Below are 109,415 nucleotides of genomic sequence, written 5' to 3'. Positions count from 1 at the left end.
GAGGAATGGGAAAAGCTGTTTTCAAATCACAGGGAGAGCCAGGGACGTGGCGTGTATCTCCCAGCCTGGGCAGCCAGCTCTGGCTTTCTAGGCGAGCACCAACCCTTAACAGCGCACTTCTACGATGTCTGATGTCTCGGCTTCCCGCGCACTGCCCCTGTGCCTTTTTAAGATGCGCTCCCGTGTCAGCTCACGCTGAGCGGGTGCCTGTCCCTGCGGGAGCCCCTCGCTCTGCGCGTGCCCCCCAGCCCCAGCCGCTCACTCCTACTGAATGCGATGCCGAGACAGCGTGTTTCCCCCGTGGCTTAGGGCAGGTTTTCCCAGTAGAGGGGAACTAAAGAAAAGGGTATCTCATTTTTTTTCATATCGGGCTGTCGGTGGTTTCTGAGAGTCCTTGTGGTCCGAGATGTGAATTCAGCGGGTTTAATGTTCCTTCTAACAGTTCTGCTGAATGAAGACAGGATTTTTTTTTTAAAGATATTTAATAAGATATTTTTTTCAAATCAGTACAAAAATTTTAAATACAAAATTATTTGCTTTTGACATATCTCGTATATTCTGGGAACATACCCAAGTCACCAATGCCTGGTAAACTGTCCGTCCGTTCCTGCCACCGTTCCGTAAAATTTCTGAGATAAAGCACCACATTATATCACTGGAGTCCTTAGTCAATGTTAGACTGCATTAAACGCTGCATTTAAATAATGATAATGCCAGTTAAATCCAATCTTAGTTCTGCATGAAAAATCTAGTTCATTTTTGAATCAAAAGCGGTAGCATTAGCTAAAGACATTGAAGAAGTGATGAGTATTTAACTCTTTCAACTAGCGTAACTGTGTGTGATGTGCAGCACTGTACAGGGAACCACAGCAGAGCACGCTGCCCTTTGGAAACAAATTCTTTTGAGGTGAGATTAGCACCATTGATGAACAGCTCTTGCAGAGAAGTTGCTTTCCTCATGTACAGAAAAGATCGAGGCCTGCAGGTTCTCCTTGACAATTGGTAACATATAAATAAGAATTGGAAATCAGCTTTTATATAAAATGGAGTTCTCGGATAAATTTGCATGATCGGTATTGCTGGTAAAGTTATCAGTTGATCTCGAACAAATAATTAGCTAATTAGCAAACAGACCTACTTCTGCTTTGCCTAGTCATTGAAGAGCAAACTGATTGAATTTTTGCTGAGTGGCAGAAGAGGTGTCTCTTCTGACAAGCCAAACAGATGCAGGTTCTTAGCATGAGCACAGAAATCCCAGCGAATTTATACCGCCCTGCCGTATTGCCACGTGTTGGCCAAAGCGTCTCAATCACGTGGCACAAAGCAGATGGGAACCCTTCATTTTTGTCTCTGATCTACCTCATCTACTTCAGCCGTGCAAATGCAGGTGGCGGCTTTTCGAGTGCTGTGGCATTTGGAGGTGAACCCAGTGGCTGCTGGAGTCAGGGGCAGCGTTCTGAGTTCAATGACTGCTGGAGAAGGCTCGTGGGGAATAGTTACACCATCAATAACTCCTTTTCCATCATAAATAAATTGTTCAGGAAAAAAACACACCTGCAGGAATATTTTATATGAGGGGAAGGGAAATAAAGGTCTCCAGCTAAGAGAACCTTTGCTTGTCAGGCAGACCTGCTGTCAAAAAAACCAAAAAACCCCCCACCCAAACAAATAAAAAGCCACTCAAATTTTTCCATGTAATTTGAGACTGACCTACTCTGGTTTAAGTCACTGGTTTTCACCTCATAACTATGATGAATGCAACAGTCAAATATGCAACAGGAGTGAGTGACGTACACTGATTTGAACCTTAGTACTGAATTACTGTGAATGAAATGAAGTAAGCATGGCATCACAGAAATATATAACGTACAGCTAATATGTCCCCCTCGGGTGCAAAACAACTGTTTATGAGCCTGATACACATCTTTAGATATGTTCACCACACCTTTTTTTTGTTATAACTAGCTGTGCATAATGTAAAACTTTGTATTTATTTATTTTTTGTACAAGATGGTCCGAAACAGTCATAAAATGCATTTTTCATGGTATAAAAGTTTGAAGCAGAGAAGAAAGGTTTTGATTGTGTGTGTGTGTGTCTGGTTTTTGTTTTACATGGGATACAATAAATATCCTGAAAAAGACGAATGAACGTACTGCCCAGCATAGAGTCCTGCCGCCTGCTCGGATGGCATTTGAACGTAAACCTTGTCTCCGTGCATCAGCTGGACAACGGCGCTGCCCGAAGCCTGGTCTAGGAAGCCCTTCTTATACTCGTCGTAGGTGTACATCAGCGGCTCGTTGTTCTTGTACAACGCCACCCAGACGCTGGCCCCTTTGCAGTGGACGTGGTAGGCGAAGTAGTAGACGCCGGGGATCTCGCAGGTGAAGATCCCCGTCTGGGGGTTGTAGTTCTGCCGGCCGTTGTAGAGGAGCTTATCGAACTTCACGGGCACCCCGACCCGGGGGAAGGGGGTGAGGAGCTCCGCCGTGAACGCAGGCATCTCAAAGACGGCACCGCCAGCCTTGCCTTTCTTGCCCTTGTAGCCGTAGGGGGGCTTGACGCCTTCTATCCCCGGCCCCACCTCAGGCAGGTACTGTCCCACGGCTGGCGGAGTGGGTGGGATGATGACCGGGGGACCTGGGGGCCCGGGGGGGCCGGGTGGCCCCTGGAGTCCTGGTTGGCCAGGGGGACCGAGCGCCCCGGGCTTCCCTGGGGGTCCCTGCAGCCCCGCGGCACCAGGTTTGCCCACGCCAGGGAAGCCAGGGGGTCCGGGCAGGCCAGGCTCCCCCTTTGCCCCCGGCAGCCCTGGGGGGCCGATGGGACCGCTGGGTCCCGCAATGCCCGGGATGCCGGAGGGGCCCTGAAGGCCCTGGGCGCCAGGAAGCCCCGGCTCGCCCTTTGGCCCCACGAGCCCTGGGACGCCTGGCAGCCCCGGCAAGCCTTTCTGCCCGGCTTCCCCCTTGGGCCCAGTGGGGCCCGGCAGCCCCCGCAGCCCCGGGGCCCCCACTTCCCCCGGAAAGCCTGGCTTTCCCGGAAAGCCCTGCAGGCCAGGTTCCCCCTTGGGGCCAACCGGTCCCGGTGGCCCTACGGCGCCGCCTTCTCCTTTGGGTCCTGGGAAACCAGCGGCCCCCGGGGGGCCCATGATGCCCGGCAGTCCTGGCTGGCCTGGCTCCCCCGGCGGCCCCCCCATGCCAGGCGGCCCTGCGTGCCCCTTCTCCCCCTTCGGCCCCAGGGGACCGGGCAGACCACCCACCCCACGCTCACCTTTGGGCCCGGGGAAGCCCGGCTTCCCAACCCCGGGGAGGCCGGGGGGCCCTGGCAGGCCTGGCAGGCCTTGCTCCCCTTTGCCGCCTGGGAAGCCCGGCTGCCCCGGGACGCCATCCTGGCCGGGTTTGCCAACGCCGGGCAGGCCGGGAGGGCCTTGGATCCCGGGGACCCCCGGGGGCCCCTGCAGCCCCAGCTCTCCAGGGGGTCCGGGTTTACCCAGGGGTCCCTGTGGGCCAGGGAAGCCGACCATGCCCGGCTTGCCGACCCCCGGCAGCCCCACGGGGCCAGGGGGGCCGGGCAGCCCGGGCGGACCCTTCAGCCCTGGCAAACCTGGGATCCCGACACCCTTCTCCCCCTTTGGCCCTGGGATCCCAGGCGCTCCCGGGGGCCCTTTCATCCCGGGCTCACCCTTTGGCCCCGGCTGTCCCTGCAGCCCCGGAGCACCCGCCTTCCCTATGCCAGGAAGCCCGTGAGGCCCCGGCGGTCCTTGCGGCCCGGGTATCCCCATGGGCCCGATCTCCCCCTTGGGCCCCATCTCCCCTCTCGGCCCCGGGGGCCCCATGACCCCCGGTTTCCCCGGCATCCCTGGCAAACCCGGCTTCCCAATTCCTGGGTATCCTTGCGGGCCTGGTTTTCCTTTGGCTCCTGGCACACCGTGACCCGGTAATCCTGGTGGCCCCGGTGGCCCTCTGGGACCAGGCTCACCGGGGGGACCTTGCTCGCCCCTCAGACTGCGCACGGGCATTTCTGGGTCGGGGAGAAAAGGAAAAGAAGAGAAGAGGGGAGGGGAGAGACAAAAGGTGACTGCAGTCGCATCCTTGGAGAAACACAAAGGCAGTTTTGAATTGAATGCGCTTGTTGTGATGCCTCTTGGTTTTGTGCCAGGTGGGAAGGCAGGGCTGGCCAGCGAGTTACAGGTCGGTGTTTGGGACGAAGAGGATGTTCCTACTGTTTTGCATACCCCAAACTGGCACACATGTTTCTGTTTCCATAAAATAATTATTTTGCATCAATTTCCTTATTTTTTGCCATGCAAAAACCATTTGCACTTTACTAGTGTTTTCCACCTATACAATCTTAAGCAGTGAAATCTGCTTTTTGTCCCATATTGCCATAGACTAATGTACTTTTAAGAGTTTTTGCAGGACACAGAAGTGGCTCGGTGCTCCCATGCTGTTGGAGTAGTTCTGGCATAAAAGTGCTTTTGCTGGAGAGGCTTAACACTAGCAAGATCAATTAAAAAAGATTGTATCAGTAAGAAGTTTGTACGTAAGTAATGACTGCATTTTCACCAAGGCTTTGGTTCCCATTAAGGTATTACTGGAAACCTACAGCCTTACCCAGCATTGCTAAGCTCCCACAGGTTTTTGGCATAGCCGTGACTAGTTAGAGCTCTTCTAAACACTTCACAAAATGTTTTTATTGTCCAAACCCACATTTTTGTGTATGTGACCACTTAGTGTTGCAGGTCAGGGTGAGGGAGTTGCCGCATGGGAGTGGTTGTGCTGGGGTTGGTTGCTTTTCAAGCTGCAAGCTTTTTGTGTTAAGCAGAAAGTCTGCTTCTCTCTGGCTCTAAAATGGATAAAGAAGTGAGAGATTTGGGGGAAGAGGAGAGATGAGGTTTCAGGGCAAGAGAATTAACTGTTCTTTGGGAGGCAGAAACCCTCCTCCTCTGCACATGTTGTGTTTTATGCACGTAGAAACCTCCTTTGCTCACAAGATGGGTTAGTTTTACTACAGCCAGTCGTGCTTGTTCAGACACTCCAAAAATAGGCCCTGAAATCTTCCATTTCCCTCTGAAGCCAGCGGAGGCTGTGGTTATGCTGAACCCTCAATAAGACAAAGAGTTAAGCAGCTTGTCTGAAGTTGCACAGACGCTTGCTGTCCCCACAAGGATTTTATGACACTGGGTGTTCCTGGTTGCCCTTTGTATTTTGGACATTTTTTGTTGTTTTCTTAAATATCCTCATATTGTCCAAACTTCCTTTACTGAATACTGCAAGTGCTTGTACGTGCAGCCTCATGCAGCAATGCCCTATATCTCCAATGCCTCAGTTACTCCCATAAATAACCTACAGAAAGAGGACTGCAGAGACAGAAGAGCAATTGTATGTTTTTATCTGCAAACCTCTAAATCACAGGGTCTGGACAAATCCAGGCAGAATGGTGATACTCCCGTCAATTCAAACCTTGGGGCTCTTAGCTCTTATTTCATGTCCTGTCGCTGCAGTGGGAGCACCTCCAGGCAGGACCCCGGCCGGCCTATCTGGGCCATCATTTGAAACCCCATCAGAGGGTTTTCTGCAGGTGGGTGGGATTACGAGGTTTCTCCTAGCCTCGAACAAGCACCCAAACAAATGTGGGGCCAGCCCCGGGTGCTAGAGGCTCGTCACAGGGAGGGCTGCTCAGAGGCTGTGCTGCAGCCCCGGGGGATGACTATGGCCTTGCTCTGGTGACCCCGAGCTGCCCCACAGCTCATGTGAGCCCATCCAGTTAGCCCCGGGCAGACGGTGCTGTGGGGCACCAGGCAGGACCGTGCAGGGGTGGCGAGGGATGTGCCGAGCCTACCTTTCTCTTTCTTGGGAGCCATGTCCTTGCCGAGCAGAGGTATCTGCGGGACCTCCTTCATGTACTGGGGCAGATGAGGGTACTCTTTCCCATACTGCATGTGGGGCACCTCCTTGCCCATGTGCTGCATCGGGATGCCTTCTTTGCCCAGCGGCATGTGAGGTACTTGTTGTCCGAGGGGTTGGTACTGGGGCACCTGGGGTGGCAGCTGCTTGATCCCATAGTAGACGCCGCCTTGAGCAGACCTCACCAGCTCTAGGTAAATGGCGACAGCCACTGCCAGCAGCTGCACAGGCAAGAGCAGCACGGCCATCACCTGTGGAAAAACAACAAGACCCACAGTTGGCAGAAAATGGTTTTTTGTGTTGTGCATTTCCCATTAGGGCCAGCCTGCTCTCATTTTCTGCAGCAAACCGGACCTAAACCTCTGCAGACTGGCTCTGGTTTGTGTGTTGCTGTGGAGGACGTCCTGCAGCAGGCCTGTATCTGGTTTATTGGAGGCTTTTACTCAAATAGTACTATTATAGCAAATGTCCTCATATGCATTTAGTTTTATACTACCCTGCTCACCCCGGGTGGTGCCCTCTCAGTTTCTCCGTACAGGGACCCGCTCCCTCCCATCCCCAAGCTGCAATTTGCTGCTTTCTCGCTTGTGTCAGTGCCGTGGCACAAGGTTTGGGGAGCTCTGCTGCAAGCTCCGGCACAGGGGGAGAGCAGGCAGGGGCATGTGGGGGTCTCTTAAATGCTTTCTGCCCAAGGCAGCTAAATTATCAACCCTCCCTTCTGCTATGCTTTCCATAGCAATGAAAGCTCAGTTTCTGCAGCTTAAATCTGTGCCTAGGATTGTGCCCTGTGGCTGCAGAGTCCAGGGGCTCTCCATTTCTGTCGCAGCTCCTTGCCAGTTCTCCTTTTAAGCTGGACTCTGATCCTCTCAAGCTTCACCCGGAAGAAATGAACCATCTAGGGGCTGTCTGGGCCATCACTGCCTCCGAGCAGGATCAGCCAACCCATGCCTTTCTCCAGGGATCTTCAACTATTTTCTAAAGGTCTCCCCACTGCAGACCCCGTCCCCTCCCCAGGCAGCCCATCCCAGCACCTCACCAGCCCTGCTAGCACTACAGAACAGGGTTGTTTATTCTTTCTTTTTCTTCCTTATCAAAATACAAGCTTGGGACTACTTGTCCCATCTGCTGTTGGCTTTCCTTTCTGCAGGAAGGGTGGTACTAGCAGGTGAGCAGCAAATCAGCAACTGGGAACTCCCTAAACAAGTACAAATTTGGGGGCAGCCTGAGTTAACAAGGAGACTCTCCATGTGCTCGAGTATTTTGCAGTTTGTCCTACAACCAAGCCCGGTAGGCAAATCCTGCTTTTTTCAAATGCACGTGGCAATTGCCAGGCCTGATGGCTGTCCCCCCCAGCTGCCCCGTCCCTGCTTTTCCACCATAGAAAGACACCTCCCACCCAACCTGGGCACCCGGAAAAGCCCCCGCCACCCATGCGTGCCGGTAGAGCTTTGCCAACCCACTCGTCAGGACTGACTCCCAGCAGCTGCTGAGCCCAGGTGTGACCAGGGTGGCCCGAGGAGGCTGCGAGGGCTTTGTGCCGCCTGCTTATTTTCCTGTCCTTCCCCCGCAGCCTGGCTCAACAGAGAGGACAAAAAGCCCCTTGGTCTGTCACAAAAGGGGCTCAGCACTGTGTCCTCTGTGCCTTGGGGGAGGTATCTTTTGCAGGGAGAAGCTTTTCCCCTTTTCCAGCTGTGGCTGTTCCCCACCTGAGTCCAGCTGCTCGCGGGGCTGCAGCCCTGGCTCCCCTGCGCAGGGTGATTCTGCAGCGTGCGGGAGGACACCCTCACTTGGGGGGCAGCGTGACCCAATGCGGGCTGGGACGTGTCCTCGCAGGGACCCTACAGAAACCTGGCTTCGGGCAGGCGAGGCCACCGCTGAGAGCCCGGGGAAAGCGTGAGAGGTAGGTGGGGTTGGAGGGAGGAAATGTATTTATGGAGGAGGGGGCAGCAAGCAGCTCTGCTTGCCTCCTGTAACGCTGTGTAGAGCAGGCCTCCAAAATGGGCCTCAAAATAATGGGGTGGGACTTGGCAATACATCCGCGAGGGACTCGTGCCCGGTGGGCAGGGGGTGTGAGCAGGCTGCAGGGTGGCTGTAAAACTTGCCAAGCTCAGGGAGTGGGTCAGTGGCACCACAGGCGTCGAGCCCCAGAGTCACGACTCGCGTTTTCCCCACTCGCTGCTGTACTGCTCGGCTCAAGCACCGGGCGGGCTGGCATGGACCGTCCCAGAGAAACTGCTTCTCTCGCTGCTCCGTGCTGTGGTGAAGGTTCTTGACCGGGTGGTAACGTTGGGTATCATTTAGTTTTTATGTTTTACTCCTACTTGAAGTTCTCCATTCAGTTTGTCTTAGCAAAGCACCTGGAGAAATGCTCGTTGCTCTTTTAAAAGATTCCTCCTTCATTTTGTTCCATGAGATCTAATATCTCAATGGCAATTAGTGTATCATCATTACTGAAGGTGTAAGTGGAGGTAAATCAAAATTGTGTAGTTAAAACAACAAGCAGAAGGTTAATATTTTCAATAATGATCCTAAATAGACAAATGAACTACAGAGAAGATGGAACGATGTGTTAACAGCAAAACAAACCATTTAAGAAAATGAAATATTAGTGAGTAAACACTAGATGGAGCATATGTTGCACAGCTGAGTTTCTACAGTCACTTTCTCTCCCAGGAATTTAAGGTCTTGGATGTAACCAGCTGCCATGTGGCAAAGAAAACCAGAGCCAAGATGTACAGGAGTTTATAAGTGTAGCTAAAGCTCAAGCACAGTCGCTGATCCTTGTTCAGCAAAGCGTTTCAGCAAACGCTTCATCTCCAGCGAGTTTGATGTGGCTTTTAGCCCACGGCTGGCTGCTTTGCTGTGAGCTAAAGGATGAGGGCCTTAGGACGCGGTATTTCTGCTTAAAGCTCAGTGGCACTGGACTGCGAGGACAGCCTGTGCCTGATCAGTTCCCGGGGCTCAGCTGGGACGTGGTAATTTATTAACCTGCTGCAGCTTCATCTGGGCACATGGACCCCAAGCAACCTTTTTTTTTGGGGGGTGGGGGGAGCAGTTGTCCCCAGTCCTGTCTGTGTTGGCCTCTCTGTTCCTTTCTGTACGATAACGAGTAACTGGCTGCGCCTTTGGCTCCCTGTAGCTGGGTAGGGTAATGCCTGCCTCAATTTGCAGGTAAAATCCCAGCTCTTGGAAAATTTGCGGCTTTCTGTGCATCTCTCCCAAATGAAAAGCATTGCCTGCGTGGAGAAAGAAATGCAGTGAAACCTTTTTAAAAAAATATTAGAAGACATTGGATGATTTAGGACTGTTGTTGAAACCTAGAAGTATGAAGGGCAGGGTGGATTTTGAAGAATGATGTTATTAAATTAGCTTCTTGGCTACTTTGTTGTGCTGGTGGCCAGTTTTTTGGGGTTTGTTTTTTTAAAAAGATAACTTCAGTGGAATGAGTGGAGAGGGAAATAGGTAAAATGTCTTTGGATGTGATTTTTCTCTTTGTTTTTGTTACAAAATGTGGGCTTTGTGTGTGAGTGGGAGCTATTTGAAATAATTGAAAAAAGTTTCCTGTGGGGAGACACCAGCCTGCCCGCAGCTCAGGGCGAACTCAACCTCCCGCGGCTTGTGCCGAGCTCCCTCGGCCCTGCCGAGCGTCACGCAACGCACCTGCGGTTTAACAGGCGTGACCACGCAGCACACGAGAGGTTTTTGTGTGCGCGCGTGGAAACTTTGAGGGAGATCAGGCAAGACTTCTGGAGATAGGAAGGCTCCAGAAAATGAGGTGATCTCACTACATCTGTGTTTCCTTTAGTTTTTTGACTCATCATAACCAAAACAGTGGGGCCTGGAAATGACAAATTGCTTCTCATCTATTGATTTTGGCTGGGGCTGGTGCTTGTGACTAGCTGAGGTGGAAGGCGGGGGTTTATTTACTGAACAACCTCGGGCTGGATAGAACTTGGCCGACGTCTTTGTGGAGGAGGTCAGAGCCTCCCCGGTGGCCTCATGTGAGCTGTCTGGGTCTTGGGATCTGCCGCAGGTACCTGAGAAGCGGCCCGTGTTTGGCGCCGGCTGTACAGCTCGTCTCTCCCCCTGCTCCCAACGGAAGGAGGGATCAGACAAAATTAGTCTTGATGAGAAATGTGGTAGAGCTGTGTGCGCGACTGCTACTGCTCGCTGCCTCCCCGCGGTGGGTCCAGCTGGATTATCGCTCTCAGATAGCGTCACGATAAGGCAAGCCGACCCTGAAGCATGAGGGATGCCTGGGGTTGTCCTTCAGTGTTGCAGCTCATTGCCTGTCTCATCCTACTCAGCTTTTCTAAAAAGTTATTAATGTGCTGAGAAGTTGAAGGTCTATTTTTCTGCCCTGCAGTTTGTTTCTGAATGCCTGGGGGCACAGCTCTAGTTGTTTGAAGACCTTACTAGAAAACCACCAGCATTTTAAAATGCCTAAAAGCTACTGAAAATCTTACTCTTGGTTTTTAAAAGAAGTGTATAGATCCTAAATGTTGGACAGGTCCTCCAGAGCTTATGAATAGCAAAAGGAGATTTTCACAGCAGTGACAGGACTTAAGGAAAATACCAGAATGAGGAGGAGAAAAATCTGTGCTCAAGATGCAGCCAAAGTGTAAGACTTCCCACACCCTTCACCCAAATCCCAGAAATTTAGGGAGCATCTCCAAACGCATTCATGTAACGCAATCTGATGTGCTTTCAAAGGTATCCATCAGCAAAGCAATAAGCTGGCTTTGGAATGGGATTGTCCTGGGTTTCTGTCAGAAGGCAATGGGAATGTGTCTACGTATTTATGGCAGGTAAATCAGTGCACGTGTGCACCTTTAGAGAAGCCAAAGGCTTGGAGAAAGCAAAGTTTCGCCTTAACTGTTTGAATGTCTGAGGGAAGATGGAGGAGAAGCTACTGTGCCTTCATAGTGTGTGACGTGTCATTTTGCACCAGGCGTTCAGATTGAGGCACAGTAAATGTTTTGCTTTACCTAGGGTGGGGCAAGCCACTCGAGGGCGAAGGGACATTATCCTAAACCACAGTGTTCAGCTGCTTGTGTGTGAACGCGTGTGGTTGGCTCTGCGGGTGAGAGAGAGTCCCTGAAAAAAACACATTTTTACGGGCAAAGCTCAAGTGAGAACATTTCTCAATAATCTCTTGGGTAGAGCTGTTCTCCTGAGAAAACTAGAGAAGACCTTCCTCTGGCTATTTGTGTTTGTCAGTAGAACTTGAAGACAAAACAAAATGTACCAGCAGTCGTAATTCTTAAATTGGTGTGAAGAAATAATGGCTGGTTTAGCCTAATTGTGTAAAGAATGTATGGAAAGAGTGATGCCCATCCACGTGGGACTGGAAATCATAGGTGCCTTTGCCAAGGGTGAAAGCCAGACCTTGATTTATGGGTTCTTACAGGGAAGTGATTGCTCTGCAACCAATTTTGGGGTTAACTGAACTTTACCCATGTCTCAGAACCTCTAAGATACTTGCCCAGAGACTAGCCCTATGGACTTAATTTACCACATGTTGCTTTTGAACTGCTGTATTTCCCAAAAAGGCGTAAGGCATGAGTAGACCTCAGTGACCTGAACTATTCTGCCTTGAGGTCCCTTCCACAGGGACTGCCTAAAGCTGCAGGGACCCATTCCCCACTGCGTTGAGGGGATGGACTTGCTAGTGCCTGGGTTTCCACATGGAAAATTACTGCTGCAAAACTTGCAAAATAAAAATCCTAGTGACTCTGGAGATTTTGTACCCAGAAGAGGGCTACTAAAAAATATTTGATGCTAAAAAGCTAAATTCTCTAGGATGTTTTAGACTTGAGATCAAAAGTGGTTAGGAACATGGCTACTTTTGGAGTAACCTTGATAACTGATCTTATTACCAAGTATCTACAATGGTGTATCCAGGGATGGCTCTGCTCTTGGGGACAGGGAGGGGTCCAATCCCACAGGAACGTGATAAACCTCACCAAGGTCTCTCTTTGTCATTTAGAGACATGTAGGAACAGCATAATGCAATGGAAATGGCAAATAACATGTTAACCATGCGTGAGGAGTACCACCGATGCCTTGCAGAGAGCTGGTGGGTTAGATGCACAGTAGCCCTCCCTGGGGAGTTCCCTGGCTGTCCCCCAGCTTGTAGGCAGAGGTGCGTGGCAGCTCATGCGACGTCAAAGAAGGGCTTGTAAGAGAAAGCTACAAAGTCTTCACAAGGTAATAACCATTTTCTTTCTGTTTTCATTTTTAGTGTTGTTTTGGTAACAAATTACCTATACTGTTCCTGTTTTATGCACTATCATTCCCTTAAACCACTGGGTTATACGTGCAAGTGTGTAGACACCCCCACCCCATACATATTTTTGTTAAGGTCCCCACCACCTGAAAAGCATTAGATTAATCACTGGGCATATAATCTTTTTTGGCATTTGTGAACTAATTCTGTTAGCCAGCTACCTTTCTTCTAAGAAATTTTAGCACAAAATGAGAAGAGTGGCTATTAAGGCTTTAGTTCCTGTAGTCACTCAGCACCAGTGAATAGTTGGGGTGACTTCAAGTGGGGAATGTCTTTAGGTGTGAAAAGTCAAGCAAATGTTGGTTGTCGTTGCCAGCAACAGTGCCGCAACACGTAGGTGACTTGAGCAGTGATCTTCCCAGCATGTTGTTGTCCACAGTTTTCAAAGACACAATTTCAAAACTTAATCTCAGCTAAAATTAATCTCTTGATCATTAAACTCCTTTGAGGACGAACTTGTCAGTCAGTGGGAACTTTCTGAAGGGATCTGAGGATACCCTGTACTGCACTGAGACTGAATTTTAGTGGGAACTTGTACTTTCAGGGGCAGAAAAAACCAACAACCTTCTGCTCGCCGAATAATTTTGTATTTGCTCAGAGCTTAGGGTGCCATTTAATACACACATTACCACTTGAATATAAAGCACTCTTCTGCCTTTCTGTGCCAAACAAGGTTTTACGTCATTTGGACAGATGTTTTTGAATTTGCAGTCAAACTAATTAAACTCAGTTTGGGGGGTTTCTTTTTGAAAGCTCAGTCATATTCCACATAAAAACAGGGAGTGAAGGCAACCAAATGCAACTTGGCACAAATTTCCTCTGAAAGCTAACCATTTTCATAACACAAATTAAGACTAGCTATGCTGATTTAATCTTATTTTCAGCAGTAAGGAGCAGGAGGACGGTAAGGGAGAGCCCAACCCCTGTGCGAGGGCTCAGCCGTGCTGTTGGGAGGAGACGGTTGCTCTGTGCCTGACTTCAGCCCAAGCAGGTTTGGGGTCCTGCATCATTTTACTTTTAACGGTGCCTATGGCTTCATTGAAGGTGATACCCATTTCTTGAGTAAGAGAAGAGTTTACCTTGCTAAGGGGCCTATAAGGGCCTGTGTATTCAGTAGGGAGGAAAGTAGGATTCATGGTAAATATAATCCTGCCTTCTTGCCTCTTGTGAAACTCTCCCACAGAGATCAGGTTTATTCTTTTTTTTCCCCTCCCTCCTTTTCACTGTCCCCTCCAAGGAAACAAAGTAGTGTTGAGTGTCTGTGTTCAGTTTAGATTACCAAAAAACAGCTATTGTTCAGTATGTTAAAAATAAATTAAATCATATTTTGCTCAAGGTCTAACAACTGTGTCTGATTATCATGTGGTATTTACTAAATCTAGGACAGTCATAATAAGGATTGTCATAATAAACATTTTAAAATGCGCACATGCATAAACCTGCTGCTAATAGGGAATATTCAACATGTGGCAGATGCCTATTCCTATTTTTTTTTTTTTAATTCAAAATGGTGCCCACAGTTGCTTTCTTAGAGAAGTGTGAAAACATCTAAATAAATGGCCTCGTCTTAAAAAGTGATAATCATCTATAAGTTATCTTTGGCTTCAGTGGTAATTATATGATCTTTTCTTGCAATGCCTGGGGAGATCTCTGTTTATCCGTTTGTAAATCCATTTCCAAAGACGTAGCAACTGCCTCTGCTCCAGTCTTTTGCATATATATTCATGCGTGTGCTCGGTCTGGATGGTCACCCAGCTCTCTGTATGAAAATGGCACCCTTGAGCTTCCCCCGTTTCTTACATCCAAACAGCGTATATTTGTGTGTGTATCTGTATCTACATATATATGAAAATATTTTGCTGTGTCCGCGTATTTCTGCGCGCATATATATGTGAAAACACACATCCTGGGACTCGAAGCAGCCATGATGACAGGGAGAAATGAGGCCATGCAGACATAATTATGTCGCCTTCAGTCTTCTCCCCATGCCCAGCCTGCTGCGAGCCTACTTACGTGGGCCTGGGTAGGCATCTCCATCTCTCCCTGCAAATCTGGGCATGATTAGGTTGGCATCTCTACAACCCCTAACTCCCAGGCACAGGGCTCTGCTGACTCAACACAAACATGAAGCTCACTATTTACGATGATATTCAGATGCCTGGCGCTAGTAACTGATTTCCAGGGGAGCTAGTGTCTTGCATGTCTTTGAGGATCTGGCCCAGAAGCTGTTTGCTGGAAAATGCCTGAAAGCTACTTGCAGTTGGATGGCAGGGAGCCGTGACAAGGATCAGCAAGCTGGGCATTGCTGGCAGGGTGACCACGGTCCCCAGGGATGCAGCTCTCTTGCGTGGTGGTGTGTACTTGTTTGCATGAATCAGTGTCTGACCTCGGGGTTGGAAGGAAGGACCAGTGTGGGGGAATGTTTGCAGGAAAGCATGAGACTTTAATTATGGGATTAGAATTAATTATAGGTAGGATTTAGCAAATACCTGCCTTTGAATACATTTTCCTGTTCTCTGCCGTACGGCATGCGTTTGAATCCTCTGCCTAATGCTCCCTTCTGGGCAGTTTGCCTACAGTCTTGGTGGCAGGTGGCTTTGATGGAGACACTTAAGCGACTGCCACTAGCTCCCCGTTCAGCGATCGGCTGCACGAGGCACAGAAACCCGGACCTGATAATGCAGAACGGACAAAGTGATCAAAGCATAGAGCTGCGTCCCCGCTTACTGGCACGTAATCGCCCTCCTGGCATGGAGCCCAGGACTGGCAGCCGATGCATCTGAGTACAGACTGTTCAACATGGGAACTGAACTGAGGGCTCCTTCTCCGAAGCGGTGGTGCTGCTGGGCGCTGGAGAAGGAGGTCCCCATGGGGCACAGGCACTGACACCGTCCAAGGAATTTGACTTATCAGACGTAACAAGTTTGCTGTGGCAGCCCACTGGCAACAAGGCTGGTTTTCATGGAAGTGCTTTTATAGTCAACCGACCGTCTTCTAGGGGCGTTGTTAGTTTGGGGATTGTTTTGGCAAAAATGCTTCACATCTCCTGCCAGTCCCCTACCCCAAAATAAATGCAAAGACAAGCAGCTGGAGATGCGCTTCAGGCTGAAGTGCTTGATCCAGTAGGCTGAACCGCGAGGTGTTGATAATGAACTATGGTGATTACTGGTTGCAAAACAGTGTGGACGGGGAACTACTTTTCTTTGGAAACCTCCCTTCTCAGCTGTCACTCATCGCTCTTGGCCTTACTCTGCCCTGAGATAGGTTGTGCAGGCTGCATGCAGTAGAAGCCTCCCAAATTGTCATGGTACAATTGTTTGCATGTTATTATGGTACAATGGTTTACAAAGTGTATCACAGCATTTTACTATTTTAATCCAAAGCAGTGCCTCTAGCAGTGCTGCTATGAATTATACTCACTGGTAAAAGTGTAAAAAGCTTCCATTGCGCTACCTCTCGGTTCAGCCAGCTACAGCTTTGTGAACAAGCCACACGCTAGCAATTGGCTCTAAATGACAAGTGAATAATCCGCACAGTTTAGTGGTAAGCTTGTTAATCAGTGAAATGCTCCGTCTTATCAGATGTATGGGAGTAGGCAAAAGCGAGGGAAGGCGACTGTCTCTTTTTGTGGCAATTAATAAAATCAAATGTATCCTGAATCTTCACCCAAATACTCACAAGCAGCAGAGAGTCTTACTCCGAAGGGTACCTACCAATTTAACTGCTCACTTGATTAATCAAAGTATTGTACTAAAACCGGAAAAAATATGTTCTTTGTGAAGGCACGTTGAGTCCTAAAGAGACACAAAAGCATAACTCAGGCTACATAGATTTTATTCTAATACAGCCTGGTTTAGGGTTTTCTTTCATGTGTCTAGGAAGACTGCTTAGAGGGGCAGCATTGTGTGAACTAGTAGATCTCGATACCTTTAAGAAAGCTTAGATGTGTATGCAAAAATCCCATTCATTAACATCCGCAAGACACAGAGAGGTGCTAGAGTATTGTATTTTTCTTAAACACTTCGTACAAGTGGCAATAGAAAGGAAAATCCTGATGATAGAAGTGCTCTTGGTAATGACAGTGACTGTTGTTGCAGATGTTGCAGGGAAGATAATCCTTTTATGAGATTAAACATTATGTAAAGCAGTACAGATGTCTGCAGATGTAATATTCGTGTAGGCTTGACTTTTCAGACTAGCTGAGCTACGCTTGGTGCCAAACCTGAGGAGACTAGGGAAAAGTGGCCAGAAACTGCTCTTGTGCTTCTCTTGATCCTGAGGCTGTAGCAAGTGCCGTTTCAGTTGCTGGTGCCGCCTGAAGTCTGACTTGCCTTGCATGGCCTGTGGGCCACCCGCAGGCACCCTGCGGTGGTCACACCACGGCCACTGTCACTGTATCTTCATTTTGGGGGTAAACAGGCTGCACTGTGTCCTGGGTGGATCGAGCCCAGCCGCAGCTTTGGGAAAGGCAGGTGGCTGTCTCCGCTACCACCGCGGTCCGGCCGGTGCTCTGCAGTGGGGCGTTTTGGGAGGCGAGGGCTCCTGGCACCTCTCAGGTGCCTGAGGCAGGCAGGGGCTGGCTCTTTGGGAGGGGTAAGTTTTAGCCTCTTTATTATCAGTGATGAAGCGGGGACTTCTCTGAGGTTTAGAACTGTATTTCCCCTCCTCTTCCCTCTTCTTTTTAGCACTGCACGTGTCCTGATTAAATTGAAGTGCTTTACAGTGATGTAGATAGCAGCCATTAGCCCCTAACAAGGTATCAAGATCGTGAAATCTCATTAAGAAAGAGACTAATTCTGGGTGCACTGGTTCTTTGGTTGAAGTTTCTTGGTTATAGAGGAACTTTATTTCATGTGCCCCTTTATAGTGATCATACTCTAGCCTTTGCAACCTGGACAGTGTTTACTTTAACAGTCCTGGGAGTTCTTGAACTACAAAGCAAGAAATTTGTGTGGGACTCTGAAGTACTTGCCCTGATTTTAATTGGAAACAATTTATTGTTCTCTGACTCCTGTTGCAATCCTGTGGCCTTACGCGTTGCCTTCTTGCCATAAAATTTGCTTGATTGCCTCTTTCTGAAACTGGCACGGCATAGCATTTCTGTTCTTTTCTCACTTCGATGGCATACAAAATGTGTTTTCTTAGCTCTTGCCTTCGTGGTGCTTCAATACTTTTTTTTTTTTTAAATAAAAGCAAAAGGCTTTGGAGGCTCTATTTTGGAGATGAATTGTTACCACTTACAATGTTTCCGTTCACTGTGCTTTGATGAGCCTGTCGAGAGAAAGAGCAGCTTCTCTCTCCCTTATTTTTCTTTGCTGTGTTCTAACTTTGCAGCTCCTCGGAACCCCAGAGTCCCAGTCCAAGGGAGATATGAAAACAATAACAAATGTCTGTAAAATATTTTTCTGGAAAAAACCTCCTGTCTCTGAGACAATTTTTATTGGAAGGTTATTTGCCATTAAAAAGATTCCTGCCCTTTGCATACTTTTCCTACCTTTGCTCAAATAGTACAAGAAAAGATCTTGCTTTAGAAGGTTAAACATACTAGAGTACTCCACACAGGCAGAAATCAAGAGGATGTTTTAAAATTATTTATGAACAGTTATTTTCCTATTTTATTACAAAATATTGCAGATATCATCCTGTTTGTTAGGATGTGCTGATCTTAGTCATGACCTGACGCTGTCCCATTCACAAAAATCAAGCAGATATTATCTCGTGATCATATTTCCTAAATGGGTAAATTTTATTTTTTATGCTACTTTTCTTGATAAAGACTAAGATGACAATAACCACAACTAAACACTCGTTCGGTTAAATGGTTTCAAAAGTGGGCTTTTAATTTTTAGAAAACACCCTTTGTTCTCTGGGTCCTATCTATGGGCAGACGTGAAGTTGGAAGTTGCTGGATGGTTGACAGTGGATCTACCAATGTACGTCTCTTCATAATCTGGCACTTGGGTACAATCACCACCAAAAACTCTAGCGTACTCCTCTACACTGCCCCCATGGCTGAACTGCACACGTAGATCCCTGTGTCACGCTAGATAGGTCTGCCCATAAAGACCTTCTGTATTTTCCTCTTGTGCAGCAGGTCAGAAATGCTTCTTATTCAAGTCTACTTCAACACATAACTACTTGACTACTTGATGTGCAGAGAGACAAAGATTGAAATCATTGTTACTTGTTAACAAGTGTAACATGCACAGGCCTCCACAGATGCCACTCTCTTCCCACTCTACAAGTGCAGAAATAAGGGTAGCATGACACCACAAAAAAAACTTTCAACCTAAGTGGTGAAATACTCCACGTAGGTTTGATTAAGTGAATACTTATAGTAAATGTTTGCCACATCTCTCAAAGGCACAGTAAAGAAAAAGAACACTTGGGAAACACACACACACAAGAGACCCCACCACCACCACTCACACACACTTGTCCTGGATCTGTGAAAATATATAGTCATTTAAACTCCAAAGATGCCATGAGGCAAAATTAATTTCCTATATGCAATCCAATGTGCTATGGTTTCAAGGACTTGAAATTACCGTATCTGTCACCTTGGAATAACCCAACCAAGGCCAAAGGAAAGCAAAGCCAAGTACTGAAGAGCAAATACTATCGCTCACTCACTTAAGTCTCTCAACTGTACTCCAAGAGAAACAATGAGATGTTCAGCGCAGCCATTTGGACCCATGATCACTGGTAACTGTGAGGCTAGCAAACACACAGGCTGTAAAGCTGGTCAGTGCTCAGCTCTCCTGTCTAACCGTTATAAAATGCCTGCAGCGGGGAGCTGGCACTTGCATTTCATCAGTACTGCAGCCAGGATGAAGGACTTATGGTTGGACTTGATGATCTTACAGGTCTTTTCCAACCTTAGTGGTTCTGTGATTCTGTGACTATGCCAGCAGTAGTAGGCTGACAAACCTATTGCTACCCAGCTGCTAACCTGGATCAAAACGGGGACACCAGCCTCCCTTCAGCTGCCTGCAGCACTACGAGGCAGAGGTGGGGCTGGAACCACACAGGGAAATAGGATTGGAGGGGGTAATTAAAGCACCTCAGTCCATAATCGAAATCCAAGTCCCTGATCAGGGACGGGTTAGCTGTTGCCTGCGCTGGCAGGCCACTGAAGTCCTCCTCAAGGGCTGCTTGGTCCCAGTGCACAAACCTGTCTTGGTGCAGGGTGTGGACCTGAGGCTCCTTTTGCCTGCTGATGCCTCCCAAGCTTTCAGACAAAGTCTCTCGTGGCTTTCTTCCTCCCCAGGCCTCCTTGGGTCCGCTGTCACCCGTGCCAGCTCCCACCCACCTCCTGGGAGCTGATGCCTGTAGCCTGCTGGCTGGGGCATGCCCAGGGGGTAGCAAATGTGCACTTCCACGCCCTTTGCTAAAGGAAGGAATTAGACCCCTCTTCTACAGCCTGAGTAAGCCTGTGCTTGAGCTGCTGATGGTGCTCAGAGTTTGAAAGAAAAATTTGGCACCTGCCTTCAAAAGAGGATTGTGAGCTGGGAGCGGAGGGACTTGCACCTGTGTACTTCATCCACCAGAAGTTACTTAAACCCAGGAGAGAGTTAGGATTTAGGATGAACCGCAATCTTCAGCTTTTCCTATCTGGCTGGCTTTAGGCAGCTCCCCAAACAGTGGCTTTTGTGAATCCCCTCCGAGGCACTTAACTCCCCTTATGCACACGCATGGAGTCCAGGCATCTAATTCAGGCATGTGGAGCCCATTATGGGGCCAGATGCAAACATCCCATCATGGATTAGGATCTGAAAGGTTCTATGTCCTGTATTGTCAATCAACTAAGGCCTTCATTTTCCCTGCCCAGCCCTCCTTTTTTGTTTCAAAATCTGGATTTTTTTGAAGCAGATAGGTATTTTTAAAAATTCTTCTTGTATCTATGCAAAAGAGTAGTTAAGGCATGTGCTAGCTATTCCCAGGATGATGCAGTTAAGACAACAATGACTAACTTCACAAAATCTGGCGTTAGAAAAATCAAAGCACTTAAATGAAATCGCGTTCTTCCCCACAAACTTTGTCCACGAGATTCTTACTGCTGAACATCAGAACCAAAGGTCCACGGCTACCTACAGTCCATGGCTTAACCAAAGAAAAAATGAGTCCACTAGGCAGATATTTCTCTAGCAAGGTAGAAGGAGTCTTGTTTCTCCAAACAGCAGAATGGCTATCAGCAATGCTTACAATGATTTTCTTTTGTTTGTTTGTTTGTTTTGTTTGACTGTGAGATGGGTCACCTATAGTAATTCTAAGTTAATTTTGTGTTAGGTCAAGAAACCTGCTCAGATTTTCAGATGTTTGAGGATATGTATTCTTAATAGAAATACTTCTAATGTGCTTTGTGGAAGGCTTGTTTAACCGTGCTAAGGAAAGGAATAATCTGGAGTACACAATTACAGCCCACAGGCTTAGAGTTTGAGAGGGTTTTTCTTTTTAGGTCTGAGCTGTATTCCCTGAAAATTGTTGCAAAATTCTCAATAAATTAAATAAAAAGGATTATTAGGTTCTGCAGGAATGAGCTCCTTAAAGGACTGTACTCGCCAGTTGTGCTAGTAAAGTCATCCAGGGACTAATGTTTCCAAAAGATGTGTTTGCAGCTTTGTGAGCTCCAAAAAACCTTTGAGGGATACTTTGGCAAGTGCTGGTAGTGGACGCCAGGTGCAGTTTAGGCTATGTTTAGACTAGGAGCACTTTACTGCTAAAGGAATCCTAAATGGCAAAGTGCTTCTCGCTGAGAAGCAGCCACACCAGCGACTCCGAGCAATGAGCCGGGATAGTGAGCCCTGCCCATACGCGCACCCGTAAGCATACGTGCACAAATGAAACAATCAGTAAGAATTAAAATAAAGAAATCCAAAACTCCCAAGTCAGCTTTGCTGGTATTACTGCATATATATGAGTGGCTTGTTGTGGCATAACTGGCACAGAGCACAGCAGCTTCATGGCAGGCGAAGGAAGAAGCACCTGGAGGAAAGCTGGGTTATGAATGGAAGGGAACGTGTGAAGGAATTAACTGAGATACCAGAGATTTAGCAGCTCTCTGCTTGGAATTGAGGAGTAATCCAATTTCTTCCATCTTCATTGATTTAAGCTTTAATAATAAATCAGCAGTGACTTTACTGGACAAAAATCTAAGGGCTTTTATAATCCGTGGGATTGTATGGCATCCATGTTTGCTCTTTTGTTAGATACTATTTTCACTACAGGTTTTTGAAAGTAACATTTCAGAGAGGGGAGGTAAGGCAAACTTACGGAGAGTTTTCATCTCTTCTTTTAAGTCCTAGTGGGCAAAATGTACAAACTACTGCTACATGACAATGACATTGCTTTTAAATACAGATTGGGATGGATTAGTTTCAAATAGTATCTATAGAAAAAAATGATCACCCTCTTCTTTTTTTTCCTTCCAAACTAAAAGGCAGCACTGGTAATCAAAATCACTAAGAAATTAAAAAAAAAACCCAACTCAGTATCTTTCTTTTTTTTGGCAGTTTTGTTTCTTTTGCTTATTTAGGCTCTACACTGGATTATCTCCTAATGTGTGTACAAATCTCATAAATCACCTTTGAGAACTGCTGTTAAATTCTACCCATGACCCTCCTCTTCCTTCTTATTTTACCTCTCTTCTCTTAATGACTAATAGCTATACCTTGTTTTATCCTTTCTTGTACTTATATTTATTCCCTAAATGATGCAGAGTCTCTTGACAATGGTCAGTTGAAAGTGATTTACTGTTTTTGATACTGTAATAATGATGACATGCTGTTATGTCTTTGGTTTGGAACGCAGTCCTCATCTTGATTAAACGTGACGCCTGAAATAAACTTCTCTTCAACGGACTAAGCCATGACAAATCATCCAGAGGAAGGGGAGAGGTTTGTGTTTTCCTCCACTTGCAGTCATCAGTATATTGTGACCATACAACACTGGTGTGGCATTCATAATGTAATGATAGCTGTTATGGAAGAGAAGACAAACCTACTTATTTTTCATTTGCAAATGCAAAATTATTAACACAATATTGTTGAAGAATTTTCCTGGCTACTTTTCCCTTGACTGCCTGAGGCTAAAAATGACTGCTGGAGTTTAATATTTTATGAATCCTCCTGACTATGAAGGCCTGGTAATTCTCCTTGGGAGGATCCGTGACACAGATAAAATGCAGAAATCTGAACAGACATGACGGAAAACTGTATGCATTAGTGACTGTAACTTTGAGAAACTTGTGTCCCATCAGTTCCTGTGTATCAATTGCACTGGTAAATATCTATTTTTTAACATTAAAAAAGTGAGTATTTCCTAGAGTTCAGTAATTCAGGCCTCCACAATTGTAAAGAAAAACCCTACATGATCTGGAACAGATTTTTCTCAAGTGACTCAATTAATTACTTCCATGTGACAATTAGCAACACTAGAAGCTTGTGAAATTCAACAGTAGGGGAACTGGTCACTTGTGCAGACAGGCAATTTGACATATATAGATAACCCCATTAATTTTTAATGAGAACTATAACCTGTATAAAGCTTGCTACTTGTTAAATATTTTTAAATGGATCTCAACCTATATATACCCAGACAGTTATCCATGCAGTAGACTATGGCCTGATTTTCTTAATCAAGCAAAACTACAATGAGAATTTTGCTCAATTAAGAACTGAAGAATTTGGCCGAGTTTTAGTCAGTTCTTGGCAGTAGGAAAAACTGGTCTTTCCAACAGTAAGTGCCAGTGCAAAATATTTTGGCAAGGAACAAATGTCAATTTAGATCTATGAAATTCCCATTTTCAGGCAGTAAAATTAGAATTGTTCTGGTTTGTATTAGCTTAAAAATAACCAAAACCTGGCCTACTATTGTGTAGCTAAGTAAACAGGTATCCACTACTGGCCCAGATTTTGTCCTCAGTTAAAGTAGCATTTTGACTGCAGTGGAGGTAATTCCTATTTATAAACAGAATAACCAATATAACTGAGTCCTAACTTTTCCATGTGCTTAGTTTATTGATATTGGTATTCTGCTGTAGAAATGATCACAGTGGTTAAATGTATTGGGTTTGAAGTGGACAGCAGTGATTGTTATTACTGCATCTTATCTTGCTAATGATGACATTTAGTGGGATGTCACAGATGAACAGCTTTACTTGCCTAGTCTCTCTGAGCTAAACGGAAAATTTCCAAAGATGGAAGAGTTAGAAGATAAATGGGAGTGTTGCCTTCATTTAATTTTTTTGAAGGAAATGTTTTTCTTATCATTCTTTTAATCTATTCAAAACTATCCCAAATTCTTCCTGGAAATTGAGCTGGAGATGTCATGAGAACAGACACTATGTCATATATCTGATAGCTTTTTTTTTTTTTTGACTGGCGACAAAGATCCCATTTAATTAAATGAAAGCAGACTTTGGATGTCTCTGTTGATGTACAGTCCTACAGGCAGTTGGAGAATGAAGGAAGAACCTGTAAAGTAAACCTCTCTATTAAATTGAAAATACATACTTATGTTCAGGCTTGACTATTGTTTTACAAGGAACTCCCAAGAAAACATGCATGTGGATCCCATTTCCTGCAGAATTTTGCTTTAAACACTCATGAAATCAACATATCATACTTCAAAGATTTCTTAGTTTAGCTAGAAGTAGGGCTGTAAATGTTCTGCTCATATCCTTCACTATGGCTTAGCTGATGCTATCAGCCAACCCGCTTCATACCTGCGGAAAAGACAACTTCTCTTTGGCCTGCTAGGGAGCTCTGTATGCCAAGTGTCAGCGCTGCAATCAGGTCTATAAATCTTCTGGATTTTTTGTGTGCTGGAGTTTCTCTTGCCATTGTGATGAAGAAATAACTGAGTTGCAGAACTCCACCAGTGCATATGAAGCTCATTGAATTTTATCCTCTAACAAAAGCATTATTTTGTAAATGGAAAAAAAAGTATAAATGTAAGCAGATACATATGTTTTTGATATTTGAACCCATTTAATTATATCATTAGTTTTGCCAAATAACATGACAAGGACAAGTTAGATGTTAGCCTTTTTTATAATTTAAGCAAAGTGATCACGTATATTGTGTGCTGGCTATACACACTATTATGTTTGATCTTTGTCCAAGCACAGAAAATTGGTGCAAAAAAAAGGCATGGGAGGACCCAGGGCTTCCAAATGTGTTAAACTCATTACAAAGACACATTAAACTTACTCATCGTTCAGTCTTGTTCACTCTTGGTGATGATGCCTCGCTGACTAGAAGTAATAATCCTAAATTGAATTGTTTTGTAAAGAAACGTAGTGGTGCCATCTTTTTTCCTTGTAATTATAATACAGATGATATGAAGAAAAACACAATTTGAAGGTTACCACATTTTAAAATGCACATCTATGGCCTTGCTCAGCTGCGTGCTGCCAAAGCACGCACAGTAGAAATGAGCTGAGGTGGCAGTGTCCAGATCCAGAAAAGCCAACATTTTTTACTGCAGCTATAACACAGACTCCCACAGTTGCTATCTCTGAATGTGGGGCTGATGCTTTGAATCAGAATGGTGAAACTGGCACATGCTGAATGTTTACGGTTCTCATAAGATATTCTTTCTTTCCTACAGTGCTGTAGGGGAGGGGTTAGAAAATGATAACTGTGAAATACTGTTCCTGCCTCCTATGAGGACACGCTGCCCCTAGAGAAATAAGGAAATAATCTGGCTTATACTTTTTCCCAGTGAATTCCTAAGAATAGACTTAGACATGCTAGTATCTCTGAAAAAGACCAAAGACAGATAATAAACTGTCTGGTATTGCTGAGTTAAATAATGGCTTGGCCCCTGGCTCTGAGAAAAACTCCTATGCTGGACTTGAATCCTGCCTGCTTACTCACATCACGGACTGCGGTAGGGGGTGGCAGAACTCTAGTTGTGAGTCCTGATCCGGTATGTCCAGACACCATCACTCAAGCAGCAGGCTCAAGTTTTAGAAGAACTAGAGATTTTTAAGCATGTGTGTAAGGTTGCTCAAAACTACCTCTATGACCTTGGGCAAGTTACTTACAGCACCATTTGTTTTTTGTTCCTATGGAATAGGCAGGCTTGATCCACCAGCCCCTACTCCCTCCCCGCACGTGTATGTATTGCTTGCAATCACTTCCCAGCTCCTACTTTTTTGACATATTCTAACCTCTGCTCACAAGTTTCTTCCACCTTGAGCATTACAGTTTGTACGGGAGAAGGAAAGGAGCAATGAAGAGAAGCAAACCAACAGGCAATGGAGTTTCTTGTAGTGTCTTAAGGTCCCTCAGCTCACACATCTCATTTAGGACACATCTGGAGTTCAGGACTCCAGACGGGGTCTACAGTGCAGGAACAGAAATAATTTGGCAAGCTAACCTGTGGTGAGCATCGAGGTGGTGCAGCCTGCCTGGGTAGTGGTAGGCATGCTGCCTGGTTTAAAGTTAAATCTTTGATACCTCTGCAAAACGTTGCAGATGCGTCTGGGACTGCTGTATAGGTATTGCCACACTTTGCCAATCTCCTTCAGATCTTCATTTGCAAAATGGGTCTGAAACTCCTTCCTTAGCTCTGAGTGATGCTGTAAGAAGTATGTTGAGCATTTTAGGGAGGGCTATATTAAGTCATCAGTCTTCTCTTATCTTTCTCATGCTCATGAATGTGTAACACATTAATTTACGGAGAGAAGAAACTTTTGGTGGCAGTAAGCTCTTTTATGTACATTTGTTTCTCACAGTCTCCAGTCCCTGCAGTTGACTGTTTACAAGTCTCTGTGAACCTCACATTTTGAATAAAGCCACACAGAGCCCACAAGTCAGTCTTGATGAGCAGACACATTTATTCAGGTTCTCTTCAGGGCCATGAGACCTGAAAGAACAGTTTCCTGAAAATATATTTGTCAAGAAGATGAGCACTCAAGATAAACAATATAGTGGAAGCCAAAAAAGAGATTAAAACAGGACATCCCCCTGCCCATTGTTTGCGTAAACAAAATCAGACGGATTTGTCTCTGGAGACCTTAGGACTGGAGCTGCTTTTTTTTTTTTTCATGCTAGGTACCATAGTTTGCCTACTCTTTTTTTCTGGCCTTGGTTTTGTATATATCATAGTATCTAAAGCAATTATTCGCATCAGTTATTCTACTTCATCCATGCAAATTAGAACTGTAGTTGCAGTTAATATGAAACCGTAGGTGCTATCCCCATTTTTTCTTAAATCCTCACTGTATTAATTAAATTCTACATGCTATTGCTTCTTCTGAATTCATTGCTTGGTCTGAGTAAATGCACTTCATTAACTTTATTTTAACCCCCACACAAGCATCCTCCCTATGCCTTTTATTACAACAGCTTTCAAGAACATTTGCCTTCACAGTCTATAATGTCATTAAGAGATGGAATAGTACTTTACAATTAAAGGGACACATTCCTTTGTCTTGACATTATTGTTTATCCTGGATTAGATCACTATTTTGTATGTTTTGGAGCCACCTGAAATTAGCTTGCTTCTGTAAAGTACCTATTTTACTCCAGTTTTAAAATCACCAGAGCAACCTTTTTCAGTCTTTCCCAGAAATGCTTCAGTCCTAGAAAAATGTGTGCTTCACTTAAAACCAAACCAAACCAAAGTAAAAACTGTAAGAAGAAATGGGTCTTACTGGAAGGAAACTTTACAGCAACCCTACACATTGTGAGAGAGGAATGAAGTTTTAGGCCCTGGTACTCATCTCTGAGTAGTGTAATTTAGAAGAATCCTCCTTTGTGTCAATGGCATTGTCCCTGTGTAAAATTGGGATAACATGGCTAAGCAGAGACAACTGCCTCTTGTTTGTAGCTAGTCCATCTTCTGAGAAACAGCGGAGGGGCCTTTGTTACTGCCAACTTTCCAATACGGCATTCAGTGAGACTGTAGAAGTCTTGAGGAGACGGAGGTGGAGGGGGTAAAGAAGAACTGACCAAAAATCGCACTAGCCATTAAAAAGAGAAAAGAGCCTAATAAGGTCTGGGCTAATTGTTTGTCTTAACTTCAGTTTTAATCACGTAAGTCCTTGTCATGCTGTAAGCAGCCCAGTTCGCTGAAGGAAGAAAGAAAACAAAACAGGGCATGCTTTGGGTAAAATGCATGGGGAGGCCATGTCTTTTGCGTGCGCTGGCCTCCTGCCACAGGCTGTTTCCAGTGCTCCAGCTGGGTGGGGAAGGGATGCTGCAGTCCTTGTGTCTTCATCCATTCAGTTGCGGGTTCCTCCACCTCCAGCCTCTCCCAGGGTGGCAGAGCAAGCCAGCCTGGGGCCTGCTGTCCCAGGGCTGCCCCGGCCCCTGTGGATTAGCCCTTTGCTGCTAGGGGTCTGGGGGAGGCACTCCTACCACCATCAGTAGCCTCACCTCCAGGCTGAGCTGCTCAGGCTGTGCCCTGCTTTTGGAGCTCGCCCGTTATGACTTAATGTCTAGGTAGTGCTAATAAGTGAAAAAAGAGCTGAAATGGGTGATTGAAATGAGCCTCTGAAAGCAGTGGAAAGGCAGGCATTTGCATGGTTGTATAAAGGAAATACTGTTATTCCTACGGAAAAGGTGCTATTTCTACAGCTATAATGTAAGACATTTTTCTCTTTAGCACCAAAGCCACGCACTGGTATTCATCTAGGCTTAATGCAAACACTGCATCGGGCAGTTCAGGAATAGTCAGCTCTTAGAAGCAATGTTAGCTTTTTAACCTTTGTTTGGAGTTTTATTACAGAATCACAGAATCACTACGGTTGGAAAAGACCTGTAAGATCATCAAGTCCAACCATCAACCAACCCCACCATGTCCACTAAACCGTGTCCCACAATACCTCGTCCACACGTTCCTTGAACACCTCCAGTGATGGTGACTCCACCACCTCCCTGGGCAGCTTATCCCAGTGTTTCACTGCCTGCTGCAGTCTTTGGTAGACAAAATGGGGTTGACATTTAAAACCCATCTTGTATAATTTTTCTAATTCCAGATACAGTTGACATAACTTAATTTGTGGCAATAATCAAAAAAGAATTAGATGTTTATGTATCCTTATTTGTAACCAGGATAAGAAATGGATTGTTAGCAAATATATTTATAAAATGAACCAAACAATGTCGAATGTTGTAGCAGTGCATCTGAAGATCAAGTGTTTCTTATCGATATATATATATTTAAATACCGACAGGTACTACAGTCAATTCAAATGTCTGTTGGAGCAATTTTTGATCAGTATGGAAACTGTATCGGGTTTTCACGGGAAGCCCTGGAGAGCAGGCACGTCTCGCTGCTGAAGCTGCCCCGTAGGTGGCGTGAGCCATCCACTCAAGCACAGACACAGGCCCAACATTCTGCTTGCCTTTTTTTAAAAAAAAGGCAAAATAACACAAACATGTTCACATAATTGCCCTTTATATAGGTGCTACGGCCCGTGTTGGCTGGGGCACAGCTGTGTTAGACTGTTGTCGAGTCAGAACTACTGTGTCATGATAAATTATAAAGGTATTTCTTTCTGGTAAAGGTAAAATCTCAAGACACAGTGTTCACCTGTGTCTTTGAATGAGGAGGGTCCTCTCACCTCCCAGTTACTTTGATCACCTACAGACAGCTCATTACAAACAGCGTATTCCTGGTATTGGCCAGGGTAAACATGATATAAACTAAGCACTAACAAATACCTTTCCTCTTAGTCCTTTTTGGCCTCCCGTCTTTCAGTCTGTGTTTAGTTTTTCAAACACTATCTCTTGTTTGTCAAAAGGCAAGGGACTTTGTTTTCTAGCTATCCTAGAAGTGTATCATGTTGGAATGTGCTTTGCTCTGAGCACATCAAAACCTGCAGATTTTTCTGCTGGTGGGTGGAAAATGGTGAGCACCAGCCCTTAATCTTTCTATATTTAGGGAAGAAAGGGAATGAATTTTGAGTGTGTCTGCAGTTCCTATGCAGTTATACCCCCCATTTAGGGATCATATTCATTACTGCCTTGGTTTAATTGCATGTGAAATGGTGTTTGTATTCCACACCTCACCATGGTAGGAGGAGGTGACATGTACGTTCAGGCATCTATTCTGCTCCATTCAGCACTACTAAACCTCAGAGCAGAATCATCCATATCTAGGTAGAAAGTGAGGAGAGAAGGAAGTCAAAGGAGGATTGTCTGGAGAGACCTTCTGTCTTCAGCTCTTCACAACCACTGGATGCTTGTGCAGGTAACTACTATACTTTTAAGCCAGGTAGAATGGACATCAGGTTTCAGGTACAGCAAAGAAAATTAAAGGAAGGGACCCAACAACAAAACATGTTTTTATCTCAAGATACAAAAATATCTGTCTCAAGAAGGGTATGAAGGAATATGTTGCACAGCAGCTGGAACAGGTATTCTGCCTGAGCTTGAAGGACAAGGTGTGCAAAGTATCCAAGCATCTAAGATTGGAAATAGATCCCTCATGACATTGTCAGGTATGCCAGTGGGAGTTACAGGGAAAACCCCACCAGGCACTTCTCAGCACGTATAGACACAACATGGGATCGAGTGTTGGGCACTCATAGCGTGCACAACAAACTCCCAATGTATGATCATGCTGAGATACACCAGAGGTTGCAAAGCTAGGAACACAAAGAAAAAGCTCATTTGGAAGATTAAAAGAATACACTTTGCAAAAAATTTAGCCAATAGCTGGCTCACCTACTGTCCTATTTTTACTATTTAATCCCATTCACACTCCTAAGATACCTCTGAATATTACAAGCCCAGGAGAGACACACCTAAAGACAAGATTAATACAGAAGGTTTTTTTCTCTTCTGTTGCTTCAGCAGTACAGGCCTGAATATCGGAAGTAGTGATTTCACAAAAAGCAGTGGTTGCACTCAATTCTTAGGTACATAGGTAATAAAACTCTTTCTTTGGATTTCTGAGGTTACATACCTCCAGGAAAACAGTCTTGACTTGGTTTAAATTTAGTTGAGTCTAGGAAATAAAAATGTCGTTGTCAGTGTTTCACAGGCCAGAGCTAAACCTTTCCTAAAGGAGATGTTATAATAATAGCCAGAGGAGGGAATGAACTCACTGCAGGCAAAAATTATAATAAAAAATCAGACTTCTCCAAGTCTCCTTTGGTTCAACTAAAGACTGTAAGAGATTTCTCATAAAGTATTTGATATTTTAATGTGTACATTGGTTGGGAAAAGAGGAACATAACCTGTTGAGAGTTAACATTTTAGGATTCTTCCTCATCATGCTAAATTTGATACTGCATTTTCAGCAAGAAAACTGCAGGCCACTTGGCTTAACTGAAGCTGGGTAAGCCTTTTAGCTTATCAAATGTCACATGAAAAAATACCAGGCAAGTTGGGTCTGAGTAAGTGTTAAAGCTTTCTTAAGATGGCGTGTCCTCAAATAATCATAGAATGCCAAACACAGAGCTTCCCGTGTTCCTTCAGGCTGAGCAGGGATGCCAAGTATACAGAATTGGAAGCTGTCTGTCAGGGTTTTTTTATTTGCTTGATACTGTGCAGACAGCAGAGACAAAATACCAAAAATGCTTGAAATCCTTATGACCTTTCACTGCAAACTGTGAACTTTGTCCGCTAAACTCAGTTTTCTATTTACACTGTCAGCACAGGCTCCACGCTGTTGCCTTGTCTTTGCCCTTCCAGTTTGTCATGTGTTGAGGGACAGCTTCACAAACACTGCACGGGAGGGGGGACCTAAGCACATTCCAGACCTTTTGCAGGTTCAAAATACTAAGTCTCCATGCCGTGGATTGCTTAAAAATAGCTGTAATGCAAGCAAAGTAGCATGAAATACGCTGTTTGCACCCAAAGCAAGTATTCTACAGAAAGCCTTAGCTTTGCCATCAGCTGACATGGCTCACATTTCCATGTTGTGCACCGATGCCATGCTGCTGCATAGCTGGCCCCATTTACACCATCTCCCATTTACACCAGGAATACACAGATGACTACAGAGTAAATGGTCCAAAAATGCATTCAGTAAACTACTGCATCAGCTTCTCAAATAAAATATCCCTGATTTCAGCATCGTGCTCCAACATTCATCCATCCCTTGTAAATCATGAGCTAGACTGCTGCAGTGAGCAAATACAGGGGAAATTTAAGATGTATAAAGTAGAAGTTGTGAGAGTGAGTAGAGTGAGTAGAGAAGTAAGAGTGACTGAGCACTGGCACAGGTTGCCCAGGGAGGTTGTGGACTCTCCATCCTTGGAGATAATTCAAAAGCCATTTGGACATGGTCCTGTGCAACCTGTTTAGGTGTCCCTGCTTGAACAGGGGGGTTGGACAAGATGATCTCCAGAGATGCCTTCCAACCTCAGCCATTCTGTGATTCTGTGAAATTGTTCCTATGCAAGACTACTATGAACTGTAATATTTGACAGTGTTTGCATAAGTTTTGCAGTTGAAAAAGGATATCCTTAACCTGTTACTTAAATAAACCCAACATCTACATTGAACTCCTTTGAAACTAAATAGAAGGTTGAATTATATAAATATTTTAGCTGAACTATCATTATTAGCTGGGTAATTCTTCTGACTGTATTTCAAATTTAATTTCGTTATGTGGTAGTATTTCCTGAACTTCACAAGACAAAGGCATTAATAGAGTTCTGCATCTGAACTCTTTAGAGTCTAGAAAACTGTCTTAAAAGGCAACATTTCCAGAGAGACTCCTGCATAGAAAATACATTGGTGTTTCCTAAAGAAACTCGGTGAGTTCACAAAGAATCATTACATTGATAAATTATGTCAATGAGGCTTTTGAAAGATGACTGTTCACTTAGTGCTACTTTTCCATGAACGTGGAAGCCATGGAAAATGTGTGGAAAACATTTGCAAAGTGATGACTGCAGCTATATGCTCTATATGTTGCTGTTAATGAGCTATCTGTTAATAAACCGTATGCTTCAGCATGTCAACAGGAGGATTTATGCTTAATGCAAAACCCATAAAAAGACTTCCTGTTTGGTACAACTGTTTCCCAAATCAGACAGGCACATTGCTCTAGTCTTCCATGAACTTCCTGTTACCAGTATAAAAATCTGCTGCCTACTGGCTTGAAGTACCTTTTCAGCCTGAACAACCTTCAGTTACCTGCTTCTCCTCACTATGCAAAGGGGCAGTCACTGCGTATCACCAGTCAAAGTACTACCAATGCACTTGTCGCCAAAGACCAGAAATACTTGTGTACATGCGTGCACATGTGAGGTTGTCTGGGGAGCAGGGGACTAGAGAAGCAGAGAATTTAATGAGCAGCAGGTCCTTCAGGTCTCTGATTTGCACAGCCTGGGGTCATAAACTTGTCATCATGGTTACTAACAGCAAGCAGGAGGTGTCCGTGGAATATCCCCAGCTCTAATGATTTGTGGAGGCAAGTTCATTTTGTTCTTTTACTGTGTTCTTCTGTACGAGAGCTTTATGTGTCAATTCTCGCTACTAAAGCCCTAAACAAGCCCCTCTTCTTCAAAACACAGACAAAAGCAACCACTGGGTTTATTCACAATAATGCTTGGATTAGTTAAAGAAACCACATTCACCAACAGGAAAAGAGAAGTAAATTTCTAAGCTATTGAATAACGCTGCTATGTTTGGAAAGGATTTTTCTTTTGTAATTCCCCTTTAATTTCCTCCCATCCAGAGCTGCTGAGAGGAATCTGAAGCTAGGTTTTCATGAGTGACTAAAGGAGTCCAGCAACTGACTCCTGCTTAAAATCAATGGTCCTGGAAATGTAAGGTAATGTTTCCATAAACACATCGAGTAATTTGAGGTTTAAGTTCCACTAAAAATCATCCAATACTTCCACCTCCCTAAATTGGACAGGGAAAAGGCAGACTGGTAAACTAATCCTTATTATCAGATAAGCAGGGATTGAATGGAGGAACATAAAGCACGAGAAAATGAGGAGGAAACTGAGGACAGAGAAGACACCTATGTTCAAGAAGTTTATACACTGAGAGGCATAAAGGCAGTTCAACAGGAAAAAGGAGAGACAGAAAGAATATTGGACTGTATAAACCGAAACATTACTTTCAGTCGCTTAGGTTTTCTTTTGATTTTGAGATATGACCTCAGTAAACCCACATAAAATTGTATAACTTTATCACCTAAGTGCTTCTGAATTCAGCACAATACATTTTTTTCATTCTGCTTTCTGATCAGATTAGAAACTGTCTGAAGTTAAACTGTGCATTCTGAATAGTTTTGCTTTCTTCATTTCAATTGTCATTTTTCAATTTAAAAATATTATTAAAATACCACATTTGGGTGGGTAGCAACTACCATCACACTGTGTAGAAAACCAAAGCAATCTGAAGCAAGCTAGACATTCTGAATACATATTTTAAATACCTTATTGCTTAAATAAAATAAACTTAAATCCTTTAGTCTAGCAATTACTTTCAGATGTTTCATTGTTTATTTTTAAAGAACTGTCATATCAACCATTTAGAACTGTCAAGTACTATTTTTATATCTTCACGAGTTTTCTCTAACATCTGCTCCCTGCCTTATGTTGGGAACTACATACTCATCTTCACTGTCTCTTGTATTTATCTTAATTTTGATGTATTTTATTTTATTAGAGGAAAAACTTAGCAGAGCTGTTTGTGGCAAGATTGAGTTACAGGAAACCCAAAAGCTAAGCCCCAGTTTCAGCTGAGACAATTAGACTGTTGATTTTGGTAGCAGCTCAGGACTTCTATTGGACTCAAATGCCTTTCAAGTCTATCTGCCAGTTGATGCTCAAGTCTGAAAATTTTCTGTATTCTTGCTACAGATAAAGGGCTTTGTTTCCATTTTAATTTGAGGGATATTTCTATCCAGATCTGAATGTTTTGCTGAAATTCTTCTCTATTCACTGGAATAGATTTTTAAAAAAAGGAAATAATAACATTTTCCAGAACTTTCAACCCTTTTTAAAGGCTTTTTTTCCCTTAATTCTCTGTTCCTTGATATCTGTGAATTGTTGAGGACAGCGTTTGTTTTCCTCAAAGCACTTTTGCCACGCATGAAAAGTAGCAGGTGCTAATTTGTAACGCTTAGCTTAACTATTGCTTTTTTCTGTCTAGTAAGTATATTTATTAGCTCATATTACTGTTTCACCTGCTGTAGGTAAAGGACTCTAAAATACTGAACACGTGATACTTTTTTAAAGTGATCTATATTATTATATAACACCAGAAGATCTTTATCAAAAGGTTTGAAGAAATTACTAATAAAAAAAGCAGTGTTCTTATACAGTCTTTTCATCAACTGCTGTAGAAACTTTGCCGCCAAGTTACCAAAGTCCACTGCCATTCTTGGATGGATGTTTTATTGGTTGGTGGATTGGGCTCTAAAACTTTCTTATGGATGCTCTGGGAGAATGTAAATACTAGCTGGAAAGTGGTTTATTCTCTATTAATATTTTGTGGGCTGGAGCCTTGGGCTGTACAATTTCTTTCTTTTTTTTTTTTTTCTTGTTATACTTTTATAGCATGCGATGTAGGGCGGGTCACAGCAGCCGATGCCGGGTGAAACGGTTACCAGGGACAGCTCCAGCAGTGGACCCTGCCAGAGATGCTAATACCCTGGTGCTGTGCCAGTCCACCCCGGTGCCTGGAGAAGTTCAGTGGGTTCACAGAGCGGGGTCTCTGCCAGGGCTGACACTCCAGAGCCGCGTGTTTGTAGAGTCATGTTTATGTGACTCTGCTGGTTTAATTTCAGACAAATTGTGTAGGATTTCTCTGCAAGAGAGAAACACGATCGAATGCGGCGCTCATCCTCCTTAAAAGATGTTCAAAAAGTCTGAGGAATTTACGTGATTAATTCTTAACATGTGGATTCTTTTAATTAGCTATCTAGAAACCAAAACAGAGTGCAGGACACTACTGCAATGCAGCGTGTTAAGCAATAATGCATTTTTTCTTCCAAAAGTCACACTTGATAACAAACAATAGTCATAGGCATAAATGACTCTGGATACTATGAGCTAATGTCTAGTTGTCAGAAACTTTTCCATTAAGGCTCAGAATGATGTTTAACATATTCTTCCCATTATTGAGCTAAACTAAACATTGTATTAAACATGGATTTCCCAATGAATGTTACTGCTGCTTATTTTTACATGTGCATACATATGGAAGCAGACACGTGTACATATGCATTTTGGATATCAAAAGCACATCAATAGCATGGTTCACTCTATTCCCAGGATATAACATTTTTTGACATTTCTTTTTTAATGAAACCTGTCCTTACTCCTTCCTGACAATAAAAATACATTTGAAACAAGATTCTGTAAACAAATATGAAATGCCAAAATTACATGTTCTCTCCTATTAAACAATGGAGAATGACTGAAAGTGTAGATTTCTTTAATTATCTAGGAAAAAAATTGCTGCTGAGGATGATAAACAGAATTTATGTACCATATATATTTCTACTCAAAATTCAAAAGCTTTGGTGTATAGCAAACACTTGAATAACTTACCAGATCCTGTGTAGGTGATAGCTTTAAGACAACTTCAGTTTTAAACCTTTGCGCTTTGTTTTTGGCATTATGTATAACTCATTTAGGATTTCAAAGCTGGGTATACTTACATTTAGATTTCGGGAAAGGGCAGATGAAGGACAGGTTGTTTGCTTTTCACTTTAAGAGACCTAGATTTCCTGATTGTGTTAGGCCCGTTGTTATTTTGTTGATTTTAAGTTGCTCCCTAGGGGGAAAAGAAAGCTTATAAGAAATGTATGAACACACTATCCTTTTTTGCAGAAATATTAAGGAATATTGGCCAAGATTTTCAAACATAGTGGCTTAACATAGTCTTTTAACTCCATGTTCAGGCTTCTTATTCAAGGTCTACTGTTCAGAAGTATGAAAACCTGGCAACTCATTCACTTTGAGTAGGCTTTTTAGTTACTCAATGCTTGTGAAAACTGATGTAGCAGTTTGAATATGGACTAAAACTCCTAATGTTTGGTATTTTTGTTGGCAATCCTGTAATAATTACACTGTAAATCAAAATATGGGTTTGGATTTCAAGAAAAGTGCCTTGAGCCTTGTTCCCACCCTTCTGCAGAGACACTGCATAGCTTTTTCAGATTACTAGGTATAAAATTATGAGTTTGAAGGACAGCTGAAAACCTTTTACTTAATCTCATGTTTTTCCACATGTGTTGCCCCCATGAAAATGTACATACACACCCTTTCATGCAATGTGTGACATAAAGTCATTAGTTCCCAAGAGGCTTGATTGATACGATGTGTTCAGAACCGCCATACAAAGCCCCAAGTGTGACTGCACTCATAATGTGAGGATGCTAACAAGGGGAGCCACAGGAAATGCTAATGCCATATATAAATATAAAATATGCTTATCTATTTTATAGGCTAATCACTCTCATGCAGCTGCTACCAAGTCATATGTGCTTTGCCTGACCCAAATCCCCCTGACATGCCTGGGAAGAGTGTCTGTGATTTGGTGGGCTCAGCTGCCATTGAGATATTTAGAGTTCAGTGTGATAAAGTCCTAGGTGGTGAATTCTGGAGACCTGTGCTCCAGCTGGAGCGTGAGCACATCCTTGAGTGCTTTGCTGGATCAGAGCTAGGGAGGGCCCAGCACCTCTCTGCATAGCCCCTGCCCTCAGCTGCTGACAACACGCTCCTTTTGCTGCTCAGTGTCCATCCCGCATGAACCCACGGACTACTAGAAAAACAGCTCTTTGATAAGCAGGGTGATGCTTTTCATGTGCTGATTGGCTTGATGGTTGAAAATTGAGGTATTTGGCCTAAGATCTTCCTTGCCTGTGTTTTTACTCTCCAGAGCCACTGGTTTCCCAGCAGTCAGAGTAACTCCAGAGAGCCAAACACACCCAAAGGTATCTCTCCATTTACTTTAAGCATTTTATCAGCCAGGGCAAAATGAAAACTCTAGAGCAGTGACTCCTAACCTCTGCACAGCGGAGCTTCAGCAGTGCCATGTACCCCAGGACCCAGTGGGTCCCAGGGAGCTGTGCCCTGGGTGGCCCGGCCACCGCCAGACTATGCTAACCTTAGAGGGAGGAAGCCTTTGGAGAGGGAGGACAGCCAAAAAGGAGTACTGATTTCACAAGGGAAACCTGTGGGTAGCTTGACTGTTTTACCTTAGATTTACTCCAGCCCATTTGAAACGTGCCTGCTACCCCCTCTTTCATCTGAATGCTACACCTGGGCTATCGTAAGGTCTTTCTTTTTCAAATCTGACAAAAGAATTAATTAAATTTTGGTCAAAGCAGTACATTTTCACAAAAGAAGCTTGAATCTGGTAGACAGAGGAGCATTTTCTGCCAAGAGGAGATCTCAAAACATCAGCCCAGGTGTACACCTCTGGAGTACACTGCTGCCAACCAGCCCTTGAGCTTCTGGTCGCTGGCTGGAGTCTGTTTCTCCGTTTCAGGTGGCTCCAGCTGCCCACCCAGCCCCAGCACAGGCTCTGAGAGCTGCCGCATGACGGCAGCCAGGTGGGTGCCTTCCTCACAAAGCCCAGAGCCCTCGCAGAAAGTAACTGGCTGCTTTCCAGGCCCTTTAGTTTAGATTAGGGATTAGATTAGTGATGACAAAGCTTTCTGGCCTCTGGCGTCAAATTTCTTTTAAAAAGTCTCTGTAACAATCGCCAGCTCAGTTCTCTGGCAATACCAGATCTAGCACTGGCCCCCGATCCGCCCTTGCTTTGCTAGATAATCCGTGGTGATTTTCTCTTGACTCCCTCTGTCTCTCACAAGCGGACCCCCTGTTCTGTTTGTGGTGCAGTTTAGCAGATGGCACTGCCACCTGAGGAACCGATAGGAGAGAATGCCCAAGTACTGTGGATTATTTGCAACTGGTTTCATCCAATTCATCTGAGCTGTACAAAGAAATGCGCATTTGGCACCTTTCCTGAGAGGACTCTAAAGCCTGGAGAGCAGTAATTGCCAATGCATTATGTACAACCTCATTGCCATTTGCTTCGTAGTTTTATGAAGAGTAGCTTTTTATTGTTTATCCTGCCAAACAGGCCTTCTCCTTCAAACAATGAGTCAATAATTCAGAACACATCTACACCCATTCATCACTTTTAGAGACGGCTCTGGGCTCCACAGTTCAGCTCTGGATACAAAGTTCTCTGCAGCTTGCAGGTGTTTAGGTTTGGGGCTTTGGCTCAGCTTCTTGTGTGGCTGAAGGAGAGTCACACAGTCAGAAGTAGCTTTGAACAGTTAGCAAAATGGAGAGCTGCCAGGCTGAAGGGGATGGCAAGCTACTTTGCCTGTGCCTGAAGAGAGAGGGATTAGGCATTTCAGCCAAACAGCTCATTCCTGCCTCCTGTTTGTACCATCCATGTTGCTGTTACTGCCTTTGTGGGATTAGAGGGAGGGTAAAGGAGTGCCAGCGTGTACCAGAGGGCCCCAGTACAGCAGCAGCAGCAATCACATCTGCCCTTTCTACCTCCAGCAGGATTTCTCTGGCTTTCTGCCCGGGTCCTGTCCTAGATCCTGTCCTTCCAAACCAGGACCCACCTCTCCTTGACAATCAAGAAGGTACAGAAAATGTGTAGATGGTGATGGTGGAGATTGTGGAAGTGAAGGGAAGGTCTCTGAGTGTCCTGCCTCTGGGGAGGAGGGGGAGGAAGGAAAAGAAGTGGTCCCAAGGAGAAGAGACAACTGTAGGAGCAGAAAAAGTGCCCGGTCACCTCACAGCCTCCCCACACACAGTCCCCTCGGTCCTCAAAAAGCCCCCACAACATCACTGCCACAGTCCCCACCTTTCCCTCTCACATGCCTTTCCCCATCCCACACCACCACCGCCACCCCAGCCGGCCCTGCCTGCTCCAAGGATGCCCTTGGCCAGTGCTGAGAGTTTGGTTTTGCTACACAGTGTAACCAATACAAAGCCAAATTCTGGCTCCAGTAAATCACTCAGCAGGCTCTCACTGATTTTTCTGAGAGGAACTCTTGACCACTCTTGAGATGTTGTTCTCTTTAAAACTCATCTAATATTATTATTATTATCCAGCTCTTCGTGTCCTGAGACTGATCACTTCATGTGCATTCTTCCACTTAACTACTTTCAGAACTGAAAACCTATAATGGTGCAATATTTTTTTTTTAACCTGAAAAAATAATCTCCTGGAAGATTTCCTACTGATACTATCCCTGTCTCCCATGTTATTCAATCATGCGGAGATTCTGATATTTATATTAGGACTATTTGGAGAAGTTTCAAGTCTGAAGTTTCAAGTCTAAAGCCATAATGTTGGGGAACATGAACACAAGGCCGTCTTTTTTGTTATGGAGAAAATAAGTCCCAAGAAGGCTTCCTGGAGAAGCAAGGGAGGGAGGGAATATGAAAGAGAGGAGAATGAGAGAAACCATTCCTAAGAGGAAACTTAAGCATTAGATTGCCTGATTGGTAGAGTTTCATTTCATTGCTCTGCTTTAAATAATTACTTAGTGCAAAGCTATAGCTGAAAGGAGAGGGAAGAATTTATTTTCTGTGTACTAGATTTTCAAATATAGTAAGGTGGCATGCACTCTCCTGTCCCTCCCACTCTGCTGCCTGCAGGTATTAACCGGTGTGGAAACCAACATTTTGTGTTTGCAATTCAAGTGCAGAAAGGCAAAAGCAGAAAGGCAGAAAATCACTGCATTCTCTCTCTTAACACAGAAACAGCATGACCCCTGGTTAATTTAAGTAGTCGTATAAATATAACTTCTATTTTAAGCATATACTTAAGTCCTGCTGATTCAATGTTCAGCCCAAATGCAAATGACTTTTGTGGAATGAGGTTTGCATTGAACTGGATCTACTTAGTAAAATATTTCAATCTGCTGTTTGAGGGAGAAAAGAGGAATGTGGTCAATTGCTGCAAATGCCTCTGTAGCAAAATCACTGCTGTACTCATTGTTTGTGTTATTTTCTAGTGATTTTTAAAAAATCTTCTGAGAAAGAACTACTGTGGAATAGAAGGCCGGTCTGGAGAAATGTCACAGGAATGTGTGCACATAATTACTTCTTTTGAAAGTAGCGCACCACATAGGATTTCCTAAACTGTACCAGAAAGCACTGACATCCTGGAACTGACATTTGCAATTTCAAATACCAGCTTTCCAAGCATAATTAGTGTCCTTGTAAATGCTTCAGTATCAAATTTGGGACTCACTTTCGACAAGCCAGTCCATAAACTCTACATTTTTTTTCCCCATTTATTATTTCCTTTTCCAATGTTCCAGAGAAGACAGCTGTGATATTTAAAGCTAAGAAATAGTAAATTGAAATAGCATGTTTTAAAGTATTTATTACATTTAATTACGATATATGTAAGTTGCTTTCATTTATAATTCACTCTTTTCTCCTGACATTGTTCTTTTTTTGCTTAAAGTACCTATGATTCCCTTATACAAAATAGACAAATACTTTTACATAACTACAGCTTTCCTCTAGTCACACACCAAAATAGAGGGTAGAGGATACGAAAATTACTTATGACAGATGAGTCACATTAATATTTTGTTCTAAGCCATGAGAAAAATGAGACACAAGTGGTAGGAATCAGAACAGATCAAAACCCATAGTGCTTTATGATCCAAACCCACAACTATCTATTGAGGTGCAAAATGTTCTTTTTCAAATAAAGTGTGAGAAAAACACAAAGAGTGTTGTACTGCAAATGCTGGCAGCACATAATGTTGCAATTATTCTCAATATTTTGAGATGCTTGAATCATAACCAAAACTTTAAGCAACACTGAGGTAAAAGCATTTTTATATTCCTTCACAAAAAGAAAAGAAAAAAAAGTTTGTCACAGTTGCTTCGGAAATGGTGTGCCAAGTTTCTACCAGTGACTGATAATAAAAACAGAAGGAAGGGATGTCATGACATCCTCTTGCCTTTTTTCTTTTTTTCAGTGTAGTAAATTCAGAATCATTCAGATAGTACTCCCACTAGCTTTATCAGATTTCTGTGCTGCTAAAAAAAATCTTGTATATTCTGTCTTTGAAAAGAATCACTCTGATCGCCTTTTACAGGTACTTTACTATTTCAGTGCATGTAGCTAACTTAGTCTGGATATGAAGCATTATCTTGCTTCCTATTTAGAGGACAGGTAGGGTCGGTCTCAGTACGTTTTCAGTAGGTTACCACTCGCTATTAGACTTAAGAAGAAACATTAATCACTCCATCTGATGTGATCAGGTAATATTGTCTGTAATTTGGGTCACCGCTGGGTGACTTAGGTATTCTGTTTCCTAAGACCTATGTATTCTCATTTTTCATTCCCTCTTCTTGACCTAGTATCCAACGGAGAGCTCAAGTCACAAGATGGTAATCATCTTACATGAGCTCGTCAGTACCCTCAAGCCTTGGGAAAGGATGTGCTCCTTTTGGTACCTGATGGAGGCAGGCAGGGACCTCTGTCAAAACACGCTATGAGACTTCTCTGGCTGCACAACGGGTGCTTCAATACAGACCTGACAGACAGGTTAGCCTGCCAGGCTCCAGTTCCGCCAAATACTCAAGTGGGGAGGGATTTGAGCGTGCATGTGGAGACATGTATTTCCCCAGCTAGAACTTCAGTTACCTGTACGTGCGCTGTAAACTCTGTACAATTACTCTACAGGGTTGGAGTTGAGCTGTGTTTCTCATCATGAGAGTGAATTAGATAGGTAAGCATTAGCTCTGCTTAACGCTGTTTGTTTGCTCTTCCAGCTCCTAGCAGGGGCCCTGTTCCTACCCACTTCCCATCGAAATCTGTCGCTTCCTCCTATGATAACAAAAGTAGCCGTTCACAGCGCATACCATGCTGGGCTGGTTTTATGACACTTTTTCATGCTGTGTAGGAGAGTTTAAACATGGAAAGTGAACAGACAATTTATGGAAAAGCAACATGAAAGATTAAGGATGAAAATTTAAGAACTAAATGGGTGGTCTTAACCAGACAATTCCTGTGGACTTTATTCAGAGAAATACATGGCTAAATAATTAGGAACCGGCACAATGCTTTGAATATCTAACTGTAAAGGTGTTCCCTTAAGCCAATAAAAGCAAGTTCTCTTGTTTCTCCTTTTTTAATTTGCCTCATCATGCCTGAGGGATTTTTCTACCTTTTTAATTTATGCAATACTTTTGACTTTTTCTATAGGTATAAAACACAATTCCTATCATCCATCGAACATCAGTAACTTGATTCTTTATGATTAGGCTATCGGAGGCTATTGGGGTGTGACTGCAAGTTGCTTGCAAATAGGTTCAGTTGTTACACTTTGTTTAGTCCATGAAAATTCAGTGATTTCGTTTTTGTTTGCCAAGCAATGAGTGAGATACTTGCCTTGAGGTAAACACAGGCACTGGGTAATGGCAGGCCATTTCTTTAGTGATACTGGAACTATCACAAGATGTGTTTCTTGTTAATAGTGGCTTACAACTGTGATAAGCTTCTCAGGCTTTTCAGCCAAAGCAATTCCTACAAAACCACCTCCCCAGAAAAGGTTTGTAGGAGCATGCTGAACTGCAATTAAAGAGTAGGCCTCCAAGTGCCAAGAAGATTATAGGGAGGTATTATTGGTCCAGACAGAAATTTTGCCAGGCCTTCAGGACAGAATTATGTATCACTGCGTGTTTCTCTCTGGTGTGTTTCTACACCATGAACTTGGACAGAATTTCAAATTTATGATGAAATCTAAGCTCTGTTAAGACTACTGAATTTCTGTCTCGAAATTTGTCCTCATTCTAGCTAATACGTACAAAGATTTGCTAGTTCCAGCCAAGACTAGCTATTTCTGGGAGAGGTACCTGTAAAAGGGAACAGTAGGTATAAAGGGCATTGTGTAATTTTAGTCAGGTTATTTATGCATGCCTCTTAAAAAACAAGAACAATAGAAAAGTGAACTTTCTAGTTCCTTACTGCTGCCAATCTCAACAAATCAATTCTTTATGCATGCTGGAATTTTTATCAGCTTAGTCTCATGTTATAAGGAAAAATGAAGTGAAATGCACATTTTTTATATAATCTAATAAAAAGTCAGAACACATAGCTTGCTAATATAGTGTGCAATGACCAATGTGCTCTATTTACCACAGGTATATACCTATACCAGTGTTCCTTACCCTGATTGGCACCAGCCAATTATTGCTGCTTTGGTTATTTGTTTGGCTGAACTCCCTGAACCACACCACATCCTTTTATGTAATTTACCTTAAAAAGCTAAGTGATGCCCATAAGGACTATGCTAACTTCTGGATCATATATTTGAAAGAATTGTTCTAAACACCATAAATATAATCATGATGAAATATCAGAGCAGAGGACAACCTTGACTGTCATCTGCATACTCTGCATGGGCAGAAACAAACAAAAAACCAAAAGTAAATTCTATCCTCCATTGCTGATACCCAGATAACTGAATATTGGACACTCTACATCTTTGATCTTTGGCAAACGGAAGAAGCTTACAGGAGATGAAATTGCCAAACAGTTTCTATGTTAGCGTTATAGAATCTCACATCGTAAAGAAAAGGCAAAACTTTTCTATTCAAGTCTCTAGCACACTGAGCTGATAAATTAAACACGTATCTCATTTATTTTTGAGAGTAATTAAATGTTATACATTGAGTTATGTACATGATTAGTTTCTTTGCTGAATCAGGGCCTTAAATTAAACTGGTGGAAATGCCCCCATACTTAGCAGAGAGCAAAATATCAATTACAGAAAAGCGTGGGGTTGGTTTTTTTCATCATACTTTTTCTCTTAAGTAACATCAAAGCAATTAAAGATACTCAAACAGCTGTGTTATTTCTACTCAGGTTGGGATGAGGAAATGAAAAGGAACACGGTCTACTATTATTAATCAAAAAGTAGAAATGTTATATTTTTATATTTCATCATAAAGTAAAATGCTTTCAGGTTCATAGAGCAAAGAGTACTGAGAATACGTACAAAATGCCACCCTTGGAAGTAAAATGGCTCTACGGACTGTAAAGTATGACCTCCCCTTCATCCCCCTGAGGGATTCATGCTGTTTGTTGTCCATTCCTTTTAAGGCAAGATTTTAGGAGTTTCCCATTACAGGCAAGCAGGAGAATTCCTCTCCATGCTAATATAGTACCCAACAAGCTTATGCCAGTGGCTTATTTGGTCATCATTACAGTAGTACCTAAATATTCACATATCTATCTTCACAGTACCTCGTGAGGTAGGGAAGAAGTACTGCTCCCATTTTGTGGTTGGAATGATGCTAATTCCTCTCCCCAGGGTTGGTCAGGAGGTGTGTAAGAGATGCAGGGTATAGGAAGGAGGTCAGCCTTAGTCAGTGGGTCAGCCTTCCTTTCTACAGGAATATGAAGCCTTATCCAGGACCAGCAGCACAAACACTGCTTGTGTGGTTGAAGAAATTATGACACATCCCACCTCTTGAACTGTGTTTCACTTGGGATATGTCCTGTGATCTCAACCAGATCTCATGTTCCCGTGCCCCTTGCCTCCCTAACCCCAAAAAGCATAGCCTGCACTTTTCCAACCACTGAATTATTTTTATTTTAAGAATGTCATTAGCTAATTAAAACTTACAGTACACACTGTGTTTCTACCATGCTTGGAATTTCTATTCTAAAATTTCATCACTTGATGACGTGATTATATAGGTGGTGTGTTCATACATGTGACTGTACTAGACTCCCAGCTGTACTGCTATGCAAATTAAAGGCTTTAAAGAGACAGCAGTTATAAGGTGGGGTATGTGACAAGTCAGAAATGATGCTCAGATGTCATGCATGAGTAATTAAATAAACATTAAAAATGCCATTGAATTAATAAAATGGGCTGGTAAAAATGAGAACATTAACTACTTTAAAAGAAGCATTTCAACATTTTCTCAAATTTATACAGTAAGAGACAGCACAAGCACTGCAAAATACAGTAAGTACTTTGACTTAGCTGAAGTCCTACAGACAGTCTAGAAACAGAAAGAACGTTTGGATGGAAATATAACTAAGCAGAGATTCTGGAAATAATTCAGCTATAAAAAGCCACAGAAGTCCAGGCTTTGATTCCTGAGACCATTCTATAAAGAATAAAAAGATGGACTAATGCTAATTCTAAGGGAAGATACCTCTTCTGAATTGGACAGAAAAATTTTGGTTCTAATCGTAATCCTAAAACTTCTGAAATTACGAAGGTGTGCAGAAAGTACAGATCCTGAATAAAGATGGATTGTAAGACACTGGCAACATTCTGGCCAGCAGATTGGAAATAATCTTCTCAAGTATAAATCAGATGTATCACTTTAGATTAATTAAGAACAAGTTCATAATGATTTCATTTTACATTTTCATAAATGTAGAATTGAGTCTAATGTCAGCCTTTTCTGGAGGTGGCAAGAAGGATTTTGATAGAGTGGGATGGATTGGCTACACCCAAACCGTTCTCCATACTGTAGCTATCTGAATGAGGCAATAGAACACCTCTGTTCTGGAGTTCACACTGCAATTAGTACTAAACCCAAATTTGCTTGCATATGGGAGAACAACTCCAGGAGTTAACCCCTCTTTCTTTTATCCCTGGTATTTTAATCTGAATTCATATGAAATCTTATGCCACGTCAGTTATAAAACCATTTTCTAGGTAAGTTCCACCTTTCTTCCAGCTGACATCAGAGTGACACCACAGTCAAAGTGATCAATACAGTTGTAACTTCCAAGACAGATCTACTATTACCTGTAGATAATTTAGATGTTACATGTGATAGAAAAGAAATCTGTCCCGTGTTTCCATGTCTTAAACTATTGAGAATTTAACAGACTTAAATACCTTCACTGGTGTCCAAGTCATAGGGAGGTGGGGAATTCCTAGGGACTTAAATTTTATTATTGATTTCATATGGGATGACCTCAGATACCATGTTCAGAAGCGGTAGTCTAAATCTGTATAGGAGCACGGAGTGAAACAGAATCTTTGGCTTTTAGAAACTGGAAAAATACCATCCCTTTCTTCCCTCAAAAACTGATGAATACAAATGAAAATATAAAATGACTTATCTTCCACAGCAGCTGGTTAATGCCTTTAATTTCTTAGGCAATAATAGTACAAGGTTGACTGGGATAAGTTTTAGGTCTGGCAAACATTAAAAAGACATTTCAAATCTTAGCAGGATAGCTGGCAGGTTTAGTAGATACCATATTTGGTTATGATAACAGTAAACCAAAAGATGTGGTTATTTTAATTTTAAATTGGACTTGAATAGGATGAGGTCTGATGCAAGATGATGGGTCAAATTGCAAATCTGACCGATAGATATAACTGTGTTAGAGGTCAAAACTAGCAACAGAATTCCACAGCTATTAACATCCTATTTTTATATCATTATTTCCAGGTGAATTTTTACTGAGGAAAGAACCATAAAATTTCTGAGTATGATGGAATGACTCTAACAAAGGATGGGGAAAATTACATGTGCTTTGACTCCTAAAAATTACAAGAGAAAATGAATCTTTCATTCTTCTAAAATGAGCACTTATCTGAAGAAAGATATCCCTGTGGGTTGCTTTTTCCTAAAGATGAAATCCTCATTAATTAGATGTATGAATTCTTGCAAGGTCACCAGTTCAGTTAACATAAACGTCACTAGCAGAGGATGTGAAATGTGATGGTTTTAAGAGTCTGTGTATCACCTACATGGTAGATCCTATTCTGAGACTGAAAAAAAAGATAGGGCAGAACATCTAAAGATACATAGCTTGTCTTCAGCAGCTTAAGAGCACATGAAAACCAGTCTTGTTAGATAAAGGATCCACCTTCCACAGAAGTCTTTTAACAGCTCTGGGCTAATGTCTCTCCATCTGCAAAACGATTATATTAACATTTACCTACCTCATAGTGGAAGCTGGAAGAGCTTAATTAACGTGTAGTTATTTAAAGTTCTTGGGTTGAAAGCTGCACTAGAGGTCCAAAATATTTGTTAATATATTATTTCTATGCCCAGATGATTTGCTCACATTTGCAACACGCCAGCATAGAAACCTACTGGATGCAACACAGTATTGAACAGTTCACCACGTGAAGCTCAACGGCGTAAACAATATTTCTAATTGGCAGGGTGCTTTGGAACGTCCACCCATCTTAAGGCTTTATTGCAACTCTTTGGCCATACAGAATACAAATCAGCTTTGATTTATGATTCTATTAGCTCCAAAGCCACTAAAGAACAGAGAGCTAGAGTCTGGAACGGAGCTGGGAATTCATTCCAGCAGCATGCAATCTCATTTAGGCAGATGTCACAACCTCCACCTTGGACTGAAAGCTCAGTGTGAGCCAGCAGAAAATACATTTTTAATATGCTGGATAATAAGGCAAATGCTGTTATTTGGAACTACCAGCAAAGACACCTGCTGACAGTTGGCATTAAAGGCAATGGCACCTGCTAGACACATTGCAAGGGGAGAAGTGAAATCTGATCCTTGCTGAAGTCAAGGGAAGTTTTGCCATTGACTTCAAACACACCAGAATTTCTCTTACAATGATTAATGATTTATATGTGTATCTACAAGGTTAGGGGTAGTTTACGAAACTTTTATACACAGGCAGATGTCCATAATGTCAAATAATGGGGATGCTGAGGTACCAAAGGAATATAATTAGCATAATAAATACCTCGTAGAAAAAAAATAGATAGATCGCACCATGTTAAAAATTGATTGATTCCAGAGTTTGATACCATCCCACACAAAAGTCATAAAAAAGACCATTCAGTGGCATTGTCGGTGGGTGAAAAGGACTTTTCAATGCTTAGATGGTTTGTAACTTCCAGTGGCAGGACACTGTCCAAGAATCTGGGGGGGCAGAAAGAATTTCTGTGCATTCACTTTATGCAGTAAATAAATCACCTGATGCCTCTTTAAATTTGTGCAAATCCATGGGCTTTGATGGCGATCAGAAATAATTTATCCAAAGCAAGCTCTGAGGAGAACCAGCTCTGTTTTTTGCTTGTGTATTTTGTCCGGTGTCTCTTTCTTCCTCTGTATTTTAGTATTATCAGTCTCCTGTAAGTGTCTAAATTTTTTCTTGAAATCATATAAAAAAAATTGAAGCTTTTAATAACCTGCCAATAAAACCTCTGCAGCTGAGTCTGCTAAAACACCCCTGTTTATTCTCTAAAGGGAGCAAATTTGCATGCAGGTTTTTGAGTATGCTGAGAGAATGTTTCTGTTGAAGTAATTTTTTCCAGTAAAATCCCAGAGTGCTTGTTCAAGAGGCTGGTCTGACAGATGAACTTTCACAAGCTGAAAAAATTTAGACCGGTTGTGTAATTCCAGTGTATATATCACTAGCTCAACACACAGACACATGTGAAGCTTTTATGCAAAGCCTGGACAAGAGCCGGCCACCTTGTTTCAAACCATGCACAGTCAGCCATTACCCTGCAGCAACAGGCAGCCAATCTGCTATAACATACTACGGACCGCAGACAAGAAAACCAACGAGAAAGCACTATGGAGCTGTTCCTACTTACGCTCCTTGCAGAAGAGTGTCTGGTTGCTTTGGTGTGGTGTAACTTATACCCTGGCAAAATATAATTGTCTACCCTTGAGAATACAAGCCTGAAAGGTTCAGGTGGAAAAATCAAGCAGCTCCCTCCCTGCAGAAGGGCCAGCAGCAAGGATTCCCCCTCCCGCTGCCTCAGGACTAAGTTAGAACTGTCAATACCTTCTGTGCGTGACTGTGGCCTTTAGGCTCTCTCTTTCTTTCTGTCTGAAGACGGAGAGATGCTGGAGAAACTACAGTATCTGTTCCACTACTACTAAAATCCTGGGTTTGGAAGAACTCGGAGTGACCAGGCAATACCATAGCACTTACAAGGTACATCCATTTTGGTGACTAAAGCAGAATGAAAGCTTGTGTTCATATGAGGAATGGAAACTGAGTTGACTCTGAAAATTTCTTCCAGAATGACTGTTGTAAAGTGATGCCATCACCACAACGAAGGCACTAGACTAGATAATCTGTGTTGCTGTGATTCCTCAGGAAATGCAGCAGCCGCTGTCCCATCACAGTGACTGTAGGGCAGATGAATTCACCAGTCCAGTTTCAGAGAACAGGTTGTGGGTAATCTACTGATGCTTAGGAAAACATAGTATAGTGTTTTGCAGTCCATAAAAAGGGACAGAAGAAGCCTGTGGCTTCTGTTTTCTTCCCCTAATGTAATTGGTGGCGGTGGACAGTCAGGTTTTAAAAGGCGACCGTATTTTAAAGGAAAGTGTAACTATAGTCAAGTGTCATTTTGCAACACGCATTACATTGCATGTACAGGTAACACAGTTCCACCTGCTCTTATCTGATGCAATCACATCACATGTCATAATGTCTTTTAAGTTTCAATAAGCACACTGTTTAATTTTTTCCTGCTTTACAGTATTTTCTTCCTAAATCTACCTCTAGATCCTGTAATACTCTTAACATATCTGCAAATCTGTTACAGTAGCTACTTTATTTAAATAACAAGACTCCCCCTTTACTGAGGAATTAAGCAACCTTTGTTGGCAGCAGTCTGGTAGGGTGCTTAATTCTGAAAAGGTTATGCAAAACCCAGGCTAAACTATTGAAAGAATGTTTCAAAAAAATCAGAACTGAGGGTTTGCTCTGTTGCAGAGCAAATAAACTTGCATTAGCTCTTCAAACCAGACCTCATTGTTCAATGGCTCTGAGTCAGTTGTTGCTTTCTCAGCAGAAATGCTTGTGATTCAGTTTGAACTAGTCCTCTGACTTTTTTCACCACATAAAATGATACCAGCAGAAAACTCTGTGCTCTACATGACCAAGAAAGCATTCTACAATATTTTAAGTATGTCTCTCTTTACAGCAGAAAGCTATCGGTATTGCTGACACTGTATTTTTATGGCAGATATTGGGACTTACACTGAACTGCAGCCTACTAAGTTGAAAATCTTTGGTAAACAGGGCTTTTAGAAGGGACAAAGCAGCCATCTCATCTCAGCCATCTCTTAGGAAGCTATTGAAAAATTCTATTGAATTTCCCATGCTATGATAATTCTTGAGATTAAAGCTCCCAGCATCTACTGCTAATCTTCTGAGATATTTCTTTAAACTGACATGCTGTGGCATTCGCTCTTGGTACCAGTGACAATGCAATTTTACAAAAACACATCTTCAAGACATGTGGTCAGGAGACTCAAAGGATGTGCACAGTCTATTTCACAGGATGCAAGGTACCTGTCCTGTAGGATAATTTGACATGGTCTGTTCTCCCATCTATCTCCAGCATCTTGTTATGTTGCAACAACAAGGTGTCAGATCACCAAGGAAAAAGGCAATATGGTCTCTGTAAAGGTAGTAAAGGTAAGAACATATATAGGACTCTGTGGCCTATGCAGTGGAAGTGAAGGTAGATCCACAGGCAGTCAAAGATGAACAAGAAGGACACTTACCAAGCCAAAATTATCACAGAAGCTAAAGGACACAGTTGGCTAAGAAGCAATGTAGAGAAGAATGCTGCAAAAAGCATCTGCACCAGCTTAAGAGTAAAAGAAAAGAAAGGGATAGAGTGATGGGGCAGGAAGACAAAATTTGGAATCTCTCAAGGAAAATATTGGAAGCCTCATGCCTGAAGGTAAAAAGAGCTGTTTCTGCAAAAAGTATTAGAAAGTGACATGAGGAGATTATCCCTATTTGGCCTAAGTGATCTGCTTAGTGTTTTGCATTTCTGTATCCTACACATGGATGCTGTTGCTTCTCTCCTATTAGGAGATACTAGGAAAAATTTCTTTACTGAGAGAGCGGGCAGGCATTGGAACAGGCTGCCCAGGGAGGTGGTGGAGTCACCATCACTGGAGGTGTTCAAGGAATGTGTGGACGTGGCATTGCGGGACATGGTTTAGTGGGCATGGTGGTGTTGGGTTGATGGTTGGACTTGATGATCTTACAGGTCTTTTCCAACCTTAGTGATTCTGTGATGCTGTGATTCTCAGCCTGAGCAATTCTTTGGTTATTAATTAATCTCAGTGCCTCTCATGAAAGAATGTGAGGAGTGATCAGTACAACCCAGTGTGAGCAAGAGGCACAAGATCAGTCTTTAGGTCCCATGAGTTGTTATTGCCCAGCTCTGTGTGGAGACGAGTATCTCTTTGCTCAGAGATATTAGCAGACCAATCTCATTCCCACTCAGTTGGTGGAAAAGCCTGTGAACCAGTAGTACAATAACAAATGTATGTAAAGGTGGAAACAGCCCACTGAAAAAAGCATTAGGAGGTAAGACTGCTGTTTTCCAGTCAGGGTTTAAAAACAGTTGGAGGTGGGTATCGCTTCATTTGGGAGCATGCTGAGGTACCACAGCTGGAGAAAATGAAATGATATTTCTGTTCTCAACAAAATGAAGTGCCTATCACAGCCAATTTTGTACTAATGCTGTTTAGAGCTAAAGAGCCATTAGCTTACAGCCACAAGACTTTCTAGGGTAAGTATGAATAAATTTTGTTACTACCATTTTAGAGTTAGGAAAACAGAGGAAAATGGAAAGAATCATTAGCCTGAAGGATCCCAGCAAACCACTGGCAGTGCCAAGCTTTAGGTCTCATGACTTGTTGCTCAGCTCTGTGTAGAGGGAAGTATTTCTTTGTGCAGAGATGTTAGCAGCCCAATCTCATTCCCACTCAGTTGGTGGAAAAAGTCCAATTCATGTCAATTCATATTTGATTTCGTAACTTGGCTTAGGTCACAACTAGACACTGAGCAATAGATTATCTTTTTTTTTTGTATTGTTCAGTTCTGTACTAAAAAGCTGACTCAAACTTTAATATAAAGTGTGGGTAAACAACTGCATATATATATATCAGATTAGTATACGTGCAAAAAGGTCTCAGCTTTTTCATTTTCCAAGAATTTGAGTAAATTCCTTATTTGTTGATACACTGATGAGTCTTTCGTTACCAATAAAGAGAATACATATAGATAACCTGTATCATTAAGTATGCTACCGACACATATAATTTTGAAGGTGCAGTAATTTGGAATATTTATGCCATGCCTAGTTTCCCATGAATTTAGTTTAAATTAAAAGAAAATCCTTAAACTTTAGTTCTGTTTCCCAATCCTTTCCAAAAAATGAAAGCCTCCCTCTGAAGGGCTGGTGGTGTCAGATATGAGGGAGTTAAGCCGGGCGTCCTTGGTTTAAAGTTGTTAATGTGTATCTCATCTTCTCTCTCCTATCATCTTCAATTTGTCAACAGTATGTAGTAATATGTTTGATTCATTAGAAGTGAAAAAAGGATGGTGAAAGCAAGTAAATATGTCAGTTAAACCCCACAAGTATTAAGTCACCTCCATTTGTTTGTCTGGTAAAAACTGACCTCTCATTGGGTGAACTGAGGCCAGCTTGATTCACCACCAAAATGTGAATCTGGAACTGACATTGAATTTGCAGATGTGCATAAGAGAAATCCCTTGAGTTTTGAAATAATTGACTTTAAGGAGAGGCAGGAAGAATGTAAACAGCATTGTTAAGCAGACTGAAGTTAATCAATTACTGTCATTACTACTGAAATCAGTTTCAGTTTGACATCATGCTAATTTTCTAATTATTTTGTCTAAATAAAGATTAAATTATTTTTTAAAATTCACTTAGATTACACAAACCCAGGACATTTCTGAACAATCTTCTTGCTTATAAACAACAAAAGGAAGTGATATCATACATGAGATTAATAGCTGAGGAGTAAAGTTTTTGTGTGTGCAAAAATTTTAATTCTAGAGCTTTCAGGGGAGACTGAGGTATAAACACTGAAAGAAAAACAGCATGAGTTGGAGTGAAGAGAGCTGAAAATATTGAGCATGTAATTATATGCTGTGCTTGTAGAAAGGGCTCTCTAATTGTAAATTTGGGCTTTTGGAAGTGATCATAAAAACAATGCTGTAGTGAAAAAAAAAAAGGACAATGTCTCTCTTTCTTGCCTCTCTGTTTATGTAGGCTGTCATCCAAAGCTGTCAAAGAATAAAGCCCTCTTAGTAGAGCTTTTCCAGGTGTTTTCTGTCTGGTGGAAGTTTACATACAGGCTGATTCAGGGGTGCAGTGATTACAATTGAGTTACCAATGCTCAAATTAATTTACGCTTCCGTTTTCTGGTATTCAGTTGAGCCACAGAGCATCTTTTGGGTCATTTAGATCCGCATCAACCCTTCTAATGGGAGTGATGTACTTTACATGTCAACACAGACTAACTTATCTGGCTCATATTTTCTCTCTTGGAATGCAAGACTTAAAATAGATGCCATTTTAATACTTGGCTTTCATTTAAAGACCCATCTGCTGATGCCTGATGGAAACATTTTAAAACACTCCATTTAGAGATAATTTTGCTCATATGTTATAGATTTCTTCTATTCCTCTTTCTCCAGCTTAAATCAGCAGGAAAAAAAAGGATTTTGTCTGATTAAGATTTCAGTCTTTTGTTTTATTAGTAGCTTTAGAGTCCTGAACTTCCAGAGCAACCAATGATGCTGTCACAAACAGAAAATTGCAACCTGGTTTTTAAAAGCAGTGAACATTTTTGTCTCACCTTCCTTACTGTTTTTTTAACACTAACTCTAGTATTATACCTGACACAAATAATGATGACATGCCTAAGTTTTGAAAAGTGTCTAATCCTCAATTTGAGACACTTTAAGGCAATCTTGTTCTCAAAAATGGGTGGTCAGCACTTGGTGAAGGTTGGCCTTGCTGCGCTGTCTCCAGTTGGGCACTTGGAAAGCCAAATATCCAAAATCACTCTCTCCTTTGAATGTGTGTTCCAGTCATCTGATATGTGTGGAGTTTGAAGCAGCTAAATATGTGCCCACAAACTGTGAATGACTGATTGCAAGAACAAAAATGGAAATCAGTTCTATAAATTATCACTGATTGTTCAAATGAAAAATGTTACAATTCGAGATCCGAAACCATCCTAAATAGAAGCTTGTTAAGGAACCCTGTAAACATAATTCTGTGTTTAACAAATGCAATCAGTTTTAATATCACTGTTACCAAGATTGTGGCAAATGGAGATTATGGAGATTAGCCAACAGAAAAACACTTGTCTTGGGTTAAAAAACTAGGGAAAGCTATGATGGGTAAAGGGATACCTCTGCTTTTGCCAGAACAATGCCTAAAAATTTTTAGAAGGAAAGAACCATTTGCTGCAAAAGAGAAAGAAAAGGGTCAAATCTCAAGTAAACAGGGTACAGTTAGAGTGTCTGGGCCTTTTGCTTTTCTAACAATTCTTTTAAAAATGTTTTTGCTTTTCTAACAGTTCTTCTAAAAATTCTTCCACTATTCACAGTGTTGCCTGTCATGTTGGGAAATGCATTATTTGAGCCCTGAGGTATGTTATAAAGGACTTTGGATTTTTGACCCATGGAGCGGAATGAGTTCATGCATAAGGACATGGACCTGTTGGAGTGAGTCCAGAGGAGGGCCATGAAGATGATCAGAGGGCTGGAGCACCTCTCCTATGAAGACAGGCTGAGAGAGTTGGGGTTGTTCAGCCTGGAGAAGAGAAGGCTCTGGGGAGACCTTAGAGCAGCCTTCCAGTACCTGAAGGAGGCCTACAAGAAAGCTGGAGAGGGACTTTTTACAAGGGCATGTAGTGATAGGACAAGGGGTAATGGCTTTAAAATGAAAGAGGGTAGATTTAGATTATATATAAGGAAGAAATTCTTCACTATGAGAGTGGTGAGGCACTGGAACAGGTTCCCCAGAGAATTTGTGGATGCCCCAACCCTGGAAGTGTTCAAGGCCAGGCTGGACGGGGCTTTGAGCAACCTGGTCTAGTGGAAGGTGTCCCTGCCCATGGCAGGGGGGTTGGAACTAGATGATCTTTAAGGTCCCTTCCAACCCAAACCAGTCTATGATTCTATGACGTGAGTCCTCCATGCATGAGTTCATTTGTGGTGGCAGAAGGAGTGACTGGCAGTGCCCCTGCCCCAGGCCTGCTGACTCATAAGAGTTCTTGTTTTAGGACCACAGCTATTGTGTGAATGAGGTTGGTGGAGGGATCAGTGTGAGAATTTTTTGATTTTTTTCACCTTACTCTCCCTTGACTGGCTAATGAAAAAAAATATCCCTGTCTGCAGTGATTCCATGGAAACCCAAAGCAAATAATTAATACCCATATGTGCATGAGATCAGCTCTTCACAGAATCACAGAATCATTAAGGTTGGAAAAGACCTGTAAGATCACCAAGTCCAACCACCAACCCAATACCACCATGCCCACTAAACCATGTCCCACAGTGCCACATCTACACGTTTTTTGAACACCTCCAGTGATTGTGACTCCACCACCTCCCTGGGCAGCCTGTTCCGATGCTTGACTACTAAATCAATAAATTGGTTTGACTCACCGATCAAACTGTGCCAGAAGTAGGATGTACAGAGGTCAGTTTTTATAAGGTCAGTTCTGGATTAACCTTTTTATGGAACAGCATTAAGCAACAAACTCTGCTGTTGAGTCATTATGGAAGAAGTGATGCTAAGTGGAAGGGAGGGCTTGACTTCAGATTTCATGCCTGAAGCCATCAGAGGTCAGGATTTTTCAATGGGAGAAATGTAAAGTAGAGTTCATGTAAAGCGTGACTAACTTCCAGGATGCAAGCACATTCTTAGCATTGGAGTATAAGGATGGGAAAATGTGCATTACAAAATGTTATGTCATTCAGATTTCAAAGTTTGCCTCTCTTCTTGGACAGATTTTGCTTTCTTTTTTTGATATTTTCCTGCAAAATTGTCTTACTTGTATTACCTAAAAGGAACATCCTCTCAAAGTCACAAAGCAGGAATATGCACCTTGGAACAGCCTTTCTTGAGACATAGATTCTTATTTTCACAGGTTCTTATTTTTATTCAAACTTCAAGCATCACTAGTCTCCTAATAAAAGTGTCTTTCATGTTCTACCAGTCAAGTGGCCCCTGTCACAGGAAAAAGTTCTAGAAGTAAGACATCTATGAAGTTTAGGTCCTCCCATGCTTAGGTAGCAGCTCAGTGGTGGTTTTCAGGATTGCAGTTTCAGTCAACAGTGCGTATTGCAGCTAAGCCTCATTTTTTTCTCTGACAGGCAAATGAACAACTTTTTGTAAGATAACCTGAGACTTTTATTCACAGTGTCCATGCAAATACATTTATATACGCCTATCTTTCAAAAATAAAATGAAAGGTAATTATTCCTTATTCTTGCTGAGAAAGAAAGCATCTTACGTTTACTACAGTCTTTGTGTATGGGCAGATATCACAAACTAGCCAAAGCGCTGGAAGTTCATTTCCTAGCTGATCTGCCAGTCATTTCTCTATGTGCAAATGCCCTGACTCCTGCACAGAATTAGGCCTAGCTTCACTCAGTTTTGTCTTAAGAGATAATTTTCAGTTATTTTCCGGGAATGTATAGAAGCTTGATTAGTTATTAACTAGTATTTAATGACTTGGAACTTGTACAGCATTTGAAAAACACTGAAAGTTGTTCTTGATACTGAATGTAATAATGAAAAAAGCCCATGAAAAACAAACATTCAGAAAGAAACATAGTATTGTGGTGATAGAAAACACTTGCTAACTCCTTCAGTGCAAACCTAAGCTTTTGTAATGATGTCCACCTGGTCTCACTTAACCCTTCCCACAGCTGATTTTCTATGGTAGGTTATTGCCATGTCCCTGTCATTAAAGTGATTCAGAAGCCTGATGCTTCATACTTTGTGCTTGTGTTTCTATGTAAATGTGTTTTAATCTAAAAGAATTGGGTTCCATTTGTTTGTTTTTGTTTCTTACTGCAAAAATCATATAGTCTCTTGAGGACGTCTAGCTCTTAATGAAAAATACCATCTCTGAAAATTGGCAAGACTGTAACAAGAACCCCCCCCCCCATCTATGCTTTTTTTGTGGCTTTCTCTTCATTATTGGTAGAGCCAAACAGCTACAGCTGTGGAGGGGCCATTTTGGAGCTGGCTGCAGCTTGCTACACCTCTTTCTTCCAAGTGGTAAGTGCTCTTCATTCTTGATATATGTTTTTATACCTTTTTTTTTTCCTCTGTCACTCTCAAGGAGACAGTGAGAATGCAAGTATGAGTTTCTGAACCAGAAGGAATGCTGAGGCTTTTGAAGTGGGCTTGTATTTGTTGTTTAAGTGTAATTCTTCTGGGGGGAGAGTAATAATGAGTGCATATTTTGTGTGTGTGTGTGTGTATATATATATGCTTCTAAAGATTTATGCTGATAACATTTTCTGCCATAACACAGTTTGCAAAAAACCCACTAACTGAGGAGAGATTTTCTTCTGATACTTGGACATATATACTGTATCTCTGTGCCTATGAAATGAGCTTAGTTACTACTTAGTTACTATTAAGGACTTAGATGTGTATGAATAAAAGGGAGTGAAAAATCACATTTATTTGCTTTAGTTTAAAAGTGTCTTCAAAGTTATCTGAAATGATTTTCTGCTTTTAAAAGTGTTGATAGTTAAAACCTCCTGCTTTTTCTGTATCTTTAGGCCCCTAAAGAGTTCTGGATTTTTTTTTTTTTTTTTTGTTGGGAGGCGGGGTAGGGAGAGCATTTAACCATTTCTGAATTCATCTGCCAACTCTCCTATTCTCTCTACCATACACACATACACTTTTTCCTCACCCTGTATCTGTTAATAAAATGAAGGCAGAGATGTTACAAAGGTATTGTTTAACTCCCCATCTCCTGGAATCTGGGGATTACATTAGAATTTTACATCTTATTTAATAAATCTGCTTATGACCCTCGTATTTCAGGAAGACTTGAAATAACCCTGAAAAATATGAACTAAATGCAACCTAAATGCAATAGTTTTTTGAAGAGGTTAAAACAATAGCTTTGAAAATGATCAACAGCTTTATAAATTTTGATGGCATATCAACTTGACAAACATTACCAGTGCCACTTCAGCAGGTGACTGTAGAAGGTGGAGCACAGGGAGCTAAACCTATTGTGCTTACTTGCTCTGTCTGTCTCTTCCCAGGGCTGGGAAGAAAAGTAGCTTGTGTTCCTATTCCAAGAGGTCTCTTTTGCCAACCTATGGGCAAAGTAATCTACCTGGTGTTCCCTGTGGTTTTCTGGGCTATGAAGGTGGCTTTACAAAACACCAAAACACAGTCATGTTGCACCAAAGACTCTTGAAATGCCCTGATTCAATGTCACCTGCCCCCTTTCTTTTCTCATTTGGGTTTAATAGCAACATATACTATGATAAGGAATAAACCATTTATAATTATGATGTCTCTCTTTTTAAAGAATCTGTTTAAAAAGCATAGTTCCCTGCTTCTGGTTTTCGTCCTCTTAATATTGCTGTATGGACTGAGATCATGTTCTTAAAAATAACCTCAGGTGGGAAAGCACTTGTAGATACTGTGAAAGGTGTCTGTACCTGACTCCATTCATCTTAAGTAAAGCTCCTTTTTCAAGTAAGTAGGAGTGTTATCTGAAGGCAAAGTAGTAAGTTGGGCCGTATGTGGATGGTTTTCATATTTTAGTAAAAGCGTTAAGGACTTAATACAAATGTTTGAAAATTACAAAGTCTGAAATGTGCCTGCACTGGATATAGTTTAGATTCTAAGACAGAAGGGACTCTGACATTGCATTAAAAGAAAAGGTATGTATTGCTGTAAGAGGCAATACTGCTTATGATTGTCTGAAGATCACTTCATCTTTTTCCTGCAGTCTGGTTAAACTCTCTGGCGATTATTTGTTTATTTCCAAATTTGTGGACTTAAACATTTTAAAGAATGTTTTACTATTTTATAAGGCATTCTGTTACTAACTCATTTGGCTTAATCCCTAACATGTATGAGTGGAACTGAATAAAAAAAAATAATCCTAGAATCTGGTATTTTAATAATAGTAAATATAGTAGATTGCATGATAAACTTCAGGGTTTCTACTACCTGTACAGCACTTTTCTGGCAAGTCTTTCTTTGGCAACAGAGCGATGACTCCTTCACCTGTTCTTTCAAGTAAATTTAGTACACGGTCATCTTCCTGGACAATGGGATGATACTGGCATCTCTTTTCCTTGCAGTAGGATATGCGTAGCCCAGAATGATGGTTGCTATGTTTTTCTGTCATCTGGTTCATTCCAAATCCAAAGTGCTTTAAGTTGTCTTGCAGATTAGAATGTGTTACTAAACTGAAGGTTGTGCAGGAGGAAAACCAAATGAGCAGTGGAAAGGACTCATTCTGCTTTTAAAAAGGCAAAATATCAGTCCTCCTTCCACAAATTCTGTGTTTGTCTTAACATCGGACTTGCACCCAGGCAGCACGTGTCCCTGATTTGCTAAACTAAGGATGGGGACAATATTCAAAGGACTTAGCGTATGGAAAACTAGCTGAATCTCATTGCTAAAGATGAGTGAGCAGTGGAAGAACCAGGTGCTAGTATGTGCACTGCAGAAAAATAGTTAAGAGGATCTGAATAATTACAGAATTTCACAGAATCACTAAGGTTGGAAAAGACCTGTAAGATTATCAAGTCCAACCATCAAGCAACAAATACCACCATGCCCATTAAACCATGTCCCACAATGCCTCATCCACACATTCCTTGAACACCTCCAGTGATGGTGACTCCACCACCACTCTGGGCAGCCTGTTCCAGTGTCTCACCACTCTCTCAGTAAAGAAATTTTTCCTAATATCCAGCCTGAACCTCCCCTGGCGCAACTTGAGGCCCTTTCCTCTTGTCCTGTTACTCTTCACTTGGGAGAAGAGACCAACACCCACCTCTCTGCAATCCCCTTTCAGGTAGTTGTAGACAGCGATAAGGTCTCCCCTGAGCCTCCTCTTCTCCAGACTGAACAACCCCAGCTCCCTCAGCTGCTCCTCACAAGACTTGTGCTCCAGACCCCTCACCAGCTTCATCACCCTTCTCTGGACACGCTCCAGCACCTCAATGTCCTTCTTGTAGTGAGGGGCCCAAACCTGAACACAGCATTCAAGGTGTGGCTTCACCAGCACCGAGTACAAAGGAACAATCACTTCCCTACTCCTGCTGCCCACACTGTTTCTGATACAGGCCAGGATGCCGTTGGCCTTTTTGGCCACCTGGGCACACTGCTGGCTCATAGTCCGCCAGTTGTCGACCAACACCCCCAGGTCCTTTTCCGCCAGGCAGCTTTCCAGCCACTTGTCCCCAAGCCTGTAGCGTTGTATGGGGTTGTTGTGACCCAAGTGCAGGACCCGGCACTTGGCCTTGTTGAACCTCATACAGTTGGCCTTGGCCCATCCATCCAGCCTGTCCAGATCCCTCTGCAGAGCCTTCCGACCCTCGAGCAGATCAACACTCCCACCCAACTTGGTGTTGGCTGCAGACTTGCTGAGGGTGCACTCGATCCCCTCATCCAGATCATCGATAAAGGTATTAAACAAGACCAGTCCCAGTACCGAGCCCTGGGGGACTCCGCTTGTGACCGTCCACCAACTGGATCTAACTCCATTCACCACAACTCTCTGGGCTCGGCCGTCCAGCCAGTGTTTTACCCAGTGAAAAGTGCACCTGTCTAAGCCACGATTCGCCAGCTTCTCCAGGAGAATACTGTGGGGGACAGTGTCGAAGGCTTTACTGAAGTCCAGGTAGAAATGTTGACAGCCTTTCCCTCATCCACTGGGCGGGTCACCTGGTCATACCATTCCCTCTAATCAATTCAGTGGGGCACATGTGCCACTGAGGCAGGATGCTGGATGCAGACAGTGCATAGGAAGGGAAGCTCAACAAGAATGTGGCTATTTCAGCATAATAGCAACAATGTGGTGTATGTGTTGGATATGCCATGTTCAGTGGTATTCTTAACATGGGAACCTATTTTTCATTCAGCTACGCTGATGAGTCTGTCTCTCTGAATAGGTTTGTTTCCCCCACCCACCCCCCCATCTGACTTAGACTAGTTGACAGAATAGTCAAATACTAGGAAAAACCCCCACATTCCAGAAATGTCCATCTGAGTTCTTTGACTGTCTTCAGGCTTCTCTGCTCAACTTCTAATCAACGAACGTGTTTGGTGGATGTGTTCTTTGTAGCAGCCAGTTCCAGCTGAAAGCAGTCTTTTAAACCTGTAATGGCAGCTTCTGGACCTTCAAATGAGAGGCTAAGCATTCCCTTACTGACTCAAGAAGAAAATGTCTTTAAAATAAATGTATGCCATAAGGGCAGCTCATATTTTGAACGCCAGATATCAGAAACAACTATCAGTGAACATGCTGAAGACTGAACCCTAGTTAAATAAAATTCTGATTACAAACTTTGATTACAAACGCTTTGTTAACATTAGGAGATACAATCTAGTATGTATGAAGGAGGGAAAAAAACCCCAAAACCTATCTTTCCCCTTTTTCTAGCTAGGATTTTTTATGATCAGGATTCATATTTTGTCATCGTGTTTAAGCAGAATGTAACAGACCTATAGAAAAAGTTTTGGAAATAAGCATTCAGATCACTTAAGCAGCTCTGAACACTTCTCCTTTCCCTATAGGACACAAATTGTTATAGGTCATTGTATCCTTTTACTCAAGGAAAGATGAAACCTGAGTCAAAACTAAGTTAATTAGTGAACTGAAGCTGGTGAATTCTTCCGTCATGCTCAAAACCAATGTAACATGAATGTGGCTAAAAACTTAATCCAGTTTGTGAGCCAATGATGTTAGTAAAAGGTAGTTTCAAAATGGAATATGAACTCCTATCCCTGTCTGCTTTTTCAAACTAGGCTATTCCTAGAGTTTTTTCCGTTAAGACCAGCCTATCGCTAATTCCCTTTGACACCTCTCCTTTGCTCAGTCTAGAGTCTAACCAGAAAAATGTCTGCTTTCGAAAGGAAGTTACCTTTAGATGCCACCTCAACAGCTGTAGTCTGAGTCAGCCAACAAGAGAATCCTGGCATGACTTTTACATGACAAGTTAGGGCAATGAAAAGTGATGTAGTTAGTTTGTTTGTGTGTGGTGGGTTTTTGTTTTTTGTTTTTTTTTTTTTTTTTTTAGTGCAGATTACCTTGGAGTGGAATGCTTGCTAAACCTGAATTATGTGTTTACCATTGCTGTTCAGTATCATTAATCTACACTGGGTCCTTGAGGGGTAGCCTAATAAAGCAGATATTCCCTAAAGAACCATCTGTTATTCTGCAACATGTAACTGTCCTGTGACACTTTAAAAAAAAAAAAAACAAAACCCCAAAAAACCCACGTCTACCGAACATGTTTGTTTGGTGTCAGAGAAGAATATAAAAGCAAGCTCCTAAACTGTATTGTCTCGTATTTCCACTGAGGTTCTCTTCCTACCTCAATCAATAATGAGGCAGCAGGATTGGATCCCAAATGGTTCCTTTACTGTATCACCCAACTGGATTGTCCAAGTTGCTATGTGAGCAGCAAAACCAGTGAATTTTGATTTCTTCTGGATTTGCAGCTTTTACTTTCCTGAGGCCAAACTGAATGACTAACAGATGAATCTTGTCTGCCTTTTCCTCTGTGAGGATGCCAAGTTGTCTCTTTACCCACTGCTTGCCCACTGATTTTCAGGAACTTGTGCAAATATATAATTTTCTTTTAGACTCTAGACTTCTCTCAAGATGAGTTTCAAATTGCCCAGTGAGCTCAAAAGTTACGGGGGGGAGGAATAGATGGATAGACAAGGAAACATCATACTGAGATAAACATTGCTTTCTACAAAAAACAATAAAAAGAAATGTAAGCCCTGAACGCGGTACTTCTCAAGAACAACATTGCCTACAACAGTGTTAGGGACTTCTTGGATACAAAGTCCTGCAGAAGGCTGAAAACACTAGGAATGGTATCTGGCACCAGTGAACACACAGGCTCAGCCAAGGTAGTATACAAACTATCAGCCTCCTTTAGCATTTTTGGTAGGATGGTGAGGAATTGCAGATCTTGCTGTTGGAAATGTGTGTATACTGTTTTGAATCACACCTACATGTGGAAGCATTCCAGATCTTCAGAGGTGCCAAAACTTTTGCTATCTAGCCTGGAGGATATATATTTTCATTTTTCTCTCTAAAATAAGCTCTTGGTTTAGCTTGTGTATACTATACAGTGATTTAGCACTTTTTTAAAAAAATCTTTTTTTTAACATATTGATGTAATTACAAAAGCATATGTGTATTACTTATTCCTTTAAACTGATCGACTGAATTGAAATACTTAGCATTTCTACAGCCAACCGTATGATCACTTTAACACTGCATATATAAGAGGGTCACTGCAATAAATCAGATGACTTGTTGGATATCATTCCCTTTGCTTCTGCTTCAAAATAAGTTCCTAGTGACTTTGAAAAGGGGACAGTATATGTTTGCAAATGCAATGGATGGAGCAAACAGCTGTTCTATTAATAAATTTTTAAAAAGGTTGCTTCAGGTAAGGATTATTTTGGTCCTTTTTCTGATCCAGCCTCTACAAGGTAGGAAAACACTGCCTTGAGGTAGAGGAGATGAGTAAAGGCAGTGTTCCTTGTGACAAAAGGTGAAGTCCTAACTCAAAATCTTCCAACTGTGGGAATGTATTTGGGGGAACAAGAGACATTCAGAGCCAAACACTGCCACTAAGTTACTTGTAGGACCTAGCCTACTCCTCTGCTTTACAGAGGTAGTGGACTTTGACTTCCTACACCATTCTTACCCTGGCCAAAAAGTAGGGATGAAGTGAAAAATTAGAATTGCAAGGGAAAGATGTTGAACCCATCAAGGGCCTTAATTTTGACAAGTGAATTGCATTTCATGACTTACTACAACCTTCTCTCCTTTTTCCTTTGGTGTTTATATATGAATGTGTAATGATTACATCTGGGCAAATAAAACCACTGTATATGTATAATTATACCAGTAGAATTGTTGGTGCTTATCCTCTCCACTTCTGCTGCTGTAAGTACATAAGCATGAGACCCTTTCAATTCTAGTTTCATACTAGGGGAAGCTGGTATAATGGTACCTTTCTTGCAAGACTAAAGCACTGGTAGGTGTTCATTATGTTTGCAAGGAACTCTGAGATCTGAAATAAAGTACATGTTAAGGGCTATTGATCAGCTAAAGGCTGAAATGGCAAATTCCTGTCTTTCTGGGGTTTCAACCTCTGTAGCCTTACACAGCTGAATACAGGACAGTAATACAAATGAATTCTGTTGCTTTTTGCTTTTGTTATGGATGTAACGTCATCAAGAGCAGTGACTGTCACTTTTTTTTTAGTTGGGTAGCTGAAGAAACATCCTCAACACGGACTGGAAGTGATTGCAAGCAGGACTACAAACAAGTCTGCTAGCTCAGTTAGTGTTTATTTCCCAATATCCTACTATTATTGCATTTTTAGCCATTTATCTTTTTCTTTTCCAAGATGTGACTCACTGAAGTATGTTTCCTAGTTGCACAGCAATCTTCATGGTACAAAACAGAAACAGAACATGTCTGGGTTTTACTTCAAACTTGATCTCATAAACATTGTGCAAAGACCCCATATAAACACTCTAATTGAGTTAGCATTTAAATTCACTATAGATTTATCCTTTAATAAATTTAAGATCTTAGAGATGCCAATAAACCAGTCTGTTTCATGAGCAAAGCAAAATGAAGTCTGGGTAGAAATAAATAAATGCTAACATTTTCAAAGGTTCATAGAAGGTGTCCCAACAAATGAAGTGAAAACCATCTAATCTGTACATCTAATCTGTACCTGTCACATTATGAAGACGACATTTGCTTTATCTCAGGGAGCACTTGTCAAAGCGGGAGTTGCGCTGTCGTATTTTTGGCTACATTTATAGTAGGAAATTACCTCGGTATCTGGTAACAGAGTATTTTGTTTGAAATGCAAAAAGACTTGTCCTCACTTTCCAGGGTGGGTTATAACATTGAGAGGTTTGTGTATCACATTGGCATCTGATGGAGGGCTAGAGGATCTAGTTTAGAATATAAAGCCCTTTAGCTCAGAGGCTGCTTTCTTATTATACATTTAAGGTACCATAAAGAAGTATTGATCCATGACTGAAGAGTCAAGTATTACTGGTTTTGAAATAACTTAATGCATGAAATTCTAGGAAATAGCTCCTTCATGGAATATAGTACATGTGTGCATATGCACAAAAAGTACATATGCTCCTTTTGTTGCCTCTTATAGTTATTTCCTGTCTTGTATTCAGCAGTGGAGGTAGAAAGACAAGCTTGTCCCTTTTTTGAAGACTTTTTTTTTTTTGGTCTGGCAAAGTTGTTACTCAAAGCAAAAATGTGTTGGCAAGTCCAGTGACCTGTGAAATCAGTCAGAAATCAGGTAAATTAGCTAAGGAATTAACTGCAGGAAATAAATTGCAAAATAACAAAGCCTTCTTGTTGCTGCTTTAGCTGTGTTTCTGCATTGGAATCTTTCCATTAGACACTCATAAGAAAAGTGGAATCTGAGTCCCCCTACCAAACAAATAAAACAAATGTGGACTATCGCACACACATTTACATGTAATTTAAGAGAAACACTTCATCTGCAATGTTCAATAGACCTTACCATGGAGGTGGGAACCTGCTTTAAGAAACGATATATCATATCTCCAAATACATGGTAACTATGAAACTTTGACATGAAATCATAGGATAAATCCAAGAGAGTTTAAAAAGGAAGGAAAGAAAGAAAGCTGACAACTTAGTTGTGTGAGAACAGGTTTCGAGTTCAGGTCTGTATGCTTTTATTTTTTTATGCTCTTTAGAGAATTCACATCTCAAAATATTCTTAAAGAAGAGAAAGAAGAGTATCTGATAAATATGTCCTCCTGATGAACATTCAAGTGGAGTGTTTGTGTCAAATGGATGACACAGAGTCAGAACATCATGCAATCAAACACACTGGTATCTGGGGAGATTACTTTATTCTGCAGAGACTGATTGTGTTAAACTAAATACTATCACTCATGTCAAAATCATTGGACAATATTACTACATACTGTGTAAGCTTTGGTAAATTAATGAAAGCATGAAAATTGAGGTCTTTGTCAAAAAAGCTACATGGTTTCTTTTTCTTCTGGAGAAACTCTGTCTTGACAGCATGAATGCGGGGTGAAGCAGAAATGGAAACAGTACTCACTAGTTGTACTGCATATTTATTTTAGCAACTGTTACGTGGCTGGCAGAGCTTAAGTGTCAGATCTGACAGAGAAGGGAGACCAGGTGTTACTAGCAAGTAATACTATGTTTGCTCTGTGTGGGAGTTAAAAATTCCCTGGAATTTTTTGTTAGAGGACTTGGCTATGACCTTCACAATCAAAACGTGCCCTCTGCTCCTCACAGCTAGGTGCCATCATCAATCATTTTACACCCAAAGAGTGGCGGTGGTTTGTGTTGCTGTAGATGAAGCTGGGAGAGCTGTCGTCTTAGTAGCATTACTAAAATGCCTGAAGAAGCAGTTTGGGCTGAGCTGGTGCTGCAATGGACAGCACAACCAACAGTGAGGTTTTCATCAGCTTTCATAGCCTCTCCTGCTTGCCACAAATTGCACTTCTAGTGCGTTGGTTTCTGTGATGTAGAGCAGTTAAAGGAGCTGGGATGAGGAAGCAGCTAAGAAATAAATAGCATGGAATATCAATTGAAGCTTAAATGAAAATAGTTTTTATCAAGCCGGCTTCTGTTGGCAGACACATACTAACAACTGCTGAGCCACAGAGTTGTGGTTCAGTTGCTCTGTTTGATGTAAAATCCCCAAGGCTTATTAAAGAAGGTGGTTTGCACACGTGTGAGTACAGAATCATGAAGTTCCTGAAGTTGCTCACAACTGAATTAGATGGCGCTTGCCTTGCAAGTGTTCTGGCTGGTGAATAGAGATTCTTTTGCTGGCTGGAAAGGGAATGAACCAGCTAGTAATCTGGCTCTGCAGTGAGTCTTTCCAGGAACAACATGATTGCATTATAAAGAAGTTATTTTAGATGTGAAAAAAAAAAATTAAAATGTACAGTTTGTTGTCTTTACTTGATTTCATCCCCTTCACTGAACTGTTTCAAGGCAATGCCATCAATGAACTTGGAAGCTGTTGCAAAGTATATGTTAAGATGCCTGATGTGCTTATTCATGGGCATTTGGACTCGGGAAGCTTTTTTCCTCTGCTTTCATCTAAGCAGGAGCTTAGGCTGTGGAATTATCTGTCCCAACTAGAGGAGGAAGCGCCATCCCTCTTCAGTCTAGAGGATAATGAGAGGAAAGCAGGAAATGTACCACAAGACCACAAGAAAATGTTCCTCCTGTGTTCTAAGAGGTGATGGGTTGACTCATTAAAAAGGTTTCATCTATTTTGGGTGTGCTAGGGTGCAAATCAGCTAGCTTTAAGCGATTTTGTGTTGCTCACCCATATCTCTGTTTTGTACCTGCCAAACTCTGATCATGGTGTGTTTGGGGGTGTGTGGTGTCTGGTTTTTTGGCTTTTGTTTTTTCCTTTTTTTCTGATGATGACTTCCTAAATCAGTAGATACACGAGTTATTTGATTTCTGTGAGGAGAAGGGACTAGAACTAAGAAAAAAGAAGCTTTTGCTTTTTGTGGATGGGAGTGGAAGTGGTGTAAGTGCCTAAAAAAACCTTCTTCTTTCCAATTTCCTCGCACATGCTCAGACAAATCTCCGACTGTTTTGGTGCTTATAGAGGAGAAAAAGCCCTCAAATCTGATTTCTCTCCCCTCTCACTTTTCAGGGGAATTGTACTTCTCTTAAGTAAGTTTTCTGATTGACTGTGCATTTGACTGAATAGATAGAAATATTACAAAAGGTAACTTGCATGCATTGCTCTAAGGAAGAGGCTAGTCTTTTTATTTTTCCCAGTTGCTGTGACTGTTGATTCAATAGACAGTATTTTTCCTTTTAAACTTATGACAAAGCATTGCTGATAGAGAATATTGAGTAGATCTTAAAGACCTTGCAGTACTATTGTGCTGTCTTCACGCTGAAGCTACCTCAGGCTCTAACAGGAGGCTTGCCCAAACTGCAATCCTATCTGTAAACATAACCTTCAACGGAAGTGTATGGTTGTTCTTTACTTGACTGCCTGTCAGGACGTAGATTAAAACTTTGTTTAGGATACGTTATCATTTGTTGTCAGAAACGCTCTGTGGCATGGATGAAGCTTGCCCCCCATTCAAATGAGACAAGTTTTCCAGTGCCTTCCCAGGCACTGCCTTTCTACCGTTTAGTGGGAAAGAATTAATGGAAAGCCTAAATTTACTGCCAAGTGAAGCAGCACGAATGTGCCCAGTGGGCCTTTACTGCCCCTTCCCAGCGAGTGCATCGCTGAAAGTAGGAGGCATTGCGTACTGGTGTGACCAATGATTACTGGGTTGCTAATTTGTGAATGCTCCTATGTTCAGCACTGTCTAATATTCTGAATTATTTTTCCCTCTCTTAAAAGCAACAAGTATATGTTTTTCTACTCATGTCACAATTAAAAAAACCCTTTTTTTTAAGGCTCACATATCTTTAGAAATATAAATTGACTGTCAATTGATGATCAACCAGTTTTCCGTAGCTCAGGACAAACATCTTGCATTTCACAGGACTTTTGTTCCGCTTTTCTCCTTTTTGAATATTCTTAAAGTTCTTTAATTAAAGTATACAAAGATCTAATCTTTAGCATGGTTTTTCACTCCAGGTTTGCTTGTCTTTTCCTCTCGCTTACTAGCTTTCACTCCTCAAATTAATGCTGCTGAAGTAAGCAGCACCCAAGACAGTTACAGTAAAATACAAAGGAGAAGGAAGACACTGATTTAGCTCTCTGAAATTTAATTCAAATACGGTATTGAGGCATCTCGTATTGATGCACCTCTTCTTGCTGCACTTTTTTCTAAAGGAGTAGCAAAAGATTTATTAAAATTACATTGCCTTCTATAAGTTATAGACAAGTTTTATATATATAAGTTACAAGTTATAGATACTTTCCAGATTTACACAAATTAGTTGTAGAACTACTTCCTTTTCTCTTCTGGATGCTTTAAACACCTTCAAGAGCAATTACATTAAAAGAGAAAGTTCCTTTGCTCTCCAAGGGATTCTGTCAGAGACAGTACTAGAACAAATAGGGGCTGAGGCAGTTTGGAGGAAATAGTACTCCAACTTTGCCCTTCAATTTGTAATTGGTATAAATGTGTCAAAACGAAGGACATATCCAAGAATGTTTCTATTCCTTCAAAGAGACAGACAGAATTACAACCAAATTCTTTCATTGTTTTTGTTTTATGTTTGGCCAGTCTTTTGAATTAGTTAATGGAAACTTACTCCTTCCCTGCTGCAAACTCTTTTTGCAAGACTAAAGACTAAGAAGTCCACCTGCTCAAATTTGAAGAACAAAAAGATATTTAACATTTGTTGTTCTTCTAAGAAATATTCCTAAGTGCTCTGGCTCCACCCCTTAAAGGCAAAGCAAAACTGCTAGTTCAAGAATTGCATTTATCATGACCTATAGTACAAAGTTTTCATCAAGGTAGCAGACTTGGACTGCTTATGTTAGAAGGCTATATAACTCAATCTGGCAAGGTTAACACCTCCACTTAGCAAACCACACTTAAATTCCTGTCTTGACCTGACTCCTTAGATGTCTAAAACCACTCAGGCCATATTTGGCCTGTGGTTCCTTATGAACCACAGCTTTTGCAGGAACTTGGAGGGATCTCTTCACAAATACACATAAGGATTTCACGCTGCTGAGTTATTACCATTCAGTAGGCTGTGTGCAAAATCTTTTCCCACACCCGCTCTGTCAATAACAGAACGGTTTGGAATGAGCTGGTGTGGGCTACTGTGTCTATAGCATGACTGTAATTGTAGCATGTGAATATTGTACCTATGTGATACTGTTCGGAGTACATTCATACAGCACAGATGGTTAGTTTTGTATTCAGTCACCACTGAGTCAAGAACATCTCCATATTTTTCTGCTCTTTCTTCAGGCCTCTTTCTTATGTCCATTTATTTAAAAGGACAAATTACTAGTGACATGGTATATGGTAAAATTATTGTTCATTGAGGGACGCTCTTCCAGCAGTCATTCTAATCTAATCTGAAGCAGCCAATCTTTGGTTTTAACAGATACTCTCCCCAAAGTTCATACTGAAGAATTATCATATTAAAAATGTTCAAAGGTGGCCAAGCACCTTTCAGATGCATTCTTCCCATCTGGCACACAAAGAGCTGTAAACAAAAAGATGCTACTAGAATGTTCTCCTAAAATTGTCTGCTATAGATTTCTGTACTGTGGAATATCCTATTCTGGGAATATCTGTTCCATTCATTTAATAAGGGAACATAAAAGGCAATACAAAATGTTTCTGTAAATACATTAACAACAAAAGGAGGGCTAAGGAGAATCTTCATCCTTTACTGGTTGAGGGGGGGGGAACATAGTGACAAAGGATGAGAAAAAGGCTGAGGTACTTAATGCTTTCTTTGCTGAGTCTTTAATAGTAAGACCAGTTCTTCTCCAGGTGCCCAGCCCGCTGTGATGGTAGGTAGCAGCAAAATGAAGCCAACACTATCCAATGGGAAATGGTTAGCAACCTGCTACACCACTTAGACACCCACAAGTCTATGGGACCAGATGGGATCCACCCAAGGGTACTGAGGGAGCTGGCGGAAGTGCTCACCAAGCTACTTTCCATCATTTAGCAGCAGTCCTGGCTAACTGGTTAGGTCTCAGTGGACTGGAGGTTAGCAAATGTGACGCCCATCTACAAGAAGGGCTGGAAGAAGGATCTGGGGAACTACAGGCCTGTCAGCCTGACCTCGGTTCCAGGGAACATTATGGAGCAGATCATCTTGAGTGCCATCAAGTGGCATGTACAGAACAACCAGGTGATCAGGCCCGGTTAGCATGGGTTTATGAAAGGCAGGTCTTGCCCGACTCCTTCTTGCCTGATCTCCTTCTTGCCTTGCCTGATCTCCTTCTATGACAAGGTTACCCACAATGTATGAGGGAAAGGCTGTGGATGTAGTCTACCTAGACTTTAGTAAAGCCTTTGACACTGTTTCCCACAGCATTCTCCTGGAGAAACCGACTGCTCATGGCTTGGATGAGTGCACTCTTCGCTGGGTAAAAAACTGGCTGCATGGCCAGGCCCAAAGGGTTGTGGTGAATGGAGTTGAATCCAGTTGGTGGCTGGTCACAGCAGTGTTGCCCAGGGCTCAGTATTGGGGCCAGTTTTGTTTACTATCTTTATCAATGATCTGGATGAGGGGATCGAGTGTACCCTCAGTAAGTTTGCAGCCAACACCAAGTTGGGCAGGTGTGTTGATCTGCTTGAGGGATCTGGACAGGCTGGATCAATGGGCCAAGGCCAGCTGTGTGCGGTTCAACAAGGCCAAGTGCTGAGTCCTACACTAGGGCCAAAACAGCCCCATGCAACGCTACAGGCTTGGGGACAAGTGGCTGGAAAGCTGCCCTGCAGAAAAGGACCTGGGGGTGTTGGTCAACAGCTGGCGGACTATGAGCCAGCAGTGTGCCCAGGTGGCCAAGAAGGCCAACGGCATCCTGGCCTGTATCAGAAACAGTGTGGCCAGCAGGAGCAGGGAAGTGATTGTTCCTTTGTACTCGGTGCTGGTGAGGCCGCACCTCGAATGCTGTGTTCAGGTTTGGGCCCCTCACTACAAGAAGGACATTGAGGTGCTGGAGCGTGTCCAGAGAAGGGCGATGAAGCTGGTGAGGGGTCTGGAGCACAAGTCTTGTGAGGAGCAGCTGAGGGAGCTGGGGTTGTTTAGCCTGGAGAAGAGGAGGCTAAGGGGAGACCTTACACTCTCTACTTGAAAGGAGGTTGTAGAGAGGTGGTGGGTGTTGGTCTCTTCTCCCAAGTGACAAGAGGAAATGGCCTCAAGTTGCACCAGGAGAGGTTTAGGTTGGATATTAGGAAAAATTTTTTCACTGAAAGGGTTGTCAGGCATTGGAACAGGCTGCCCAGGGAGGTGGTGGAGTCACCATCCCTGGAGGTCTTTAAGAGACGTGTGGATGAGGTGCTTAGGGACATGGTTTAGTGGTGGACTTAGCAGGGTTAGGTTAACGGTTGGACTTGGTGATCTTAAGGGTCTTTTCCAACCTAAATGATTCTATGATTCTATGAAACATAGAGGATATTTTTGCTGAATTGTAAATTTTACAGGTTTTGTGTTGTGCTGTTCACCAACAAGGTTTAAGATAGTTTACTTGTGCAAAGAGCCTTCATCTTTCCTATCCCTTATTCCTATAGCTCAAATACAGCATAGTTTATATTGTTTCTATATGGCTTTTGATTTTACTTGAAATGTTTTATTGTGCCTTTCCCCAAAAAGAAACTTTTTCTTTTATTTATGAGTAAGTGTACATGCACCTGTGTACACTTGCATAAATAAAAGATTCCATTTGACAAAACAAAGATGAAATATCAGTAGATACTTAATTCTGTCCCCAGTGTGAAATGTATTACATAAAAGATTCACTTTAACTATAGTAACTCCACTGACTGAGGTACCTGTAGCTGCTTTGAATCAGCATCACAGGACATAGATCAGTTAAGCAATGTAAACGTGTCTTACAGTTAAGTAGCAAGACTGTAAGTTCTTTAAGACAGAATTCATATAGCTCTATCCTTGAGTTCAGTGAATATTGCTAAGCAGTCTTTAGCATGTCATTACTTCACAAACAGTAGTCAGTTTATCATCCTAACTCCTATGTTAAGGGGTGTATCATCAGTGTGTTTTCACAAACAGGAATTGAGGCACACAAAATTTATACTCAGTCTTACACAAGCAGTGGGTGGCCTGACTCCTGTTCAGTGGAAGTTATGTGCCTGAATAATGTGGGTACAAATCCTGCATCCAAGTCGTGCATTGACAAGTAGACCTTCTTGGCACACATGGTAACTTGCCCCCAGAAATGTCTTATTTTATAAATTACTCAATAAGATAGCTCAGTCTAAAAGCAAAATACCAGCATTAACTTTCATTTAGAAGAAACAGTATTAAGAAACCACATCCATCTAAGTATCTACCTGTAAAGAAGGGTTCTCTTTCAGATCCGAGATATTACAATGACTTGTTTCTGATAGAATTTCAAGGCTGTAATTAATGCTGAGAGCCAGTTACTTTTGCTAAATTCATAAAACTGCTAATGCCTTTGTGAATCTATTATGGAGATTTTGAGTTAGTCATCACAATGAGAAACAAACCTTTTGAAATGTCCATGCTTGAATTCATGATGCTATTAAGTAATTTGAGAAAATAATCATTCATTTAGCTCCTGCTACAGTGAAACTGGTACGATGCACTCAAAACAAGAGCATTCAGCAATAACACAGTATGTTCTTAATCAAGACAAATTTACTGTGAGCCAGGGGTCAATCAAAAAAGGAATAGGAAGCTTGCAGCTCTCTTCATGAGCTTGGGTAAACCTGTCCATTAATATCGGTGTTCAGCAGTTACTGTTTTGAAAATATTTTTTTATGTTGTAGCAGCACTTAAATGAAAAATCAGTCAAATTTTAATTTAGCCTGTAAACTTCTGTCCCATATACCATAAGTTTTCATGATTCAATTATTTTGTATATTTTATATCTCTTAAAATAACGTTGTTTTCAGTAGATGTAGCTGGGGAAAATACTGTTTCTAGGACAAGGATGGCTAAACTAATGAGTCGTTGATAAAAATGTGAAATGAGTCTAAAAGGTGAATTAAGACTTAGTATTAACAAAGTCACACCTGAAAGAGCTGAATAGAGGAAATAAAATTGCTGAGTCAGTTTCAACTAGGTTTAAGATTTGTCTAAATCACTGAACTTTTTCTAAGAAACCTGGCTCTATTTTATGCTTGGATATTTGAATAGTTCTTTGGGTTGGGAAGGATTCTTTGTCTGAATTGGAAATATCGTCAATCTTTTTAAAATTCCTACTACTTTTATGCAGCAGAAGTTTAACTATCCTGAAGCATTTCAATAAGAAAAAGACATCTTTCTTTGGTCTCTACATATTCAAATTTTAAAATCTAGGCCTAGCCACCATGAAAATAAAATGTTACTGGATTAAGGGTTTTCTTCTTTTTAAAGTGATAAATTTAGAGTTGTGTTACTCAAAGTAGAGCATCTGATGGATGGTGGTGTTTTGTTTTGTTTTTTTTTAAATAAAATAATTATCTTTGAGGCTAGCTTCGCTCTACAAAGTGGAAGTCTTCAGGCTGTTTCAAGCTATGTGCTTGAATCTCCAAGTGTTTTGATGGTCTTACGTATTTTCTCCCTGCTTCTGCAAAACCATAAATTTCCTATTGAGGATGTGATTTCAAGTTCACTGAGCTGTAAGACTTTATTTGAGTATAGATTCAAGCCCTTCAAAAATTTATTTACCCTAAAGAATGTCTAGAACCTTCCGTAAAATGTGCCTATGATTACCAAAACAAGGGGCTTGTTATGTATGCATATGAAATACTTAACAGAAATGAAGTATTTCTCCAGCTCTTAAAAAAGACTGCACAGAGAAACTTTGCCAGATGACACCAGGTCGTTAAATGCTTTGTGAGAAATGTCTTGGCCTATTCTAGTTACTGATGAAACTTGCTTTCCACTTCAGTGAGGCCAAAATTTCACAGTTGGATGATGCCCTGGAGATTATCAAGAACGCTAAGAAAAATTTCCCATCACCTCTGATTAATTACCCAGAGTAACAAGTGTTCCCCTGAGCAACTTTGTGTCTCGGCTATAGATAAGCACTGCTATGTGAATTTTAATGAGGTGCAAACTCTGCAACAAGCAGGATAAATCCACCATTGCAACCATCTCACTTTATAGTCACCACTATACAATAACGCAGTTTATCAAAATCAGTTAAGATTCCAATTCACAATGAAGTTAACACAGCGTTATCTAAAAAGTTAGTACTGGTTTGGGTTGTGCTGAGTAAACATACAACTTTATGTTTACTGGTGGATTTGAGACAAGTAGTGCAACTGTAGAATTACAGCCAAAGGACCGGCATTAAAACTGATCACTTTGCATTACAGAAGTGCACATATATGTGTTAGTATATGCAAACCTATATAGTGTGGTCACAGCCTAGGTTCTCTCAGGTACTCATATCTAGTCCATGCCTACAGTGATCCCATAAGCTCAGGAAAAAAGGAGCATGTTTTTCCACAGTTAATGTGAAAAGGGTTCTCGGATAATATTAGTTCACTAAGTTGTGAAGAACTCAAATTTTTAGCACCATATGTTCCTGTTGGCAGCCTGGTAACATAAAGCTAGAATAACAGTCATTGCTCTCTAATATAGTAATGCTAAGAACTTTAAGGTTACTGATTCAAGTGTATTTTGGGGTGGGGAGGATAAAAGGAGGGAAGAAACACCCTAAAAGGGCTTCAGTACAAATTAATTTCATGTATCAGAGTTATTTGTAGAGGAGCTGGGGAACTATATTGACAAGAGTGTGGAATGTAGTCATAAAAAAAAAAAAAAAAAAAATCTCCAATCCTTTCTATAGTACAAATACTGATTTTTTTCCTATTTTTTTTAACATTCCTATTTATATCTTCCTACCAGTTAATGCATTTAAAGTATTTACTACTATCAATGAGGATATGTAGCCAGTTATCCAAAATAGAGGGGGTTTTTATTAAAAAAAAAAAAAGAAAATAAAAGTAATCATTTGTTATGACATGTAATTAACTCATGAATATCATGATCACATCTGGTTAGTACATTGGAAATTATTCATAAAAGTTAGATCTATTGGTAGATTTGGGTACAAGTCCTTCTTCACTTTGTTAAACAAAACCATTGCCTTTCCCAACATACCTTGCCTCAATTCTATTCTCACAACAGAAGAAAAAAATTAAAAGAATGGTATTTGTTTAACTATGCAAATGAAAACTCATTTGGGACATATTTTTGTTTCGCTGATTCTTGTTTTTCAGTGTCTTCCTCTCTCCTTTTCAGTCCTAAGCTGAAGAACTGCTATTCTTAAAATTGATGTGGAGGCTGTATATGATTTGAACCTTTTCTTTCCCTTTGTGTTCTTTGTACAGAATGTGAGTTTGAGAGAGCTGGAATAATGGAGACATAAGCTTCTCTTAAAAATCTGCATAATTTTAAAATTTTGTGTGTAGACTTGTCTGTAATCTTCCAAGAAGTCCTCTGTGAGTAGGGAAGCATAATTTTGTCTCATTGTATAGATAGGTAAACATAGAAGTGGAAAAGCTACATAACTGTCAAAACAGACAGATGGTCCCTAATCTTTGACATGAAAAAGAAGAAAGGTGGTGGGGGTGGTGGAATTTAAAAACAAAACAAAAAAATGCCAGAAAACCTACCAGGATTACTACTGAGTTTATCCAGGGAAAAATTTTCATGATTCACAAGTGGCTCTCAAGCTGCCAGTCTTTTCAGTTTGCTTGCTGTGCATGTAGTGCTGCCCATCACCTGTTGTTAATTATAACATCCTATAAATCTAATGTTAGAAGACTAGCAGTGAGAGACGGTGCCTGCACTGGCTTAATGGACACTCTAGGAAAAAAAAAAATAATTCAAGAGTTTATTCCTGGATGAGCTTCTATGAACCTGGCATTGTCATGAACTGATATTTCTATTAAGAAAAACACTAGTGGATGCCTTTGAACAAATAAGGTCCTGGCTTTATACAACCCTTGTGGTTTCAAGCACCATATCAAAAAACACTGTGATGGGAAGCTATCATTTAATAAATCAAAATAGCTTGCGTGGTAATAAATATTTTTCTTAGAAACCACAATATTCTTTTTCCTACAGATCATATGACTTCCCAGTTCCTGCATTTTTTGACATTACTGGAGTAACAAAGGAACGTGGGAAATAACTCAGCATGGTGAAATCATTCAGTTTAGCTGTGCCTACACCATGGTTAGAACAACTTTAAAAAGTGATTTCAGGCACAGGTGATCAAATTCTTCCCTTTTTCAGGTAGCCACAATTTGGCTGAACTGCACAGTGCTACCTTTCTAAGATGAGGAAAACATTTGGTTTGACTAAATCACTTCAATTTAATTTCTCAGCTTTATATTCTACAAAGGGATGAGCAATATTTCCATCTCACAGTATGGGAAATAGTTTCTTGCCTATATGGGCTCTGAGCATTAAAAAACCGCAACAAACTCTAAAAAATGCCATGAATCATTGCTATTGACTCTGTGTTCTATGTTGGCTGCTGTTCAGATAGCTTCCACTTGTATTGATAAACTGGCCTTTGTAGTTAGCAATGAGAAGAAACCCAATATTTAAAAAAAAAAAAAAAAAGGAAAAATTAGTTCTAAGAGAGGAAACATACAAAGATTTATATTCTGCTGTGAGTGATAGCAGTCTAAATCCAGATTGGGTCTAGGCACAAGTCCTGTAAAGACACATGCATTTAAGTAACATCTATAAGAAACATACTGTTGCATTTACACAGATGTATTCTCACATGTAGAATAACTTGTTGACATAAAATATCAAATTGACTGGGACCTATCTATTGGCATTACCAAAGACTGTAAGTTCGTCCAAAATATTTAGCGACAGGCTTTGCTAAAAACATATACACACTTGCATGCTTGCATGTATTTGTATATGAAATAATGCCTAAGTTTCACTTAAATAATATAAGCAATAAATACTTCTGTAAATAATACTGGTCTGTACAAAATCCTTCAATTTTTCTAATGTCTGCTAAGAAAGTCATAACAAGTTTATAAAAGTCTGAAAATTCAGCTTGTTTTACTGGGATCCCTTTTACGATGCACTTCTCATGCAAAGATCAGTGTATTCTTCCATTTATTTGTTCCACAATTATTCAGTATTCCACAGCAAGAATTTCTGTGTTTCTGGGTGCGAGATTCTTTTTATAATGAAGTGCAATGTGGGTATGAATATATTTATATAGCTTCAATGACTTACTGGCTCTGCTTGCTAGTAAAAACATGGTTTTGATTATCCTTAAAACTCCTGATTCAACCTACTTTGGGAAAGTTGAGCTATATTGTTTTTTACTGTTCACGTGACATACTGTGCATTCTAGCTGAGATCCAAGGTACAGTACAGTGGACTTGCATCAAAAGAGAAATTGTTGCAGCAAACCTTGATTGGAAGCTGAAATGTAACTTAAGGAATATTAATAACAGAAAGGTATTGAAAACAGAGTTCTGGCTTTAGGCAAACAATTTCTCAGTGGTTCAAAATGATAGTTTAAGAGACAGATAGGACAAAAATTGCTGAAAGTATACAGGAAATATTATGAATCTTTGGAAAAAAAATATCAGAGTAATGTTTGTTTAACAGGCAGGCTTTAAATGACCTCAAATTACGTGCCACGTTGGTTACTGTCTTGTAACAGATTTCCACTACTTTGAAAGCAAATGTGGAGCCTGAGGCAGTTTTGTTAGATATACTAACAGGGGTATATCTGTCCTTAAGCTGATCTTCCCGTGCACCTCTCTGTATTTTTTTTTTTTTATTTTCCTCTTGTCTGCAATGGTGATTATATGATAACCCACTCACAAACCTTATCTAAAGCAATTAATTCTTTACACTGTGTTTTTGTGATTTAGCTGTATTGGTGTGTATTTCTAGAAGCTTTTTTTTTTTTTAATTGAGGAGAAAAGGAAGTTACAAAGTAAAACCGCAGCTTCTTCAAGATGCATGTTAATATACTGTGAAAGGTGTGCAATTCTATTAGGGCAATGGACAGAAAACTGATAGTATCTTGATTACTGATACACCAGGAAAGGAGGGGATACATTAAAGCCCTGTGAGGGCAGGAAACTTTCTGAAAATGTTCTCTTGTGTACCTTAGCTCTGAAGTTAATTGCATCTCTGCATCCTTAAGGGCCAGTGGATTTGTGGATTTTCTTTTTTTCTCTTTTCTTTTTTTTTTTTTTTGAACACAATTCTGCAACTGACTGCCTTCCTGTCCTAAGTTGCATGTTCCTGTAGTATGCTATGACTACATCAGGCCTGCATTGTGTGCCATTCTGTTCTTGAGGGAAAACATGACACTATTAACCAGTGACTGGTAGGCTTTCATAAATGCAGTTTTTCATGCTGAGTGAATAATATTTATGAAAGAACCTACTGTATGAATGCCCATCCCACTAAGTAGAAACTTATCTCAGTGTGTGTCTGAAAAGCAGTTGATGTCCTCGGCAAAGGCTGCCTCTCTCAGAATAATACCCTGACATCTTCTGGCTTTGTGAATGGAGAAGTTCTCTCCTCATCTCTGTCTTGGGGCTGGTATTCTCATGAAGTTTCTAGCCTTTGTCTGTTAAGATTTTTGACTAGACATCCTTTTCAATAGCAATAATTTTCCCCAGGAAATGAAACTTTGAAAGACTTTTTAATTGCATTGTTTCAGCATTAGACTTTTTCATTAATTATGCTCTCTGTCCTCAATGACTTAACAGCAATGCAGCAAAGAATGCAGTCTCTGACACAGCCATAATGGTTGTACAGTAGTCTCTTAACAGGCCGTGAATCCAGGATGTTGCATCTATCATGTCACTAGTCCCTCTGTCAAGGGAAAGGAGCTGACACTTGCAGTTGGTTTCCAAACCCAGTTCAGTGTGGTCATCCTGAATACGCATTCTTGCTAAATTTATATTAATAAATAGGGCCTTAATCTCCCTGCCTGTTAGCAAAAGCATCAGTTCTCATGTCTTTCTTGTCAACTGGTGCTATATTACACAGTATAATGTTCTGCCCAGAAATGTTTTTATTGGCAGGGAATAGGGGGGTGGCAGGGCATCTTTTGTAATGCTTTAAACAATTAAACTGTTAGGAAGAAAATTACCTCAGTTTAATAGGAGAGTACTTCACTGTACCAGTTCTGATATCCAGACTCAACATCCAGTAATGAAGAGATCATAACAGTGCTGAGTATCAAATTTGAAGGATTCTGACAATCTGTTTCTTCTCTTTCTAGAAAGAGAAGAGAAGAAAGCGTGTATGTTAATACTCTTCAAAATATGAAGGACAGCAGAGAAGTATTTTTTACTTTGCTTGAATAAATAAGGTACATAAAGTTTATTTTATTTTCCTATTTTAATATTTTTTTGACGTAATCAAATGTTAATACATTAAATAAACATGAAACAGCAGAGGAAAATTGTGGTTAAAACTGTTGCTCAGGTTACAAAGACACCACGAAGGGCTTACATTTTGTTTTGTTTTATTTTTATGAGTAATATTGTCTGCATTCCCACATTATAATTGTGTGTAGCTCTATAATTCACAGTAAACTGAGTTATTTTCTCTTTGGACTACTTTGTATATTACTGTTTCTATTAATACAAAGCTAATTTTTCTCTCCTCAACAGCAGTCAGTTTGAAGCTTGTTCAGAGTTTTGAACAAGCAAAAACTGGAAAAATGAGAAAGGAAATTGAAATATTTCACTGTACAGTGTAAACTCTTTGGTTTATCACAAAATATCAGACAACAACAAACTGCATCAACCAAAGCTTAAAACCTAAGTAGTTTTGCTCCCCCCCCCTCCCATAAACGGGTAACAGTCGACAGCTCTGGAATGTGCACTCCTCTCCCATGAAAACATTTTTCCGCTCTGCCTTTTCCAAAAATCAAAAGTTCAAAGCTAAACTACTACATGTTATAAAAGAACAAATTTACCATGACACTTAAACAAAGACATGAGTCAATGAGCTTTCTTGAGGGAGGAAGGAGTTATGTTTCTTGTTAAGGCAAGGTTTGCAGTTAAGAAATTATTTTTATAGTTTTATATAACCCCTTATAATTATTTATCCACAGAGATGTTCTATTTTACTGTACAGTTAAAGCTGTAACTCATGATTTTTTTGTCACTGATATATTAATTAAGGTTTACAACATTCCTCCTCAGAAAGCAAAATATTAACATCCTTGTTATACAAATGGGCAAATGCAATCATAGGCATTAAGACACTTAGTTCAGTATTATTTAGGATACCCGTGGCAGTCTGGGAACCTCAGCTGCTGCTCTTCACTCTGAAGAGTGCTACTTTTGTTCTGGGGAGGGGCACAAGCAAGATGAGTAGCATGTATGTCGAGGACCGAGACAAAATGAGATGGCTTTAGACTGCTGTGGGTAAAACAACTTGTATCTGGAATAAAAAGTATGTGATTTTGTGTCCTCTAAATGTGAGGTGTAGAACACAATATATGAAGCAGCTGAATTGCTCTACGTAGTTCTTAAAGCTGTCTAGGAAACTTGGAACACCATTTCCATTTATTTGGAACAAGTGGCTGACTCATTTGTCTGCCTTGGAAAACCTCTACTTCTGTTCCTGACTGAAATAAGATGGATATTCTGAAAGTCATTCCTCTTGTACAACAGGAGAGAAGTGCAGAAAGTCAGAGAGCTTCTGCTAACGTTGAGCCTGGTCATCCCTGAATGTATGGTCGATTTGGAATACGTTAAAGGATGCAAACTTCTACTAACTACTGTAGTAGCTTTAATGTGTCGATTCCTCCAAGCAGATTGATACTGCAAAGTCTTGTTCTTTGTGGATACAAATTTGGGGTAGCTAGATCAAAGGTCTGCTCTAGATTCAGACCTTTGACACTGAATGTTATATTCAGTAGGATGGAACCAAAATAGGAAAATCCTTGAGCATGGAGAAAGCTGACATTGGAAACTATATCCAACAGCCTAGGCACACCATCAGGATTCAGTTTTCCCTTATTAATATGTAAAGATTCATTAGGTCATTCCCTAAGAACAGTGTTCAGCAACTGTACAGACGATATGCTCAAACTGAGGGACACATTTTTTTTTTCCTTCAAATTCTTTTTTTTAACAATATAGCTTAGACATGAGGTGTCATCATTTCTATAGCTGCCCCTCTCTTTCTGTTGTTTCTGTAAGATGACATGTGGAATGACCTTACATGGTAGTTACCTATAGTCATAAGTTCTCTTTAGCCTTTTTAAAATCCTGTTACATTTCACAGAGGAACACAAAGAGGGTGTAATGTAAATAATACAAAGGGGTTTTTAAACTTAACTTTTCAAATTGAAAGGTTTGGATTTTTCATTTGTCTGTTTTAGAGGCCCTTAACCAATTGTGCCATTGAATTTGATGTTGGTTATGAATGAGATATGGTCTGTGGGAAGTACATTTCTAGTAAGGGAGAGTGCCACAGTTGGTTTTGTTCGGTGCAGGCATATCATACTAGTGACAATGGCTAGAAGCACTAGGCAACTAAAGAGGGGAACCTGCATTATGTGACCTGCTGGGTAGATGAACCATGTTTTGATAGCCTCTGGAATAAGGACAAAAGTGAACTCTGCTTAAGAGACAATAAACTAATTTAATTTTCAGTAATCATAGATTAAACTATAAAAGTTACTAAGAAAGCCACACCAGGATATATATGTCAGTGAGTAGTAGGGAGCAATTAAGTGGCAGTGCCTTGATAGAAAGAGGGCAGCTGATTAATAATAGGGTAGTGGTAGGTACGCTTGCTGACTATGTGCAAATGAGGGTGAGAAGGGGTTTGCTTCCCCCTTTCTCTGGAGCTCAGCATAGTCCTCACCTATGTGCTGCTTCGTTTGGCTACATAGGCAATACAGGCAGTAACACCATATATGTTCTGAAACCGTCAGAACCACAGTTCAGCCAAATTCAGTACCAGCCACTGTAATAAGTATCAGGGCAAATATGTATTCCCCTGGCCTGTGCTTCCACCTCCCACATTATACAAGTGAGCAGGAAAGAGACTCTCACCAGAGGTTAGGAAAACTGTGTGATTTATAACATTGGTGGTAGGTGGAACAGGGGAGACTGTGGGACCAAGAGAGCCAAGTATTTTAAGCATCTGTTATAGGCCTGTGCCAGATGCAGGATACCAGACAAGATGTGCCATTTGTCTGTTCTTGAATGGAATTTCCTATGTCCCTAATACCAAGCAAACTCTGTTTATTTATAATATAACTACTTCTGGGTTTGTAGAGCTGATATACAGCACATTTCATCCTTTCACTCTTACAATGACATTTAAACACTTAAAAAGGGATTTATTTAGCTGTGTAAATTCAGTCAGGCTTGGCAGGTGTTTTGCTTTGTCATGGGTGATTCTGTAAAGGCTGGAAACCTCTGTTTAGGAACGCTGAATTGTGTAGTTTCCAGAAGTACAGTTTTCTCTAATGCTTCTCTGGGTTAAGAATGAGACCCAAGTTCTTATAAGACAGTAGGCAGTGATTTCAAGTGACCGTTTTCATGGGCACAAAGAGAAGAATGATTTATGAAATGCTGAAAGTGGATTTTTTTTCCAGTTTGAAGTGCATATACTTAGTAAATGATTCCAATTATTTCCCAAAGAAATAAGCAGGAATTTCTGATCAAAACTTTTTTTTCAGAGCATGTCAATTCAAAACTACAGCTCTTTGGTGGAAACACATGCATTAGTTGTAAAAGGAAACATCTCTCATTTCCTGGAGTTCATTTCTAGGCAAAATTAGAGAGAAACATAACCTTCCCAGAGTAACAGTATCTCATAATGAGATTGATTACCTGAGAGTTGAGTATCCCACCTTCAAGTCTCTGTGTTACCTTGTTAATACCAAAGAAACAAGCCCCAAACTACACTTAAGACCAGGTGGGAAAGTTAGTTCCAGGGTGTCTAAGCTTGAAGGAAAATACAACAGCCCCACGGTAGAAGACCTTGGCTCTGGAGTAAGCCAGCTGCGCAGAAGGGTCAATCTTCTGCACATCAACTTTTATTAATGTTGGCACCCTTTCCTGCCAGTGCTGGAATGCCTGTTTGCTCTGCTTCAAAGTCACATCAGGGTGGGCTGCCAAGCCTGCCAGCCCTTCCCGTGGGCCCTTTCTGATACCTCTGCACCAGCGTCACATCTTCCAGTCCTTTACCAGCAGGCTGTGTCCTGATCACCTTGCTACTCTCCAAACTGTGACCTTTTTTGAACTGTTGATAGTTTTTAAGTTCAGAGGAGATGACACCTAAGACAGACTTCTTGACCTGGGCCCTCAACAGACCCCAGCTTTTCCACAGAAATGCCCTGGCTTCTTCCAAGGACAGGACAAGAGAGTTAAAAATAAATAAACAAAAATCTGCAAGATGGAAAAAGTGAAAAGTTGTAGTTACAAATTTGCTGACAACAATATGAAGGCCCACAAAATTACTAATCATAATCCAAGTTTCTCCAGTGATAGTCCCTATAACTTTTTAGGTCACAAGGTACACTAAAACATGTGCAATTAACTGTCTGCCTAAACAAGCTGCATGAGCTCATCCCTTTCTGCCTCAGTTTTTCTGTTTGTAAAGCTGAGGCTGTAGTATTTGACTGGGGTATTGCTCTGCTTCTGACTGGAGTTGTTATTACAATAATTACTGCAGCAGATGTCAGAATCAAGTGAAAGCACTGTCAGTCAACAATGAAAGCACAAACCACAGCCATCACTTTCCTTGTGTTATTACAGGTATAGACCCAACAGAGCAGAAAACAAATGTTCACACTTGCTTGTAGGTGTAATCCTCTGTTATGAGAGTAGGAGAGTATCCCCCCCATCAAAGGTTTTTTCCAGTACACTTAGCTGTTTCTAGCTGCAGCTAGAAAAGATACAGCTGCATTTTTTGGCTTATATAGCTTGAGCTCAACCCTCAGCTTAGTCTGAGCTGTTCTACAAAACTATTTTTCTGTAAACATTTTCATTCAATAGTTACCATGTGATATCTACGCTCCCTTATAACACAGTGGTGACTGGCTGCCTTATCTTGCTATTACCACACTGGTCAGATACTGACTGGGGAGGCGGTCTGAAAGCTGGGGACACAAGTAAAGACAGAGAGCACTTAATGAAAGCTGGACTCCGAGATTGAGTCCTGTGATAGGACAGTCCAACAAGCTGATGCTGAGTGAGTGACACAGAGAGCAGCATCTCGAGTGGCAGTTGAATGGATATGGTCAGCTTAGAGAGGAATTTCTAAGCTAGCTCTGGCTCTGGAAACTGTCATTTGCAAATGGACCTCACACAAACAGAGCATAAAACACAGGATCCAGGCTGGGGTTTGGGGGTTTTGCACGCATTCACACTTCGGGGTACTCAGAATCTGGAGGCAGGTCCTTGCCTGAGGTTCAGGACAATCTCTAACGTACCTAAATCACGCAGCCTACAGAGGCTGCTGTAAGGAGGCTGCTGCTTCCCACAGAGGTAAAGTCCGGCCAAGAATAGCATGTGTTTCCTCCTCTGCATCTAGCACAACTGCAGCTAAGTGGTTGCTTATGTTCAGAAATGAATGAAATATTCAATGAAAACAAGAATCTTCACTGACGCGACCACTGCTTCTTAATCATTACACAAAATAGCGTTGTATTGCCCAAGCGTGCCTGGCTCTCTAAGGATAATGGAGACAGTACAGTGTTTGGATAGCTGCTGTTTTTTTCTGAAGTGTGGGGAGGGTGTGCCTGTGTGAGGGCATGTTCACAAGAGTTTTAGCCCAGAAAGAAATAGGTACATCTGGAAAGAGCATAATCCAGGTTGCCAGACTCTGGCACTGCTACTAGAAATAATCCTTTCTCAGGAAAGTACCAAAATGTGGCTGTCTGGTTTGCCCACAAGTATCCGGGCATTTTTCTTGGCAGGCGTGGGTACTGGCAGTTATTTGGCATTTTGATTCCTGCCCCAACTAGTGTCTAATCTTTCTTTGCTGAAGATGGAAGGATATGCCTGTGGTTAAATCACTGGCCTAGGGATTAGGCAAAGTGGGTTCTGCTCAGATTTTAGTCTGCATCCTTGGCCGGGTCACTTAAGCAAGAATTTTGAAAAGTGCTCAGCACCCACAAACAGGATCAGATTTTTCAAAAGCTCTCTGCTTCCACTGAGGCAGCAGCCAGATGATCAAAGGAACTTCTCAGAAAATTTGGCCGCAAGTGTCATTGCGAGAGCTACTGGGTGCTGAGCACTCATGAAAATCTGGTTCTCATTGAGGTGCCAGGATTGGAACCAAGCTCTCCAACTAGCCTCCATCATGACGGGAAGATACTTGAGAATCTGGCTAGGAGCAACCTCTTGAAATGCTACACCAGCAACTTTCTCTGTGCCTCAATTTCCTCTAAAATGAGTGTGATGTTGCCAGGGTGCTTGTAAGGATAAATTCATTAATCTACTGTATGTGATGTTCTTGGATGCTTCTGCAGCCAGGAGAGGGAGGTGAAGCATTTGTAGTGTAATATCTTTCCAGACATACCGATGATCTGTGTAAACAGGAGCGTGTTAAAGGGACTGGAGCAGGAGTCCAGGAGTCAGCTTCGCTGTATGTACAATTTACAAGCCTTCAGGTTCGGGAGCTGCTACTCTTTGTTTGTCTTAAATCCTTGATTGTGAGTCAGGGCTCCACCATGCTAGGGGATGTAACAAATAGATCAAGAAGACTTACCCTGAAAAACCTTTGTGCTAAACAGAGCGGAGCGGGGCGGGGAGAATACATTGGAAAGAAATGATAAAGCTGTGCAGTTCAGCTGTTTGCCTTCTGAACTCCCTGCCTGCTGAGTACAGTAGTTTTATAATTTTCTTTCCTCACGTAATATTTCTTTCCTCACATCCTACCAAAGCGTTTTGTATTTTTTGGGAGTTTTGGGGTTTTAGAACTTCAACTTTACAAGACTGGTTACTCTGCTTATATTAGATACCCATATACAGTAGTATTTCTTGCAGGTGGGGGTTTTTGTTCATTTTAAGACCAAAGATCCTTAACTTCAAAATGGACACTTTTTTCTTTCTTTTTTTTTTTTTTTTTTTAAACTTACAGTGGCCTCAATTTTGCCTCCAGATGGGGAAATCTGAAAGGTCCTGAGCCTCCCGTGGTGTGTGCTGGAGCGGCCTTCCTTCTCTTTCCGAGCAGCCTCCCATCACAGGATGCGACATTTTCTTTCCAGCTGAGAGTGGAGCCCCCCCTCTGCCCCCCTCATTTTTGGCCTTCCAGCACTGTCCGCATCTGTGCGAGCTAATGCTACCCAGATCCTTCTCAAAGGGGCACCGAGGGCTGGCACGCAGAAGCAAAGCCCCCAGGCTGTATCTCCAAAACCCAAGAAACCTCAAACGCATTGTGTTTCCATAAATGCTCCTCAGCTGACTGGGCTGTGGGGTGTTTCTGCTCTCCTCAACCCTTGCCTCTCCTTCGGGAATGGGAGGCGCAGGCTTTAAATCGATTTTCTGACTGCCTGTGTGCAGAAATGGCGTTAACGTTAGAGCAGGCCCGAACCACAGAGCCGCACCAGCGGGCGGGAGGCGGTAAACCAACGTGAGGGGCCCGGCCTGCCTGAGGAGGGCCCGGCCTGCCTGAGGAGGGCCCGGCCTGCCTGAGGAGGGCCCGGCCTGCCTGAGGAGGGCCCGGCCTGCCTGAGGAGCGCCCGGCCTGCCTGAGGAGCGCCCGGCCTGCCTGAGGAGCGACCCCCAGCCGCTGCTGCCCTGTGGTCCGGGCTGGCCCCGGCCCCGCCCGCAGCCCGGCGAGGGCGAGCTGTCACCGCCCCGCCGGGCGGTGGCGCCTTCCTTCAGGGCTGTGGCGGCGACCGCGCGGCCCGGCCGGGGGCGGGCTAACGCGGGCTCGCGCCGTGACCGGCGGGTGGCGGCAGCTGAGGGGGGGCGGTGCGGCCTCCTCAGCGATTTACCTCGGTGCAGGACGGAGGCCCTTAACGGCCACCGCCTCTGTTACCAGTGTTTTAAACACAAGTGGGGGTTTTGTTGGTTTGGGTTTCTTTTGGTTTGTTTTTTTTTTTTTTTTAAAAAGTGGAATACAACATCATTACAACTCAGTGTCACGCAATTGAATCCCTTGACACAAACCCCTCTTATCTCGACAGCTTTTGGGTGTCAGGTACATTCCGTGTTTTCCTGACGTTTCAAAGAAAGAAGTGGAGCAAGCCAACATACTTCTCCTCCTCACCTTTGGTGGCGGCGGGGGAGAAGGCGGGAAGGCAGGGCTGCTGTGCCCCGAGCTGCGGCCTGCGGCGCTGAGTGCCCCCGGCGCGCCAAGCTGCTGCTTCGGTCGCCTTCGGCTTTGGTGGGAGCTGAGGGAGCGGCTTTCAGTCTCGGGGATGTGGTGGTTATTTTGAAGGCTATGGCTGTATGTTGTGAGTCTCCATCAAGCTGAAATTCCAGCTCTCGAAATACGCGTGATGAATGGAGCGTTGAAAATGTAATAGGTTTCTGTTCACTTATTTTTGAAATACTTGTTTTCATGAGAGGAACAGTTAGGAGAAAGTTGAAAGCACGTGTAACAGAGAAAATGTCTCTGAGCAGTCACAAATTGAATTTGGTTTGCTTGTCTTTCATGGACTTTTTGTATTGAGTTCTTGAGAGCATTCAGCATACGAGTGACAGATGTGATGTTGAAAATAGGGTGTTTCAAAAGAATAATATAAAATATTCATTGCAAGTGAATTCTGAACTCGGTGAAAGGCAATTTTTGTGCTTGAAATGTGAACCTATGAGCTGTCTTGCCCTGACTGTGGAACAGAGATATACTATAAGAATTACATGCCAAAACTAATCGGTAGCTTGGATTTTAGTTGCTGAGTATTTGCAACTGGTTGCTTAAGAGCAATCTAAAAACCAAATGCAATGAAGGTGACGTTACAAAAGAAGGCTGAGATGGGTGGATTTCCTTTAAACTACAACTAAAAGCCATTTGATAATTTTATAGCAGTACAAAAATAAAAAAAAATACTGCTGCAAATGACTCTTTAATCAAGTTATCAGGCTTGGATGTTAAACATACAGTTTTCTTTATTTCCAGGATAGTATGAACAATGTTTTTAGCTGAGGCTAGTAATGGCAGCTTAGGGAACAATCCTAACATGTTCTACATGTTTCCTGATGTAATATGTTATGCCCAGATCTCCAAAAGATAGTAATAGTCTGTAGGAGTTCCTGAGCATAAGAACTAAGAAAACACACTTGCAATGGCAGCTTGGACTGTACTGCATAGACTTTCTAAACTGAGCTATGCTGGTTGGAACTGGAGGAGAGTGGGAATTCCTGTAACAAGCACAGAACATCCAGCTATGGCACCACTTTCTTCTGTGGAAGACAGAAACTGCTGCTGCATCTGCATGTATATACGCATACAGCAAAACACTTCGGAGATCTCGCTGCCCAGACTTGCACGCAACTTGTGTGCGCAGTAGGAACTCAGTTCATCATGAACACCTTCATCCTTGACTGGAACATATTTTTGTAGCTATTAATCTGGAAGGCTGGGATAGGATGGGACAGAATCCTTCCAGTTGTTGCCTTGTTAATTCATGTAGGGAACTACTGCTTAATAAATAGGCAGGGTAGCTCTTGTGAACTGACATTTAGCCCGTGAATTCTGCATCACACAAGTACCGAGTCTTGTCCAGTAATCTACAGCAGCACATCACAAATTGTACCTACAGCAAGTAATACAGTCTCAGAATACATTCAAGCGCAGCCTAATAATGAGCCTAATTACAGCCGTTTTTGAAAGCACAGCTGGATTTTGCTAAGCTCTGCCCACCCTCAGCAAAGATCTTTCCATTCATTGGAGGGCTTGTGCTGTGTTTGCGAGCTCTTTTTTTACCTTCTTTGAGTTAACCAGAACTTGGCTTCAGACTTTTAAATCCTCCTCCCTATCAGCTCAGCAACCACAGAGGCAGTTTATTACTGAAAAGAAATCTAAGAATCAGTTTTGGCCAGCATTGTCTTGGAAAGTTCATTTTATTAACATGGTTTTGGTTTTATTTCAAAAACACTTTGACAAGCACTGACATTTTTGGAACCCGTAAAGCACAAGGGACTTACTCCTAAAGGCCTAAGCTTTGCATTTTTCTGCAGCGAACAATGTGATGTGCTACTATGGTAAATTCAATTCAAGCCACTGACTGAAAGGAAATAAGTACTGAGTGTTGTCTTTTTTCCTTCATTTTCTAAAATATGTTTTGTGTGAATGCTAGTGCTTGTGGAATGTACTTGCTTAAGTATTCTTGCTTTTTATCTATAGTGCAGGTGACAGATATATCAATGCTGGCAACATAAACTTTACTCACAAGCCTGCTTTTATTGCTCAACTTTGACCTAAAGTAACTACCTCTTGACTTCTTGCTGAGGTTTGCCAACAAGGGTCCCAGTTGTGTGTTTAATATTAAAGTCCATCAACTGAGAGTTGGACTAAGATCACCTAATTCATTTACAAAGAAATACTGGCAAATATCTGAACACTTTCTTTTCCTTTTTTTTTTTTTTTTTTTAAAGGCAAGCTGAAAGAGAAATTCTGGTCTCTGAGCCACATAAAAGACCCTTGTTCTGATACTCTGCATTCACTGGAGCTCCACATGTGGTGGGAAGAATGGAAGGGCAGAACAGAGGTAAGTCGTGTGCTGGCATAAGCAGACTTGACTGCTAGATTTCCTCAGTGGTAGGTTGACTGTGTTTGGTTTGAGTGTCCCTGGGGCTGTGCCATCTCCCATTCTGTCCCTCTGAAAATTATGTCAAGGAAATGAGAGGCAATGTAAACAACTCCATTTCAGGGACTGTAATGTATTACATATATATATGTTGTTGCTTCATCTTATAACACGGGGTTTTGTTAGAAACTTGTCTTGCTTTCTGGAATTTTCAATTGCAGAAATGGTCAAATGCTTCGCTTGAAGTTCCCTGTGCAAGTCTACAGTGTGCTACTGTCCACTTCTTACTTCCCTTTCAGAAAGAAGAATGCAGCAGTATGTTGGTCTGGGAAGAGTGGTTGCTTTTTTAGTTAGCAGGAAACATATGCTGCAGATGTTTCAGAAATCTGGCTTTTAATATAACTTTGATATCTAGTATGTCAAGCTGTTAGTTTTGACTCATACTCCCTTTAATAGGAAGGTTATGCGTATCCTTGTATGTTGCTGTGATAGATTCCTAGGAGCTGAAGTGAACTGATATACCTGACCCACGACTTCATGATTTTTAGTGCTATGGATATTTATTTAAAATAGAAACTCTTTCTTAAGTTTGCAGTATATTTTTTTCATCTCAACTTTATTTCAGAATGACTGCATAAATTGTATGACCTGTTTCTCCAGTTGCATAACTGGATTATATAGGCCTTCCCCTACAAGAATGGAAAAGAACTAATTAGGTTCTTTTTCTGTTTTGGTTTGGTTTGGTGGTTGTTTTTTTTTAGGTTGGCGTTTTCTTGTTGGTACTACTTATTTCTTTTTTGCAAATGTGGAGTTCTCAGAAGCTGACATTCTGAAGTGTTACAGCTAGGGATTGCCAAGAATATTTGTGGTAACTGGCCAGATGTCTCTAAACTGAGTGTAATGAACACACACACACACTTACTTTTCTTGAAGAGGTGGAAAAAGCAAGGTGTGCATATAATGCGTAACAGAAGGATGCTCTAGCTGCGTAGTATTATGAATGGCATAGCTGCTAGCATGCTTCTCAAATCCTAAGTGGAAAGTTTCTTACCTCACAGGAACTCCATATTATTTTTGAGTGCCCTCATGTTGAACTCAGTGTAGTTGTTGATGAGACCCTATAAAGAATGATGTCCACATACGTGCACAGACACCACAGTCATCAGCTTACCGCATGCACACAGCACTGGGAATAGAACTTAAGACCTTCGCCTCCGCAAACACAGCTGCTCATCTGGCTGTGGGCTTTGTAGCCAGCAGAGGGAACTGATAAACACTCTCACAGGGCTGCTTTATGTATTTTTTCCTAACCAAGAGAGGGCACTGATTCTCACTCCCTTTTGAAAAGGGTCCATTACATATCACCCCTCAACAGTTTCACCTGCCATTCAAGAAGCAACAGATTTACATTCACCTTGCTTTTGCTATATAATATGGGCTTGCATGAAGAAGTTTTAATCACCAAAAGATGTCCCTAGACTGCATAGTGGTATTAATCCCCTGCAGTGCAATTATGAGACATTAAATTCATTACACATCAAGACAATTACAGAAACATATCCAACATTTCAGGAGTGCAGGGAGACCAAGCACAATTGTTTACTGATGTGTACAGAGAATAGGCATAGTTATTGCACAAGACCCACAAAAGGCTTCAGAACCAGGACTCATCATTATCTTTTTAAACACACAGAGCTCGGCAACTTTTGCTGAAGGATAGTTCTGTTAGCACAAAGAATAGATCTCACTTTCTGGAGGGAAAGCCACAGAAAGGCAACATCGCTTACAGAAAACTCTAGAAAGTGTAAGTGGCAAAAGTAAGAAACTTTTGTACAGTTAAATACAGATATTTGTTGTTTTTAACCAGACAGAACAAGCCACCTCTAATGTTTTTGCCTTTTCTTGTTCCTCACCACAATAACTGCACTGAACCATTGCTCTTTTAGAAATATGACACTAGTGAAAATTAAAAATTATCTCCCTGTACAAGGAAAGAACCCACAGCTTAGGATAATTGGAAGGCTGAAAAAGTAAGGGAAAAAATAGGGATATATTTAAGCTTCAGGGATAAAACTTTACTCTTTCCTCCCCTGAGATATATAACAAGACACAGAACCAGTGGGCAGAAAATTCTGCCTTGTAGATGCGCTCATGGACGTATGAAAATTGTCCTACCTTCTACGGCAGGTAGTGACACAACCATTAATGGTTCTTTTTCTAGTCCTTATCACTCCTGCTAGACCTCCAGTTACCTCTCACACATTCACTATTTTATCTGTGAGCAATGCATGCTTAGTGGTAATTTTCAATTTAAAAGAATAAGAGACAAGGCCTCCATTGCTAGGGCCATTACTCTAGAAATCGAGCATCGGAATGTGGTGGTGTTTTTTTTTAAATGCAGTATTTGCAAGGCCACAGGAGCACTTAGGAGTCTGCACCCTTGTAAATTAGCTCTAGGGTTAAAAACTAAAGGGATAGGACAAAGCTGGTGGGTTTTTTTGTTTGGGGTTTTTTAATTGTTTTAATGGGTATGAAATTATATCCTATAGGTTTATAGAGATGGCACATGATAGCAAATGTAGAAAAGAAAGGAAGAACATACTCTACGTGCCATACAAGATCCACGTGAATAATTCTGCTTAAGCATCATGCGCTTCTCTTTGAGCTCTTTACTGCTACTGAGTTACCAGGACTGAATTCTTATAGTCAGATGTTGCCCATCATTTCTGGTCCATGGCAGTGGATCTCTGCTTGCTCATCCTGCTAAGTGTGGGTTGGTCTCCTTTAACCACAGAGGGTAAGAAAGAGGTGGTCATTTGGTTTTTTATTTATTTATTTAACCCCTCCAAGAATTATTTGCAAATAATAACCCCTGTTAAGGGGTTTGTAAAGGGTTTCATAGGAATTTCAAGAGTGTTAGGGTAAATTACCTCTCTCAAGATTTGTCACTGGAATTCTCCCTGCTGTTCAGCCCTAAAGAGTCATGCAAAGACAGATCCGCTGCAAAGGGGTGGACTTTATAAGGCTGAACACAAAATGAAGCATGGGATTCAAGTGCTGGACTGGAATCCAGAAGAGCTAAATCTGACTGTCTACCGTGAATTTTCACTGTGACCATAAGCAAAACAGTCCATATAATTCGTATCAGCATAGCCAGAGGAAAACACATCTCTGTCTCATAGAGAGGTGGATGAAAATAAATTCATGAAGATCAGAATGTTTCACAAGCAGTGATAGTGGCAGGCCTATGGATAGATAAGCAGACAGTGATATATTTATTCTGTGTTTCTGGGTATCTAGTCTAACACTTTTGACAGCAGTGGGAGTTATACTAGTGGCCTAAGTGGGCATTAGTGCCCTAAATGAACACCTAAAAATCCTAAATGCAACTTCCAGGAGAAATGGCTGAGCATGCCTGCTTAACACTTAACTGGTCTGTGGCTAAAAAATTAATACAGTCTTTTTACCTTTCTTTTGTTATTTTAAAATGTTGTGGTCATTACTCAAAAAATCTGAATTCCTTGTTCTCCCACTGATTCACTTTTCTTTTAATGTGGTTGTAGCACTATTTTAAAATGACAGTATTTTTATCTTAGTATCAGTATGCTTTGATCTTATAAAAAGGAGTTTCAGATCAGCACAGAAGTCAATAAATGCATTCCTAGACATCCAAGTTCTCTTGGAGACCTGCTGGGTGCAGTTTCCCTTCATCCCCTGCTGCAGAGTGATGCTAAGCTGAATTACCTACTCAGCCTAAGAGAGAAATTGCTCAGAGGAGATTCTGATCTAAATTGGACGCATTCCTTTGAATAAAGTTTTCTTAATATGTCCTGCAATCCATTTTTCAAATGCCAAAACATTACATTTCAGAGCAGGCTTTAATAACAGGCATTTTGCTATATACACATTTCCTGTGGCAAATGCATTTTTTTAGATATTCTTTTCTTTGAAAATGTCTCTGTTAGAAATTTTGATTTATCTGATAGAGTAAAATTCTGTGCTAACAATGAGGCTTTACTGCCAGATTGTAGACGTAAATTCTCTATGCATTACGCTTAAAATCACATATCTGTGTTTTACAAGAGGGGTGTTTTTGGAGAGGGAAGGGATGTTTGCTGTAAAAATCAGATGTGAACTAAGGAATAAAATTTTGTAGCTCAGAGATAGAATGCCAGTTGTGAGGAAAACCATTGGGCTCTATTCCTGTCTTCTGTGGGCAATTTACATGGATTACCTGGATGCAAAAATAGTTTTACTGGAAGCCTGCTATAGAAAGCACTGTACTTTGTTTTTTAATAGTTGCATTTGTTTGGGTTTTGGGGTTTTGTTTGTTTTTTCTTTTTTAAAGATACTTATGTAATCTTCTAGGCAAATAGCTGAAGGCAGTGTTTTCTTTTCCCCATTAGTTACCATAGATAACATGTAAAAATCAGAAAAAAAATCTTAGATACAGTATGCAGAAAAGGGCACTTTGAGCAGAGTTCTGCTGTTGTTATACAGTGCTATAGCTCAAAATGTTGCAGCTAATGTGAGTACAGCTATATGTGGACATAACTGCTTTTTAGAAAAGGCTTTTTATTTGGGGAAAGAACAAAAAAGTCAATTTAGAGAATTGTTTGGCTATCAAGAAGAAAATACCACTCTTTAACTGCAGAATGTATTACACAGACTACAAACAAACAATTTACAGACAGCATTCACTGCTTGCTTTTGGTAGTTCATGCTTTCCCTCCTCTCTGAGCACTGGAGAGAGGCATTCTAGGATTAGGATTTCTGTGATGGAATTTCTTTAAACAGGTGACTGTGTGTTAAAAGTGCACTGACTCACACAACATGAGAAACTGGTACTAATCACTAATAGATTCATCTCTGTGAGCATGTATAGATGAATAGAGGGGAGTGCAAATATAGTTTTGAAACCACTTTTTAATGTTTCAACTATTCAGTAGCTGTCTCTGAGGCACTTAACTATTCCTTCCTCTAGCATTAGAAATGCCTATGTAGGCAAACTGTAGATAAAATATAATTCAAGCTGATGTAGAAATTTCATAGAGACACAAGGTCTGTTGTTCCAAGAAACAGAACTTTGCTTGTGAAATGTGTACTTTAAGCATATTTGGTACCAGATAGTGAATTCCATCAGCCTTATTCCTGTGCTTCTGTGAGGTCTTAAGTTCCATCACACTTTTTTTAAAGGCAGTGAAACCTATGAAGATGCACTTCAGTCCCAAGATTGGCTCAATCTGGCTAGTAAATAATAATAGTAATAAACCCCAATTCCTTCCTTAAATTAGCACTAAGCATTTTTTTTGCTCAAACAGAATTTAAGGAAGCTTTAGAGTATAGTTTTTTTTGGTAACTTTGTCTGGACTGAGAGGGAGACTACTAAGAGGGATAATAAATTGTTAGAATTGATCTGGGTATACTAATCTCTTCAAAATCAATCAGAAAGGGAGAGAAGACCTTTTCCCAGCCACACAGTGTTTCCCAGCAAGATCTGTTTTTATTTCATTGCTAAAACAACAGACTGTTACTAACTTAAATGTCAGATGACACTACATCTGAAAAAAAAAAAAAGGGGGGGGGGGAAGCCAGCACCACCCAACGAGACAGTGCTAGAGTTCACATTAAGACTTCCTCACAATAGCTGGTTAGAACAGAAACCTGAAGTAGCAGTAATCTTACCTTGAGTATACAAGATCCAAGGAGAGAAGATCACTGGCTCAAAACAGTGGAAGACTGAGAAAGTGCTCTGATCTGCTGCTGGTAGCATGCACTTGGCTTTTATGTGCAGGTGGGAGGAGCTGCTCCCTGCGGTAGGTGGGCAGTGAGGATAGCAGGCAGACAGCCTTCAGAAGGCATTGTACCGTAGGTTTTTGCTCTTTGGGGACAGAGAGAGGGAGGAAAAGCAAGCTGGATAGCGTTTACAGGAGAAATAGTGTTAGATTTATTTGTTGTTTTTTCTTTCAATATTTAGTTAACTAAAGATTTTCTGCTGTATTTCTTTCTCTGAATCAGAATCTCTGAATTATTCCAGTTAACAGTTATAATGCTACTAGGTCTCACCTTGTCTTTTGGAAGCATTTTTACAGCAGTGAGATGATAATGCAAAGTAGTTATCAGAAAGGCTGGTGTTTCTCTTTCTAAGAACGAATAGCTATGAAGAAGTAGCCCCTTGATCCTTGAAGTTGTCTGTTACTCAGGGATTGAACTTCCTTTATATTCCAAATGTCTCCTAGATCTCAGCTCCGGAATCCTCCTAAGTTTCTGTTGCGCTGAGCTACCCAGCTTTTCCTTGATGCAGCTGTAACATGTTCCATTTACACACTGACTTTTTAGCAGTTTAGTTTCACAGAATCACAGAATCAGTACGGTTGGAAAAGACCTGTAAGATCATCGAGTCCAACCTGGGAAGTTTAGAGCAGTTTTATTGTTCCTTGTGTCTGAGTTCTAAACAATTTTCCCAACTGGTATTCTCAAAAGGCAGATGTAGCCAAAAAGACAAACCAGTAGGAATACGCATTCCTGGTGGTTTCTGTGTAAAATTATTCATTGTTCATTTTAACTCATTCATTGCTTCCAGGGCACAGAAGAGTGGATGGCACAGTGTCCAGACACTGGCACCTGCAGGTGAAACAGACAGTTGTACCCATCTGGAATACACTAATTCTGCATTTGCACGTGTCCCTGCATGAGGCATCTGGGCCTGTATTATTTCCCATAATACACGAGTAAAACCTGTGTTGTACTGGAACGTTAGTGAGTGGAGAAAGCCGGAAAGATAGAACAGGAAGGGGAGGACAGTGGAGTGAAATCAAGGGAAAGGCTAGAGGCACATCCTGATTTAAAATCCAGGGAGGACCAAGCAGAAAAATGAATGAGAACATGAGTTTACAGAGTTGAGATAAGCAAGTTTGTAGTGAAGGTGACGGAGATAAGGTATGATATATACTGTTTCTTACACTAAAGGGCCAAACTGGTCACTGGATAATGAGGTATAAGATGCTTATAGAACCTGGAAACTTCTGGCAATATCCTGAATCTGCTCTCAGTCTAACGACTCTTGTGTTTGTATTTTGAGATCTGAATATATATGCTATGATCAGTGTAAATAGGTCTCAAGTCCTAAGATATTTATTTTGGGAATGCATATTAAGACTTAAGATGGACTCAGAGTAACATTCACTTCCTTATCTTTCTTCTCCTTTTCTCCTGCTTATAATGAGCATTTAAAAAAAAAAAAAAAAAAAGTAGTACTGAGTGAGTTGATGAGAACATATTTAGTTGCATGCAACTTCATTTGGTTTTGTCTTTTTAGAAAAAGCCTTACAAATGACGCACCCATCAACTTGGATGTCAGTGTTATGTGACAGAAGTAGCTGCACAACCTTGGTAATGTAGCCTCTGTGAGATTTAGAACTGTCAAGCTGAAAAGGACTGGTTAAATAGCTAATGTTTCTTACAGGTATCAGGTTGCTGTTAGGGCAATTTCTACATTATTGCAAGTAATTGGGAAAAAAAAGTCATGTTATTTTGTTATTTCTGCAGCACTCAATGTATTTTTACAGTTCTCATTAAGAAATGAGTTTCTGCTCTGAAGGGATTGCAGTGTGCTTTTAGGAAGGCTACATGAAGTATTGGTGACATGGGAATAGGGAAAGCAAGGGTACAATAAGTTTATATAATTAGTTCAGGTATGGCACCTTGTAATGGTTCAATTGATCAAATGATATACATGAACTGGAATTCTACTCAGCTAACATCTAAACAATCAGATGGTTTTATACTTAGAGAAATCTAGGTCAAGATTTTCAGAAATTAGAGAGTAAATAGGTACCCATGTCCTTATCTGATGATTAAACTGTCTCAAAATTGCCAAGCTTTCTGTAGGTCCCTTTTAAAGTCAGTGGATACTTCGATAAACTCAGTGCCTTCTAAAGATAAAGCTCTTTTTTGGGGGGGAACAAAAGTTTAAATGTAGAGGACTAGCTGTATGTTGATTTTTTTTTTGTTTTGTTTTATCTCTTGACCCTAAACTCCAGATGCTAAGCGCCACTTCACTTCTCAGAAGTGAGTCAATACTCAAGCCAACTCAGTGTAACTCCTCCATACTCTGTTGCTTGTGCGCGCTGATCATGTGTCCTACTGTACTGCAGACTCAAGGGTAGCCTTACCTTTTTATACTTCTAGAAGAGAATTAAAGAAGTTTTTCTTTAGTTCTTTCCTTCAGGGAGTCTTAAATCCCTTTACAAGTATTCAATAAACCTACCAACACATAAAATAGATAAAAAGTATTAAACCTATATTAATGATTATTAAAGCACCACCATGATGCAATTATATGGAAGATTACCTGATGAGACTAGAACATTAGGCACAGACCTGTGATTTTCTAGTTACTGCATCGCTTATCTTCCTTACTGAGATTTTTAGTAGATGAAAACTTTACCAAAATATCTGTGGGAAATTTCATTTAGGTCATCACATCATTGACTGGATTTCAGGGCACACTGCCAGGCTGGGCAGTAAATTCAATGTGGACACATGGCAGGAAGGGTTGTCATGTTCCTATGACTAGGAGCGATGTCCAACCTTCCAGTTTCCATCTGCCTTTTAAAAATAAAGTTATTCTTTCAAGAGACACTTTAGTGCTTTAGCCCTCTTGCTCCATTCTTGCCCTAAAATGTCCAGATTGGTTTGCCATGAGCTTCCAAGAATTGTTTGAGGCAGCCTGTGCTTTCAGCTTGTGCTTTCCAAAATCTGTAATAGGTATTTGCTTTACTTGATGGTAGGACTACACCTGTAGTACAGAATAGAACTGTTAGTAAGGGAATCAACTTCATCAAAGTACCTTAGACTTGGACAGATCGTTTTACCACACTTTTGGGATCCATGCACATTTGCTTTTCAGTGAGTCTTCTATTAAAAAATTTGTTCCAGCATACAAAGTGTATGGCAAAGAACAATTATTAACAGAGGTGGTATCATCCTTAAAACATGGGTTAAAACTATAGTACAAATGACAGGCATTTCACTTGACATCTTTGAAAAGGAGATAAGCCAAAATTCCTGCATTTGTTCCGTAAAGGAGTTAAGTGATTACTTGCAGTTTGCCCTGAATGTAACTGAGCTAAAATAATGTGGCTGAATGTGTTGGTGGTGGATGCAGAAAGAATCACCCTGAATAGGATGGGAGGTTGAACCTTTGCAAATACATGATGATTATGTAGTACCACAGCAACGGCTCAGGTAGGTGGCTACTTGCTGTTCGGCAGTATTATCAAAGCAGGAGGGTCCCCAAACAGTTAGATAGCATGGTGATGGCAGAAGATTAGCTATTCAGATCAAGGTGTCAACATTTTTTTTAAACACAAACCAGACAGAATTAGAGGGAGACTTCCTAACGTAAAGTGGGATAATACAGGTAACAGTAACCTCATGAGGTAAAAGTTAACTCTTCCAAATTTCAGCTATAATTTAAAAAATGCCATAATTAAAGAGAGGGGAAGACATTTCAGAGTTTTGTTGTGATGTTTGTTGATAGAAAAATATTCTGAACAGCCTACAGGTAAATTTCTGTTAATCTACACAACCCTCCTGTAAATATATTCTTCTTTTCATCTTATTTGACTGTAGGACCAAAGGCACGAAAAATTCCTCCATTTGACCAGTAGTATATTTTATTAACCTGTGGTTTCAGGCAACATACTGTCTTCCATCATGCTTCCCATTATTCTAAGTTTTATCTAAAGTATTTCCAGCAAGTTTGCCTTATAAAGAATTAAATGTGACAATGTTTCAGTTTTTATAGAGCATTGTTGGGGTTTTTTCTTCTTTTTTTACAGCAGAGATTCACAAACCTAGAGGGGAGAGTCAGGGGAGAGAGTGAACAGTTTTCAAAGTGTCAGCTCAATTAAATTTGTTTTCTCTGCATGATACTGAGAATCTGTCTGATACTGCCTTTCAGATTTGCATCCGCAGATTAGGGCCAGTCAGATGGTCTGTCTACAAAACCACTGTATGCCAATCCAATGTAGGGTACGAAATCAGGATAAATATTGAAAGTGCAGCTCTTGCATTCTAGATAAGCATACACCAAGGCCCGAATGTGCATGTTGAGGGACCACATATAAAAGATACATGCCTACCTCAAACAACGTTTCTTCTGTATGACAAGGTTCATTCTTTAGCACATAACCTGAAAAAGGCAGAATTGAAAAAACCAAGCTGAAAAGAATTGATACAGAACATACTGTAGCCATAACTACTGCCATTTTGTGTGCGTCTTGGCTGTGCTGATTCTGTTTGGTGTTGTGTTCACCAGTAAAAAGAGAATGTAGTCCAGAGTATTAGATCTAGTATTAGATCAATCAGTTCAGCCTATGATTGCATAATTTATCTCCTGTATTTACTGAATTCCTGTATCTGTGTGTCAACTCTGGAACTTTCATTGGGATTCACTAGCTGATGTTGATGCTTACCATATCAAAACAGAAAAAAGGTACAGGCGTTTTTTTAACAAAGCGACTCTTGGCACTGTTAACTTAAAGACTGGCTGTTTTTCTTGAAGGTATATGATATAGTGTAAGCCAAATTGAACATATAAAGGCTGGGAACTCACTGGCTGGGGAAGCAGTTCTGCTAAAAACAATGGGAGAGTCTTGATAGACAGCAAACTGAACATGAGCCAGTAGTAGGCTGTGGCAGCAAAGGACAACAGTATCTTGGGCTGTAATAATAGGAGCACAGCCAGTAGCTCGAGGAAAGTGATTATCCTCCTCTACTCAATACTTACTAGGCCATATTTACAAGACTATGACCAATGTTGAGCCTCCCAGTGCAAGAAAGATATCAATGAACTGGAGTGAATTCAGTGGAGGGCCACTGAGATAGTCTTCAGGGCTGCAGCATTTGCACTTTGAGGGGAGCCTGCAGGAACTGGGCTTGTTCAGTCTGAGCAACAGTTGGTTTTGGGGGGACCTAACAAACAACAGCCTCCAGTACCTATGGGGAGGTTATTAAGAAGGTCAAGCCAGGCTCTTCACAGTGGTGGGAGGACAACAGACCTAAGTTGAAAGAAGGGAGGTTGTGTCTGGATGTAAGGGAAAACTTTTTCCCTGCAGGACCAATCAGGCAGTGGAGGTGGTTGTCTGCTGAGGCTGTGCAGGCTCCATTCTTGGAGGCTTTCAAGAACCAAGTGGATAAAGCCCTGAGCAGCCTGGTCTGACCTCATGGCTGACCCTCCTTCAAGCAGGAAATTGATTCGATTAGAGATCTTCTGAGGTTCCTTATTATCCTGTGGTCCTATGTTACTGTACAAAAATATTGAGTAAGTTTTCACTCAGGTGAAAGAGTACAAGAGTTCAGATTAGCTGGGTTTCAGTTCATCTGTATCTGGGGCATTGGCCCAGGGGATGATCAAAGTTGATAAAGTGTCCCTGTATTCAAACCTAGTGTTCGTGCATTTCTGAAAAATAACCAAGATAACACATGGAAGTCTTAACTTCTAATGTATGATTGAGGATTAAATAAGACTTGTCTTCAGTTCCACCAGAATGTGCTTGGTGGCAGTATTATGCATTCTGTGTGTGCGTTTTGAGTATTTTTCTTTTAAATAAGTTTTCTGAAAGTTTATTTAATGAAGCCAAGTGGCACGCATTTTGGCTGTAATATATATTCTTTTAAATCTCTCTGCCAAAAGATTATATTGTGTTTTTTTTTTTTATTTTAGAAAGATAATTTGTGCTCTGTTTCAAATGAAATATAGCATCCTTGGGAAAATATATTTCTGATCAAAGGAAATACTTGGCCCAGTGACACTGAAGTTAAAAAGGGAGTGAAACAGAATTTGAATAAAAATGTTCATTTTTTCTAATCCATCTCTACCACACAGGTCTTATGCCTTATTTCACACATATTGCTCACTTTGTAACTACACAAGTAATCAGTTTAAAAATAATACACGTTTTGCTACCTTACTTACATCATTAATAAATTCTTTCCCCTTCTGCACAAAAAAGCTGTATAGAGACACAATTAAATTCTTTATCTTCATTAATGTTCAAACCGCCTAGTATTATGAGAAAATCACTAAACCATAGGAATTTGACCCCAAACATCATAACAATTTTTTCTTCAGGACTGGGGAAAAAGTAGTTTTATTGCATATTTGGTCATTGGCAAAATTATTTTAAAAGTCTAATGACTGAGATTTTTTTTGAAACTCAAAATGGGCATAAATTGTTCTGGAAATGGACCTGTGAAAACTCTGCAGAGCACACCTAAAACATATCTTGTAGAAACAACTCACACTTTCTTAAAATTGCATCAAATTTTAGTGTTGAGGGAGACATGATATTATTTATCCTAACTCCTGAGAGTACAGTGTAAAGGAAGCAGGCCAGCTTCTGCTCTCGGTTGTACCATGGCAAAATAGGAGTGTGAGCACAGACGTGACTGGCAATGCTCACACAGATTTCAGTGGAGTTGCGTTTCAATCCTTCTTTTTCAGTCTTCTTACTTTACTATAATAGATCAGAGCATGGCCTATGGAGTGTTTAGCAAAGAGAGCCTGTCAGCTCAAGTCCATTTGCAAGTGTTTCATTGATTCCATTATTTTTGTTATCTATTAAGTTGTAATCAGTCTTACTTTCATTGATTTTGATTCACAGTTTAATGTCTCCATTACTCTCTTCTATTGTAGACATTAAACCATGCGAACTTGTTTCCAAGAAGTTCAAGTAAGTTAAGAACTGCCACAGTTATTTCATAGACTTCGCTGGTTTTCTTTTCTTTCCTTTTTTTTTTTTTTTTTTTTAGAGACGTACTTGAATGAACTTCTAAAAGAGCAGTCAACTCTGGAATCAAGTCCTCTGAGTTAACATTAGCATGGTGATTAAGAAGACATTAGAGTGCTCTGTCCAGCTTGTGTGTCTGAACTTTCATAGAAAACCGCATAGAAACTATTGGGCAGCAGCGAGATCAAAAGAAGTTCTGGTATGGATGAAAAGTTTTTCTGGCATTGCTGGTGAACAGATATAACACTTAAGTAAATTTCAGTGGTGTTAAGCTTTTTCAAAGTATTTGTTTATTATCGAGTAAGAAATTTGCTTGCCACCATGTTCACCAGGAGGAGAAAAGGAATACAAAATGAGCGCTTGATGACACATCAGCATTTCTGCATGCATTCCGAAATTGATACTTGGGTCTTTTTTTTCCATGGTGTCAGGGTGTCCCCCTGCTCATGTTAAAACTGGAGGAGTTAGATCAATGTTGACTATTTTTTTTAAACTTCTATCCAAAGCTTTAGATAGCCTTTATTAATGCACTGTAATGCATTCAGTAATGCTAGACAAACCAATGACAAGAGAGTAAGTTAACCACTGACTTAACCATACCTTTTGCATTTAAGATGATAATGGTAAGCTTGTTTTCCATTTTTGTTTGTCTCTTGGAGAGACTTCAGTGGCAACCTACCCATCAACCTGCAGAATGGATTTTCCTGTTTTCCTCATCTCTGATCCCCCTTTGGCCTAGATATTAAGAGGAGCTTTTGTAAAAGGAAAGAATATTGTGTGTGATTAATCAGAGAATTCTTCTGCTAGTGCAGGCCAATTATATTAGTGTTAGGGGAATGAAGCATCCAGAACTGTCTTATCTTTGTAATAGCAGTGCGCTTCTGCTGCTGGAGAGGGACGAGAGTAGTGCATCTAGTGTAGACCTTACATTATCTTACGGGAGATGTGTAGACTTCTGCTGTAAGTCACTCATCTAACAACGTGGCTTTCTTGCACTAGAATACTTCTAGACTGTTTATCAAGCTGCTTATAGTCCCATTTCCATGTCAGAACTCAGTGTTACAAGTTTTTAAAATTATAGAGAACTTGACATTGTTTTATTTCTGTGAGTGCTCAGTTCAGGGTTGTTTATTTTACAAAAGAACAAGAACTCTTCTAGCTAGGATCTGTCATTCACGCAGTTGCAAAAAGAAAAGGCAGGCTGAACTACTGAAGCTTCAACTCTCAGCATAGCATGTTATGTGAAAGCCTTTCTGCTCCATCCAAATGCAAAGGCACTTCATATCTTAAAGCATTTATTTGTATTTATGTTGGACTGGATGGAGCGTCCAAATGTTACTTTTTCTCAAACAGTTCAATGTTTGTATGTTACTGTTAACATTTGAATAAGCACTAAGCCAAAATCATTTTGTCCCACAGACCTCAGATGAAGTTTATGTGAATTAAAGAAACTTTTTATTTGTTCGGTTTTGGTTAGTTTTCTGTGTGTTGTGTTTTGTTTTTTTTTTCTAACTGAATGGAATCAGCTCTTTGTAGCTCCATTAGGCTTCTCGGCAACAACTCCAGAGCAATTTTTCCCAGAGATCTTTAGAAATAAACTATCAGATGTACACAGTTGACTATGGAAGGAAGTAGACTGTTCGGCAAGTCAGCTGCTGTTTGGCAACTCTTATCTGCATATTCTTACCATGCAGCGAAGGTGAGGTAACTCTGAACAGAGAGCCATTCAGGGAAGAGGAATTTGGTGTAAAATGCTGACAAACTTGTTATCCTGCGTTCGTGTGTCTGTGCTATTGTTTATCACAATTTTGCTAGATAAACCTTATCTAACCATTCCAGAGAAATTCTGGGGGTAAGTCCTTGTTCAGTTTTTGGTTTGGATAGTCAGCTGAAGTCAGAGATATTTATTTATACCGTCTGATTCAGGAACAATGGGAATAGCTTTCTCACAGGGTTCTCTGTACTTTTCTGGTGGCAGAGGAAATATCATGACTGCAGCCTTTCTCAGGCTTTTGTGTGTGGTTTTGGTTGAGGAGGACATTGTCACATGTACTTTGTTAATGATTTGGAACCATCAGCTGGTTTTCTCCATATTTCTTCTTTAAGAACATTTTCATATTAAGTGGTTTGCTTAGCCTTATGGAAGCAAGAAAATCATGACAAAGTAGTCATGTGCTAAGCTGTTCTGATGCTTGCATCTCAGAAGATAAGCTTCACTGCTGGAAGACTATACAGACATTGTGATACTGTTTCCATGCTGGACAATTAGGATATATTTTGAAATTAAAGTCAGGTTGTCTGAAGCAAATTAAATCTTTCAGTGTTTCTGTAATTATGGTAAACAAAAGAAATGAAAACTGTGACGAATTGCAGGCAACTTGAAGGCTAGATAATGCACTTTTTTTTTTTTTTAAGGGAGTTTAGTTTTTGCACAATTTGCTTAAGGTTGTTTTAAAATTTGTTACAGTTTTTTTTGTCTTACACTTCCTATTCCAGTTCTTGCCCTGAAACTCATTTCCTCTGCCCAGCAAAAACATTTTAATTTTTCACCCCTCTGTGCTGCAGGTAGTGAAGTAGTACAGTAACAGCAATCACCACTGTGTGGTAACAGTTAGCAAAAAGTGATTTTATTTTGTTTTTTCATGGTGTTCAGTTCAAGGCCTCATTGTGATGAGGACCAGTTTCCATCAGGCCTTTCCAACCATGTCTCTGTAGGCCGACTTTATGATTCTGGAACAGCAAATTTCAGGGTGAAGTTCATGAGAACTAGAGAAGAAGTGGACTTGATCAAAGATTCTGTCTATGGAATAATCTACAGAGAGAGGCAAGACAGAGCCAATGTCAGATTGCACTCCAGAAATTTGCTGATCCTATTTATTTTTGTTATAACTTTTTTTAAAAGTTCACAGCTTTCCAAATGACAACTTGAGGTTTCAAATATGGCTATACTTCAGAGATGATTTTTATTATTTTTTTTTATTTTTAGAGAGCACCTTGTGCGCTTTTTTTTGTAAATAAGGCCCCTACAATGGGTCTTAGCCCAGATGCTGAAGTTGCTAAATGTTTTGTAAACTTTGCTAACAAATTTATGGCCCTCTCACATTAAAAAAACCCCAACAAACTAGTAAAAGGGAAAATCTCGGCGAGGCAGTGTGCACTACCAGTATATTCTCTGCAGATAAAACTGATCCAGTCAGAATTGCTGTATAATATTTAGATTCTGTAGTAATTCTGTCAAAAAAACCTAACATCAATATATCTACATATGTTTCCTGTCAGTCAAAACAGAAGTCCTCATGTGCAAATCCGAGCTCATGTTACTTCAGCATGTTTTTTTCTGGACTTGTGAGAAGCAGGAAATAGGAGGGTCCTCAAGAGATATTTTTTTTTTTTTTTTTTTTCCTGGTTTGACTGAACTTTGGATCTTTAGGAAAGGAATGGTGTATCCCAAGTGTGACTGACTGGTGGAGGTTATTTCCAGCATACATATTAATTTATTTACTCAAAAATGAGAGTTGGGGACCAGTCACAATCTGTAGATTGGTTGGTAAGTAAAATGGGAATGCAGTTATATTTAAACCTGTCATTTTAAAATATATGTGCTGCGCACACTGGCTGCAGAAGGAGGATCAAGGGCGTTTACTGAACATAAGCATTTAACTTTCTCAGTGCTCCCAAATAACATTTCATGGCATAATATTTTCCACATTCCTAAAGACAATTGAGAATAAGTTACGTATGAGGAAAGAATCTGTGACTTTTTTATAAGAGTGAATATGAGTTTTTGAGTATTGTTTCCATGGAATTGATTTAGCATTGGGGGCTCTGTGTGTGTATTTTTATGTATGCATATACATATGTAGCTGTCCTATACTGGGGTGATGCAGAATGGCTTAATAGTGAGTCATTAAAGAGGTGGCTCATAGCTTATAACTTACCTCTCCAAGCATTAAACACCCTGCTATTCTTTAAGTGGAGCATTTGAATTTTTGCTCAACAACTTCTAACGAAACTGGTATTGACTGATATGTGCCCAGTAGTTAAATGGGTTCAGTGCATTCCTTTTGATCAATTATTCATTAATTGACATTCAATTTGTTCATAAAAATACAGGTTGAAGAAAACAAAAGCATACATTATGGACATTCAGAGAACAGAAAATTCTTTTCTTTAAACTAAAAAAAAGACCAATTCTGGCTTTCACCATCAGAATATTTGGGGTACTACCTTCTCTCTGTTCCCATTTGTTTGTTCGCATAACACATAGTACTTCTAGAGTATGACAATTTCTGCAAAAAGGTGTCCTGCTATATATGCAGATACTCGTATTCTCCACAGTGCTGACAAGGGCCTGCTTCCGGCACCCTGCTTCTGAAAAGATGGGCACTAATATCTGAGAATTCAGAATACAGCAAGAAGAATGATCAGAGATCTGTGACTTCTTACCTGCAAGGAAATATAGGAGAGCTTGGGTTGTTTAGTTGAAAGAGAATATTTAGGGGGAACATTAACAGCCTCCAGAAGTTGTAAAAGGGCATTGCAAACAGTAAGAGGCAAACATAAAGTGAAAATTTGGATCAACAAAGAGCAGAGTTTGCTATCATATAAATTTTTTGTTTGCAGAAGGATCTCAACGAGTCTGTTTGTTTACACTGGAACATTTGTGCAGCCAACTTTAAAGACTTCTGTGTTGCATTGGGAGTCATCCAGACAGTGTGAGAATCAGTATCAAACACTTTAAATGACCAATCGCATGCTTTGAATAGCAAGTACTTAAGGCCATTGTGACTACAAAAAAATGGTGTGCAGTCCATAAAGTGGCATATGTTTATAGAAAAAGTTACTTAAATAATTTTCAATGCTGAAAGTCTGTTCAGTGAGTGATTCTGAACTAAAAGGGGCTAAGTTATTCCCGCGAGCTGTCCAGCCATGCTCAGTATTTATTTTTACTTCTGAATCATTCAGGATTACTATTTTCAGGTTTTCCCCTGTATTCAATCCTTATGTTTCAGATTATTTGCCCTACTAGTACTAGCTTGCATTAATTTTGTTAAAAATTATATGGTTACTTTCTGCTGATGTTTTGTCTCCAATGTCTATATATTTCTCAGTCCTTACTGGTAGAGCTGTTAATAAAGAGTTACATGTTGCTTGGAAAAAGAAAATATATACTAAAGATCTTTTCCAAATTATATCTTAAGGTATTTCAGAAACATTGGCCCACTTAAAATGATCTCTGTGTCACAGAAATCAGCTAAATCGCAGAAAACCGGGAAGCAAATTAAATACTGTTGCAATTTCTAAATTACTCTCTCCCCTACCTTTCAGTTTCCTTCCTCTTCCCGAAACAATTTCACACACACCCCCCCATCTGATTAATATCCCTAATAAATTGATAGAATAGATGTTATGGGAGAAAATGACTAGACTTCTAGATAAAAGTTTGATTCTAATGATGGCACATTGCTGCTTTTAATATGAGAAGAAAGCAGGCTTGGTGTACGAGACTGTGTCTTCTTAACTAATGTGGAGACTTTCAGCAGATGAATGGGATACTGAAAAACTATGGTTTTCATGTATGACATTAATAACCAAATTGTGAGGAATCCACATGTAAAATGGGGATTCAGATTCAATATCCGAAGGTAGTGAACAATTAAAAAAATCACTGCATTTGTTTCTGAAACATCATCCGATACGCTCTCATTTTGTAGTATAAAGTAAACGATAAACTGCTGCAGCTCAGAGTTACTGTGTGCATGTGTGTGACTGCTTGTAGAGATCTCTTAGCAAAGCAATGTAAGTTAGCCATTTTTTTTTGTTTAAACAAACTATCTGATGTTTTTCTGTCACTTGCTCAGTAGCAAGGTAATCAAACACTAGCAAGGGAAACATTTTTTAAAAAGAAAAACTTGTTGCACCTTTATGTCATAAATCTATATATGACTCTGGAATATGCATCTCAGTTTGTGTTCAAACTTACGGTATTTGGAAGTATATATGAAGTTTCAATTGCCTGCAATTCAGTTTTCTATTGACTT

General features: G+C 41.1%; 1 protein-coding gene across 3 annotated transcripts; it reads right to left on the bottom strand.

The window, feature by feature from the left end:
• Positions 1-1,972: 1,972 nt before the first annotated feature.
• COL8A1 (collagen type VIII alpha 1 chain) lies at positions 1,973-96,317 on the bottom strand. Of its 3 annotated transcripts, XM_059816289.1 has the most exons (5): positions 96,263-96,317; positions 79,991-80,118; positions 35,786-35,901; positions 5,837-6,152; positions 1,973-4,015 (listed from the first exon to the last, which is right to left on the bottom strand). In XM_059816289.1, the coding sequence occupies exons 4-5, from the start codon at positions 6,147-6,149 to the stop codon at positions 2,109-2,111; spliced, it is 2,220 nt and encodes a 739-aa protein (XP_059672272.1). In that variant the 5' UTR covers positions 6,150-6,152; positions 35,786-35,901; positions 79,991-80,118; positions 96,263-96,317; the 3' UTR covers positions 1,973-2,108. The 3 variants fall into 3 exon arrangements, with proteins under 3 accessions (XP_059672272.1, XP_059672289.1, XP_059672280.1); XM_059816306.1 differs by lacking the exon at positions 79,991-80,118; XM_059816297.1 differs by lacking the exons at positions 79,991-80,118; positions 96,263-96,317 and adding an exon at positions 50,632-50,692.
• Between the last annotated feature and the right edge of the window lie 13,098 nt (positions 96,318-109,415).

This window comes from Gavia stellata, chromosome 1 (genome assembly GCF_030936135.1).
Source record: "Gavia stellata isolate bGavSte3 chromosome 1, bGavSte3.hap2, whole genome shotgun sequence".
Lineage (NCBI taxonomy): Eukaryota > Metazoa > Chordata > Aves > Gaviiformes > Gaviidae > Gavia > Gavia stellata.
The sequence above is the reverse complement of the archived record's forward strand: the minus strand, read 5'-3'. Positions and strand labels throughout refer to the sequence as shown.

What these genes read in the sequence shown, in the direction of transcription:
- COL8A1 (XM_059816289.1), bottom strand. Translation starts at nt 6,149, where the DNA reads ATGGCCGTGCTGCTCTTGCCTGTGCAGCTGCTGGCAGTGGCTGTCGCC. An exon ending in GGCTCCCAAGAAAGAGAAAG is followed by an intron (nt 4,016 to 5,836) that starts GTAGGCTCGGCA and finishes TCCCCGACCCAG; the next exon opens with AAATGCCCGTGCGCAGTCTG.